Source organism: Artibeus jamaicensis, unplaced genomic scaffold, assembly GCF_021234435.1.
Source record: "Artibeus jamaicensis isolate MK-2021 breed Jamaican fruit bat unplaced genomic scaffold, CSHL_Jam_final contig_354, whole genome shotgun sequence".
Lineage (NCBI taxonomy): Eukaryota > Metazoa > Chordata > Mammalia > Chiroptera > Phyllostomidae > Artibeus > Artibeus jamaicensis.
Window position 1 is genome coordinate 47,040,699 of NW_026521803.1, and position 141,809 is coordinate 47,182,507.

Here is a 141,809-nt window from a genome sequence, read left to right on the forward strand (position 1 = left end):
GAAACTGTCTCCTAAAAAGTTCTGGAGGTAGATTTACTAGACAGAGACTTTAAAACTGTATTAAAGTGCTCAAAGAGCTAAAAATTAGAGAAAGTGTAGCAAATGACATATAAACAAAATGAAGCTAGCAATGAAGGAAAAACAGAAACCATGCAGAAATTTTTGAATGAAATGTTCAATAATGAAATAAAATACTCGCTACAGTGATTTCAGCAGGTACAAGAAAGAAACTGAAACAAGATAATCAAAATTATAGTCTAGGGAATGGGAAAAAAAAGGATTGGAGAGACATTCACAGAGCCTTAGGGACTTGTGGGACACCGTGAAACAGACCACATACTGTGGGGGTCCCAGGAAGAGAAGAGGGAAGGGGTAGAGAGACTATTTGAAGAAATAATGGCTGAAACTTTCCCACAACTGATGAACGCTCAGTGTGCTCCAAGGAAGATGAACTAAGAGACACATAGTTAGACTTTCAAAAGCCAAACACAAAGAATCAAAAGCATCAACAGAAGTGAATCATCACTTGCGATTAACATTTAGATTAGATTAGATTAACATTTATATTACATTAACATTTCAATTAGATTAATATTTCTTATCAGAAACTTTGAAGGTCGGGAGGCAGTGGGCTGATATATTCAAAGTGGTAAAAGGGAGAAAAAAAAAACCCCAAGAATCCCATATTTAGCAAAATTGTCCTCAAGGGAAGGAGAAATTAAGATATTCCCAGATAGAAGCTAGCAGTTTGTGATGGCTGGACCTGCCCTGCAAGAAAGGAGTCTTAAAAAAAAAGAGTCTTGCAGGTGAATTGACAGGGTCCTCGAGAGTGACTTGAAGCCTTATGGAGAAATACAGATCTCAAAGGTAAATACATGAACAATTGTAAAAGCTAGTTCTACTGAAGAGCAGTTTGTAACTGCTTTTGTTTTTTGTATGATTTAAAAGAGACCAATACACTTTAATAAATTAATAGTATAGCCTTGGCTGGTGTGGCTCAGTGGATTGAACACCAGCCTGCAAGCCAAAGTATTGCCTGTGCAATTCCCAGTCAGGACACAGGCCTGGGTTGTGAGCCAGGTCCCCAGTAGGAGGTGTTCTAGGACACCTGACCTACACATAATGTATCTTTGTGACAAAAGCTAAAGGGTCAGGGATGTAGCTGTTAGAGATTCTGTGTGTCCCTGAAATTAAGTTGGTGTAAATTCATAATGTTACAGTTTTAGGATGCTAAATGTAACCACAATAGTAACAACAAGGAAAATAGCTTTAGATTATATACAAGGAGATATATAAAATAAAATGAGAAAGGAATTTAAGTGTTTACAAAAAACCCACAGAGTAATGCAGGAAATGAGGGACAGAAAAATCCATACAGCATACAGAAAAGAAGCAAGACAACAGAAGTCCTTCCTTATCAATAATTATTTTAAATATAAATGGATTCCACTCTCCAGTGAAAAACACGTAGTTTGAATTAAAAATAGAAAGACACTGTCCAACCATATGCTTTATAGAAGAGATTAACTTTAGATTCAGGCATAAATTGACCGAAAGTGAAAGGGTGTAAAAAACTATCCCGTGCAAATAGTAACTGAAAGATACTGCAGTTGGCTGCCCTAACACCAGGCAAAAGCGACTTTAAATACAAAAGGTTACTTGAGACAAGGGAGGATCTATACTAATAAAAGTTTCAATAAAAGAAGACACACAGTACGCATTTAGGCACTTCATGATCAACCATCAAATATTAAGAAAAACGGACATAAGTGACAGAAGAAACATTTCTAATGTAACAATTGGAGACGTCAGTACCCCTCTCAGTGATGGACACAAGAATGAGACAGAAGATGAGTAAGGAAGTGGAGGACTTACAACAAGTGCACTACATGCAACAAACAGCGCACGTGTTCTCACGTGTGCATGAGGTATTCCATAGGATATACCATCAGGTCTCAAATTAAGTCCCAGTAGATTTAAGAACTACCGTGCAATATCTTCTATGGACATAACAGGATGACATTAGAAACCAACAAAAATACAGTGAAAATTCAAATCTAGGAATTGAACAACATGCTCTTTTTTTTTTTAATCCTCACTATGGGGATGGGTGGTGAGGACTTTTTTTCATTGCTTTTAGAAAAAAAGGGAGAGAGGAAGAAACATCAATGAGAGATCGAAGCATTGATTAGTTGCCTCCCATACGCACCCAAAGTGGGGGTTGAACCCACAACCTAGGTGTGTGCCCTGACCTGGAATCAAACCTGCCAGCTTTGGGTTATGGGATGATGGTCCAACTATGTTTGCCGCAGCAGCGAGGACTAACAACACACTCTTAATCAGTGGATAAAATGAAACACAGGGAAATGAGAAAACAAGTGAAGGAAAGTGAAACAACAACATAGTGAAGCTTACCAGACATGGTGAAAGAAATGCTTCATGGGAAATTTACAGCTATAAATGCTTACATAAATACAAAATGTCAAACCAACAATGTAACTTTATAATATAAGGGAATACAAAAGGAACAACTGAAGTCCAAAGGTAGCAGAAGGAAGTAAGAAAAGATTAGAACAGAGATAAATGAAATAAGAGAATAGAAAAACTGCAGAATATCAATGAAACAATGTTTCTTCAAAAAGGGCAACAAAATTGACAAATCTTTAGATGAAGTAAGAAAAAATATTCAAATTACTAAAATCAAATGAAAGTGGAGCCAATACTACCTATTTTACAGAAATGAAAAGCAGCATAATTATGAGTATACAAAATTGTATACCAACAAATTGGAAAATTTCAACAAAATGGACAATTTCCTGAAACAAAATCTACCAGGACTACACCATGAAAAATCAGAAAGTCTGTAGAGACCTGTAACAAGTAAGAAGATTGACTCAGTAATCAAAAATCTCCCAAAGACAACAAAAATTACCTGGACCTGATGGCTTTACCTTGTACCAAATGTTTAAAGAAAATGAATACCAGGTTACTTATGGCCAAGATGGAGGCATAGGTGGAAACACTGTGCCTCCTTACACAACCAAGTTTAAAGACAACAAAGTTTTAGTAACAAAAACGCAACTACAACACAAAATTGAACTGTACGGAAGTCCAAAAACAACAACAAACCATTCAGCTTGACCTGGTCACAACCCAGCCACTGGGTTGCCCCGCCCTGGTGAATAGCTAAGGCTCCGCACCTCATACATAACAGGCGCAAACAGACCAAAACATTATGACTCAAGAAGAACAGCTCAAAGCCCCAGAGCCAATACTTTTAAGTGACCAAGAGATAGCTGCTCTATCAGATGCAAAGTTCAAAACACTGGTGATCAGGATGCTCACAGAACTGATTGATTTTAGTCACAAATTAGAGGAACAAAGGAAGGCTAAACTAATTGAAATGAGGGAAATGCACAGGAAACCACTAGTGAAGGAAAGGAAACTGCGACTCAAGGGAGTGGACCAGAAGGAAGAAAAAAATGACCAAACAAAAAGAATGAAGAAACAAGAATTCAAAACAATGAGGAGAGGCTTAGGAACCTCCAGGACATCTTTAAATGTTCCAACATCCGAATTATAGGGGTACCAGAAGGAAAAGAGGAACAGCAACAAGTGGAAAACTTATCTGAACAAATAATACAGAACTTCCCCAATCTGGCAAAGGAAATAGACTTCCAGGAAATCCAGGAAGCAGAGTCCCAAAGAAATTGGACCCGAGAAGGAACACACCAAGGCACATCATCATTACATTAGCCAAGATTAAAATGAAGGAGAGAATCCTAGAAGCACAAGAGATAAGGGGACCGTCACCTACAAAGAAGTTCTCATCAGACTGTCAGCTGATTTCTCAAAAGAGACCTTATAGGCAAGGAGGGGCTGGAAAGTATTCCAAGTCATGAAATCCAAAGACCTACATCCGACATTGCTCTATCCAGCAAAGCTTTCATTTAGAATAGGAGGGCAGATAAAGTGCCTCTCAGATAAGGTCAAGTTGAAGGAGTTCATCATCACCAAGCCCTTATTATATGAAATGTTAAAGGGACTTACCTAAGAAAAAGAAGATAAAAAAGATGAACAGTGAAAGGACAGCAAAGTCACAGTTATTAACAACCACACCTAAAACAAAAGCAAACTAAGAGAACAGCTAGATCAGGAGCGGAGCCACAGAAATGGAGATCACATGGAGGGTTAGCAACAGAGGAGTGGGAGGAGGAGAAGGGGGGAGAAGGTACAGAGAATAAGTAGCATAGACAGTAGGTAGAAAATAGGGGGGAGGGCAAGGATAGTATGGGAAATATAGAATCTAAAGAACTTGTGACACATGGACATAAATGGGGGGGGAATGGTTGGGGAGAGGGTATGCTGGGTGGAGGGGAATGAAGGGGGGAAATGGGACAACTGTAATGGCATAATCAATAGAATATATTAAACAGAAAAAAAAAAAGAAAATGGATACCAATCCTCAAACTTTGACAAAAACTTGAAGAAGCACTTTTTAACTCCTTCTAAGAAGCCAGCATAGCCCTGATTCCAAAGCCCAAAACAGTACAAGGTAAGAAAACTACAGACCAGTATTTTTACGAACATTGATGTAAAAGTTCTAGCAAACAATTCAACTGTATTAAGTGCATTACACCCCATGACCAGGTAGGATTTATCCCTGGAATGCAAGATTCAACACATGAAAAATGAATGTAATATGCCGCATTGACAAAATTAATGGACAGAAAACATGATAATCTCAATTGATGCATAAAACACTTGTCAAAATTCAATACTTTCATGAAAAATAACAAAATAGGAATAGAAGGAAACTATCTTAATATAACATGATGCATGGCCCAATATAAGCCATGTATGAAAAGCCTACAGCAGACATAATAATGGTGAAAATGGTGAAAGCTTTCCTTCAGGAATAAGACAAGTATGTCCACTTTCACCACTTCTGTTCAACATACTGGAAGTTCTGGCCAGACCGGTTAGTCAAGAAAAATATAAAATTACAGCAGATTGGAGAGGAAGAGGTAAAATGATCTTTGCAGATTATATGATCTAATGTGTCAAAAATCCTGAAGACTCCACAAAGAAGCTGTTAGCTCTAATACATGAATTCAGCAGATAGCAAGATATAGAACAATATAAAATTAGACATTTCTATACAGAATGAACTATCTGAAAAAGAAATTATAAAACAATTCCATTTGCAATCGATTCAAAATATAAAACACTTAGGAATTAACTTAGCCAAGGAGGGGAAAGACTGGTACAAAGAAAACTATGAGAGTTCTGAAAAGGTAAAAAGACATTAATAAATGGAAACACATCCCATGCTCATGGACTGGAAGACTTCATTACCTTGTTTTCATTATTTGTCATAAATACCTAAGAAAGTAATTTTGAAGTGATTTGTATTTTGACTATTATTGTATTCAGGTAGTAAAATCACAAGGTTGTAGTGGCTTCAGAAAGCAGCCTCTGTCTGCTACACTCCTTTGTGCTGGGCTCAAGATTTTCTCTCATCCACGTTTATGGCTTCAATTATCATCCATATTACAGTGCCTTTAACTTCGTATTTCTACCCCGGGCTCTCTTATATCCAGACCTGGATTTCCAATTACCTATTTGACAATAACACCTACAGGTCTCAACAGCCACAGTCAGTGAGGCTGAAGCAAATCTTGTGACCCCTCATCCTCTCCAGCATTTCCACTCCATCCTCAGTGCTGCCATTCTTGACTCTCCACTCACAGCTAAGTCCAGACTGTTGTCAAGTCTTCACTTCACCCCAGGCATCTCAACCCTGCCTGCTCTTCTTCACCTTCAGTGCCACACACGCATTCAGTTCCAGACTGCTGTCCTCTCCCGCCTGGACCTATCCCGTCGTCCCCTTGCTCTCTCTCCCGCATCTGCCTTTCCTCCAGTGCCGTGCACATGGCAGCCAGCTGTACTTCTTCTTTTCTCCAGATTTTTGAAACTCTAATTAAAGTCATTTAAAAGATCATGACTTGGAATGGAAAACATACATGCTTAGCACACAAATGTTGTAATATGAATAAACTCCAACTCCATTTTAAAATGTGTGAATCAAATTACAGTTTTAGAAGTTAGTAATTCACATTTAGGCAAGTTAGTGCCTTGCTGAATTCAGCCTTTATTTTAAAAAAAGACTTACTGCATACTGCAATGGCACAATGTGCCTCTTCTGTACCATTTTGCTGATTCCCTTCACCTTATTATCAAGTTCTTGAAAGTTGGTAGATAATGGCTCACTTCCTATGATGTGATGTTTCCAGTTGTAACAGTTACATTTTGTAGCAGAATACTTTTCTACTGATTTCTTTTCCTATCTTAAAAAAAGCAGTCATTTGTAAGGACTGCATCAACATCAATTTAGTAAAGGAAGCTGAAGCTTTATTGAAACTGCTTGCATACAGAATATATTGCACTATAACCAAACAGATGTCAAGTTAAATATCAATGTCTCGTCACCAATATGTATGAAGAATATTGCCCAAGAGTTGTTACATTATAAACGCATTCTACCTTGGTTAATTATCTACCATATTTTTTAATATTTTTATTTTTAGAGAGAGGGGAAGGAAAGGAGAAAGAGTGGGAGAGAAATGTCAATGTGTGGTTGCTTCTCATGTGTCCCCCACTGGGGACCTGGCCTGCAGTCCAGGCATGTGCCCTGACTGGGAATCGAACCAGCGGCCCTTTGCTTCACAGGCTCATGCTCAATCCACTGAGCTACACCAGCCAGGGCTTATCTACCATATTTTAAACCAAACAGTTTACTGATGATGTATGCAAGGTACCAATTTCTGTTTTCAGATACTGTGCATTCCCTGGGTAAGTGACTAGAAATCAACAGTAATTTGGGGGGATGCTTTTAAAAGACTTTAAAATACTCTTGAAGTCATTTGCAGTTTGTTGCTATTTTTATATGGTTATTTGCAAGCAAGGAAAAGTAAGTGTAAGACAAAAGTTCTAAGAACTTCTACACATAAACACTGAATGCATCAGAAGCAGAACTTTGGTATGTATGGCTCTGTCCAGGTTCAGTGGTACCCCAGCTTGAAGTTGTTGTTGTTTTAAAGAAAAATGCCAGCTGTACTTTTCAAATGCAAATCTGCTTCTATCAACCCACCTACTAAAAACACTTCATTGGCTTCTCCTTGGTCTTACAAAGACCAAACAGCTTCATGATCTGGTCCTTAGTCTCTCCTCATAACCCTTTCCTTTCTGTGACCTGCACAGCAGTCCTTGTTTCTTTGGTCCACCTGACTTCCACCCTCCCTCCCGGCACAGGGCTTTCACAGGGGCTATTCCTGGTGCTCGGAGTCATATCTCTTGCCCACCTCACTGCTTCAATCTGCTAATGTCTACTTGTCATCACACCTCCAAGATGGCTGGTCTAGATCTGTCTTCTTGGCCACAGATGCTCGGAGAGCCTACATTCTGATGCTTCACTGTGCAGTCATTCAGTCAGTGGCACTACTCTCCACTTGGGCCTAAGCTGTAGGAAAGCAGAGAGTGAGTCCGCTTTTCCTCTCCTAGTGACTGCTTGGCACCTGGTAGACACACATAAAGCACACGTAGAACAGAGGCGAGAAGGGCAGGAGTACTTGTACACACGCTGTATAGAAACCATCCGAGGTAGGGAGTGGCAGCTGGAATCCAGCCTTCAGCACTGCCCAAGTCTGCACCCTGAGGGGTGCTGGCACTTGATAACAGCACTTTTGTACTGGAGTTGGAGCTCTCCAGGCACCTCACACCCACAGGGCTTGCTCCCTTTTCCAGTTTTCACAAAGGTGAGCTGATGTACAGACTCTCGGCCTGTGTGAGATTTGTCTGTGTTCTGGGGCCTCCCAGTGGCTGTCTTTATGCTGGATGGTACCTTGACAAGTGCTGGTGCCAACTCCAAGGGGAACCAGAGGAGGGGGTTGGAGAGGTGCAGTGTAGCGTCCTCACTTTCACACCAAACTGGACAACTGAAAGCAAAGCACCAGAACGTACACTGATACCAAGTAGGCTGAAAGGCAGAGCAAACTTGCACCGGCTGTGACATGCCCTCAGGCACAGATAGGTCCTCAGGTCTGACTTCTGGTTTAGGATGACAATGTCATCGCTGTCACGTGCCTTCCTGAATCTTGAAAATAATCTTGAGTCCCACTGAGCCACATTGTTCATTCCTGCTGTCCTGGGAGGGAGTGTCCTTTTGGGAGCAAAGCTGTTGCCTGCAATTTTACATGCCATTTCTCATTTACCCATGCTGAAGTACTTGAGATAGTAGTGGATTGATGTCTGCAAATTTCTTTACTTGAGTCCAAAAATAAAGAAAGAAGAAAGAAAGAAAGAAAGAAAGAAAGAAAGAAAGAAAGAAAGAAAGAAAGAAAGATGGATTAAGAGATGAAGAGTTAGGTGGCTGGGTGATGGCGTGAATGCAGCAAAATGCTAGTTGTAAGATCTTGGAGATGGTGCTGACTGCACAATTATTTCACTTTTCAGTATGTTCCAAAATTTTCATGAGATGTTGAAGGAAACTTCATTCAACATTTATTAACATTGTATTATATTTATTAAAACATTCACCTCTTTGTTTTAAAGTAGCCTAGGCATCAGGGAGACAGTGATGGAGAGGAAGGCGTGGTCCCTGTGGGTGTGGCCCTCCTCAGGGAAACGCATCAGTGCGGGAAAGTAGAACAACACAGTGAGTGCAGTGAAAGGCACTCACAGTGTTCTGGGAATCTCAAGTCCCCACCACATTGTGTCATGTGTCACATTGAGTATGGTGGTGGTGGTGGTGGTCAGGGAGATCTTTCTGGAAGAGAGGTCCACAGAACTCAGCCTTGAATGGTAGTGAGATAGAAATTAGTTCAGGTAGTGGGGAGGGAAGACATTCCACAAACAAACCCGGTGGTGTTTGCGGGAACAGGGAATGGGCCGGCCTGGGTCAGTCTCAGGGGGCTGGTGTGTGCATGCTGACCCTCTGGGCTAGGTCCTGCGGGGGACTTGGGGTGGCTGAAGGAATGAAGGGGAGTGACAGGGTCAGACGAGCTCATAGCTATCTAGATCACCAGGGTGGCTGGTGTAAGAAGGCCCCTGAGGCACCAAAGCTGAAGGCCGGTAGGTGCTGGTGTTGGTGTCCCCTCCAGGGGACAACCTGAGGCTGCATGATGTTGGGGCTGCAGCTGAGGGAACCAGTTTGAGGAACATCTAGGATGTGAAACTGGGGAATTGGAAATGGGGGAAGTAAAGAGTAGGGCAGTACACTGCTCACTGTAAGAGAAGCTGTTGAGGAGGGGGTAATGGGTATAATGTTAGACATTTTAAATTTGAAGTACCTCTAAAGCACTCAAGTGGGTGCTGCCCAACTGGCAGCCAGAAAAAAAAAAGTGAAACTTAAGAAAGAAGTGGAAATACCAATTTTGAACTGAAACAGCGAAGTTTGAATCTGCTGTTGTGATGGAAAAGGAAGAGTAGGCAGAGTAACACATCAAAGGTGTGGGTTTTCCATGCTGAGTGCAGTGCCTGGCACTCTGGACGCGGCTGACGAATGTGGGGGAAGAGCAAACAGAAGTGGGCAGGACCATGGAGACCCACTTTGAAGGACCGGTGAGGAAGGGAAGCTGGAGCCATTAGAAAGGTGGAGACGATAAGGACCTGTTTAGGAGCGGCCAGGGAGGCAGAGGGGTTACAAACAGATGAGGATGAAAACCTGTTCTTGGGTTCAACAAGGAGGAGGTGACTGGTGACCACAGCGCTGCTCAGAGTGGGGTGGGCGGGGCAGAGAGCCTGAGGACTGGCCAGGGGCACCAGAGGTCCTTTGGGGAAGTGTGCCCAAGCACTCTCTGCAGACTGCGGTGGCCTGGAAGGCTTTGACTTGACTCTGCATCACACTCAGTGTCTTGAAGGAAGGCATAGGGAGAGCTAGCACACCCACTTACCGCTGTAACTCATTATCAAGTCATAATTCAGAAGCATAAAGCCGTCCTTCAGTTATGGTCAACCAGGCATTTATTTGGTGCCTGTTACGTTTTTAGTCACTGGGCTAAAACTGAGCGGAAGGTACCAGTAGAGAGGGAGGGGGGATGACTAGACTATGAGGAGCCTGCAGGGCAGGCACACCAGGCCCAGTCATGGCCGCGCTGGTCTTGAACGCGGGCAGACACTTGCTCGGAAACTGGCTCTACAGTCAGGCTGGTTGTTGAGGAAATAGGTGCGCATACAGGGCTGGGAGGCCCTGGGCGACCAAGTCTGACGGCCTTGGTGTTCTGGAAGGAGGAGGAGAGTGACCTTTCCCCGAAAAGGATGTTGAGGAGAAGCAAGTGTTGCTCAGGGAGCCTCAGTGAAGTGGGGAAGGTCCGGAGCAGTCATTAGGGGGCGGGAGTAGGACAGGGACCGATAAATGAAAGTAGGTGGCAGCATACACGGCAGGCTTCAGTAACTGCAAGCTCCCTGCGGGCGCTGCAGTCCCTCTGGTCCCTGTGGGCGCTTGACTCAATGGATGAAGACCCAAAGCCATTTTGAAAGCTACTCCATGTTTTCACTCATTTGGAAAAATATATTCTTGCTTCACAATATTTAATAAATCTGGGCAAAAGTGAACTTTAAAGCCCTTTAGGAGTTTTTACAAATGTATGTGATTAACCTACAAAATACAATTGTGGCTCTGACTTAAAAATCAGAATTCTCAAGCAAAGGTGTGACATAAGGGTTCATAGACCAAAGTCAGGAGGAGACCCTTTCCACTCAGTTCACCAGGATATATCACTCAAGGACACACTTGCAAAAATCCTGATAGCCCAAGTTCTACTCTCCAATGGCATGGCAGGATTCTCCTCCTAGCTAGTTTCCTATTGGTCCTAAGATGTGGGCGGGGCCAGCCATTTCTGCTGCGGCCACTAGCTCCACCCCCAATCCATGCAAATGAGGTCAAAACTCTGGTGAGCCCGTGATTGGCCACGTGGTTGATGACACAATTGCCCCACCCCTTCAATGACGTCATTACCTACTCAAACTCTCACGAGAGTTTGCACACATGATGGTGAGGGGTAGCAGGACAGTCCACTGGGGCAGGAGGGTGGTCAAGGTAGGGGGTCTTGCAGGACAACTCCACTCCCACCCCAGAACCTCCAGTTCAGGTTTAAGCAGGGGACCCAAGGGGTCTGTGGGACCCGGCCCAGGGGGTCCCATGCACCCTCTCTTTCCATTGGCTAGCTGCACTGGCATGCAAATAAGGGTGCGCGTCACTTCCGGAGGCAAATCGAGCGCCATTTTCTCTTTCTGGCAGAGCTAGGAGGAGGGGACGGGGTCGCGCGAGGGTGGGAGCGCGCCGAGGCGGGGGTCCCGCCGCGTGGGGCGGAGGCGGGAGTGGGCCCCGGCGGGGCGAGGCGAGAGGCTGCGGGAGACGCGGTGGCGCTTCAGGCGCCCGGTGGTAGGTATGACCCCGGCCCAGCCCCACGACGACGCCCCCGACCCGGCTCGGCCCGCGAAGTCTGGCGGCGGCTCCGCCCCGCCCCGCCCACACCGGCGGCCGCCTCGCGAATCCTGAGGCGTTCTCCAGTCGCGGGTTCGCGGCCCGAACGGTGCCGGTCGTTCCTCCTCGTCACGTGCAGTCGGGGGGTCGCCGTGGGGCGGGGCCGCGGAGGGGGAGGTGCCGGGACTGGGGCGCAGTGGCGGGGGAGTGGGGGTGGCGGAGAAGGGACCGAGCGGGGAAGAGGGGGCGCGGGTCGGGGGAGGGCGGCTCGGTTCTTCCCCATCCCGTCCGGGTAGCCGCCTTGGGTGGCGGCGAATGGGACCCGGGGAGATGCGGTCGCACCTTCGTCGGCTCCACGGTGTTTCCCCCCATAAGGAGCCTACGCTCCATGTCACGCTGACGGCAGGTCCTATTCCTCTGGCCTTGAGCGTTTCTTGTGCATATTGATAATTTAATAGGCAGGTGTTAACATTAAAATTTTAACTTTTCACGTGCTGATTGCGTCGACGTAGATTGTTTGCCAAATTTCTGCTAACATTTGGCTTTGGAATGTCAGAAATTCTAACTGCCAGTTGAGACTGGGCGCAGTTGCAGAATGGCCAATGATGAAATATTTCAAGTATTTTCTTTGCATCTGAAGGAGAGACTTGCCTGGACGCTGTTAAAATTATGATGAGAGGGTCTGCCGGTTTCATCAGTGAGTCGGGCTCGGGGTCTGGAAGGCGCTGGTGGGGGATGACCCCACGTAAAAGCAGGAGGGTAGTGAAAGTTGCGCGTTCGTCTCCCGTTGGAGTCGAGCAACGTAGAGGGAGTCTGCGCTGCTGCTGGAAGGTGGGGACTAGGGGTCACCTGTGCGAGTCAGGGGCCGGAGTTGGGGCTGCCGAGTGATGATGGCAGTGGGGGGCGTGCCCAATCTGTAGTCGAAGAGATCTTGGGGTACCTCTTGAACTTGGACCCAGATTTGCATAGGCTGTTGGTGGATTTATGGTGGTGGTCACTTTGCAGGACCAGGTCCCCAGCATTTTGTGTTCCCTCCACTCTGTTAACACACCTGTTAAGGCAGCATGTTTTGTAGGAGGAAGCACGAAGGCCGATAGGTTGCGGAAGGCCAGCCAAGACCTTCTGAATCGTGCTTTTATGTATGGCACAAATAACAGATGTTTTTTGAAGGTTTTTTTTTTTTAACTTTTAGGTCCCGTGTTTCAATGCTTGGGACATTTCATTTAGATTTTTGGATTTAAACCCATAAGCAGATTCAGTGTGGATGTTCTAAATGCTTTCCTTGTATGAATGAATTCATTTTCACAACCCTTTCCTGGAGTAGCTTGTCTGTCCCAGTGTCACGAGCAGCTAAAGCCTGGGGTTAAGTGGATTGCCACAGATTGCAGAAATAAGGACCTGGAGAGCGGACCTGCACCCAGGCACTGTGGCACCGGAACCTTGCTGGTGCCCTCATGGTGCTGTGGTGCCTCTCAGGTGAAATTCTTTTAGAAGTGAGATTTCAGAGAAACTGTAAAGAGGTTCAGTGGTGTAAAAGGTGTTATTATCTGATTGACTTTATGTTTTAAAGCAGGGGTGTCAAACTCATTTTCACCCAGGGCCACATCAGCTTCGAGGTTGCCTTCAAAGGGCCTTATGTCATTTTAGTGCTGTATAAATGTAACTGCTCCTTAACTAGGGACAAGGAGCTTGGCACTGCTGCTGGGTAGAATCAAGGTGGAGGGCCAGATAAAACATGGTGGAGGGCTGGATTCGGCCCACAGGCCTTGTGTTTGCCACCTGTATTTTAGAGGGTATTTTTTCCATGATGGAATATTCTTAAATGGTCCTGATACTAGAAAACAACAAAGGAAAAACCCTTTAAGTGCCCCTTTGGGAAATAACATTTGCTTGTACCCATCAGGGGACTTTTTGGTAACTCCAGGTCTGTCCAGCACTAAGAAATTAAAGGTAGTTTGCTGTGAACTGAGGTTGAAAGATCAGTGCAGCTGCTGTGGCCTGCTGTTTCCTGATGTGCACTGTTTACAGACACACAGATCTAACTGAGTGCTAAGGATGGAGGGAGAGCAGTGTCATTGGAAGATCTATAAATGTGAAAACATTGAACAGTTTCTTTCCTGGTTAAACCACTGGGCATTAGAAACCTGCGTCTTAGACTAGATAAATTACAGTATTTCAGAATGGAAAAATCCTGGTAAAACTCAGCTGCTTTTCCCCAAAATGACACCATTAGACCAGGGCACTTGAAAGGTTATGAAGCTTTTATAATTTCCCTGTTTTGTTTTTTGTTATCCTTAGACAGTTAGCAAACTGCTAAAAAAGGGATCAGTGTGCTTGGTTTTGGGGGGAAGCACAGTAACAATGATGAGGGAATGGGGGCACATACAATTTGAGAACAAAAATTTCCTATTCTCAAAATTTAAGAGAGAAGACTGACAGTTCCTTGACCCTGCTCCTTGAACATCAGGTGACTGGAGCCTGTTTGAAACTTGCCCAATCACAGCCTCTTTTCAGTCTCCTCCTCCTGAGACAGCCATTGTGCTGCAGCCTCCAGGCACCAGCCTATGAAATCAGCCCGGCCCCAAACTGCTGCTGGGCAGTCCACCAATCCCTGTTTGTGATAGGTTCAGGTGCTAGGTAGGGCCAGACTTATTTGCAAGCAATAAACTTGGCCTCCTTGGGTTAGAGAGAATAGTTGAACTTCAAGGCAGAAATGAAAACAAGTTCGACTGAGCGGGGAGCATCTAACAGGTGATTTTGTAGAGGCCTCACTCTGCAAAGAAGGCAGTTCAGGCTGGAAAGTGGCCTTGTACCTAGCTATTTAAGAAAGCCGTCATGAGGTTCTTGAGAGTTCCTCTGTCAGATGATGCTGAAGACTAGAACCCAATTCAACGTATTTTACTTTTGATAATTTTATTACTTTTACCGAGTTCTACAATACTAAATGATCTTTTCCAGGCCTCTCCAACGTTTTGGCTCCTGTGCACCACACCGGAAGAAGAGTTGTCTTGGGCCACATTAAATACACAAACACTAGTGCAAACTGATGAGCAAAAAAAAAAAAAGGTTTTAAGTAAATTTACGATTTTGGGTTGGGCCGCATTCATAGCCATTGTTGGCTGCAGGTTGGACACCTCTGCCTCCTCCTGAGCCCAAGATACTTTCCACATAGATAACTTGTCTGAAAAATGTACCCATTCCAAATCAGCTTTTCAAAAACTTCATGTTTTTTTATTATTGACCACAGTCCCTCCTTCTTACATGTTAACCCTCCCTGCTCCCTCCCCCATTATGTTCCAGTCTACCTTTTTGGCTTAATTTGCCTTTTGCCAAACACATTCAGACTTTTCTTCCTTTACCTCAATCATTTTAGCCCTTTCTCCATGTCTCATGATTCTTACTGTTTTATTTTTATACCTTTCACTCTTATTATAAACATTTGCTATGTGTTATGCTCTGTGATATGCCCAGCCATGCAAATAAAACATGATTCCTCCCCCGAAGCTTAGTCCAATAGAGGCATAGATATAAATAGATAATTACAACACAGTGAGGTGAGTGTGAGGAGGGAATTATAAACTGGTCCCCTGGGAATTCCTGGGGTGAGGGGGCACAGGAGAGGCCCAAAGTGGAACTGCTTACCCACAAAAACCGTCACTCAAAATCCTGGGGGGCACCACCCAGATGCCCTCTAATTGTGAATAAATTACAATTTTTCTACTTTCACTACTAGTGAATATTGTCAATCTTTAAAAGTTATTGTTTTGATAATAAAAACTTGGCATTCGTTATTTTACCTGGCATTTCTTTAACTCAAATTTCTACTGATTTTGTTTTTAGCTTTTGTAGTTTATACATTTAAAAACTTTTGAGGCCCTGGCTGGTGTAGCTCAGTGGTTGAGCATGGGCCTGCGAACCAGACAATCACGGTTCGATTCCCAGTCAGGGCACATGCCTGCGTTGCAGGCCGGTTCCCTGCAGGCCAGTTCCCAGCAGGGGACGCACGAAGGCAACCATGTATTGATGTTTCTCTCCCTTTCTCCTTCCCTTCCCCTCTAAAGATAAATAAAATCTTAAACTTCTTTTGAACTAATTGCAGATTTATGGAAAGTTGCAAGTACAAAGAACTTTTGCCCCTGATTTACTTGAAAGTGGGTTACCAAATACGATGCCACATTACTTCAAATATTGTCTGTTTCTTGTAAATGGGAACACTCTAACCCTTCCAGAGCACAACCATCAAAGCAGGAAATTAATATATTATTGCCATTAAAGTTTTCCCAGTTCCAATGACATTTACAGTAAAAGAATCAAGATAGAATTGCATGCTATATTTAGTTACCTAGTTTCTTTCAATCTGGAGCAGTTCCTAAGTTTTCCCTTCCATGATCTTTTCTAAGACTTTATTTTTAGACAGAGGGGAAGGGAGGGAGAATCAAGGAGAGAAACATCAATATGTGGTTGCCTCCCACACGCCGCCCTACTGGGAACCTGGCCCACAACCCAGGCATGTGCCCCGACTGAGAATCGAACTGGTGGCCTTTCTGTTCTCAAGCCAGCACTCAGTCCACTGAGCCACTCTGGCCAGGGCCATGATTTCTTAGGTGTATAATTCATTGATTTTTACATTCACAGAGTTGTACAACCATCACCACAGTCCAGTGCTAGAACGTTCCCAGCACTCCTCCGGCCTCGTCCCAAACCTGTCCATTTGCAGTCAGTACCTGTTCCTACCCTGGCCAACCACTAATCTGTCTTCTGTGTGTGGATTTGTCTTCTCTGGATAGCCCCTATCCGTGGGATCAGACAGTCTGAGGACTTAGGCATTCGCCACCTTTGACCTAGCATTGTGTCCCTGAGACCCGCTCGTGCTGCGGCAGGTGTCAGTCCCTAGTCTCTTCCCAGTGCCACATTGTGTCCGGTTGTGTGGCTGCGCCTCGTTCAGCCCTTTACCATTTGATGGACTTGTGGACTGTTTACACATTTTGGCTACTGTGAGAAGTGTTACGTTGTATGATCTGGACACTTGACCATTTTAAGCTAGTTGGGGGTTTTTTTTACACTCTCTTCATTTGGGGTTCTCTGCCAGACTTCCGTGAGCTATCCTTTTTTCCTTGGTTATTAAGTATTTTGTTGGGAGATGCTTGGATATCATGTAAATATCCCATGTCTTATCAAGCTTTTATTTATTTAATTAGAGCACCATGGACTTAAGTTTGTATTCTCGTGGATTATGTTTTAGTTATCAGTGCATGTCATACCACACAAAACCAAAATTGGGTGAGATAAAACATTGTATTTAAAAAGCTCAATAGCTCTTTGGTCAGGAGTTCAGGCAGGACTCCCTGCTCTAGATGGCCCAACCCTGTCCCCAGCGTCTGGGCCCTGGTCTGGAAACTTGGGCTGTGGCACCCCGGCTGGGTTCCTGAGGCATCTGCACTCGCACCCTGGTGCCTGGTGTGAACCATCCGCCCGTGGGCTCCAGGGCTCGTTGAGCTTCCTCACAGTATGGGGTCTGGATTCCAAGTGTGATGGGCCCCAGAGAACAGGCAGAAGTGTGGCATTTTGATGGTCTAGCCTTGGGGGTCCCATGGCATTGATGCCGCCATACCTTGTCAGGGGTGGGGGGCGGGGTGGGGGGTGGGCAGCCATAAGGTGCTGTTCAGGTTCCAGGGGCTTGGACGCCCTCACTTTCTAGAAGGCGTGTTGACATCCTGTTTGAAGAAGAGCATGTGGGGTGGGAGATAGTATTGCATTATCTTTGGAAAACTGACTGCCACTGACTGCATAAGCTGTTACTCTGAGTGTTTAATGCCCCAGTTGTCTCATACTTGGCTTGTGGGAACTTCTTCAAACTGGTTTCCGTCCAGTCCTGACACATCTCACCATTCTTTGACCAGCTTCCTTAGCTTCTGGCACAAGGTGTTTCAGGAGCAGCTTGTCTTTTCGGTGTTCCAGCCTTCAGATCGACTGTTTTTCTAAGGAGCCTGTTTCCTTTTCATGGACAGTGGTATTTAGAAATTGAGGTTTGTGCCCATGAGTGTTCACCGCTACTGGGCTGTGTGACTGCTCCGAGGGCAGAGCTGTGGAATATACACACCCAGTTATTTTCTGTGGGTGGGGGTTACAAGCAGGACAGCAACACCTGTGCCTTCTTGTCCAGTCAAGTATCACAGGGCTTATTTTAATTTCATGCCTTTTCAGATATTTTAAAAGCAGATTTATTGAGCTATAATTTATGTACCATATAGTTCACCTGTTTAAAGCATACAGTTCACTTTTAGTACATTTGCAGGGTTGTGCTGCCATCCCCACGGTCAGCTTTAGGACGTTGTCTTTAATCCAAAAAGAAGCTTCCCCTGCCCTGACCCATGTGGCTCTCAGTGGGTTGGGCGTTGTCCTCAGAGGGAAGCGTCACTGGTTTGATTCCTGGTTGGGGCAGGTGCCTGGGTTGCAGGTTCAGTCCCCAGTTAGGGGTGAGCAGGAGGCAACCAATTGATGTTCCTGGTGTTGCTGTTTCTCTCCCTCTCTTTCTCCCTCCTTCCCTTTCCTCTAAAAAAATAAGAATAAATAAAATCTAAGAAGAAAAGGAAGCCTGGGTTCCTTGGCTTACCACCTCCTGGGTCTCCTCAGCCTCTGCTCAGCCATCCCCTCCTCAGCCCTGGGCAACCCACGTTGACCGTCTGTGTCTGTGTGTACCTTGTCTGTTCTGGGCACGACGTGGCAGTGGATTCAGACAACACGTGGCCTTTGTGTCTGGCTTCGGCCACTGAGCACCATGTTCCCCAAGGCTCCTCCACACTGTGACACGTGTTGGCACTTTATCTCTTTTCAGGGCCAAATGATACTCATCGTGTGAGTGCATGACTTTACTCAGCCGTTCATGGTGGGTGTTCGGGTGGTTTCTACATTTTGGCTGTTAGGGGCACTGCCACTGTGCCCGCCCCTGTGCAGGCATTTGTGTGGGGGTGTGCTGCGACTCTCTGGTGGAGCTGCTGGCTCAGGGCATCCCGGTTTGTTCTGCTGAGGAATGACCAGGCCGTCCTCCCACTGGCTGCACCGTTGACAGTGCTGCCGGTGGGGTTGCGAGGGCACCGTCCCGGTGTCTTTGCTGACCCTCGTTATCTTCTCTTTTCAGAATTACAGCTGTCCCAGTAGGTGCGAAGCAGTGTCACCACACTGGTTTCCGTGTGCATCTCCACGTGGCTAATGTTGAGCATCTGCTATGTACTGAACAGCCATTGGTGTATTGTCTTTGGAGAAGTAGGGATTCGGGTCCTTTGCCCATTTGTAAGTTGAGTTATTTGTCTTTTAGTGATTTGAGTTATCAGGGTTCTCTTTATATCCCAGGTATAAGTTCCTTATCAGAATAAAATTTGCAAACATTTCTCTCATTTTGTGGATTCTCTTTTGGCTTTTTACATGGTTTCCTTTGAAGCATGAAAGTTTAAAATTTTCAAGAAGTCCAACTTACCTGGTTTTTCTTTTGTTCTTGATGCTTTTTGGTGTCATCTTAAGAATCCATTGCCAAATCCAGGGTCATGAAGATTTATGCTGATGTTTTTTCTGTGAGTTTTAAAGCTTTAGCTCTTACGTGGGAGGTGTACTTCTGTTTTGAGTGGATTTTTGTGTATGGTGTAGAAGAAGAGTGTGACTTCACTCTTTTGCATGTGGTTAACGAGTTGTCCCAGAATGACTTGTTGACAATTTCTTCTTAGTGTTTTACCAACTCTGTTACGTACTACCACTTTGTTTTCTTCCCTTCCAAGGAAAATTTCAAAAATGTTTCAAATTCCCGTGGAAAATCTCGACAACATCAGGAAGGTACGAAAAAAGGTGAAAAGCATTCTTGTGGACATTGGGCTCGAGAGCTGCAAGGAGCTGCTGCAGGTAAGAAGACCTCAGGGTCAGGTGGAGAGCAGCCAGGGACCCTCAAGCTGCCAGGGTCCCACGGCTGGTCTTTTGGAGCTGAGAGTTGACCTGGGAGTTTTGGAAGAATGGCTAGGATTCTTCAAGGTGGAGATTGTCATTACTTCTTATTTATGTCTCTGTGATGTATACTGGGGTTATTTTAAGTTGTTTAAATTTTTAAAGTGACGTTTATGAGAGTTTTTTAATAGTCATTATTTTTAAAACACCATTGACCTGTGAGCGACGGGTTGAAGCTGCACGGGCCCACCTGTACATGGCTCTTTCAGGAGATGTGCTGTCGGCCCTCTGCGTCCCTGGGTTTCATATCTGTGGGTTCAACCAACAGCAGACCAAAAATAGTAGTTCCGACCTGTGGTTGGAAATCGCAGGTCCAGGGGGCTGACCGTGTGCACTGTTCTAGGCCATTCCATAGAGGGGACTTAAAGGTCCACAGATCCTGGTATTCATGGGGGTCCCTGTAGCTGCCCAGGGACAACTACACTTCTGGGGTGTTGAAAATTATGTGTGGGTTTTCAGCTGTGGGCAGAGGGCTGGGGTGAGGGGTCCCAACCCCTAACCCCATGTTGTTCAAGTGTTAACTGTCTGTTTGTTTTTGCTCTTTGAGGGGAATGTGTTCAATTATTTGTTATTTTAGCAGAAGACCCTAACTTAATCCCCCAGTATTGAGTAACAAATAAATGGGATGCATACATGATATAATAGGGTGTTGTTTTTTCTGACTTGTGAATTTAATATATTCATTCTTACAAAAGTTTAAAAATTAAGGTCACAGCTACACTACTGATAAGTTGTGTTCACTTACAATTTTACATCCTTTCTTAGAACTTCAGAGTACATGGTTGGCATGTCTAGTAAAGAAGTAAAAATTGTTAAATAAGGCACGTTGTGTGATCTTATAGCCATTGATAATTCTATATGTATTTTATTCATAACTATTAAAGTAGTTATGAAATGTCTGCTTTGTTTTTTTTTTTTAAACTTGTGAAGAATTTGATTCAAAGTATTTTGGCCTGGGAAGAGTTTAGTTCTTCAATTTTCAAATCTCAGACTTTCAACCACATTGATTTTACTTATAAAAAGGCAGTCTGATACTGCCATTCTCATGAATGGTCAGCAGGTAGAGAGATGTTCATTTCTAAGGACCCCAGAGAGATCGTCCCGCTCCGATGGGGCCTCTCCACTGTGCTCTGCTCCGCTGCCTGCTCTGCTCGCTTCGTGGCTCCCAGGGCCCTGAAGTGCCAGGTTCCTTCTCCATCTCCCACCCTGAGTGTAGGGAGACTGGAACCTCCCTGTGTTTTTGTCAACTCTCCTACCTGTGGCCAGAATTATGTCTGGCATATAGATGCTTAGCAAATGTATGTATATTTTTTAACCAAAATTTTTAAAAGAGTCAGTGAAAGTAACTACTTTTAATAACAGATTGACTGAAAGTTCATTTGGAAATAAAGGGAGATATTGAAGTGGAAGCTTTTAGGCAGACACGACTTCCCAGGGGCAGTGTTCACATCACACAGCTCCCAGAGGTTTTTGCAGCCCTGTCTGTAAGCCATATTTATGACTCCATGAGGAAGGAAGCAGGGTAATTATTTGTATATGAGATTGAGAAGGTGGATAGTAGGCCATACTCCATTAATAATAAAAAAAAAGTATGAATTTAGTATTTGCATAGAGTGTAAAAACAAGCCAAGAACACAAGCATATGTGTATAGACTGAGGAAATTTCAACCAATAATCAATGGGAAACTCCTAGAATGTGCCTTGTGTGTGGTAGGTACTAAAGAAGTGAACCTGGAAGGTATAATAGTTCCCTTTGGTGAACAGACTGAGAATATTGCTGAACTAATTGGGGTTAAAGAGATACATTTTATTTCATTCCTAGCTGTTGGGAAATGGTGTAACCTTTGGCAGTGCAGTCCCTCTTTGGGCCTCAGTGTCTTCACTGGGACAGTGACTGAGGAGAGAGACTGAGTCAGACCCTGAGCCCCAGGAGGGAGGTGACCGTCCAGTAGGGGCTGAGAGACCAGCTCAAACAGCGCTAGAGAGAAACCCTCAGCAAGGTCACGTCTGGCTGGAGGCACTGGAGCCTTGATGGCAGGGTGAGGCTGGAACTGTTGGAAAGAATGGGTAGGGTTTTCCGTTGGAGAGAGGGAGAGAAGTTCCTACCCAGGAACTTAGGGTAGAGGGCCAGGCCCAGCTGACTGACCTCCATCAAACCAGAACAAGTTGATCAAGGTTTCTTTTTTTAATTGTTCCATTTGGAAATAATTTAAACTTACAGAAATCTTACAGTAATAAAAATGTACAAGGAATACTCACTACCCTTTACCTGGATTTAACGCTCGTTAACATTTAATCCCACATGTTCTGACAGCTCATTCCTTTGCTTGTGCTGGATGTGTGTGTTTGTGTGCTGTTGGCCCTGAGGCACTTGAGAGTCAGTTGCACATCTCATGACCCCTCCACCTAAATGCTTTGAGTGTATTTCCTAAGAATAATTGTAGACTCTTGCCTTGGCTGGTGTGGCTCAGGAGATTGAGTGCCAGCCTGCGAACCAAAGGATGGCTAGTTCAATTCCCAGGGAGGGCACATGCCTGGCTTGCAGGGGGTGCACAAGGGGCAACCACACATTGATGTTTCTCTCTCTCTCTTTCTCCCTCCCTCCACCTCTCTCTAAAAGTAAATAAATAAAATCTTTTTAGAAAAGTAGAAGAATAGTCTCATCACAGGATGATTACCAAGCTAAGTGAATTTGACTTTGGTAAGATACCTGTGTCTGGTCTAATCGCTTAGAGCACCTTGTTCTCCACAGTGATGGGCCCAGGCCAGGGTCAGGTGATGCTTCTGGTTGTCATGTGTCTTTGGGCCCTTCGGTGTGAACTTGGTTTTATTTTTATTTTATTTATTTTTTAAAGAAATATATATTTTTAAAGATTTTATTTTTTTATTTTTAGAGAGAGAGGAAGAGAGATATCGATGTGAGAGAGAAACAGGACCAAACCCACAACCCAGGCCTGTGCCCTGACTGGGAATTGAACTGGTGACCCTTTGCTTTTGCAGGACCATACTCAACCAACTGAGCCACACTGGTCAGGGCTGACCTCGGTTTTTAAATGAAATTCTGTTACAAAATTGGTTTTGTTTTATTTTCAAATAAAACATCAGTAACCATTTCAATGGAAATTTTCATCCTGGAGTCCTTTTTTAAACATTGGTATAGAACTGAATAGTCTTCACTCACTTTTGCTTCCTTAGTCAGCCTGGTGGGTTTGCTCATGTAATTTGCTCAAGACTTGACTTTTTCTTCCGAGAGTAGATGGACGCACACCTCAAACGGCGGGCGGGTTAAGAGATCTGAACAGCTTACAAATATCATTAGTTAGACTGACTGCTGGGTTAAATGTTGCTAATTTTTTTGCGGGAAATTTTTTGTTTTAATTAATTTGTAGTTGGTTCTATATTTACTAAATTTTAAAAACCTCGAGCACTGTAAAAGTTTGTTACAGAGCAGTTAGAAGATGCTGTGTACACAGAAATGTAGCGAGGAAGGGAAGACTGAGTCGTGCGCGGTTGCCCCACTGTCCCCATTGCTGCTGCTGTTATGTGTTTCCCACATCTTCTCAAACGGGACCTGTCCAAATGGGACTGTGCGGGTCTCACCTTTCCACGGACTTTCACAGCGAGAGCGTTCCCCACATCGCACGCATCGCCCTTAATCCGCCATAGCGTTCAGAGCTTCTTGTTTTCAAGCAACAGAAACTCCTGCTGACCAGCTCAGAAGGGGATTTGTTGGAAGTCCTCTGCTGGGGAGAAGGTGAGCCCTGCAGATACGGTGCTGGGCACCTGCCCGTGGTCTTCTCTGCGCCTTTCTTTTATTTCGGTTGTAAATGTCTTCGGTTAATCAGGTAGCATTTTCAGTGTCCTCGACTTTCACCTCCTTGGTTAAATTTATGCTTAGGCAGATTATTTTCGATGGTATTGAAAATGGAATTGTTTTCTTTATCTCCTTTTCAGATCATTTATTGCAGGTTTGTAGAAACACAACTGACTTGTGTGTGTTGGTTTTTAACCTGCAGGTCTACTGAACTTATTACTTCTGGTAGGTGTGTGTGTATGGAATTTTTGACATTTTCTGTAGATAGAATTATGTGATTTGTGAATAGAAATAGTTTTCCTTCTTTTCTTTCAACTTGGATGTCTTTTATTTCTTTTTCTGACCTAATTGCTCTGGCTAGAACTTGAGTGCAGCACTATTGACGAACAGTGGTGAAAGCCAGCACCCTTGTCTTCGTCCCGATCTTAGGGGAAGCCTTCAGTCTGTCACCATGGAGCAGGATGGCTTTGGTAAAATGCCGTGTGTCTTGCTGAGGGAGTCCCTGAATACACTTTGTCCTGGGAGGAAGCTGGACCCTGTCAGAGGCCTGCTCTGTGTCGGCGAAGACGATTGTGTGGTTTTCTCCCTCCTCTCCTGGTGGCGTGTGGTGTCGCACTGGTAGATTTTCTCATGCTGAGCACTCCGCCCTGGTGTTTTTGGTATAAGTCCCACTTGGATATAGTACACAGTCTTTTTTCATATACTGCAGGGTTGTGTTTGCTAGGATTTTGGTGAGGGTTTTTCATCTTTATTTATGAAGACTTTGTAATTTTCTTTTCTGGCAGTGTCTGTATTTGGCTCTGATATCAGGGCCCTAGACATTTCCTTGTTTGACTTTTTTGATTACTGTTTTAATCTCTACTTGTTAGTTGTCTTTTGAAATTTTTTGTTTCTTCTTGAATCAGTTTAGGTAATTCTGTGTGTTTCTGGGACTCTTTCCAGTTCATTTACTTTATCTGTGTGCATACAGTCGTTGATAGTATTTATTCTCATCTAACCTTTTTACTTCTCTGAGCTCAGTTGTAATGCCCCCACTTACATTTCTGATTTTAATAATTTTTATCTTCTCTCTTTTCTCTCTCAGTGTAGTTAAACATTTGTAAATTTTGTTAATTTTTTCAAATAAGCAACTTTTGGTTTGTTTGATTTTACTTTTTTTCTTTGCTCAGTTCCCAGGTAATTTTGATCTTAATGCGCAGCTGGAGGTTGAGAGCCCTTCTCTCCACGCGTTCTGCTCAGCTCAGCTCTGAGCACCAGGAAGCCGAGGCATGGAGCACATGGGCTTCTGCTGAATTCTGTTTTAATGCTACATGGCAGTCGTGTGAAATTTGCTCTTAACATGTTTTCACTTACATTTGTTATTTTGCTGAGAGTCCCCATGTGAAACATGACAAGGAGTTTCTTCGTAGCACTGCTGCTAGGAGTGTATGTGGCATATGTGAGTGCACCAGACCTACGGCGCCATCAGTCCTGCCCCTTTCTGCTGTGAGGTCACCCCGGCTGGCTGCGCCCGCTCCGCAGATGGCGACTCTGTTCCACAGTCGTCCGGAGGCAGAGGAGTGCAGCCCTGGGTTGGAATAAGAAACACAAATGGGGTCAGTGGAGAAGTAGGGAAGATACTGGGGGTTCTTTCTGGGTGTGGGGTGTCTCTATATTTATGGTGAGAATTTTTTTAAAAGATTTTATTTATTTATCTTTTTTAGAGGGGAAGGGAAGGAGAGAGGGAGAGAAATATCAATGTATGGTTGCCTCTCATGCGTCTCCTGCTGGGAACTGGCCTGCAACTCAGGCGTGTGCCCTGACTGGGAATCAAACTGCGACCCTTTGGTTCGCAGGCCTGCACTCAGTCCACTGAGCTACACCAGCCAGGGCTTATGGTGAGAATTTTGTTGACACTGTGTAACTGGGTCCTGTTATACCCAGTCTGATAGTCTGTGCCTCTTAATTTCAGAACTTCAACCTGGTTTAGGCAAACTGTGGCCCAGAGCAGGGGCCACATCTGGCGCTCTGTCCGCACACCTTCCAGAGCACAGCTGGGGCCCGTATGTTGTCCCTGCTGCCCTGTGTGCGATGGCGGGGTCAGGTCATGGGGTCAAGTCACGGGCTCAGAGCCCACACTGCTGCGGGGACCTGCCGAGGGCCTTGCTGGGCCTTCACGGAGACTCACCAGCCCCTGTTTCTGAAGGTGATTATTGACAGTCTAGTCCAGTCTCCCAACTCACTGTTTGGTTTTACTTGTCTCATCTGTTCTTTGTTCCTCTTTTCCCCTGCTTTCTTCTGGATTGCATATTTTTATGATTCCGTTTTCACCTCCATTACTGGCTTATGAGCCCCATGCTATCATTGGCCATTCTGATGGCGTGCTGCTTGCTGATGTGCGAGCCTCGCAGCACGTGCTCTGCCTCTTCCCACCTTGGCGCTGCCTCCCCCTCTCGCCTCCCTGCGGTGTGGGACAGCTGCACAGCATGTGTTCCCAGTCTGCATCCTTGTCACCGTGTGTGCTGTGCTCTGGTTCTGAACTGCCTCAGTGAGCAGTGGGTTAGCACAGGTGTATGCAGAGACAGCAATCACATTAACCGTCTTTTTCTGTTTAACTAGTATTTTTAATAAATTAAAAAGACCTTATTATAAAAACAGAAATGCAAACTGTGAAAGAGAAATAACTGCAAGTAATTATTTCTTCAGAAAGTGGAATTTTAAACACTACACTTCCAACTCGCAGAGGTCACCAGTACTGACACCTGAGTGTTGACCCTTGTCTCTGTGCGTGGTCTCTTCACCTTGATCTTGCATTGATTGCGCTTCGCTTTCTGTGTTATTAACTCTGTCTTACTTATTACCCAGTTTATATCCAGATTTCTCCAGTTTCCCCCAAATGTCTTTTACACTTGGTTTGTTGAGCCAGGACTCAGTCTGGGCCAGGCCGCATCTGGTTTCTGGGTTCTCAGTGATGCCATCCCCTTCCGTCTCGGCACCTGCGCTGTCACAAGCACCATACCCTGGCCCATGGGGCCTCCCTGTGGCTGACGCCTGGTGTCCTGGTTTGTGTGCACATGCAGCTCCCCCTGCACACCCCAGCGTCCGGCATTCCTCACTGCTGATGGGGGCAGCGCAGGCTAGGGCCTTCTCTCTCCGAGAAACTACTGGTGAGGAGTGCCATCTGCTTATTTCCTGTGAAACTGTAATTTTAACTTGGGTTCTTTCAACCTTTTCCTCAGTCTCACACTTAACAGGCGCTGTGTCACAGTTTGCTGGTGGGCTGCACTTTCGTTTAACTTTCCCTGCGTAGAGTCCTCAGGGAGCAAGGAGTCCCTTCGGGTTCTAACGACTGTTTCTTTATCTGCTGAAATTCCATAATGATTTCTCTCCTTTTTCCCTTTTTCAAAAAGGACCTTAAAGGCTTTGACCCAGGAGAGAAGTACTTTTATAACACATCATGGGGAGACATTTCTCTCTGGGAACCTTCTGGAAAGAAAATGGTATGTATCTTTGCATTCAGTTTTCGTGTTTCCGCCAAAGCTGGGCGTGAGGGTGACTCCGTTCTGAGGGTGGAGGGGGTGCGTGGCGGCAACTGCTGTCCCCCAGCCTGTGGCTCTCACAGAACGAAGCCGTCTGACCTTGATGAAGTTGTTTATTGTTTTTTCCTTTTATTTAATAAAAGGATTGTATTTAAGACATCTTCTGCCAGTTGAGTGATCTGTTCCATACTAAAAGATGATGATATGCAGTTGTCAGTGAGTTCTGTTGGCTTTTTCATTGAGTGTAGTTTTTGCTGAGTGTCTTGTTTTTCAATATAGTGTTTCATTGATATAAGACACTATTTTCTGGTGAACCTGTGATAAAACTAAAGTCATACTTCACTTAAACTGTGAGCCACTGAGCCATCAGTTGTAAAGTGTTCCCAGATTTTGGAGACACTGAAGTATGAAAAAGGAGTCTCAGAATGTTTGAGAAATGGAGATTTTAGTGTGTGGTTGGCTGTGGCCCTGGGTTTATGGTCAGTTCTCCCAGAAATGCCAGAACTCGGGGCTGCTGACCGCGGAGGAGGCGGGATGTGTCACTGAGGGTGTCTGGGTGGTCTCTGTGGTTCAGGTCCCAGGACGATGAAGAGCAGGAGTGAGACAGGGTGACAGCCACAGACGGGGGCGCTGTGTGTGGTGAGGAAGGGACTCGGCAAGGGGGACGGCTCAGGTCTGCGGGGGGTTGCTGACCTGGGGACACTGTGTAGCAGGGAGCCGGCTCCCCATCCCCATGGGGGATGACATCCACACAGCCCACAGTGCGGCCTCGGAATAAGCATCAGTCTGTCCAGGTCGCACCAGGTCCAGGGCTTTCGTGGTCCACGGCTCTGGGGTCTGGAGGCTGCAGAGGCCTGAGGGCCCCTCCTGGAACAGCTGCAAGGATGAGCGAGTGCCTGTGTGGCCTCCCGTCCTGGCCAGGGGGCTCAGAGCCTGTTCTCATGCCTGAGCTCGTCGAATTCCCCCGCATGGGCCTCAAAGGGAGATTCCATCTTTGTCAGCACTGTCTTTTGTGGCCTGAGCCCTCGCGAGACCTGGCTGAGGACACGTGCACAGTGTGCCGCACGGTTTCCTGGGTCCTCACGCCTGCCGAGCTTGATCCTCCAGGCTCCCAGCCTCCCCAGGACTAGAAACGGGTGGGGGGGCAGTTGTGGTGGGGTCACAGTTTGCAACTCAGGCTACCTGGGTAAATTCTGGAAGTTTTAGAGTATGGAGTAAAAATAAGAAAAATAGGATGGGAAGAAGAGAAAGTAACTATATCTTTTCAGAGAACTGAGTTGATTTTCATTGATGCAGTTAGTTTGAAATATAGGACAAAGGAAAGAGATTTGTGGTTTTAGTGGGTGGTTTGGAAATGGATCATGTTGTGTGTTTTTGTAAGGATTAGAAGCTAAGAAGAGTTACTAAGTTTTTAAATGTTTGAGAAGGAAAAAATGGGAAAGAATACTGTTCTGTACAGGGAAATCATAAAAATGTGAATGAGCAGTTTTATTGACACAAAGCCATGCTTACAGGTGTTCATGTGATTTGTTCGTTCATTTGTCTTACCAGCCAGTGCTGAGTGGTTGCTGCTGAAGCTGCTGTATGGCCCCAAAAGCCTAAAATAATTACTCTCTGGCCCTTTAAGAAAAAGCTTGCCCTGGCTTAAAACTCACATTGTTCCCTGAGAGGTGACAGTGTTAGTTATCTAGCACAGCACAAGAGAAGAAGTCATGTGCTTGTGAACTGTCTGCAGTGCATCTAGCACCGCGTAGCTTTATTAAAGGATGCTCGACTTTTTCTTTTAACAGAGATACCGAACAAAGCCATACTGTTGTGGCCTCTGTAAATACTCTACAAAAGTGCTTACTTCATTCAAAAATCATTTACATCGCTACCATGAAGATGAAATTGACCAAGAGCTGGTGATCCCTTGCCCAAACTGTGTATTTTCCTCCCAGCCCAAGGTGGTGGGAAGGCATTTCAGAATGTTCCATGCGCCTGTTCGGAAAGTCCAGAGCTACACGGTGAACATCTTAGGTGAGACTAAGTCGTCTAGGAGTGATGTCATCAGCTTTACGTGTTTGAAGTGTAACTTCTCCAACACTTTGTACTACAGCATGAAGAAACATGTGCTGGTAGCCCACTTTCACTATCTGATTAATTCCTACTTCGGCCTGCGAACAGAGGAAGTGAGTGAGCAACCCAGGACTGATGACTCCCCTTCTACGGAGAAGATGCCACCCTCTGACAAGTATTACTGTAAAAAATGCAATGCCAACGCCAGCAGCCAGGATGCATTAATGTATCATATTTTGACATCAGATACACACAGGGATTTAGAGAATAAGCTTAGGTCCGTGATTTCAGAGCACATCAAGAAGACTGGACTGTTGAAGCAAATGCACATTGCTCCCAAACCAGTGGCGCACTTGGCCATTCCCCCGAGCAGCAGCGCTCTGGGTGTCCCCGCCACGTCCCCTTGTTTCCATCTCACCTTGCCACCAAGCAGTCAGAGCCAGACCGCTGTCCAGCCAGTTCAGGGCACGGTCCAGCCAGAGACAGTGACCTCGGGTGTTTCTGGAAGCCTCACCCGTTCTCCGCCCTCCGCTGTCCAGTCCCACGTGACTCTGGTCTCCAGTCCCCTGCCCGGGGGCCAGAACAGCCTTACTCTGCCGCCTGCGCCGCCGCAGCCTGTCTTCCTATCTCCTGGAGTCCCGCTTCACCAGCCAGCAAACCCTCCTGTGCTGCCCCTGAGTCGGCCAGTGGGGCCTGTCAAGTCCATTGGAACTGGCGTCCTGCCCATGAACCAGACCATCCGCCCAGGCGTGTTACCCCTCAGCCGGCCTGTCGGGTCCGTAAACAGACCAGTTGGGTCTGGAGTTCTTTCGGTAAACAGGCCCGTTGGGTCAGCTGTCCTTCCTGTCAGCCCGTCTGTCACTCCCGGCGTTCTTCAGGCGGTCTCACCAGGAGTGATTTCTGTGAGTCGGACTGTCCCATCGGGTGTACTTCCTGCAGGCCAGATGACCCCTGCTGGAGTTATCCCTTCAGGGCAGACAGCAACTTCTGGGGTGCTCCCTGCTGGCCAGATGGTCCAATCTGGGGTTCTCCCCATCGGCCAGACGGCTCCGTCGGGTGTTCTTCCCCCTGGGCTGACGGTGCCACCACGGCCGCTCCCTCCTAGCCAGACGGTCCCGCTGCGGGTTCTCCCCGCAGGCCAGGTGGTCCCACCTGGGCTCCTCTCTCCCAACCAGACAGTCTCGTCGAGCCTTCTCCCGGGCAGTCAGGGTGTGAATTCCGGTGTGCTGCATCTCAGCCAGCCAGTTGTGTCAGGGGTTCTTCCAGTGAGCCAGCCAGGGAGGCCTGGGGTCCTGCAGCTCAGTCAGTCTGTGAACACCAACATCCTGCCCGCGAGCCAGCCAGTGAGACCTGGCGTTTCACAGAACACAGCCTTCCTGACGTCAGGCTCCATTCTCAGGCAGCTGATACCTACGGGGAAGCAGGTGAATGGGATTCCCACATACACACTTGCCCCAGTATCTGTCACTCTGCCTGTGCCCCCTGGAGGCGTCGCAGGTGTCACCCCACCCCAGGTGCCCATCCAGCTCCTGCAGTCGGGTGCAGCCACGCAGATGGCCAGTCCCGTGGCCGGCATGCCCTCCCCACCAGTGGTGGTGAGTGCGGCTCCGAATGTGTTCCTGCAGCCCTCGTCCTCTGTGGCAGAGGCGAGCCCGGGGCTCAAACCGGCGAAGCAGTGGAAGACCTGCCCAGTCTGCAACGAGCTCTTCCCATCGAATGTCTACCAGGTGCACATGGAGGTGGCTCATAAGCACAGTGAGTCCAGAGCTGTTGAGAAACTGGAGCCAGAAAAGCTGGCTGCATGCGCACCATTTTTAAAGTGGATGAGGGAGAAGACGGTCCGGTGCCTGTCCTGTAAATGCATGGTCTCAGAGGAGGAGCTCATGCACCACCTGCTGATGCACGGCCTGGGCTGCCTCTTCTGTCCACGCACATTCCACGACATCAAGGGCCTCGCAGAGCACAGCAGGACCACGCACCTGGGGAAGAAGAAGTTACCTGTGGATTACAGTAACAAAGGTTTCCAGCTGGACATCGATGCCAATGGCAACCTGCTCTTTCCCCACCTCGATTTCATTACCGTGTTGCCAAAGGAAGAGCTGGGGGAGCGGGAGGTCTACTTGGCAGTCCTGGCTGGGATACACTCCAAGTCGCTCGTTCCTGTGTACATTAAGGTGAGGCCGCAGACGGAGGGTGTGCCCGGGGGCCCCAGCAAACAGGTGTTGACCTGCCCTTTTTGCTTTGGCACCTTTCTGACAACCGAGACGTATGAGCTGCACTTGAAGGACAGGCACCACATCACCCCCACAGTCCACACGATTCTGAAGTCTCCAGCTTTCAAATGCATCCACTGCTGTGGGGTTTACACTGGGAACATGACGCTGGCGGCCATTGCCATCCACCTGCTGCGCTGCAGGAGTGCCCCGAAGGACAGCAGCTCAGACCTGCAGGTCCAGCCGGACCTCATCCAGAACAGTGAGCTGCTGCTGGTCAATGGCGAGGTGGTGCACGACTCCAGCTTCCCTGTGAAGAGGAAGCTGCCCGAGGGCCATTCTGGGGCTGAAGACGGGCGGGAAGGAGAACAGCGGTCTCTGGTCATAAACACTGAAGCGGCCCCGGCTCTAGAGAAGGTAACGAGTGTCGTGCCTTTTAAACGACAAAGGAATGAGAGCAGGACGGAGGGACCACTTGTTGTTAATGAGGACGCTCTTCAGATTTTAGCATTAAATCCCAAAAAGTATGAAGACCGTTCATATGAAGAGAAAAAGCAATTTCTTAAAGATTATTTCCACAAGAGACCATACCCTAGTAAAAAGGAAATAGAGCTGCTGTCCTCACTCTTGTGGGTGTGGAAAATTGATGTAGCTTCATTTTTTGGTAAAAGAAGATATATTTGCATGAAAGCAATAAAAAGTCACAAGCCTTCTGTCCTTTTAGGCTTTGATATGTCTGAACTTAAAAATGTTAAACACAGATTGAACTTTGAGTATGAACCACAAAATGTGTAAAAAAAGTAGGAAAGTAGTTTTTTCAATTGAGATTTTTAAAAATGTTATTTTCTTCACTGTATATTGAACTAATCAATTTCAGTGGTCTTTATGCTGCTCTTTAGATGTATTTCAGGTGCTCAGCAAGACTTCTGTATGAAGAAGTGATAGTTCTTTCAAAGTTACTATTCCCTGCAGTTGGGTTTTGTCACAGTTACTTTTAGTTTTTTTTCTCTGTCGAGTCAATTAAATCTCTCGATATTCCATGCACGCCTTGCTTTCCTGGTAGTGTCAGGACCGCACGTTAAAAACTGAAATCTACACATGTTGGTGTTTTCATTTAAGGAAATTACAGCTTGTTTCAGAATACTTAATTACCTGCAGATTAAAGCTTTGATCTCCCTTGGCCTCACGTGTAGCTGCAAGTGATGCAGTAAATGTTCAGTGATGTGAGCTTAGACCCCATGACGTGTGCGGCTCCTGAGGGTGCATGGCCTTCACTCCGCCGATTGCTTCTTTGTAAGATACTTACTTATTAGGTTATGGTTTTCATTCACATTTTTTCAGGTTCATCTTAGCCATTTTTGATCATAATTCATAGAGAACCAAATATTTTCATTGGTTAGAAAATAAATACCTGAAGTCTGGTATTTTAGCTCATATGCCAAGAGTTATTTTACAAATAAAGTAATTCTGTAGATGCAGGAATACTTTTCAGTGTACACTAACCCTCTTTTTGATATGGTGATGAGTCATTTTTTCATTCAAGGTGAGACAATAAATCTTTAGTGCCTTTAGATTAAACACTGAAAATACACAAATTCTTCTACTAACCTAGCTACTCTTAAACCATGGAAGGGGAGGACAAAGACCATGTTACTCAGGAATAAAGTTTTTACCCCTGAGTGTGGATACTGACATGTAAACATAGGTTTTCAGGGATAAGGGGAAACCAGTAGACCCAGAGCTAAGTTCTGTGGTTGGGCCATTATTTTTTGACAGTTTCCTAGAAGTCAGCATGTCCGTCCTGGGGAAATGGGTGCTCTACAGAGCACCCTGGCTGCTGGCTGATGGGCTGGGCATAGCTAAGGAACTCCATTGTGTCACTGTTCTCTGGACAATTAGACCTCGGGGTTTTTGTTTTTGTTTTTGTTTTTGTTTTTTTTTCACATAATCACACAACGTAAAAGAACTTAAAGCACCAGAACCAGTAATGGAGACCAGCCAGGTGAGACCTTAAGTCATATTTACTGCTGGTGACACACAGTAGAGGCACCTGTCCGGTATGTTCAGAGGATATGAGTCTCTGGGAGATAAGGTAATGATACTGTATGGATTTAAAATATAATACTTGCATGTAATTGCTATAGTGTGCATTTTTTGAGGCAGTTGTGCAACTGGTCTGTGATTATTGGTGTGCTCTTGTAAATTCAAAAAGAGGTTGTTGAAGTTTATTTTTTTTTTTTACCTATTGTTTTCAGAGTGTCTATTTTGAATTAAAATTTGTTACACCACAACAAATAGAATGGTTTAACTCTTGTAATCATTAAGATGTCACTGTGACTTGTGGGAGTGACGTCAGCATGGAAATAGGCACCACATGTATTTTCTTAAAAAACACACACGCGCCTTGTCGTTGTGAAAACGAGCCAGTATAACCCAAGAGGCTAGTCAGTTACTGGGTTCACCAGAGAGATGCAGCTGGACCTTCCTGACGTTTCCATGTCCTTACTAGGAGGGGTCGCCTGCATGGGGGCTGGGCTGGTGGGGGTGGGCCAGGTTGGGAGGAGTCGATGGCCAGCTGCGGTCTCCTGGTTTGTCCGGCCTTGCTGTAGTTGTGTGTACCAGGCTTTCTGTTGGCATTTTGGGTCAGACCACTCATTGGGGTGACTGTCCTGTGCATTGCAGGACAGCAGCAGTGTCCCTGCCTCTGCCTCGTCCTGACAATCAAAATTGTCATTTCCAAGTGCCCCCGGGGGCAGAATCAGTCCTGACAGGAATTGCTGTGACAGAGAAATGCTGACTCGGAATTGTATGTCAGCTGTGGTTCACTTAGGGTGCTGAGTCTCTTGTTAGGCTAGCCGTTGGGTATTGAGCCATTTTTCAGGTTCCCACAGTTAGGCAAAATGTGGTAGAAGCTGACCTTCTGAAAGCGCCGTAGGAGTTCCTGCAGACGTGAGAAGACGAGTGTGCAGGGCAGACGCAGGCCCCAGTGTGGCTGGACAGGGCGGCCAGGCAGGGGGAGGCGGTCCCAACAGCTTTGCCAACTCAAGAATGTCTCAACGGTGACCCTACTTTTGCCCACCCCGTACTTACCATTTAAAAGTAGAAAACTGCACTACAGAGTAATAGGTGGGGGGGGGGGGGGCTATTAAGACTCTTAGAAGGTGATCAGAAATTGAGAAGAGAAGGAGACTTTTTTTGATGGTTATAAAAAATTGTGTAAAATATGTTCGTAGCATAAGTTTTTAAAATATATACTTGAAGTCTTCAGTTAAAATATAGCATATACTATTTTAGCTTCTCTGAATTAAGTGGCATTTAACAATGTTTTTATTAAATAAAAGCCACATCAGTTCCCTCATTATCAGTGAATAAGTGAGCTGGCCTAGACAAAAACAGCGTGACTCCCGCATAGCTGTAGGGTGCGCGCCCTCAGCTTCTCTGTTGCGTGGGCCACGGTGCAAACCTGGGCAGCAGATGACGGCACGGGGACCAGCAGGTGCTGGGCGCACTTGCTCACAGCCTGGGCACTGGAGCCAGCCAGGATGTGGTGCCCCGGGCCTGGAGCTGATAGTGCCAGTGCTGACGGACTGGGCCAGGGTCCTGGGCCGGGGAAACTCCGCCAGACCACTCTTCCTTATCCTCCACCTCCATCCCCGAGCGGGGCCAAAGCAGTCGGTGAAGAAGCCTCCAGAAGACAAGCGTCCATCTGCCAGCCAATGACACGGCAACGCAGGCTCTGCCCAGCTGCTGTGGCACCATGCTGGGCTCCAACCACAGCCCGATGTCAGTATTTTGGGCTCAGAGGTGCTTCAGGGCGCCCCCTCTGGGAATTGCTGGGCCTCGAAGTTACCAGGAAAGGGCTGCTGCTCAGCTAAGACCTGCTATCTGCCTGGGGCACTGGACACTGGACTTGGGGTCCATGTGCTTCTTGCTTTTTATGAAGCTCCCACTGAGGGTCTTGACAAGTCGTACTGTGCTGTAGTGGACACTCGAGACCCCCTTTCAGAGACAGCAACCGGCCCGGGTCCCCCCCGGGTGGGTGGGTGTCCTCTGAGGTCAGTGTGGCCTTGCTCCTACAAGCAGGCCCCGCCGTGACCTGGGAGGGGTGCCCACTGTACTCTTTTCCAGTGGCCCCTATCATCCCACGATGCACCTGCGCTCCACTGAGCAAAGCAACTTGACCCTGCCCCCAAAAAAGAAACAAATCAGCCCCAAAACTTTAACCATTTTACCACAGGGTTTAGGCCTTCCTAGTAAAGAATCAACATTTACCAACCATTGCTAGGAAATAAACCAAATACTTCACTGGTAGTAATGTCACACTCAGGGCTTGCTGTGTTCTCTGCACTGTGGCAAGGGTGGCATGCGTTTCACCACAAAGTGGGTGGTTGTGTTCCACTCCACACACGCAGACCCAGAGGCCCAGTTTGGCCCTGGTCTGGGGGTGGAGAGAAGTGGGCCAGCAACGGGAGGTCTGGCTTCATTGAGAAGATGGCACCTCGGCACGTGTGTTACCCACTCAACCTCAGCGGTTCTGTGACGCAGGTGTTATTTTGTCTGCACTGTACAGATGAAATGGATTCAGAGGTCAAGTGGCTGACTGCGCCAGTTTGCTCGGGACTTGGATTTTTCGGGACTTTCAGCACCCAGACTGGAAACATCCAGGCGAGCAGGGGCAAGTTGGTACCCTACTCAAAGGTCAGTTTCCTCCCCAAGGTGACATGTCACTTGACAATGCAGTGCTGTGTCTGAGACCCTGCTGCCTAGACTCCTACGTGGCTCTTCAGTGCCATGGTACAAATTCAGAATTAGTAGCCAGGAATGACCCAAGACGCCCTTTCCAATATCAACGTGGACAAGAACCGCCCACAGTGCCAGGTGCCAGGTGTCATGTGAGCGCATTGCGGGTGCAGTGAAGAGTGACAGGGACCCTTTGGTTGGGCTCGGGTTCGCACAGCAGCAGAACACGTGCGGTTTTGCTTCTCAGGTGCTTGAGGGGTGCTTCCCCCGCGTTGCTGCCTTTTCTCTTTAAATCCTCACCGAGGATAAGTTTTCACTGATTTTAGAGGATGGGAGGGGGTGGGGGAGAGCGCCTGAAGACATCCATTGGTTGCCTCCCGCATGCAACTGGGGTGGAACTTGAAACCTTTCTGGTGAGCAAGGTGACACTCCCACCAACTGAGCCATTTGGCCAGGGCTGCTGAGCTTTTTTTTTTTTTTTTTTTTAAAGATTTTATTTATTTATCTTTAGAGGGGAAGGGAAGGAGAGAGGGAGAGAAACATCAATGTACGGTTGCCTCTTGTGTGACCCCTGCTGGGAACTGGCCTGCAACCCAGGCATGTGCCCTAACTGGGAATCGAACCTCGAGCCTTTGGTTCACAGGCCCACGCGTTCAGTCCACTGAACTATGCCAGCCAGGGCCCTGCTGCCTTTTATCGACTAAGGAATAAAAAGTCCATGTAGGAGTTACTTCCAGAAAACTTAGTTTTAAAAACTTCACTTGAAGTTTATTCTGTTATTGTCATTTTAGTGTTTTCAAACCAGTTCTCGTCTCGTGGGTGGTCAGAGTACCCACCTAATGGACACTTCTTACTTCTGAAGCTTCACTTCGTAGCACAGCTGCCAACCGATGCCTCCAGAATTTAGGTTTTCTGTTCTGCAGCGATTAAATTTCAGCTTGAGACGTTTTCTAATTTTCAGTAATTTGAATTATTTAGTCCTTAAAAGTGACTACAAGTTTAAAAATCATTTTCACAGTGAAGAAGTTACACAGGGAAACTCCTTCCTTCTGGTGACTGTGCCACCGGAACCTCGCGGCAGCAGCCAGCAGTGCTCTCGGATTCTAACCCCGGGCATCCATGAGGCAGGAGCCGTCGAGTGAAGGTGTGCACACCAACAGGAGTTTGAGTCTAGGTCCCATCATCGGGTTTGCCACAACGCACAGCTGAGTTCACCTGCACCGCTGACCTCCAAGGCCTGTGACAATGGCACGTGGAGACAGCCAAACCGTATGACAGTCTCAGGTCTTCTCTCTAGGAGGGCTGCCTGATGAGAGATTAAAATAAAAATCTGCTGTATCTGATAGAGGTCCATATTGTCCACCATATCGTCCACCAGAAATCCACCATATTGCCACTTTGAAAACAAATATACTAATGCTAGTCATTCAAGCAAATCACACAAATGATCTATTTACACACTTTGAGAAAAAAATATATAATACTGCCAAACAGTAGTTAAGGTTCGTTTTTTACAGCCTTTAAAAGAAGATGCTTCCCACAGTGGTTAGTGTGGCTCAGCGGGCTGAGCACCAGCCTGCAAACTGGAAGTTCTCTGCTTGGATTCCTGGTCAGGGCAGGTGTGTGGGCTGCAGGTCAGGTCCCCAGTTGGGGTGTGAGAGAGGCAATCATCACTGTTTCTCCTGCACATCGATGCTTCTCTTCCTCTCTCTCTCCCTCCCTCTCTCCCTCCCTCTCTCTGGAAAAATAAAAATAAAATAAAATCTTAATAAAAAAAGAAAGAAAGAAGGTGCTTCCCAAACCACTTTATCCTACTCATGAAATCATGAGCAATATGATTGTTTATTTTTAAACAAAGTACATAAAGTCCTTTTCAGAAGGGAAGCTTTTCCAATAAAAGTTTAAAATTTTGTTAATATTTAAATTATAATCCGCCAAACCGCTGCCGCTGTCATGGATCCAAGTACTGTGTAACTGATCGAGCTAGCCAGAGTCACCACGGTGCTGGGCAGGACTGGCTTCGGGGGCAGTGCACGCAGGTGCCTGTGGCACTCCGGGACAGCACGGACCCTCCGCCGTCCACGTGGTGACAGGCCCTGTGCGCAGGGGCAGCAGGCTCGCCCTGGAGTCAGAGCAAGGGGCCGAGGCTGCGCTGAGCTGGCACCTGGATCCTGGGTGTCTAGATGGACAACGTGGCCCCTGGGCAGGACGTTCCACAGGAAATAAAGCGTTCGTATCGTATGTAAAAAAATTTTAAATTATAAACCAAAATTCAGCAACCATATGGACATGTTTACTATGCATAAACTAAGGTTGAGTGCTTATACTTTTCAATACAAATTCAGAATTAGTAGCCAGGAATGAATATCTTTTTTCAGAAATTAGTTTCTTGCAGTTTAAACCCACAATATGGGAATTTTAATACAATGTTAAATAATTTACATAAAAGTAAAGGAGAAAATTGAATAAGTACTAACAGTGAATAATAATAAGGCTTTAATGGGTTCAATAGTTGTTCTCAAGATGGTTTTTCCTGACAGTGAAGGAGCTTTCCAACAGACTCAGTGATAAGGTTTTCTCCTCACAAGGAAAGGGTCTTTGGTCCTAAACAGCAGAGGAGCTCAGTCCACGATGTGCTGTCGTCCTGTGGAGAATGGCTTCTGAAAACCACGGGGAATGTATGAGAATTAATTTCAGAGAAATTATGCATTTTGCAGGGGAGGTAATTTTTGGTTATTTTAAAAACTAACTTTGTCTAGATTTTATAAGTGCTTAAAAAATGTTTATTTATTTTTAGAGAGAGAGGAAGAGAAACATCAGTGTGTGGTTGCCTCTGACGCACCCCCTACTGGAGACCTGGCCTGTAACCCAGGCATGTGCCCTGACTGGGAATCAAACTTGGTGACCCTTTGGTTCACAGGCTGGCACTCAGTCCACTGAGCCACACCAGCCAGGGCCATAAGTACTTTCAAATAACTAGAGTGAATGAGTAGACCAATAAGACAACTTCCAGGAAAGAAGGGGGCACAGTAGCCAATGCTGTGGGCAAAGCACAAGTTCAGCCCCTGCCTGTGACTGCGCTCCCCTCTAGTCACATGACGAGGGTGCTAACAAAGGCCTATTGCCTGCTGGGTTCTAAGTGGGTGCTCTTCGGTAACTGACCAGGAAATCAGGAGACTCTGACTAGAACTGCAGGTTGATACTACAGGTGCTCTTGGTGCTGTTTTCTGGTCACTATTTCGCTGTTTGATTCTCAGGTGGTGGTAGTGAACATCTCTGTCCAATATGTCACTGGTTTGGAAGGTAGCCCAATAAACATATACCAACAATTTTCCAGCACCATACTATTTGCTAGGCATATTCCAGCTATTTCTTGCCAATTTTTTGTCTTCTATATAACATTCTGTGTTAATGGGTTTGACAACTAAAGGTAAAAGTTGAGATACTAAAAATAGATGTATTGCTACAGAAATGTTAAACATAGTATCAACTCAGTATTTTAAAAATGAAAATGATAAATTTTCATGGTAATCTCAATATGAGATGTATTCAATAGTAAAGTTAGATTATCTGGGGACAATACTATATTTAAAGTTTTTATCATTTTGAGTCCCACTTGGAAATAAGTCCTTAAATATATGTTTAGAGTAGCACAATATTGTCCAATTGAAACATACTTGTTTCCAGGATCAAACTATTTACCCATAATATCTGAGGGACTTAGTAATATTTAAACAAAATACCCAACCCAATTTCTCAACACTTAAGACGTTCTGAATATGAACCATTTAACCCTATTCTATCATACTGAGACCCTGCACCAGGTTCTTGCTGCACCTTTTGCCTGTTTGGCCACCAAAGACATAGCAGGAAGGAGGTGGATTGAGTAATTTTGTAAGAAGTGGCCTCAATATAATGACACGTTTTGCGGTCCATGCACCAGAAACAGAGCAGGTCTTTGCCACTCTCTGAGCGGTTCGGAGACGCTGACCTGCTGGGACCCGCACAGGACAGATTGGTGGGCATCCGTGTCGCGTTCTCCCGCTGGTTTCTAAAGCGACTGCAAAAAAAGAAAGAAAAGTTTACCATCTTCCTAGACAGGAAGATGCAGTGTATTCTTGAGGACAACCCCAGGTCCCTGTGCTCTGTCATATGACGTCCACCTCGACCTCAGTCGTTCGGCTGCACACCCTGCACTATGGAGAAGAGCACACGACCCTCAAGATGGAGACTGTCCCTCCTGCCTGGTCTGTGTGCCTAGGCCACCAGGTCCCTCTGCCTATGAGGACAGCGAGGTGCAGGAGGGGTCCCTAGGAAGCCCCGATTGGTTAGTGTTTAATTTAAAACTTGATGTTCATTTATTTAAGAAATTGAGCTGCTAGCTACATTGGGTAATGTTATGCTCTGCCAACAGTGTTTCCAACTGTTGGCGCACTGTTTGCTGCATCCCGTCAGGCAGCGCACGGTTGTGACTTGGCCTGTGACTGGCGCTCATGTCCATCGCTTAGTTAAACGGTGTCTGGCAGGGTTTGCACTGTGAAATTCCTCCATTTTGCTTTGTGATGAATACCTGTGTGGACAGGTACTTTGAAATTATGCGAATGTCCTATTCCTCATAAAAAATAAAGCATTATTTTTATGCATACTCCAAGATTATCAGTGAAATTAATTTATAAAAAGTTTACTATACATGGGACAACTCTAGTAGAACAACAATAAAAAAGAAAAAGAAAAAAAACCCAATGCCCTAAGTGGGGGGGAACAAAAAAGTTCTCTGTACAGACAATACCTTTCTTGCTAAGTTCGTGAAGGATCTTTGGAGCAGATTTTCCTGGGAATGTGCTGTGTACATTTGTCTGCCTGTCGAAGCCTATGTCAGACTAGATGACGTGTCCGGTGTAGGAGAGATGCTAATAAGAATACCAAGGGCAGCTTGAGACCCAGTAACACCAGGTGAAGTGCTTCCGCTGTTGAAGACATTCCCTGTCTCGCGGTGCTTTGCAGATACTGCGTCTTCATCAACATCCAGGCAGACCCTCCACCAACAAACAACTCACATGACTCGCTTCACTGCAATACTTGATTTACTGTGAGACTCGCCTTATTGTGGTGGTCTGGAGCCAAACCTGCAATACTTCCGAGGTATGTTTGTACATCATTTTGGGTAAATGTGGCCTTCATCACTATATTATATATAGTACAGGTTTCTAGAGTTGGTCAAAACCCGTCATTAATGTTGGGAACCAAACGTGTTCAGGTGGCTCCGCCATCATCCCCAGAGGCTCCTGGGGCTCCTGCAAAGCCTGTGCGACTCAGGCCTGTGTCCAGGCTGCTCCGGACCCTCCCCTCATTCTCACGTTCTCACGTTCCCCTGTGAGCCGCTGTCACGTAGCTGTAGACCAAAAGCATGAGCAGCCCTAAATGTTTGTTATATGTTTAATATTTATTGGTTTTGCAGAGAGAGGAAGGTGTTGGGGAGACATTGATGCATCATTGGTTGCTTCTCGTGTGATCCCTGACCAGGGATGGGACCTCCAACCTTGGTGTGTCCGGACGACGCTCCAACCGAGCTACCTGGCCAGATGCCTTGTTTCAGAACTCTGCCCGAGTGTCTGGCCCCCTGGCCAGCCTGGTGTTTCTCTCTTGGACAGGGACTGTAATTCTGGGCCTCTGTGATTGAATTCTGCACAGAACACATTTAGTGAAATCTGTTCATTTAGTGAAAATTAAATGAAGATCAAATATTAGGTAACACAATTTGGCAATCTGTATTAAAGGGTTTAGAGATGTTCTCTGTGGCCTATTCAGTGTTTAGGAGTTGATTTTAATAAAATAATTAGAAATAAGTGAATTCAAGAAACAGCACTGTATAAAAGCTAATCATTGGAAACATATTAAATATTCAATAATGGAATTGTATCCAAAATTATGGCTGTATTCATATATGCAGCTTTTGAAAACCATATTTTCTAAGAACACTTAATGAAAATGTTCTTTATGTAACATCAGGCAACATCAACAGGCCGCCAAACTGCATCCTCACAATGCTGTAAAATACGTTAGGTGTGTATGCAGAAGGTAAACAGACATCGGAATATACCAAAAAGTTAATAAAATTGAATGCTGAATAGTGGACTATTGGTGATTTTCACCTTTTCCCTTTCATTTCTTTACATTCTCTACATTTCTTTTACAATAAGTTTATATACAATAAACGCATAATTATATAACTTATAAATTATAATTATTTACAGTATATTTTGTGAGGATTTTGTCTGGGTCGTAACAATCGATGCCCTTTCTGTCAGCGCATGCTTTTCCACGAGCCTTGGCAGAAGTCTTTCCCTCCAGTCTGGCTGCGCCGGGTGTGCAGCAGGAGTTTGCCGCCTGCAGAACCTTCCCCCTGACCACCCACCACCTGGCAGCTAGGACAGACAGGTGTGGTTCCCTGTCCGGCAAGCGAGGCAAAAATCATCCCAAAGCGGCCCCCTTCCCGGACAAGTCGGTGGAAGTGGAGGCGAGCTCCAGGGAGAAAGCGCGGGCACAGAGGTGGGAGTGAGGCGCCCAGCCGTGGGGCTTTGCTTCTAGCCTCGGGCTCGGGATGGCGCGGGCAGAAACACGCACCTTCCGCCAACCGCAGCCTCCCGGGACAGCCGTCGGAAGACAAGACCCTCGTGTTCTGGGGGCCGGCCCTCGAGGCCCGGACCGGGGGTTGGAGGAGGAGGGTGTTGTGGGCACTGGGAGAGGGTTTAATAGGTCCGGGAGGTCGGGGGCGGGTGCTCATGGGGCGGGCCCTGAGAGTGCGGGGCGCGGATTGGGGGGAGCATCCTGGGGCTGGTTCTTGGTTGCAAGGCTGGTGATGGAGGGAGGGTCCTTGCGGCGCGGGGCGGGGTTAGGGGCGGATCGTGGGGCGGGTCCTTGGGGTGCGGGGGCGGGGATTTACGACCTGTGCTCGGGGTGGCGCGCGCCGGCGTCCCCCGCCCCTCCCGCGCGCGGCCGCTAAAGTCCCCGAGGCGCGCGGCCAGCCCAGCTCCGGCCGCCGCAGTGCTAGCAGCGCCGCGGCCGGGGAGCGCGGGCTGGGGCCGGGGCCGAGGCCGCGGCGGGGGGCGCCGCCCCCACCGTTTGTCTGCAGCCCCTAGAGCGGGGCGAGGGCGAAGACAGGGCTGAGCGGGGCCGGAACCATGAACCGGAGTTTCCACAAGTCTCAGACCCTGCGCTTCTACAGCTGCAGCGCGGTGGAAGTCAAGAGCAAGGTGAGCTCCGGCGGCGGTCTGCTACCCCGGCGAATGAATGGGTTCTCGGAGGGCACAGGGAGGTGCGGGGGCCTGCGCAAGCGATTGCTTTGGCGCGCGGACGCTGTCTGCGCTGTGCAGGGTCCCGCCGCCCTTCCCGCCCCTGCGCACACACAAAGCCCGCAGCCCGATGCATCCAGCGGGAGCCCCGGCTCTCGGAGGGCTGAGCCGTGGCTCGGGCCGCGCGGGCTCGGGACCCTCCGCGGGAGCGGCTCTTTTGTTCCACGAGCGGGTGGCTCCCCGGCACGCCGGAGGGTTTGGGAGCTTCGGGGGCCCGGCCGGGGGAAGGCCCTGACTGTGCCGCCTCCTTAGCTGCTGAGGAACCTCGGAACCCGCGAGGGGGAAAGGGCAGCGGGCCCGGACCCCCGGACCTGACCCCAGTCTCCCGGCGCGCCCCCGGCCCAGCCTCCCAGGGCGCGCCCTCAGCGGCTGCTCCTCCTGCCTGCACCCGGCCCGAGCGTGCCTGAACTTGTGGGCAGCAGTGTGCGCTTGGGTTCCTAGCTGATAGGATCTGGCGCTTCGGTACTTTGCAGGGGCGGCTCCTTCGTCCTAGACGCTTTTGTCTGTGAGGGTCTAGGTGGGGAACCCCGCGGGCAAAGGCAGAGCTGCAGCTGTTCGGGGTGCTGGAGAAGGGGCCCCTTGGGCCTTTCGCTGAATCCCGCCTGCTAGCCGGCCCTCTCGCCTTTCTCTTTGCGCGCCCTCCCTGAGGTCCGGGCGGAGCGGAGCGGCCTGGGGGTGGGCTCCGACCCTCACCTGAGCGCACTGTTGAGGCCGGTGCACCCTGGCCCGCTGTCTAGGGAGACGAGTCCGCGGCTCCATACCCGGGCTGCCCCTACTGGAGAAGGGGGTCCTCTGGTGTGGGATTTCCAGGGCATCCGCGGACGAAGGGGGTTGTGGGAGTTTCGAAGCGGCAGTGAGTTGCAGGATTTCATTCTCATCCTCACTCTTACAGACTCTTTATGAACCCCTGATTTTCAGTAAGATCAATCCGGTCCCCCCAATGCTGATTCTGTGGCCCTCGCTCCCACCCATCTGCTCTTTAGCCGGGCGGTGCCCCGCCCCCCACCCCCCAATCAAATGTGTCCCCTGAGTCGTGTGGGGGAAAAACCCACAGGCATGAGTGCGAGTTCCGAATAACTGTTGATTTGTTTAGCTCAGAGGGAATGTGGGCTTTTTAGCTTGATGTCCACTACAATAGCTGAGCAGTGTGGTGTTTCGTGTTTTAAACTTTTATTTTGAGATCATCCTAGATTCCCAGGCAGCTGCAGGGTCAAATACAGAGACTCCTCACAGGTGACACATTGTAGACAGTGTCCCACCCCTCCAGGACCTCAGCAGACGCATTGGCATGTGCGGCCGTAGCCACTTCCGTCGAGTGTACATTCCTGCCACCAGCAGTACTGTCTCAAGGCCCCTCCACAGTGGTCGCTGACACTAACATTAATGCTGTTCTGGGTCGCACCTGCCATGTTCCCTGTGCTCAGTCCCAGGGGAGCTGGCAGCTGCCTGCTTCACAACTCCTGGGGGTCCCCGGGGAGCAAACGCCCTTCCAAACGCCCTCCTGCCAGTCTGGACTGCGGGCTGCGGGCACTGGAGAGTGAGGGCCTGCCTTGGACTACGGCGGGGCTGTGGGTGTGGGGTGGCCCAGCAGGGTACCTCATGCCTCCCAGATCCTGGGTTCAAGTTCAAACGCAGTGAGTGCTCCCCTGGGGCTGAGTGGCAGAGCTGGAGTTTTGGCTGAATTTGGGAGCACTCCTGGACGGCCCAGACAGCCAGGTGGTAGGTACTACAGTCCTGCTGGTGCTGTTTGTACCAAGGCTCCGCACGCTCTTCCCCCTGTCAGCCTCCCCCCGACCCTCTTGGTAGTTGGTGTTTGCTCCCAGTGAGTCCATCTCTGCAGGGATCCTTTATTTCTGCTGTAACAGTGCAGGAGGAGGCCTGGCTGGAGTGGCTCAGTGGGTTGGAGTGTCCCCCAGAGCCAAAGGGTTGCAGTTTCAATTCTAGTCGGGGGTCACGCCGGGGTCGCTAGTTCGAGCTTCCCTTCCTGCTCCCCAGGGCTGGGTGCACGGGAGGCGACTGATGCTTCCCTCACATGGGTGTTTCTTTCTGTCTTCTCCCTCTAAAATCAATGAGAAAAAATGTCCTTGGGTAAAGATTAAAAAAAAATACAGAAGGCAGCCCTGGCTGGTATGGCTCAGTGGATTGAGTGCCGGCCTGAAAACCAAAGGGTCGCTGGTTTGATTCCCAGTCAGGGCACCTGCCTGGGTTGCGGGCCAGGTCCCCAGTAGGGAGCTTGTGAGAGGCAACCACATGTTGATCTTTCTCTCCCTCTCTTTCTCCCTCCTTTCCCCTGTCTAAAAGTATATAAATGAAATATTTTTAAAAAATACAGGAGGCAGAACTCTGTGACAGGGAAGTCTGCATTTGACCGTAACTCCTGGGTTTGTGTGGAGGAAAATGGTGCCAGGGGAGCCGAGTGCGGCCGGTTCTGACGCCTCCCAGCCCTGCGAGTTTTCAGGCAAGTTGTTCGACTTCTCCTGGCCTCAGTGACTCCCCCGTGAAACGGGCAGGGGCTCTGTCCCCTCCTCAGTCCAAACAGGCCAGGAAGTGCCCAGAACCTGCTTGGGACCCACGGTCGTCAGAGTTCAGGATGTAGGTCTGCAGTCATTTCTGATCCTCTCAGAATGGTTGGGGTCAGCCACCTGTTACAGCTGGTCCGTTCCCAAAGCTTTGGGGACATTATTTCTTGCCCTGGTGGCTCTCCTATCATGTAGCCTCTTACGCTTCCCCAGACATTTTTTTCTTAGTACCTGTGAGTCCCCAGTCTTGGCTGCAGGACCCCCATCTTTCCACCTACTTGGGCTCCTGCCTCACCTCCCATGAGAGCTGCCAGGGGGACCGGGCCCGTGCAGGCATCGGGGGAAGCCCTGGCCCTCGGCAGGGCAGCAGGAAAGCCAGTGCTGGGAGCATCTGCAGGCTTACAGTGACCGGAGACCACGTGCCATCTGGGGAGAAGGCAGAAAGTGACACAGTGCCATCCTCGGTGTCTTTGAGCACCTCAGCACTCCTCAGTCCCACCAGCTCCGGCAGGGGCCTGAGAAAGCAGAGGGACCCCAGTCCGCATCTCAGGTGCCTGCCCTCCCCCCACTGGCCCCTCGCTGGTCTTGTCCACATTCCCTGGCCCCTCTGGAAGTGCTGTCTCTGAGCCTTCCCAGTCCTGACGATACTCCCGAGAGCCTGTCCCCTGCCTGCACCGGGTGGGCGCCCCCTGTCCTCTGTCCCCTTTTCTGTGGTCCCTCATCCCAGGGCCCTTTCTCACATGCTGGTTCTAAGCAGGGATGGAGGGTGTTTGGGGCAGAATAATAGTGGGAAGCTTTTAACACAGCTCTTTGCTACTTTGTTTCAACAATGCTGGAGGCCTTTCAGATTCTAAACAAATAGGCGGAGGAGGGGGTAATTCTCGCATCCAAAGGGGAGCCGCTGCTGCCCGGGCTGCACAGGAGCTGCCGGCCCTTCCGGGCGGAGTTCGCGTTGTGGCTTCTCTTCGCAGGAGCAGGATTGGACCGGGCATCGCGGGTGTGGTGCCCGGTCCACTGCACTTCCCGTGCATCGCGAGTGTTTTCTCCTGTCATAAGTATATTCCGAAAACATGTAATAAAAACGACTACACAATATTCCATCTTATTGGTAAACTCTAATTAATATGACCAGTATTCTGTCTCACGTCGGCCACGCCACAGTTCTGGCGTGACAGTGCTGGTCCCCACACCTTGTCTCTGCCCGCCCGCCTGCAGGGACTCGCCCTTCCGTCTGCTGTGCTGGCTCCCGTCCAGGCTCCCCACGGGCGCTGGGCCCTTGCCTCCCGAGGCCCGTTGGGAACTGCCTGACACTGTTTGACTCACCTGTGTGTCGGCTACACCCTTTTAAGGCTCTGGTTTTGTATCTGTGCATGCCCCGTTCCAACAGGTTGGGTGACTTGGTCTGTGACGCGGTACCTAGAGGAGACTCTCCTGGGGGACCAGGTGGGGCTGTCCGTCTGTGGGCACGGTGGGTGTCGATGACAAGTCTGCGTGTCAGGAAGCCTTGTGAACCTGCCTGGGCGCCCCCAGGTTCAGGCCCCTGCCTAGCACCCCTGGCATCTCAGATAGCTGCTCCCTGACCTCAGGAAAGGAGCAGTGTCAAGGGTCGGAAGATGCAGCATGTTCAAGGTGTCAGAATTTCTCGTTCGTGAGTCAGCAGCCAGGGGAGGCCCGCTGGCGTTTCCCACGATGAGGGGCCGTCCTGGCCTTCTAGGGGCCAGCAAGGAAGGAGGTTGGAGCGATGGCAGCAGGAGCCCCACCACTTGGATGCCTAAGGGGTCCTGGGGCTCATTTGTCCCGCTGGCTGTTGTCATGGTTACAGGCTCCCCACCTCCTGGCTGGGTTTCTGCTCTACTGTGAACCTGGAGCCATGGCCGCCCCTGATGGTCCAGGCTGGACATTGCCCTCGGTACAGGCTGCGTGCACAAGTATTTCTTCAAGTTTATTAACCACCCACCCCAAATAGATGCGTGTGTATGTGCCAGATGCTGTTCAGAATGCACTGTGATTGCAAATAGCTCACTAGTCCCCATTGCTGCCTGGTGGGATGGGTCTGTGTGTACCCCCATCTCAACCCCACGGAGTTTGGGGAGAGTCATGGAGCTGCCCCAGGTCAGAGTCCACTCCCTCACCCCCGCCGTCCTGTCTCGACCCCTCCCTCAGGCAGCCCCGAGTCCCAGTGCCTATACTCGAGAGCGTTCCCGGCTTGCGCTGTGTGCCAGGAGATGGCCCCCAGCTGTGTGGATCTGGAGCCCTGGAGGGTGCTTTTGGGGGAACGACTTCTGCTTTTCCTGCTTCTCTGCAGCTGTTTCCTGCTATGTGGCCTGGGGGGAAGCCCTCTGCTCTGTTGCTGTCCCCAAAGTCTGGTCCTACCATCCATTCATTTGTTCACTCCCAGCCAATGTGTGCCCGGTGTGGGGCTCGAGCTGGGCACAAGAGTCACCCAGCCAGTCGGTGTTAGAACTGTATGATTAGCTTCCAAGTGTTAACACTGCAGCCATGTCTCGCACCCACTGTCCATCCCTCTGTCACCCCAAGGCTGTGCTCCACCAAGCGGGTGGCCCTGTCCTCATCCCCAACCCAGCATCTGGTCTATACTTGGGGTGCCTGTGCAGCTTTTACTTGGAGGGGGAAGGAGAAGGGCCTTTGCCACTTAGAGAGTTGGAAACCACCCGGCTCCTCCTGCATGGCCCGGCCATTAAATTCTTCCTTTGTCTCCACCCAGTCCATGGCCGATCGTCCAGCAGCCCAGTCCTTTCCTACTGTGCCCACAGAAGCTCAGGCTCCGGAAGCTGCTGCGGGCCGCCTTCCCGCTGGGGTGGTGAGGGCAGAGCTCGGTGGGGTGTCCAGTGGGCATGACAGCAAAGCTCACTGATCTCAGGCGAGCAGCGTGATCAGGCTTCACGCGCGCACACCTGGTGACCGCTGTTCAGGGCTAGGTGTGGAACTTCCCGGCAGTGCACGGGCTCCTTTGTCCCTGCCTTGTCAGCCTGCACCCCCGTGTAACCCCCGGCAGGGGCTCTGTCACCAAGGAGGCTGTGTCCTAACGCACTGCTGTGCCCCTGAGGCCTGCCTCCGCTGCTCAAGGGAGCAGACGGATTTCAGGGGTGCAGGGGTCCTCCATGTATTGGTCTGTGCTACGGTCCCAGCAGCCCCTGCTGTCCTGAGCCGTGCGCTCCTCTGGAGGCTGCGTGTGAGCTCCTCGTGGGCTCCCTGCCGCCTCAGCAGCCACCTGCGCTGCCACGAGCCCTGGCTTCACAGGACGGGCGGTCCCGTGCAGCCTTGCCCACAACTTGGGTGGCTGCTCCCGAATCAGGTGTGCGGATGCGGACCCTGGCCCTGGCTGACCCTGGCCCTGGCTGCTGTAGACTCTGAGGACTGAGAGGTTCCAGAGGCCTCCAACCGAAGCTTACAGAGCGTTGTCCGCACACACAGGAGGCGGAGCTGGCAGACTCCCTCACAGAATTTCAGGGTCCCGACGTGCGGAGGGCTCTCCAAGTCCTTCGTTTAGCCCTGTGTTGACTTGTGGCTCTCATGTCCTTCTGGGTGTACTGTCATCCTCACCCGCTTCTGCCAGCCCTGGTGGGCTGGGCGTTGGGCAGCACAGGTGGGCCCGGGGCAGGTCCTCGCAGGTCACGGGGCAGCTTCAGTGACGGTGGGAAAACCGTTTCCCACACAGGAGGGAGACCCAGCAGCCTCCCGGGGGGTGGGCTGTGGAGACGCTGCGCAGCTCACACCCGTGCACCGGTGGAGGGCGGGGGCTCTGCGACTGGGGCTTCCCGCCCTCCCGAGGCCCCTGCCTAGTGAGCAGGTGCCTTAACTTTCCACGTGAGCTCAGAGCGCCTGTCGGGCACCCAGCGGAGCTCCCTGTGCCTTCGCTTCTGAGATGTGACGTGAGCACTGGTGTGTGGTCCAAAAACCCCCTCTCCAGTGGCCCCCACTCGGGGACGGGAGCTGCTGTGGGTGGACAGGCCCTGGGGCCCCCAGGTTGGGGCTGTGGGACTGAGAGCCCTTTGGACAGCTGTGCTGGGAACAGGACACTGAAGTGATGCAGGTATCCTGTTTTCCACGACCTGGGGGCCTCAGCTGCTGGCTCCCCACCCACAAGTCCTGACCTCACTTCCCTCACTGGTCTGAAATAATAACGGGTGTTGTTATGGCCAAACTCCTCTGCCTGTGGGACATGCAGGGGAGGTGGTGGCAGGGGCCCAAGCACTGGCCTCTGGTCCATCAGCCGCCCTGCAGGGCCAGGCATAGGAAGGTGGGGATCAGACTTTCCCAAAAGGCGCTCCTCGTGCCTCGAAGGGGATGCGGGAGCTCTGTGCTGCACAGACAGACAGACACCTGGGTGTCAGGGGACCCACTTGTGAGAGCGGTGTGCTGAGGAAGCCCCACTCCACCTCTCACCTTGAGCTCTGAGTGACCTGGCCTGTCTGCCCCTGTCCTGGGCTGGGAGCATGTTCTGGAGATGTTGTGACACCTTGCTTGTCAGTGGTGCCTCTTCTTGGCTCGGGGGGGGGCGGGTTGCAGACTCTGGCTGCAGCCCAGCTGAGCACCAGCCCTTGAGAGTGGATGGACCAGGGGGCTGCCCTGCAGTCCCATCTCAGGTGTGTTTCAGGGGTCACCCAGTCCTTCTGGCTGCAGAGGGGAGGCCCCGGGGGCTTGACCTGGTGGTCCACTCACCCAGCCAACCATGGTCCTGGCCGGAAGCAGCAGAACCAGGTCCTAAATGCTCAGCTGCCACACCTGGTCCCATCCAGTTCCCCTACCTCTGGATTCCATGTCCTGGGAAATAGACACCACCCGCCTGCTCTGACATGATCTGAAGTACAGCTTGTGTCCCAGCACCTCCTTCCCCAGGGATCCTGGACCCTGCCTGCCTGTGTGTGTGGGGGGTGCCTGCAGGGGTCCCTGGCTGCCTGTATCACTTCCTCCTGTCCTGTCACATAGCTCTTTGCAGCTGTCACCGGAGTGTCATCAGTGGCTTCCCAGGGCCCTTGCACACCTGGACATGTCACTTAGTTGAGGCCCCTTGAATTTCACAGCGGGGGGGGGGCACCCCTGCTGGGCTGAGTTTCCACTTGTGAGCACAGCCCTGAGAGGTAACAGCCTGCCCGCAAGGGAAGGGACGGGCCGAAGGAAGCCATATCCCTGATCAGCACGGAGGAGGCACCTCACAGGGCAGGGGGCGTGCCCGGGACGGGCTTGCTGGTCTGCTGTTGGAAAGTCACGTGTGCAGGAGAGTGGTGGTGTGCGTGCCCCTGTACCAGTGCTCAGCCCAGAGGAGGGGGCTCGTGGAAGGCCCTGGTAAGCTGCTGCTGAGCTGCTGCCATTTGTGGGGTCTCTCTTGGCACATGCACTTGAATTTTATTCTGATAACGACCCAATAGGAATGTGCTCTTGCCCCTGTTTTTCAAAGGAGGAGATTCACTCAGGTCGAAATGGCCCCCAGTTGCGCAGCCAGCAACGAGCCAGGAGTCTACACTGCTGTTCCCATCCAGGCCTTGCTTGGAGCAGCTCTGCCCCGCAGTTTGAGGCAAGGCAGCCCTGGCCGGCCCGTACCCCTTCTCAGCCTGCTTCCTCTGTCTGAAGCTCATGCTGGGATGTGACTCTGCTCCCTGTGCAGATCCGGGTCCAGACCCCTTGGGCTAGTGGGTTTCTGGTGTGTTAATGTCCCAGGGACATGGGACCCATGAGCAGCCTCATCTGCAGCTCATCTCCCAGCACCCAGGTCTCCCCACACCTGCACCCTGGCTCCCCTGCTTGCCTACAGTCATCTGTCCTTTCCTACCGGGCGCCCCTGCCCATATGGGGCACCCCTGTGCCTCCCTGCCCTTCCTTGGGGAGTTCTCTGCTGTCTTGGGCTCTGCAGGGTTGTCCCCCTCCCCTCCTGTGTCAGCCTGGGTGACTTTGTTCAAGAGCCATGAGAGCAGGCAGGTTTGGAGTCCTGTGGGGCCCCAGGCTGCTGTTGGTGAGCGGAGCAGGGACACCGGGGCACTGTCGGTATGAAAGAGCATGCACACAATGCTTGGTGCCGGCCACACCTCCCCTAAACTGGAACTCCGTGCGGGGCAGAGGCCACAGGCCGGGGCCCTGAACCTCTCTGCCCTCCCCGCAGCCCTGCCACGCTTGCAGTGCAGTGCTGGGTCCTGGGTGCAGGCGAGACGTGGGCCCACAGAGGGGACCGTGGGTGCGGTGGGTCCTCGGTCCCCAGCAGGAGCTGGGCAGCCTCTGCCAGGATGTGGACTTGTCAGGGCAGGTCTGCCGTGCTGACGGCGGCCCCGTCATCGCCCTGGATTGCGGTGGGCTCACACTCGGCCCCACCCTACTGACTCACAGGCCTGTGGCCCAGCTCTAACCTGCCCCAACGGGCCGGGCCAGGAAGCAGTGCCGTGGCAGAGCCCGATGCTCCAACAGACCCTGGCAGGTGCCGGCTGTGCTTTGGGACCATTCCCCAAACAGGGGTTTCAGTTTTCTCCCTGGTCCCTCAGCCCTGTCCCCAAACGGTCCCAAGACGCCCGTGTGGACCCTACCTGCACGCTGCGTAGGTCTCTTCTGCTTGGGTCCAGCCCCTGCTGACGACAGGAGCCCTGACCCTGCTGGAGGTGGGAGGCTGTGAGGCTCACAGGGAGGCCTGCTCCCCTGCAGGGATTGGCTCAGAGAGGGGCACAGGACACCCCCGGAGAGTGTGACAGAGGGTGCTCTTCCTCTGAGTGTCCTGTCGTTCGTGATCCCAGGACCCACCCCAATACACAGGGGCCATCAGAGATGCCAGCTGCAGAACCATCCTTGCAGTACCCGGAGGTGCACACCCTGGGCCTGCGGGTCTGGCCGCCCACGGTGCATCCGCGGTTCCTGGGCTACCGCCGGTGGGCGGCACCGTGGGCGCAGCACCCCTGCCCTTCTAACCCAGCCTGGGCGGAAGTCTCTGTGTTTGCATCGCATCGTGTGTAACTGCACGTTGTTTGCCATCGGGCCATCAAACAAACTGTGAGTCCGGTCAGGGGCCCAGGGCCGGGCCCTGTCTGCATTCAGGCCATTTTGTTGAATGAATCAGCCCGGAAGGGACACTAGTAGGATGCTTACTGGATGTTTCCGACACTGAATTTCAGACCAGTGTGCAGTCTGGATGCAGACTGTGCGCCTCCGCTGGCCCAGGTGCGCTGCTGCTGCTGCACCTTCCGGAGCGGAGCGGGGCTGGCGTCTCAGAGCCTGGGAACCCGGCCCAGAGACCCAGGCTTGCGGCCGGTGTGCGGGGCCAGGTGTGCGGGGCTCCGGCTGCGAGAACGCCCGCCCCGGCCGGCCCTGCTGTCTGTGCTGTGGTTTTCGACCTCACTGGGGCGCGCCGCGGATTCAGCTTCCATACGGTATGGCTTCCAGGGTCAGTGCCCGAAACAGCAGCACGCAGGCGGCTTCTTCACATCTCACCCCTGGGACGTGCTCCGTTGTGAGCTTTTACAGCTTCCATTGTTCACCGTTATAAGTGCTTCGTAGAACGTTTCCCTCATCCTCAGTTTCTGATGACATGCCGCTGCTCACACCTGACAGGCCCACCTGGGAGCAGCTGGCGGGGGCGGGGCACCGGCGGGGCGGAGCCTCGCCGTGGGCGGGGTCTCTATGGGGCGGGGCCTCAGTGGGCGGGACCGGCTGCCAGCTCGCCTGCTAGGGGCTTGGGGCCAACGTGCACCAGCCTCACCCGTGCACCAGCCTCACCGTGTGCTCGGTTCAGGTGTGCGCTGCAGGACAGGTATCAGGGCCGTCTTCGTGTGGAGGGCGTCCTAGCCCCTGCTGCCCACAGGAACCTGTGTCTCAGGTGAACACGACCTCTGACACTGGGGAATGACCGAGGCGTCCCAGGCTTCTTGACCAGGCCCAGGGCAGGCAGTGACGTTGGCAGGGAGTGGGCGGATCGGAACGGGGGGGGGGGGGGCTGGGGGGTCCAGGGCCCTTGGTCCCTACAGATCAGGGCAATGATCGTATCGGAGCGGTCTCAGCCCCAACCTGCTGTGTGTGCGAAGCCCCACAGCCCCGCCCTCACGTTCCTAACGGGAACCCAGGGAGGCCGGAGCAGGCCGTGTGCCAGGACCACTCGGGCGGCCTGAGCCTGCACGTCGCCCCCTTCTGACGGTGAGGTGGGCTGGAGGGTCCCTCCCGTCTCCTGGTCCCTCCTCCCACTGTCCCGCACACTGCACCGCTTAGCTGTGTTCGCCGCTCTTGGACGGTCTCTCTTCCCCACTAGGAGGCGAGTTCCGCCAGGACAGGCATTTGCTCTGCTTTGCTCACTGCGCTCACCGGTGTGTGGGGCAGCCGTGGGCCCCGAGCTGTCTGTCGACGCCTGAGGGTGGTTGAAAACAGGGCCCACACCTCACTCGCGTCCCCCCTTTCAGGAAGACGTTTTGAGTGCCTGTGACTGCCGGCCCAGGCCCGTGGGGGATGAAATCGGGGCACTTTTTTTTACAGCGGTGAAAAGCCCGAGCAGGGCAGTGTCTGTTCAGTAGGTTCCTGTTGGCAGTTTGGAGAAGGGAGTTCAAGTAAAGAGACACATGTCACTTTAAATGATGCTTCTATGAGGGTCCTGGTGGTTTGGGGGTACCCGGGGCCACTCTCTTGGAGGGAGCAGTCCAGGAGCACGATGGCCACCCTGACTTTTCTCAAGAAAGTGCCCAGTGCCTTTGGGTGGCCTCAGGGTGTAGTCAAGAGCAGGCGAGACTTTGTGTCTTTCAAACTGGCATCCAGTGTCGAGCTTTGACTTCTGAAATAAAGTCACAGCCAGCGCCCTATTGGCTCCCTGCAGAGAACATGGGTTTGACACTCTGAGAGGCCCTGTTCGCGTGTCCGCTCGCAGATGTCCCCATGTGCCTTCTCTGGCGCCTGTGGAAACATCTCCTGCTGACACGTGGCCCCTGCTTCAGGGTCACAGGTGAGGCAGGCGCGGGTAGCTCGCACCTGACTCCCTGCCTTGTGACCGTCAGTCATGCTAACTCAGTAGAAACCTGCAGAGTTTTACTGGAAATGGTTAACAGCAGTGTAACCCATGAGCGCGGTGAAGACTTGACTGCCTGCTGCACGCAGAGCGTGCGGGGCTGCCACAGCCAGACCTGCTCTCACGGGCTTGTGCGTGCAGTGGCTAAAGGTCTGTGGCTGCCTGGGGTCTGGGAGGTGTCTCAGAATGACCCACTTACGGAGCTGATTTAACTCGTAAACACTCTTCCTTAGCGCCTGGCTCCTGCAGCCTCACCTGGTGAGTCTGACAACACCCAGCGTGACCCGTGGGCACCTTCCAAACCCAGGGCCTGGTGACTTCACCTTTCTCAAGTTCAGAGTACCTTGAGTCCTAGCTGCCACCTCCACAGGACCAGTCAGTGGGGGGGTCGGAAGGGCACCTGCAAGTGGGAAGCCTGCCAGTGCCGTGGTGAGCATGCAGACAGCGCCAGCCTTGAGGTGCCCAGCAAACATGCCTTTGCCGCTGAGTTACGTTGGCTTCTCCCCACAGTGCAGTTGCTTAAACTTATGGGTGAGTGTGGAGACATTAGGTATGAAGAAGAAGAAAGTTTTGTATTTTTGATGTCCTTCACATGCAAAAAAATAATCATGGTAATGGATTCCCCTTGGGGTCACATGACATTGAGTGATGAAAACAGATTTATGTTGCCAGAGCTTTGTGACTCCCGAAACGTCCTTCACAGGAAGCTCGAGTCTCTGAGTCGGAGAAGAGAGGCTGAGGGCCCTCCACCGTGTGTGGTCAGGGTGGAGAGGGGCGTGTGAGCAAAGGGAGGCTCCGTCCTGCTCCGGTGCCGGGCCTCCATCTCCTCCCCATTTCAACTCTGTCCGACCAGTGGGAACCGGAAAAGCCGGCCCCGCCAGCTGGGACCCAGTGTCACCTCCTGCTTCTCCGCTGCAAGGCCAGACTGTCACAGGGGCCTTCCCCAAGTTCTTAGGTCTTCACCTTCTATACTGATGACAGGACCTGGTGGAACCCGTCTGCTGGGCCCCATCTGTCGGGGAAGAAGCAGAACCTCCACTGACACATACGCAGCGCCGGCCGCCCCTGGTGTTCCTGTGTCTGCGAGTGCGGTTTTTAATCACCTTTCAACTATCTTTTAAAAATGATTCTGTAAGGTGAAATATTTAAACAATCGCTCTCTAAGCTATAATTCACTGGAAATAGAAACCACAGCTTTACAGTGTGAGTTCAGTAGTTTTTCGCACGTTCACAGCGTTGTGTGACCATGGCCACTGACTCACTTCGGAGCACTTCCGCCACCGCCTCCCACTGGCTGTCATCCTCAGTTCCCCCGACGCCCAGGCTCCGGCAACCGCTGGTCTGCGTGTTCCATGCAGATGGAATCGTGCGACCGTGGTCTTCGGGATCTGGCGTCTCATGTGGCGGGTGTTGTCAGGTTCCTCTCTGCCACGTTTTGTGCTGGCACTTCACCCCGTCTCACGGCTACAAGGTAGACCACGTTCTTTCCTCCTTCATCCGTGGGGGCATCTGGCTTGTTCCCACTTGGCTGTGTCGTAAAGGACGCAGCCGTGGACATTCACGTGCAGTTCCTGTGGACGTCTGGGTTCGTCCCTGTGGAGTGGGGTTTCCAGGCCCTGTGGTGGCTCTGTGGTCAGCATTCTTCAGCGCTTCCAGACTGATTTCCAAAGCAGCTTTGACCACTTTGCCTTCCTTCCCGCAGTCGAGGGTTCAGGTCCCTCCACCACCCTCCCCCCGCATCGCCGCCTGTCCCGGTCTCTGTGGTCTGAGTCTCCCCGGGGTGGAGTTGCACCTCGTTGTGGTCCAGTTTGTGTCTTTCTGAAGAGGAACGATGCTGAGGTCTTTTCATGTTTCTGGGCCATTGTGCATCTTGTTGGAAAAAATATATCTATTCAAGTCTTTTGTCCATTTTCATTGGGGTTGCCTTTTTATTGTTGAATTTTAGGTGTTCTTTTTAAATTTTGTAAATATATTTTTTTGAGCCCTGGCTGGTGTAGCTCAGTGGATTGAGCTCAGGCCTGCGAACCAGATGATCTCGGTTCAATTCCCAGTCAGGGCACATGCCTGAGCTGCAGGCCAGTTCCCAGCAGGGGACACATGAGAGGCAACCATACATTGATGTTTCTCTCCCTCTCTCCTTCCCTTCCCCACTAAAGATAAATAAATAAAATCTTTTAAAATATATATATATATTTTATTGATTATGCCATTACAGTTGTCCCATTTCCCCCCTTCATTCCCCTCCACCCTGCACACCCCCTCCCACCCACACCCCCCCTTTAGTTCATGTCCATGTGTCATAAGTTCTTTGGCTTCTGCATTTCCCATACTATTCTTGCCCTCCCCCTGTCGATTTTCTACCTACCATCCATGCTACTTATTCCCTGTACCTTTTCCCCCTCTCTCCCCCTCCTACTCCCCTACTGGTAACCCTGTATGTGATCTCCATTTCTGTGGTTCTGTTCCTATTCTAGTTGTTTATTTAGTTGGCTTTTGTTTTTGTTTTAGATGTGATTGGTTGTTAATGATTGTGAGTTTGCTGTCATTTTATTGTACATGTTTTTTATCTTCTTTTTCTTAGCTAAGTCCCTTTAACATTTCATATAATGAGGGCTTGGTGATGATGAACTCCTTCAACTTGACTTTATCTGAGAAGCACTTTATCTGTCCTTCCATTCTAAATAACAGCTTTGCTGGATAGAGCAATCTTGGTTATAGGTCTTTGGTTTTCATGACTTGGAATACCTCTTTCCAGCCCCTTCTTGCCCATAAGGTCTCTTTTGAGAAACCCGCTGACAGTCTGATGGGGACTCCTTTGTAGGTGACTGTCCCCTTAGCTCTTGCTGCTTCTAGGATTCTCTCCTTCATTTTAATCTTGGCTAATGTAATTATGATGTGCCTTGGTGTGTTTCTTCTTGGGTCCAACTTCTTTGGGACTCTCTGAGCTTCCTGGATTTCCTGGAAGTCTATTTCCTTTGCCAGATTGGGGCAATTCTCCTTTATTATTTGTTCAAATAAGTTTTCCACTGGTGGGTGTTCTTTTCCCCCCTTCTGGTACCCCTATAATTCGGATGTTGGAGCGTTTAAAGATGTCCTGGAGGTTCCTAAGACTCTCCTCATTTTTTTTGAATTCTTGCTTCTTCACTCTTTTCTGTTTGGCCATTATTTGCTTTCTTCTGGTCCACTCCATTGGTTTGAGTCCCAGTTTCCTTTTTATCGCTATTGGTGTCCTGTGCAATTCCATTCGTTTCAATTAGTTTCACCTTCATATGTTTGTCTAATTTGTGGCTATAATCAACCAGTTCTGTGAGGATCCTGATGACCAGTGTTTTAAACTGTGCGTCTGAGAGTTTTGCTATTTCTTCATCGCTTAGATTTATAGGCTATGGGGCTTTGAGATCTTCTTGAGCCGTTTTTGGTCTATTTGAGCCTGTTAAGTATGAGGAGCGGAGCCTTGGACTCCCAGGTCGCTGGGTTGTGACGCTGTATGTGGGGGCGGGGTCAGAGCGGGGAAATGGCGGTGCCCTCTGCTGCTGCTCGCTGCAGGGACCTGCTGGGTCCCGGTCCAACTCCCTCACCACTCCCCCACTCCCTCACCTGTCTATCCCGCAGCCCTGCTCCCTCGCTGTTTCCCTGCGGTCGCTGGGTCTCTCACTAGGTCCAACCCTGCGCCTGGATTCCGCGCACCTGAGTCCGTCTGACCGAGTTTTCCTGTGCTACCCTGCTCTGCCAGCTGCTGGTTTCGCCCCTTACCGGTCAGGCTGAAGAATTTGTTGTTAACAGACTTCCGAAGAGTTCAATTTTCTGTGTTCTGGCTATGTTTTCTGTTGCTAATATTTAGTTGTCTCTAAACTTGGTCGTGTGAGAAAGCACAGCGTCTCCACCTATATGGATGTTGGAACGTTTAAAGATGTCCTGGAGGTTCCTAAGCCTGTCCTCATTGTTTCGAATTCTTGTTTCTTCATTCTTTTCTGTTTAGTTGTTTCTTCCTTCTGGTCCACTCCATTGGTTTGAGTCACAGTTTTCTTTCCAGCACTGTTGGTTCCCTGTACATTTTTCTTTATTTCACTTAGTGTAGCTTTCATTTTTTAATCTAATTTATGACCGAATTCAACTAGTTCTGTGAGCATCCTGATTACAAGTGTTTTGAACTGTGTATCTCACAGGTTGGCTGTCTCTTTGTTGCTTAGTTGTATTTTTTCAGGAACTTTGATCTGTTCTTTCATTTGGGCCATTTTTTTTTTGTCTCGATGTGCCTGTTATGTAGCGAGGGGCAGAGCCTTAGGTGTTCGCCAGGGCGGGGCAGCCCAGTTGCTGGGTTGTGACACTGCATGTGGGGCAGGGGTCTGAGAGGAAACAGTGCCTCTCGTTCCACTCTCTGCTGGATTTCAGTCACTTCTCCCACTTCCCCCAAGCGAATGAGGTTCTTTTGGTGCTGATTCCTGTGTGGGTGGGTTTGTGTACATTCTAGGACCCTGTGGGTCTCTCCAACAAACTCTCCTGTGAGGCTGGGAGTTTCTCCAGGCACCTCAACCCCTACAGGTGTTTTCAGTCGGTGTTTTGAGGCTTTATGTCCTGGAGCTGGTTCCCTGGGTTGTGCGGTTCATCCCATCCCCCAGTTTTGCTTGGTTTATCCATGCATGAATGTGGGACTGCCCGGTCCTCCAGCCGCCTTGTGCACCGTACCCCTCCACAGTCCGCAGCCTTGCTGGGTCCGCTTGCTGTCGCCTTGCACGCCTGGGGTCCACCAGCCACGGCTTTGTCACGACCCCTCTCCGCCTGGCCTGCCGACTCCACCCTCCTACCGGTCTGGATGGATGTTTCTTCTTTAACTCCTTGGTTGTCAGACTTCCATACAGTTCGGTTTTCTGTCAGTTCTGGTTGTTTTTTGTTTCTAAATTTTTGTTGTCCTTATTTTGGTTGTGTGAGGAGGTACAGTGTGTCTCCTTATGCCTCCATCTTGGCTGGAACTCTCGAATTTTAGTTTTTTTTTAATGTATCTTTGATGCGAGTCTCATATTATACCCATGATTTGCGGTAGTTTCTCCCATGCTGTTGGTTCTTTTCGCTTTCTTGATGGTGTCCTTTGAAGTACAATAGTTTTTTCACTTTGATGCCGGCCAGTGTATCTATTTTGTTCTGTTGTTGCTTATTCTTTTAGATCAAAGAATCATTGCCTAACCCAAGTAACAAAATGTAATTCTGTGTCTTCTAAGTTTCACAAATGTATCACATTTGCGTCTATACCCAACATGAGCTAATTTTCGCTTGTGATGTGGGGTAGGAGTCCGGCCTCGTTGGTGTGCGTGCGGCGTCGAGCCAGCACCATCTGTCGCCATGGCCATTCTTTCCACCACGGAGTCTTCCTGGCATTCGTATCAAAAGCCAGTGGGTCACAAGTGTGAGGTTGTTCCTTTTTGGACTCCAAATTCTAGTCTATCGATTGTGTATCTGTTTTTGTGCCAGTGCTACACTGTAAGTTTTGAAGTTGAAAAGTGTGAGTCCTCTAACTCTGTTCTTTTTCAAGAATCTTTGGATTTTCTTGCATTTCTGTATAAATATTAGGAACAGGTTGCTAATTTCTGCAAAAAAGGAAGCTTGGGTTTCAATATGAGTTGAACTGAATCTTCAATCAACTTGGGGAGTATTGCCGTCTAAAAATATTGTCTTAAACCCGTGAACATCAAATGTCGTTTTCCTCCTGGTTTTTAGTCCCCTGAGTAATTTTATCTGTTCTCTGAAGATATTTGCTGATAACCGTGGGCAGAATACCGGGCAGAATAGAGAACTGGCATTCATGTATCAGAAATGAAGATCAAGGCGACTATATTTCAAGAAGTCAAACTTCATGAATGAAAGTCTGCGTCCTGTTGCTTTATCCTGGGTGTATGCCCACCAACCCAGGCATCTAGATACTGTGAAGGCTGCGTTCAGTTTTCCAGCAGGTATTACATGCACTGTAGTTGCCAGTGTACAAGTCTTTTCCCTTCTTTTGTTATACTTACTCCTAAATACTTTCATCCTTTTTGATGACACTTTAAATACTGTGTCACCACTCTGGAATTAAGACGCTTCCCTCTTGAGGGTTTGTGGTTGGTGCTGGTGTTTGTTTGCATAGTGACTCTCCTGGGCTCATTCTGTACCATGTAGTCTTTCTCATGTGTGTGGCCACTGAAATATCTGCTTAGTCAGCTTGGTGGCCACGTGACAGCTGGACAGAGTTCCTTCAGTGACAGGAGGGACGAGCCTTCCAGCTCGTGCTCCGGGGCTCTGTGCGTGTGGTGGGCACACCTTCCGCCCGCCAGCATGTCACACCGTCAGCCTCCCCCCCCCACCAATGGCACAGGGTCCCACGGTCAGCCGGGCGAAAGGGAGGGTGCCCTTCTCAGGACGGTCCCAGCCTGCACACAGCCCGAGCCTGCCTGTGTGCCCCCAGATTTCTAAGTGTCAGGCATTTCCAAGCTGCCCATGAACGTCTCACTCCCCGGCGTGTCTTTTTTCCTCTTTTTTGCATTATAATAAAAATACACATGACAAAATTTACCATCCGAAGCATTTTTGAGTGTCCAGTTCAGTGCTATTTAGTACATTTGTGATGTTATGCAGCCATAACATCACCACCATCTATCTCCTTTTGTCTCGTGAAGGTGAAACTCTGTGCCCTGGAGACAACCGCTTCCCCTCCGGCCCCCCCAGCCCCCGGCAGCCATTCCCCTCGGTCAGAACGTTGTACTGGAGTCACACAGCCGCTGCATCAGCTGGAACCCCCTCGCTTTTAAGGCAGAATAGTTCTCCATCACAGGGACAGTCCTCACTTCCCTGGTCTGTTCTTCTGTCATCGAGTCTGCAGTTTGGTGATTGTGAAAAAGGCCCCCAGGTGACACTGCGCAGACTGAGACCCTGCTCTCAGTTTTTCTGGGAATGGACTCAGACGTGGAATTGCTGGGTCTAAGGATAATTCTGTTTCTAATTAGGGTGCCGATTTCTTCGTATCTGCACCAAAACTTGCTTTTTGGTGTGAGCCTGTGTGTTTGGTGCGGTAGTGGTCCCGGCAGGTGTGGGTCCCCAGCACTTCCCTGTGCCCCCCCCACCCCCGCTCTTGCCTGTCGCAGGCACACCTTGCCTCCGGCATTGTCCCTGAGGCTCCTTTACCCTGAAGGTCTTCCAACATCACAGCCCCCTGAAAGAATTTTGAGAATTTCATCTCTACAGGTGGTAATGTGTGGAAGTTGGCATCTAATTTTCTCGAGGTAAATATATAGTTACAAAGTACATAATTTCTACCATGCTGTGAAAATTTCATTTAAAAATAGAACTTTTCTCGTGTGACCTTTCGTCATTAAACAGTTGCCACTGACTGTCCTTCACAAACGCCTGGAGGAAAGGGTGTCCCCCCAGGAGCTCGGCCTCAGGTCCAGTAAAGACAAGCCCTGTGAGTGGGGCATTTCCAGGGACAGCTCCTGGGTGAGGGGCCCTTGGGGGCCGAGCCCCGTCCTTCCCTCTCAGGCTGTCAGGCGCCCCCCCGGTTTCCAAAGCCGAGGAGAGCAGGGGAGGGTGGGGCCTCTGCAGAGCTCGCTGCTCTGAGGTTCCGGCGGCGCGCCTTGGATGGGTACGAGCCTGCGGTAAACTCCCACAGTCCTTGGAAAGTGGGTTTTGGCCGCCGTTGCCAGCATTCTTGCCACTTGCAGGAGGCGTGGAGCTGTGCGGACTGTCCCCACACTGTCACCGCACTGTCCCCGAGGGGCTCTCCCCCAGACCGTGAAACAGCAACAGTGCGCACTTCCCAGGTGCCGGGCTGTCTTGGGTCTCTGCCACATCGAGTCTCCTGGCTGCTTGGCCAAGGAGGAGTGTCTTGCTCTGGGACACAGAGCTTTGGCAGCTCACTCAGCAGCTGTCGCTGGCCACCAGCTGTGACCAGTGGTGGGACTCGCCCCTGGGAGCACTTGCTGCCGCCTCTGCGCCTTGACTGTGACGAGAAATTAGATTGGGGGGAGGGAGGGAGGGAGAGAGACAGAACCTCCCTTTTCTGGGGGGAGCGAATGACCATATTACTATTATTTGTTTACCATTTTTAAAGGAAATAGGAATGAATTATGTTCAGAAGCTGATTGATTCACTTTTGTTTATTGCCTCCTTATGTTTGAGATATTTTTTTTAATTTTGAGAGGTAACCCCCTTTTTACTATTCTGTTGTAGGACTAATAGCTGGGTTCAGCTATGAAATATGATAATTATTATCAAAATAATAATAGAAGGACAGTTTATTTATCTGCAAGCTCTGGGAAATGAGGTGGTGTACTTCTGTGAGTTTCCTGATAACAAATGATGTTACTTTTGAAAGAGTATTTGATTCTTTACCAGTTTTCAAAACAATGGGTTGGTCTCCTGGCCTCATGCAGAAAGTGAAGGGTAAATTTTTGGTTATTATAAATAAATGTATTTATAGACACACTGTGTGTGTTCCAGCCCCTTCGCAGTTACGGTCCTTGCTGATGGCCAAACGCACAAATAATCCCATTTTTGGCTGTTGAGAGATTAATTTTTTAACCATAAGAAAGACCCAGTCAGAAACGAGGAAGATAGTAACTGACATTAAGAATACATTAGATGGGGACCCTGGCTGGCGTAGCTCAGTGGATTGAGTGCGGGCCTGCAAACCAAAGGATCGTGGTTCGATTCCCAGTCAGGGCACATGCCTGGGTTGCAGGCCAGTTCCCAGCAAGGGATGCACAAGAGGCAACCATAAGTTGATATTTCTTTCTCTCTCTCCTTCTCTTCCCCTCTAAAGATAAATGAATTATATATATATATAATACATTTGATGGGGGAGGGTGGGCTGAAATGGGAGTAAAAGACAGAAAACTACTTGAACAACAATTAAAATAAAAAAATTTAAAAAAAGAATACATTAGATGGAACCAATAGGAGATTTGATGAAGTGGGGGATTGGATTAGTGATTTGGAAGATAAGGTAGCAAAAAAAAAACCTCAATCAAAACAGCAAAAAGAAAAAAGTTAAATGAGGGTAGTGTGAGGGACCCTCCGGACAGCATCAGATGCACCAGTGTTCCCATAGAGGGTCCCGGAAAGAGATGAGAGAGAGCAGGAGATCCAGGACCTGTTTGAAGACACAATGACCGAAAACTGCCCTAAACTGGTGAAGGAAACACACACACATGTGTGGGGACCAGAGAGTCCCAGACAAGATGGACCCGAAGAGGCCATTCCAAGACACATCTTGATTAAAATGCCCAGGATCAGAGACAGAGAGAATCTTAAAAGTGGCAAGAGAAAGACAGTTACCTACCAGGGAGCTCCCATAAGAATGTCGGCTGGTTTCTCAACAGGAACTTTGCAGGCCCGAAGGGATTGGCATGTAGTGTTCAAAGTGATGAAAAGCAGGGACCTACAGTTAAGATTCTTCCACCGGCAAAGCTGTCATTTAGAGTCAAAGACAGATGAAGAGCTTCCCAGACAGGGAAGGGCTGAAGGAGTTCACCACCAGCAAATCAGTGTTACAAGAAACCTTAAAGGGACTTCTTGAAGAGGAAGAAGAAGAAAAGATAAGAAATATGAATTATAAAATAACAATAACTAGATACCTGTGAACAATTTCTATAAGTTTAAATGGATTAAATGCTCCAATCAAGAGACACAGGTGGCTGAAGTGGGCAAGAAAACGCCCCTTACACGTGCTGACTCCAAAAGACCCACCTCAGATCTGAAGACACAGAGAGGCTGAAAGTGAAGGGTGGAGAAGATATTTTCTGCAAATACCTGCCAACAAACAGATGAGAAGGTAGGAGTAGCAGTGCTTAGACAGAACAGACTGTGAAGTGAAGAGTGTAACAAGGCAGAGAAGAACATCGAATGCACAGTAACCGAGATACGGACCCAACCTGAGGTCTGGTGACGGGCAGGGGGATGGATGGAGACGTGTGGTCCCGAGGTGCAATGGAATGTGACTCAGCCGGGAAAAGCAGTGAAACCTCTCCATCCGCGCGACACGGAGGGACCCAGAGGGCATTCTGCTCAGTGAAGTCAGTCGGATAGAGAAAGACAGACCAACTAATTTCCCTTACTTGTGGAATCTAAGAAGCAAAATAAGTAAAACAAACCAGAAACAAACTCACAGAGAGAATAGACCAATGGTTGTCAGGTGGGAGGGCGCTGGGGAACTGAGTGAGAAAGGTGAAGGGTGAGAAGCACAGCCCGGCAGCCCCAGACTAGCCCCGAGGACGGAAAGGGTGGCACGGGGACAGAGTCGGTAATGCCGTCATAGCTGCGAGTGGTGCCAGGTGGGCGCCAGACTCGCCCGGGGCGTCGCTTTGGAAACTGTGTGGTTGTCCCACCACCACGCCGTGCGCCTGAAGCCGGTGTAACACCACATGGGACCTGACGCTGGAAAAAAAAATGTGAGAGTGGTTAAGACGGTAAAACTTATGTTACGTGTATTTTGCCACAATTACAACATGGGAAGAAATGCTTCTATCATGTCACATTTCACACCTCTCCTTCCAAACGCTGCAGCTCATCCAGCAGAGGTCGGACACAGGTCGGACCTGCGTTCGCCGGGAAGAGTCCGTGCTCGCTTTTGCTTCAAATCGTTACGTTGTGCACCTGAACCCCACATAAGTTTGGAGGACAGTTGCATTTCAGCTTAAAAAAGTCACAAGTCGACATGCTAAGACACATTTGAGGAAAGTCATTAAAGGGACTGAGAAACAAATGGAGATGCTTCTTTGCGTGTCACGTGCTGCTGTGACAGACACGGCTGCGTTCCACATGTGGGGCCTCCGTTGCGGTGAGCGCAGGGTGGGGCACAGCCCGGGAGGCCGTGGGCCGCGGGGTGGTCCCTGTGCTCCAGAGGAGGAGGAGGGTGTGGTGCTCCATTCGGGGAGACGAGACGTCCGACCGGGGTTATGTGTGGGCGTCGGAGACACTCGTACGGTTCTATCAGAGGGGATGAAAGTCTTTATTTTACACATTGAGTGAGAGAGAGGTGTGCAGTGATTCCAAACTAATCGCTGGGGAGGCTGGCAAACGTCAGATTCGTGAGAGGGGAAAGATGATGGGTGACACCAATGAGCACGTCCGGTGTGACCGGAGACCAGACCTGGAGAATAGCGCCTCACACTCGAGTCGTGGGCTTGGCGTCTTATGTCCCAAAAAGCTCTGGGGCCTTTGTGGGCCAGCCAGCTGTGCACACTTAGAGTCAACACTGAGAACAGGGGAGGCCTCAGGTTTGCTCCAGGCCGGCCCTGCCCACCCCATGTCCCCCGCCAGGCCCTGGGAGCCCCCACCCTTGCCGCCCTAACTCAGCCGCTGGAGGAGGACTTTGCCAGACCCGTGCTTTGTGCTGTCCCAATGCCGCCGTGTGTCTGGGCGTTTTTCGTTCCTGGGGCAGTGCAGGGTGGGTGAGGAGTTTGTTTCCCTTTGCTTTTTAAAAGGGAAATTCTCAGGAGACTAGTTCTCTGAGTCAGTGGAAGTTGATGTCTGGACAGTAGTAATTCCCTTAAAACCAGGGGTTTTGTGCGTGGGGTCCACAGGCCAACAACCTCGGGCTTCATCTGTGAACTTGTGAGAAGCACAAATTCTCGAGCTGCCAGCTGCAGACGGGGGGCTGTCCCGGTGCCTGCCCAGAAGTGAGAGCCTGGCGGACCTGCGTGGTGTGAGTGGGCTTGCCTGGACATCAAGCCCGGAGGACACAGCGACTAGTTTTGTGTAAACACCAGGCGCCCCACTTCTGTGTGTTTTGGAACCAGTACAATGACTTTGCAGTTGCGTTGAGCAGCGCGGACTCTGTCCTGCCTGCTGCCAAGTGAGGAAAGCAGCCAGACCTCCGTGCAAACAAACAGAGGAGGTGTCTTTGGACCCCTGCACAGGCCACCCGGTGGGAGGTGACCTGGGGTCCTCTCCTGGAGCTCTGCCCAGCCTGTGGCACCTGAGTCCGGGTCCAGAGGCTGGGAAGGAGGGGCGGGGCGATTCCCAACACAGGGAGAGCGAGGAGCATCGTGTTTGAAGAGAGACCTGCTCTGTCCCCCTGTGGGTTGTGAAGCATCCTTTTCCCAGGTTTCTCCTTTCATTTGCTTCCACTTCTGATCCTTTTGAAGTGCCTCTATTTGTTCTTTTTAAAATACAAATTACATTAAGTCACTTCCTCGTTTAAAATCAAAATTGTTCCAGGACGCCCCCATGCCCTTAGGAAAAAAACCCAAATTTCAGCTGTGCTTCCTTGGGCCCGGTGAGGGAGACGAGGGATGAGAGAGGAACTCCTGTCTCCTTCCATCCTCCTGTGATGATTCACGTGGACCCTGCTTTCTTCCCCTGCGACCTAAGCAGCGGCAGCTGTCCCCTTGGGGACTCCCCAAAACTCCCTGAGGACCCCCGATGACTGCTCTGCCCCAGGCCTGTGGAGGCTCAGAGCGCACCTGTTACTGACTTTCGGTGCCTTTCCCTGCTGCTCATTTACGCCCATATCTTGCGTTGTAGTTTGGGGCTGAGTTCCGAAGGTTCTCCTTAGACCGGCAGAAGCCTGGCAAGTTCGAGGACTTCTACCAGCTGGTCGTGCACACCCACCACATCGCTGACACCGAGGTCACCATCGGCTACGCGGACGTGCACGGCGACCTGCTGCCCATCAACAACGACGACAACTTCTGCAAGGCGGTGTCCAGCGCGAGCCCCCTGCTCAGGGTCTTCATCCAGAAACGAGGTAGGGGGGGCGGGGCCGCAGGCCTTGTGTTCTCGCCAGCCGGGAGACACGGGAGGAGTGGCACCTGCTTGGCCAACACGACTTTATTAGAAAGGCTTTAAAAATGTTTAAACTGCATTTCCCGCTTGAAATAGTATTGCTTTCTGATTTTTAAATGCTGAGGAGAAACCGGTATCGATACTTTTAGTGTGTGTATTGGAGCAAGTGAATTCAGTAACCAAAAGGCCTTAGTAACCCAGGCAGGAGACGTGAGTTTGCCGGTGTGGTTAGGGTTGGGAGAGGGTGCTCGCCTGCCTGCCGCTGTCCCCGAGGTTCCGGTGCGCTGGGAGTCAGGTGTTTCCCAAAGCAGCGGGTGGTCGTTGCAGGACGTGTGGTGCCATTCGAGGGTCATCTGTGCTGACGGGGAGAGGTACCTGAGGGGGCACTCGACTTTCCGAAAGTGGCGCCTGGTGGTCGACTTGGTCGTGAGGGCCCCTCCTTCTCCAAGGGCACCTTCTGTGGCAGGTGGGTGCCGAGCGCCCGCCAGGAGGGGAGCCGCCTAGGCCCCTTGAAGCTCACCTCTGTGCTACTGTGACTTAGGGCTCAGCAGGATGGGAAGGGTCCCCATCTCCAGGTGGCGGGGGACTCCCTGGGGGGGAACCTCAGCCCCGGCTGGAAGCAGCAGCCACAGTGTCCTGGGTGGAGGCCCAAGGGGACTTGGGCCGGCTGGTGCCACTCTCCACCCAGGTGGTCAGGAGGTGAGTGGGCAGCGCGTGCGGAGCTCAGAGCACTCTGGCCCGTGCTCCATGGCTGTGAGCCGCTGTGTCTTCTTGTTTGCGGTGGTGGAGGCAGCAGCAGGAGACCTCTGGCCGGCCCTCTGGCACGAGATCAGAAAGCTCCACATTTGTGTTCTTGCTGAGCCTGGTGTCCTGCTGCTGGTCTGAGAAGTCAACACAGCTGTCCCTCCTCTTAGTGCCGCGGCGGGGGTGGCTTGGCACCAGGGCCTTCCTCTGCCTCTGTAGCTGCCCCTGCAGCCCCCACTGTGTGGCACGCAGGCGGTGTTCACGCCACCCTCTTTGGAGGGTGCCCACCCTCTGCTGTTGGGGCTGGCTGGACCCCAGCTCTGCCCACACAGGTCATGCCAACTGCTCATCAGTGTGGGAGGTGAGCAGAGGACTGAGGCACCTCGTGCACAGTGAGGGCCGGGCTTTGCTGCCTGTGGGACGGTGGGGTGGGGCGTGGAGCAGGACTGAGTGTACGACCCCCGCTGCCCTTTATGGGGCCCATCCTCATGACACTTGGCACCTCACTGCTGGGTCCCTGACACTGAGTGACGCAGGAAGCTCAGGTCTGGGTTTGCAGGTGAGAATGTGTGAACTTCCACAGCTCTGCCCCTCCCGTGGGGTCCAGCTCCTGCATCCTGGCTTCCTTATCTACTTCTCCTCCTTCCCGTGGCCTCAGAGGATGAGCCCAGAGTGAAACTAGGGCCCCCATTCCAGCCCCTCCTGTTCTCAGCCCGAGTGTGTCACCCACAGTTCCTGCCTTTCTCTGCCATGTGACAGCGAGGTTCCCTCTGGCACCTGGTCCCTGGCCGAGACCAGCTGGTCCTCCTGGCCTCCTGTGAGCCCCGAGGGCGCTTTTCAGGCCAAATAGCCCGGCACCGCGGGCTCTTTGCAGGAAGACGCGCCAGGGCTCGCAGGAGCGTCAGTGTCCTGTCGGGCACAGTGGGCCTGGGGCCTGGTCACCGCAGGAGTCAGGAACCTGTGCTGTCGCGTGTGGTAGCCAGATGTCTTGCGGATCAGTCTCAGTAAATCACTGTTATAAAACAAGGTACAGATTGTTATTTAACGTGTTAGTAAGAAAACACCTCGCCAGCCCTCCCTGCGTGTGGGCTCGGCGTCCATGGGGTCAACCAAGCACCGCTGTGTGTGTGCAGACACGCGCTGCGCAGTGAAGCGCACAGTGAGGCTGCAGTGGCTGTGTCTGCACGGAGTGTGTGCAGACTCTTCCCGAGTCACCCCCCCCCCAAGGTGGTATGACAACGGTCCCCAGGGCATTTGCACTGATAGCTGTCAGGAGTGCAGAGACGATTTGAAGGACGGGGAGGCCAGTGTAGGTTGCACATAAACAAGCCGTAGTTTTAAAGGGGGGGCTCGAGTACCGTGGATGTTGGTGTCTGGGGCGGGGGGTCCTGGAACCAGTCCCCACAGACACTGAGGGACGGCAGTCTCGTGTGGTCTCGTGCATTTGCTACAGTGTCTTGATAATTGTCTCCACAGCGACTCTCTGCTGTGATCCCCTGCATTTCACTTTAGGGCTGGAGGAACGTTCTGAGACTCACTCCCAAGCGCCATGAGGCTGCCCAGGGCCTCGTGCCTCGGGCTGTGGCCCACAGTCGGCACCCAGGGCTCGGACCACAGGCCACGACTGACCGGGCCGTCCTGCCCCAGGAGCCCGGCCAGGGTTTTTCCTGAAGACATGGGATGGGGTTTCTGGCCGTGGGGCGCAGCGCATCTGCCAGCCATTCCGCCTCTCTCCAGGCTGGCTGCTGTCGAAAGCTGTGGCTTTTCCTCGGTTCAGTGACAGCTGTTCCTGTGCCTTTGCTGTCGTGCTCTGCCCACTCTGGTGAGATAACAGAGTGGTGACAGAGGCAGGATCTGGGGTCCTGTCTGCATCTTTGGGTCACAAGCCCGGCTGGGGTCAGGGAAGCCCTTCTCTCTGTGCCCCGTGGGCCCCTGTCCTCCCCGAGAAGCCGGCCAGAGAGCAAGCGGGATGAGACCCGCAGAGACACTGGGGGTCCCTCTTTCTGACTTTAGCAGGCGGAACAGGAAGTGCCAACACCCATCACATAATCACTTCAACTGCCAGTGGACCCTGGACTCTTGGTATTTGAGAGATTGGCCTTTTCGTGGCCCAGGCCGGCCTGGGAGTGCATGTGGGACCGTCACTGAGCTCCAGCTGCTGTCTGTCCCTGGGACCTGGGCCGCCCAGGGCGCCAGAGGCTGAGGAAGCCTTCCATGTGCCGCAGGATTCCAGAACCATCAGAGCAGGCACATGGTTTACTTTGAAACCAGCCCAAATATAGTGCATTCGCATGTATTTGTTCGCTGTTCCTTGGCGCTTGTTTGGGTCCCTAGGATGATGAAGACACATCTGTAAATTTTGTTTTATCAGAAGTTGCATGTTTGGGAGCTGGGGTGCGGGGTGGTCTTTGGGATTTCACCTAAGCGAGTTGCCAGAAAACGCAGTGAGGGGTGTTCTCCACAGTTACCTGCCTGGAATTGTGGACACCGTGCTGGAGGCATCGGCAGGACTTAGGGCACCGGGCATGTCAGTGCCGGTCCGGGCGGCTGTTCTCGGACTCTTCCAGGAAAGCAGCGGGAGGCATCTTTGGCTTTCGGTTGGGGCCTCGAAGCAGGAAGCCCTCCATGCGCCTGGCATTGCAGCTGCGCCCCGGTTTCTGTCCCCATCCCGTCTTCCCCTTTGCTCAGACACGGCCAGGCTGCTGAGGCCGGCAGAGCCGAGGGCTGGGCAGGGCCGGCCTGGGCTGGGCCCCGTGTCCACAGGCCCGGGGGCTGCACGGCCTCTGCTTTCTCCTGAGACGCATTCGCTCCTTCCCTTGTCACTGATTCCTGGAAGTGTTCGTATTTGGAGAATTTCTTTCTTTCTGTTTTATTTTTAATTGAAAAAGAGGGCAAACCCTCTCCCACCACCTCCTGTGGGAAGATGCAGGAACAAGCATCTGACCCCCGCCCCCCCCCCCCCGCCCCCCCAAGTGAGAGTGATGGGAGAGAATGTGCTGATGCAGCTCCTGGAACAGGAGGCGGAGCTGCCCACTGGCCAGGGAGCCCGGGGCTCGTCCCGGACGGCCGCCCTGAGCAGCCGCGGGCAGCGCCGTCCACCTGTGTCCGGGCGGCATCTCCCCGCTGCCGATTCCACCCTCTGACAGCCCAGCAGCCCCCCCAGTGTGTAAATGCCAGAGTTTGCACAGTAGAATTGGATTCCGTTCTTCTATATTTACTTTCTAATTACATGTACTTTTCCATATTCAAGTCCATAGTATATTCATAATTTGGATTCATGCATTTTAAAAACTTAACATCATAACCATGTCCTATGCCATTAACTTCTTTGTGAAAGTTTTTGTTTTTAAAAGTCTTTTCTGTTTATAGCATATTTGTAAAAGGAAATGAAACCATGGAAACGGCCCCCACTCTGAGGTGACCACCGGCCCCATTTCGGTGGGGTCTAGTGTCCATGTGCAGACTGGGATGTGGCGTGTGCACTGCAGGGGTTATTCTAGCCCAGAGTGACAATTTTTACCTTCTGTACATGTAGTTAGATGTCTATCATGGACATATCGGTGGGCCGTGTGAAGGTAACAAAAGGTAACCAGTTCCTTAATAACTTGTATTTTATCCATTGCAGTTTCTCACGATCACCAACGGTGCTGTGCATGTGGGGCGCTGTCAAGTGCAGGTTGGCTGGCGTGTCCTTGTGGGGACTGAAGGGCACGTGTGTTCACACGTGTTCTAGGCTAGGGTGTTTGTGGCCAGGGCGCCTGTCTTCAGCAGGGCACGAGTGGAAGGACTCTGAATTGGACGCTGTGTTGTGGAAACAGATGGGCCTTGAACTTAGCCTGTGGGACGCTGTGGGGAAGGCCTGCGAGGGGTGGGTGGGGTCTGCCCTTCTGCTAGGCCATGCCCAGCGTGGCCCACCACAGACCCGTGAGTCTCGGACCCCCGCTGGCGACTGCGCTGCCCCCGACACCTGGTGCTCCAGGTCCTGTGGCCAGAGGGCCCCGTGCAGCCTGGCCTCACTGAGTGGCAGAGGACGTCCCTCCCCAAGGGGGCCATGCTGGGGACTGGTGGCTTCCCTGGAGGCCAGAGTGTTGGTGGCTGGACTGGCCACCTCACTGTTTCTTCTCTGTCACATGGGAGAGGCTCACTGTGTCAAGGACATGTTTATTCAGGCTGGTTTGCAATGAGGACGAGCTTGAGGATTCACGTGTTTGATAGGAAACAGGGCCCAGCAGAGTCTGGGGCTCTTTCCATGGTTAAGCCGTAACCCTGACCTGAGTGGCCACTCCTGTTGGCAGGATTTCTCTTTGGAACGAAGAGCAGCCGACTCCTTGGAGGATGAACCACACGGTGTCTGCCTGCAGGAGATCAGGGCTCTGGGCCTGTGTGGATTTTGGGGGGGGTTCCTTGACCCCAGAATGGCCCTGCTTGGGACAGTCCATGGCCCGCCCTCCCGTGTGCCTGACCACTGGGATGGGGCTGGGGTCGCAAAGCCCTGGCCCGCCCCCCCGGCCGTGTAGGCTGCACACTGGCTACTGGCACCGCTCTGCGAGCCCAGGTTTTCCTGGGGTGGTGGGCGCACAGCGGAGCCCGGAGGTGGGCAGGCCCTGCGTGGCATGCAGGCCGTGCTGCGTCCGATGGGGACGAGGGGAAGTCTCGCTGTGCCCCGGCTCCTGTAGCAGGTGCGGTTGGGGGGGGTCCTGCTGTGTCTGGAGAGCGTGGGGTTAAAATCTGGCTTTATTCAGAAGCTGGAAGAACAAGTGCCCCCGGCCCCCACCCGCCTTGGGACAGAAGGGGTTAAATTCATGCTGTGAGGCCCTGGTGGGGGTGGGTGGCCGCAGGTGCTGTCACAGGGTTTGGCCTCTGGCACCTTCCAAAAGCGGGTCCATGCTCTGTTCCCCTTTGACCCGGAGGGTGGTGCCCGGCTCGGCCAGCCCCGACAGCACCCTGCCGTCTGGACCCCCCCCAAAGGCCGCCGCTCGAGAGCCCCCGCCGCCGTCCCCGGTCCCCGCTTGGACACAGCGGACTCCCATGGCGCGTCGGTGTGGAGCGTTCAGCGGACAGAGGGTCTTGCCTGCGCCGGTTTGGAGCCCAGAGATGTAAAAATTCCCACCCTGGCCGCTTCTATTTTCCAGCAGCGTAAGCAAGATCGGGATTTCCTCCTGCGCGGCAGTTTGTCTTCCTGTTTTCTCCCGGTGTCTCTGTGCTGTCCACACCGTCCTGTGGGAAAGTGCCTCAGCACGGGGCTCCACCTGCCCCCAGGTCCCCGAGCATGCGAAGCCCTTTGCAGCCTCTGCCAGATGCAGACAGAGAACTGGGGTGAGGCCAAGGGTCGGGTTTGCTGCGGCTCACTCCTGAGCTGCTCTCTGTGGGGGCATGGGTGCAGGGCACGCCCCACGGTGCCGCCCAGCCTTCTCGGAACCACGGGGTGTGATGGTGGGTTGGGGACCTGTAGGGGGGCAGGGCGCTGCTCCCCTGTGTACTGAGTAACAGCAGAGGCTGGGTTTTATTGGGGCAGAGTACTCGCAGCATCAAGGTACCAGTGCAGCCGTGTGTGATTGCCACTCAGCACCTTCAAGCTCATTCACCGTGTTGTGTGCCCACCACGCCTCTCCCAAACGGGTTCCTGTTCTCGCCTGGACAGTCGAGGTACAACAGTGTCCACTTGGCCGAGTCAGAGTCAGATTCCAAGCAGCAGCTCTGTGCCTGTGAGTGTAACTTGTGCATGGACACATTCACAAGTGAGATCTGTCCACAGTCTTGTGAGAAGTTTCAAATCAAAGCAGATCACAGGAAATCACTGTCACTCGTGAGCAGAGTCCTGGTGTCCCTGCAGAGACGCCAGGCCCTGCCCGCAGGTGCTCACACCTGGGCCTGGGCCACCTCGGGGCTGCACACAGCAGGCGGTGAGTCTCAGTGAAGTTACCAGGAAGGAGCCCTGCCAGCTCCTCTGGGTGTGTGGCCCCGCCATCGACTTGCGGGTGTCGGGGGACCTCTCTGCGCTGAGTGTCTCGAGATGCTGGTGCTGTCTTGGCCGGCGCAGCAGCAAGGATGCTGTGGATCTGTGCCCTCCAAACATTTCCATTTCGCCTCCCGGAGCCAGGTGAGGAGCACCTGGTGACGGCCCGGCCCCCGCAGTCCCTCTCTGCAGCTGTGAAGCCCCAGAGGCTGTCTGCCGACAGGGACAGGAGCAGGGCACTGGGTAGGCGGGGCTGGGGACCCTCCTCACCCAGAGTGACGTGCTGGAGGTGCCTTCCTTTGTACCCCCTCCTGTCCTCGCGTCTTGGTGTCACTGGACCCTGGGCCGTGCACACAGCAGGCCCACCTGCGGCCCTCCGTGGCACAGACCCGCCCTGCCGAGGCCGTGGCTCCCCCAGGGCTGCAGTTGGCTGGGGCCTCTCCTGGGCTCCTAACGGCCCCGCCCACCCCGCTGGGACCTCAGCGCAGAGACAACCGAAAACCAGGGTGTGTCGAGGCCACTAGCCTCTTGGGAGCATGTGCCTGAGCAGGGGCACACTCGGTAGAGCGCTGTGTCCCCCAGGGCCTTCTTTGGGGGTCATGAAGAGTGGGAAGTAGCAGTGGGTGCACCAGGAACTGCTGACTTGTGCAGACTCAGGGGTGAGCTCAGTGGCAGGTGAGCCAGGTGCCTCACCATGTCTCAGTGCACCATCTCAGAACCTGGTCTGGAAGCTGGTACTCTGCTCCTCCTCTGGGAGGCAGGTCTCATGTAACAGAGGTGACATGGGGACATCCACCAGGCCATGTTCCTCTGGGGTCTTCAAGATCTGCTGAGTGGAGACACAGGCCAGAGCTGGACCTCAGGTCACTGTGGGGGCCCTTCCCCCGGCCTCTCTCTCTGGAGCTGCTGGTGTGGAGACGGATGCTGAAGGGGCCAGTGCCAGGGGCGGCTCAGAGGGGGAGAGACAGAGACCCGGTGGCACTTGGGGCTGCCCTGTGGCCCTCGTCAAGGAAGGGCCAGTGGCTGGCGGGTCTAGTGCTGCCCGGAGCCTTGGCCGAGCCGGGATGGGACGGGGACCTGGCTGGCAGCCCCAGGGCCCTTGTGGGCTCCTCAGTTGTCCTGTGAAAGGAAAGGAGATGGTGGGTGTGGCACCTTGGCCACTTGGCCACGGCTGCTGCTTGTGCGTCTGTCGCTGGAGGGTCCACGCCACATGTGGGGCTTTCCTGCCAGCAGTTATTTTCAGCTGTTTGATTATAGTCGTCCCGTCTGGTCACTGCTGCAACGTCCTGTAAACAGGCTGAATCACAGCCCTGGGCTGCAGAGGCAGCTGGGAAGGGGAGGGGACCTGGGCTGGGCTTGGCCCTCAGCGTGGTGTTCAGGGCTGCAGGGTGGGGGCCCCACGAGTGGCTCGTTACCTGGCCGGGCTGGACGGCTGTGACCGACAAAGCTGGTCAGCCCCTAGAATGCCTACTGTGTTGGAAGCCGGGTTTCTAGTCGGGGACCAGCACACTGGCCCCCTGAAATGATGCAGGCCGCAGGAGGGCCTGCGGTCACCCACACCCCACCGCTTGGGGTCACTGAGCCTGAGACCTGAGGAAGTCATGTCTGACCGTATGTGCGTCACGACTCAGGGGTGTAGGAACCCTGTTGAGCGAGAGGGGTGGGCTGAGTCCCGGGGACCAGCGTCTGGCACTGAGTGTTCTGCGGTGTGGGCTCCTCCTTCTTTGTGTCCAAGACCATCCCAGCACCCACGCGCTCCGGGCCCGCACCCAGAGACCACCAGTGTCCTCTCTCTGCGGGGCTGCTGTGGCCCCTGCACAGGACTGCAGTTCAGTGACCTGCCTCCTCTGCTTACCAGCGCGTGTGGCCTTGGCAGGTCCCTTCGTCTCCCCTGTGCCTCGGTTTCCTCACCTGTTAAAACCTGTTCGAGGTGATGAAATATCAGGAAACCCCTCAGAACAGGGTCCACACATCAGGCTTCGCCGTGTGAGTGGGAGCAGCCACCCCCCTCCCGTGGCCCTGGAGGTGTGATGGGCGGCCCTGGCCTCTGGGCAGCAGGAGGGAAGGGCAGGGTCTGCAGGCTCCCTCGGCGCCTGAGCTGCCCCTGCCCGACGCCTGTCCCGAGAGTGCGGAGCGTCGCCCTGGTTGCTGCTGCTGCCAGGACCCCATGGCTGCCGTTTTCACGCTGCCTGTGGGCGCGGGCTCCGGGCACCTGGAGCAGAGTGTGAGGACAGTGAGGCCCGGCCGCACGTGGTGTGCTCACGGGGAAGAGGGAGGGTGTGCAGGGCCTGTGTGCTGCCCCTCCCCCCACGCAGAGTTGGCTGCGAAGAAGCCTCACTGGGTTTCCAGACCATCACAGCAGCTCTTATCGGACTCTTCCTTGATTTGTTAAGATGGTTCTGAACCAGAAAAGATGTGAAGACATTGGGTCGTGAAGCATATTTTAGGGATCAAGGGCAAAATTTTGTGCGTTACTTTTACAGTGATCGTGTGCAAGTTACTGTGTAGATGTAGGTGTTCGATTCAACTTGGCAGTTCCTCAAAATGTTAAGCATGGAGCTAACATGTGACTCAGCAATTCCACTCCTAAACATAGTTTTACTTTTTCCTTTTCTACTGGATGCCTTTGATTTCTTTCTTTTATTTTTTAAAAGATTTTATTTATTTATTTTTAAAGAGAAGGCGAAAGGATGGAGAGATACATCATGTGTTTGCTTCTCATGCACCCCCTATTGGGGACCTGGACTGTAACCCAGGCCTGCGCCCTGACTGGGAATCGAACCTGTGACCCTTTAGTTGACAGGCTGAGCCACATCAGCCAGGGCTGGATGCCTTTGATTTCTTTTTCTTTGTTTTAATTTTTTAAATAAAATTTTATTTATTTTTATAGAGGGGAAGGGAGGGGAAGGTTGATGTGAGAGGGAAGCATCAGTTCTGGTGCCTTGACTGAGGCCTGAGTGTGCAACCCAGGCAGGCACCCTGACTGGGGACTGGTGACCTTTCAGTTCACAGGAAAACCCCCAACCCACTGAGCTTCACCGGTCAGGGCCGACTTCTGTTTCTTGCTGAATACCCTGGCTAGGACCTCCAGTGTAGGTCACATAGAAGAGCAGGTGCCCTGTCCTGTAAGGGATGGTCGCTGGCTCCAATTTGGTATGAAAAGGAATTCCCAGTTTGGGTTGTGGTGAAGGAGGAAGCTTCGTTCAGTGCAAACAGCTCAGTGATGAAGCAGCACAGCCGTGCGGCGGCCAGGTCTGCTCCGGTCGGCTCCACATGCAGGTTGGTGTGCCCGGCCCTGTGCTGGCAGGGTGTCTTCTTTGGCGTTTCAGCTCCAGTTGTGGGGAAATGCAGTCAGCAGTCTGCAGCAGGGAGGGAAAGTGCCCTCCCAGAGCCACAGGGCAGCCGGCTTGTACAGACAGAAAGCCCCTCTGCAGGTCCCTGATGCGTCTGTCCTTGTGCAGATGAGGACTCCAAATCCTCACAGTCTGATTGGTCCAGAAGGCACTGTCACGACTGGTCAGCATGGAGCCACTGGATTGGTCAGTGAGATGCTGATGGGGCTATGCTGCACAGCTCTGATTGGATGGGGAAAGCCTCAGTCCTGTTGGTTGAAGCAGGGTCCCAGGAACCCGCTGTAAGGGCCGCTCTGATGCCAGGAACCGGGGGCAAGCAGGCAGGTCCATGCGGGCTCCTCCCTATCATGCTGTTTGTGTGAGGGCCCCCCGCCACCTGGGCAGGAATGGCTCCTTTTCCGCCACCAGTTAAGGCACCAGGAGCCCCTCTTGGTAGGTCCCTTCTTTCCCAGGGTTCACAGCGCAGCTCCGGGCCTGGGGGTGAAAGCACCCAGTCTTCCCTTAGTGAGCGTGGGGTTCTAGTGTTTGTTACGTCAGGGCAAATGCCTTTGGGGGAGGGAGGTGTTCTTATTTCCATCTCCTTCGGGAACTAAAAAGGATCAAAGAAAGCAAAGCTACCTGACCACTAATGTAGTTATAAAAAGAAAGTCCATAAAAACAAGAGTTAAAGCACTTTCAGCCATGTCCACATTCCCTGCGTGCACGTCGTTGGAACCGCAGCTGCGGTTTTGTCTGTACGTGTGGTGTCCTGGTGTCCCTGGGCTCTCGGCCCACACCAGGGCGTCTGAGCCGACTTCCTGACTCGGGGAATTTAAACTGTATACCACAGCTCTATTTAGAGGATCAGTTGCATTGTATTTTCCATTCCTTTTTGTGTAAAAGTCATACAAAACGCTGTCAAGGCTGGTTTTGGTAGAGAAGGGTCATTATGACTGGTTTTGCTAAATTCTCATCTCTGTGGTCTGGGGAACAGTGGGGCGAGGAAGCCAGAGGAATGTGCAGAAACCAGCGAGGTGTCGCCAGCCTCCTGGGAGCGGTGCTGGTTATTCATAGCATAGAGATGGAGAAGGACAGGCCCTGGACCCTGGTGCTGGGGGCGGGGGGGGGGAGGGCGGTGAGAGGCTGGCTCAGCTCCCAGCGGGGTTGGCTGGTCCCACTCTGTCGTGAAGGGGGGCCAGCGCGTGCCCTCAGGGCCACGGAGAGTTTCCTAAATGTGGAACAAAGGAAGGAGGAGACGCTGGCAGTTTTGCGTCTTTGGGTTTTTCAGTTCTATTGTTCAGAAGCAGTTTTGGGAAGACCAGCATACTTCCCCAGTGTGACCCTCCTGTGCCCCTCCCCCACCGCTCATTCATAGCCTGTTTGACGGAAATCAGCTGTCACTGTCCCTCACTGACTTTCACATGGCCACCTCCCCCTCTTCCTCAGTTTCCCTTCAGAGCCTTCTTCAGACAGGGAGCTCACAAGGGTGGGCTGGGATGCAGTGCGAGAGGGGGGACACCTGGGCCGCGTGAGGCTGGAGGCGGGGCCTCTGGGGGCAGATGAGGCACTCGGTGTTTTACGTCGGCTTCGGTGCTGCGCCCAGCACGCGAAAGTCAGGCTGTGGCAGCGGAAAGGTGTCCGTGGGCGTCTGTCCTGCCCACACAATGACGGCGACTTTCCAAGGAAGCGACCCCGATGTCGGTGAGCTGCGGGAGTGTGCCGGGCTGTGCGGTGACTGGCGCTGCCCAGACTTGGCCCAGATGCTTCAGGAGGGGACGCAGCACCTGTGGCTGCAGGGGGGTCTTCAGTGCCTGGGTGACCCCCTGCTTCCGGCCTCAGTTTCCCTGCCAGTGGGGGAAGGGTGCGGTCAGATGCGGGTATCTCGCTGTGGGGCAGGTGCCGGCATCCTGCGGTCCAGCTCAGGGGCAGCTTCATGGTCCCACCTGTCCAGCGAGGCCCTGCATCACCTCACACAGGGAGGGGCAAGGAACCGCGGCCGGAGGGCCAGAGTGGCAGGTGGCCCCTGCCAAGCAAGATGAGGAGCAAGGCCAGGCCTCCTCTCAGCACTTGCGGGGCCCAAGATCTGACCCGGGTCGGGGGCGCTGGGGGAGAAGGGTTCAGGCATCCTCCAGGCACAGCGCCAAGAGCTGCCCCATGGGCCACGCTGCCCATCCCTGCCTGCTGTCACCCAGCTGTCACTGCCTGAAACCCTGGTCATCAGGGCGCGCAGCTGCCTACAGCCCCTCTCTGCAGAGCACTGGACATTCGCTACGGCCAGAGGCACAGTGGGGCTGCGGGCAGACCTCCGCCTCCTGCGAGGCAGCTGCTCGGGCACAGGGGAGCCTGCAGGGCTGGGCAGGGCTGAAGCCACAGCCGTCGGGATTGCGGTGCTTAGCTGCCAGCTGCACCCCCACCTCCCAGAGCCCCCTGCTCTCCGAGGCCAGTGGTACCAGAGCACGGCCCTGCAAGGAGAGGACTGGTCCCCGTGCTGGGCTCCAGGGCCTGCCAGCCTGGCTGTGGGCGACTGCCCTGTGCCCTGGCCTTGCTGTGTTGGAGGCCGCCTCACTGAGTGACACCTGGGTGCTTTTGGCTCCCACGACGACTGAGTAAAAATGTCCGCCTCTGGTTAAAAAATGTGACTGCAAGCATCTTCCAGGCAGGCAAGGGGGCCACGCCTCATGGGCCTGGCCCTGGGCACAGTGCCGGGAGGTTTGGCGAGAAATGTCCCCACGTGGGCCCGAGGCGGGAAGCCCGAGTTCTGATTGGCGCTTTGTTCTCAGCCTCCCTCTGTGGCTTCTGCAAAAATGTAGGAAATTGGAGGGTTAACTCTTCTGCCCTGGACTCGGCGTGCCACCCCCCACCGGCAGCCCAGGTCGGTCCCGCCCATTGCTTCCAGGACCTGGCGTGAAACCGTGGGTTGTTCGGAGTCAACATGGTCCTGTATGTGGGAGGGAGGGGTGGGCTCAGGAAAGGACATTCAGGGGTCACCTTGGGGGCTCCAGGTGTCCCTCAGCCCATTCGTCTTTGGTCTACGTCCCCTCTGAACAGCAGGGACCCCACACACCCCTCACCAGGGTGGACTCTCCGTTGCCCTCATTCGCTGATGGGGTCTTCTGCTGTGTGTGCCATGGAGGTGAAGACACTCTGTGGTTTCCCAGAGAAACTGTGATAAGGGGTTCGTGCCGAAGTTGAAGCTCCTTCAAACTCAGTGCCCCACCTGCCCAGCCCTTTGCGCATCACTGTCCTGGGCTGGCCCAGCCTGAGAGCAGCGGTGACCCACGACCAGGGAGTGTGCAGCCGGGGCTGCCTGCCGGCCGACAGGGCCCGTCAGAGTTCTCCCAGCAGGTCTTACGGGCTCTCAGCCTCCGGGCTCCCCTCTGCGTCCTGGAGTGCAGAGGGCTCTGGGAGGGCTCCTGCCCTGAGTGCTGCCGGGGACACAGACGGGGCTGGGGGCTTGGGGCTGCACTCAGAAGGCCAGCGAGCTCAGGAAGGTCTTGGCCCCAAAGGCACTGAGTGCAGTGCTTCCGCCAGAGGCAGAGTTTCTGCCCTTGCACCCGGTGGTCGGGCCCTTGGGAGCCACCCCCTGCTGGGGCGGAGTTTTTACTGAGAATGTCTTTTAACTGGTGGCTGTCAGAAGTAATGCACGGGTCCCCGTGACCGCCGTCACCCCCAGTGGTGACCACGTCGGACTCCCCGGCGCTCCCATCCGTGTCTCGGCCGTGTGGGCTCGTGTGGTTTTCGGGAGTAGATCGCAGAACTCCGTCCGACACAGCAGGACACAGAACAGCCGCTGCTCCTGCCTGGGGTGGGACGCGCTGTCTCCTGGGACTGCAGCCTGCCCGGGTGTGTCTCCTCTGTTTCCCGGGAAATGGCCACTTGCCCAGACAAAGGTTTGCTTGGCCCGTCCTCCCGAGAGCACCGCGGCCTGGGGCTGGCCGTGTGGGTGCTGGGGTCCCGCAGCAGCCGCTGGCTTTGTTGTTCGGGGCTGTGGGGGGTGGTTCATGTTGTTTTGGAGGGAGTAGGAAATGCACTTTTTAAGTGGAGTGACGGGTTTGGAAAAGCACATTCTATGTTCAGACTGGTCACAGGAACACGTCTGTCAGTCTCTTCTTAGCGTGTCGTGCTTTTCCAGGCGGAAAGTTAGGAAATGCTGGTTATGAAGCACAGATACGTCCTTTAAGACCGGCCGGGTGTTTGCTCAGCGTTTCATCACCTCTGTCCCTGTAGCCACTAGCGCCTCGTGTTTCGAGTGCTTCTCTGTCACTGATACTTTCCAGTTAAAACTGAATTCCGACAGTTTCAAGAAGTGTCCATGCGCCCCCATCCCTTTGACCTCCTCCCAACTTCCTCCCTCCTCACAGCTTCTCCCTCTTCCAGCCCTGGGCCCCCCCTGCCCCACAGACCCTGGACGCAAACCCATAAGCCTCCCTCTCCTTCCAGAGCGCCCCCTCCAGGAAGCCCCTCGGTCTGACCGTCCTCCTGGCAGAATAGCCTCGCAGCGGCTGGGGAGTGGTGGGCAGCAGGGTCACCACTATTGGAGGAGCCGGCAGGAAACGTCCCACCTGGTCCTGCGTGTCCGTTCGAGGCCCAGTGGCCGCATGGCAGGGAGAGGCCGTCAAAAACAGTGTCAAGCTCTGTCCTGACACAGGAAGAGGCGAATCGGCTGTGACAGCGAGCGCAGTGCTGGGGCTGGAGTTGTGCCCACAGCCCATGCGGTGAAGCCCCAGCGCCAGGGCGAGGGTCCGTAGGGGTGTGGAGGCTGAAACAGGCACGGGCAGGGCCGGGTCCTCGCAAGGAGGGAAGAGTCTGTCGCCGGCTCTCGCAGCAAGGACACAGGCCAGGGCGTGGCACCTCTGACCTGGCCACCAGGGCCTGAGCGCAGCCTCAGCCTCCACAGCCCCACCGGGCGACGGTCTGCGTTCCAGCCGCCCGCGTGTGCCGCCCACCGAGCCTGCAGGCAGCCCAGATGCGGGAGCGGAGCGTCTGCCCCCTCTGGCCCACGCCAGAAGTTCCTGGGGTTCCAGCTCGAGAGCGGCTTGCTGGGCACCTCTCGGCTGGCACACCTGCCTGAGCTGTTCCTGGGGCAAAACTTTCATGTGCATCTGTACCTGTCCCATCTGTTCCGTGTGCCCAGAGAAACCGGATGGACACGTGTGTGTCTTGGATGCACGGGACAGTCAGGGGACCAGCCCTGGTCAGCCCTCCGGATGGGGCTGGGCCACCGGGGCTTTTCCTTCCGTGTTGCTTGTTTGTCCATTTGTTCCACCCTCTTTGCGTTCTGCTCCCAGACGCTGGATTTTAGCACTTTCTCGCCCCATGGTGCAGGCAAGTGACAAGTGAGCAGATAATGTGAGTTTTCTAATGACATTTTCACTGTGACAGAGAAGCACTCACCCTTCGAGGTTCCCTCCTGCGTCCAGCACAGCACCTGGTTGTCCTGTTACCCAGCATTAGTGGCCTCTAGCCTCAGTGTCCCCATCTGCTGAAGGAAGATGTCATTGACCCCAAGGGCCACAAGGACCAGGAGGAAAGGGGTGGGAAGCCCCAGCCTGGGCCCCGCTTCCAGGATGGGTGAGCTCAGCTATCAGGCTCTCGGGTCCTCAGGGGAGTGCTCTGCTCTGCCCGCCTGTGGACTGGGGGGGGGCTGGAAGGTGGGCACTGGGGTGCTGCTCGGCACCCAGAGCCGGTTGGAGGGGTAGGTGGGTGGCAAACTCGGGGCAGGGCTGGTGTTTGCAGGCACCTTTGTGTTTTGTGCTGAGGGAGATCGCCTCCGCTGACAGCAGGCTCCACCCCGAGCCCTGAAGCTGTGAAGCCGAGAGAAGCACATTGTGAGACCCTCACCGCCGACCTTCACAGTCTCATCAGCAGCCCGGACCCGAAATCTCAGAGGACAGACTTGGTTGCTGCCCAGAAGCCCAGCACAGTCTCCGGGCACTGAGAGCATCTCGGCAGAGCCTCCGGGTGCCGTGCAAAGTCACCCAGAGCTTGAGTGTGGCTCCTTTTCAGCAGAGAAACATCTTTCAGAGTTGACTCGATGTTCACTTTGAGGTACTTTCAGGAGAGATCTGTTGTTTGAGGAGACTTGTCACAGGAAAAGCGAAGATCAGTGTGAGCTTTCTCCCCATCTTCCAGGTGTGTCTGCCCAGGTTGCTGCCCTGTTGGCCAGGTGCCGCTGTTGCGCGTGGTCGTGGCTTGTCTTCTCCGTGACAGACTCCTCAGCACTCGCACGAAGTTGGGGAAACTGGCCGTTGAACTTGATGGGACTTAATTTCTTAAATTAGGACCGTCCACCTCGAGTGCTTGGTTTGCTCAATTTGATGTCACGCTGGTCCTAGGCTCCTCCTACTGGCGCCTGGTATTGTGGGCCAGGCGACTTGTGCAGGGCGGACAGAGGACCTCCTGAGACCAGCCCCAAGCACAGGGTGTTCTTTAGGTTTCTGCAGTTTTTAAAACAAGGGCCACAACTACTTTTATTCGCTACTTTACTTGCAAATGCACAGGAACATGTACTTGCATGGTTTCCTAAATACGACACCAAAATCACAAGAGCAAAAAACCAAAATTAGATAAATTGAATTTCATGCAAATGTGAAACCTTTGGGTGTCAAAGAGCACCATGAGGAGGACGAAGAGGCAACAGAAGAAAAGTGTTTCGTGTCGTCTGTCCTGAAAACCTGGCATCCAGACTCTGCAAGGAACACTGAACATGGGCAAAGGATCTGCACACATGCTCCTTCCAAGAGACGTGCAAATGGCCAGCGTGCCCAGGCCGACGGGAAGGATGGACAGACACAGACGCTGGGGATGCGAGGAGCTGGACCCTCAGGCAGCGCAGGTGGTGGTCCCTGAGGCGGGCGGCTGAGAGGCACAGTGCCACCAGCCGTGCTGCTCCTGGGTGTTTGCCCACCTCCACACACGACACTCACCATAGCCAGACAGTGGAAACAACTCGAGTGTCCACCAAGGACGCGTAGACCCACCCAGTGGGGTCCATCCTGCAAGGGGACCATTCCGCACAAGGCAGGAGCAGCCAGCCTGCTGGCCTGCTCCCGGGGCACCACCCAGGTCTCACACCTGCACCCAGGCAGCAGAGGGAGGCGCTGGGGCGAGGCGGGCGCGTGCCTGCCCTGGGAGTCTCTTATGAGTGGTGCGCGTTGGGGGCTGGAGGGGCCTGTAGAGCAAGGAGTTGGTTTACGGCTTCGGGACAGAGTCTGGAGACTGCTAGGAGTCGTGGGTTCCTCTGTGAAATGTGCCACATTTTGTTGTTGGGCTTCCGTGGTGGCCTTTGATGGCGTTGACATTTCCGGAGCCTGTCAGGGTGAAGCCTTGTCCTGACTTGCTCCGATCTGGTGGAGCAGCCCTTCCAGAAGGTTTGCGTGTGCCTGCGTGCTCGCTCAGGCGTGGGGTGCACACCTGCCCAGGACAAGTCAAGGCCGGAGCCGGCTTCGCAGTGGTGGGCGGAGGCCCGACCTCCAGTCACTGGGGGTGTGCCCAGGCCCCCCTGCGTGTGCACCAGAGACGGGTGGATAGCACCCCCCTTTATTTCTACACTGTTCCTGCTGTGAAGGAAGACAACATGCATTTACTGGCTCACTTTCTGTGGTGTTTGGCTGCTCAGGAATCTTGTTTCCCTCTTGCCCTCGGTGGGCAGGTCGGGAGTGGATGGTGCAGGGCCAGCCCTGCTGGTGGAGGGGGCTGTGCGGCCCTCACCCCGCAGCCCCGCCCTGCTCCCTCCCAGGGAGCCCGGCCGCCCTCCGCCCTGCGCCGGGGTTTCTGCTCCAGGATTGAAGCTGTGGGTGGAGCCCCCGGCTCGCCCTGCGCGTCCCGTCCTCTGCAGGGCGCCTGCCGGCTCTCGGTGCTTCTGCGCAGGGCCTGGCCCCGTATCGTCTGTGGTGTGTGTTTTTCCCGGCCCGACGGCCGCGGGGTGGGCAGCACTTTCTCACCGTCCTTCCTATCGGCACCTCACCCTGTCACGCGGCTGCGGTCCTTGCACGGTGACATCATTGCCTGATGACGTTGCTGCGCAGTGACACCGAAAGCCCCGCGACGCCCTCCCTGCCCGCCTCGCTGCGGCGCCTGAGATGGAAAAGTGGCCTCAAAGCCAGTGCAGCCTGAGGCTGGGGAGACATGAGTCCGGGCAGATCGGCCGGGGGTTCGCAGGTCTTTGAAAGGGTCTCAGAGAAGAACCTTTGCGGAGTGAACGTTCCTCGCGAGCAGCGTGATGGTGCTCTCATGAGGGACCCGCATCCACCACTGCCGCGTGAGCTGGCCCTGGGTCACGGCAAGGTCACCGGCTGTCACATGGAGGTGGTTCTGAGCAGCCCGTTTGTGTGTCATGGGAGCCTGAGGGCCAGGCCTGCAGCGCCAGGTCCTGCTCCAGCAGGGTCTCCTGCTGAAACGGGACCTGGAAGTGGGGGCAGAAACGTCACTTACTGTCAGTGGAAGTGGAAAGAGGGTGGGGAGCGGGCGGGTGGGCATCTGCGCTAACGACCCGTAGCTGTCCTGATGGGAAAACACGAGATTTAACAGGTTGCTTGATAAAGAAGCTGTGACGGTTTGGTCTTGTAAAAAGGTATTTTAGGAACCCAAGTTGGAATCTTAGGAATGAGGCACGCTTTAGAAGAAGTTTTTGTTTCAGGACGGTTGGGACTTTTTACCTAACCGTCTATCCACATGTGGAGCTCCCTGTGTGAAGGGGGCGCAGGTGGGGCAGGTGCAGCACCAGGTGTGGCGTCAGGTGCGGGAGGGGCGTCCAGTGTGGGCACAGGTGGCTCAGGGCAGCCGCACCTTCTGCCAGTGCCCCACCCCCCCAGCAGGCCTGCCCGCCTGCGCGCCTCAGCCAGAGCCTGCGTGGCCCGGCCCGGGGAGCAGCTGGAGTCACAGACACTGCCCCCCTCGGAGCCACCGACTCTGACAGACACCTGACCCTGCTCACCTGTGTGTTTCAGCAGCTGGTTTCTAACTTATGGAAGGTCATTAACCTTTGTCACCACCTCAAGTGAAAAACTTGTGGGTGGTGGAGGCACAGCCTGGTGAACCCGCAGCGTCACCATCCATACCTGGGTCACAGGGCAGGGGAGGCATCGCCCACCCCCCACAACTGGGCTGCCCCGGTCCCGAGCCCAACATCCTGCTCAGCGCTTGCGGGGGGCGGGGAGGGGTCCCTCCCCCCACATGCCGGGCATCCCCGCCTGCCACACCGGAGCCCGGAGGTGCAGCCCTCATCCTGCAGGGGGTGCCATGCGCCCTCGTGTGCGAGGCCCTGGCATGCATCCTCTCTGAGGGTCTGAGAGGCTCAGGGTCCTATGCTCAGCTCTGTTGTGGACGTGACATTCAGACAGGACAGTGGGGACCAGTGGTGTGGACCCCACAGACACGCTGAAATGAGAGCTCTAAGCTACTGCCCTCTAACTTAAAATTTTTTTTAATTTTAGAGGAGAAGGGAGAGAAAAATGCAGAGAAACATTGATGTGAGAGAGAAACCTGGGTTGGCTGCCTTCCACAGGTGCCCCCACCGGGACCTGAACCTGTAACCCAGGCAGGTGTGCAGGCTGGGAGTCCAGCAGTGACCTTTCAGTTTGTGGGACGATGCCAACCAGCTGACTCTGCCCACGGGCTGAGGCACTGTGGCCCCTTAGATACGAGGAGAACGTGCTGTGGAGGGAATTCCTTTTAAGAGGAAGGCCCCGGACCCCAGGAGTGGGACCGGGCGCACTGGCAGTGGTTCGGGCCTGGTGTCCTGAGCGTGCGAGGCAGGCGGGGCGCCCGCAGAGCTGGCCGCGGGTTGGGGGGCCGCGGAGCTGGGCCTGCGTCCGGCTGCAGCAGAAGGACCCTGCTGTTGGCTTCATTGATTTTCTCTGCTCTCCTCAGGTGTTCAGTTTTATTGAATCACATTTTACTCTCATAATTTCCATCCTGTGTCTCTCGTGGGCTTCTTTTGCTCTTTTTCCAGGTTTCTGAGGTCGGGGCCTAGAGCACTGACCTGACTTCCCCTCCCTGATGCGGGTGCAGCTGCCCACCCCGCACCGGTCAGCCCTGCGTGCTCGGCCACCGGTCGGGTCCGTACAGGTCAGTGCAGCATCTTCCTCGGGGGCTCAAAGTGTGCCAGTTGTTTGCTGAGTGTTTGGAGACTTTCCTGTGGTCTCCCTGGTGTTGATTTCTAGTTTGATCTCATGATTCACACAGACACAGGGTGTGGTTTCTGTGTTTAAGACTCCGCGGAGGTCGGTCTGCACCGTCCAGGACACGGTCTGTCTCCGCTGCTTTCCCTGGGGGCGCGAATGCGTGTCCCACCGTTGGGGCTGCTCAGACATGTCTGCAGCTCCTGCTGGTTGGCTGCGCTGCGGATTCTCTGTGAACTTGGTCTGTGAGTTGCTGAGAGGGGTCGGCGTCTCCGCTGTAGCTGTGGGTCTCTTTCCTTCTTCTGGTCTTCCAGGGATTTTGCTAGTTTTTTCAGCGTGTTAGTTCTGCTTCCTGTGACTTGCACATAAGTCACATCATTTGTGGGCTACTGCTTTGTCCTTGTGTGTCCCTCCATGTCCCTGTTCCCTGCAGCCCCTTTGCCTGAAGTCTCCTTTATCCGATGTCAGCAGGGTGTCTCCTGCTGTCCTTTAATTAATGTTTGTGTCTGTCTGTGAACTGGCCTGGCCTCCCTCATTCCCAGGCTGGTGGGAGGTGAGTCCCCGACCCGAGGTGGCACCGTCCCCGCCACGCCCGGTGCTTACTCTTCTCACTGCGTTTTCCAAACAGTTTCACTCCAAACTGTGCCTGTGCCTCTCTCTGCCACTGGCTTCGAGGTTTCTTCAGGACAAACTATCTCTAACTCATGGCTGCGCCCTGAGGAGCTCGGGGACCAGGTGGGAGCACACCAGGTGGCCATCCACACTGGAGCTGAGGGGCCAAAGGTGCAGACACCTGTACATGGGCCCAGAGAGCGTGTGGCAGGGTCCATACAGCGGTGGGCACATCTGCGGGGCAGAACAGAATATGTTCATGGGTGGTTACAAGTATAATTTTTTAAAAAGCACCTTATTTCAAATGTCCTTCTGGACCTTGCTATATCAACATGGAATAAAAAATGACGATAATTTGGTGGTGTAATCAGTTCATTGATCAGTGAGCTGAAGGCTGGTCTGGGACCCCGGCTCCGGGCACCGCGCCTTCGGCACCCCAGGTGTGGTGGCATCAGTGTGTGCAGGCCTGTCAGTGTCCTCGGCTTCCCGCTCTGCACGTGGGTGTCCTGTTGTCTTCAAGGTCCTTTCCTGGGCTGGACCAACGGTCTTCTGTCCCCAGAAGCAGTCACAAGTCGCAAGCCTGCTCGCTGATGTTCCAAGGCCAAGCCGTCTCTGACCCGGGCAGGACAGGGGTGGGCCCCGGAGGGTGGGGACCAGGCCCGTCAGTTGAGGGAGATGTGGAGGCCTTTTTGGAGGGAACCGAACTGGAGGGGATGCCCCCCTTCACAGGCGTTTGAGGGCGATCTCCAGGCGGTGCCCACGGTTATTCCCAGTCACTCTCCTCCCAAGGTCCCTTTGCTCCAGCCCAGCCGCCCCACTCGTGCCTTCTGGGGGTTACTGCTTTGTAACCGATCTGTCTTTTGTCTCCCAGACGCTCGAGGAGGGGGCTGGTGTTGTCGACACACAGACTGCCCCGTGGGTGCCCGTCCGAGGCTGGGGGCGAGGAACAGCGGCCCCTTGTCCAGTTCCCATCAGCAGAGCTCAGAGGCGGCTTCCGCCCCAAACAGGCAGGCCCGGGATGCAGCGCAGACTCCACGCGCAAACCGGGATCTGCGCGTGTGGCCACACCCTGGAGCGGGCACAGCTCCCGATGGCTCCTCCTGCCCAGCGCTCCTGCGTGGACGGCCCCGTCTCCTGTCCCCACAAACCACCTCCTTCTGCTTTTCTGAAGGAGCCACATTCCAAAACTAACAAACAACAAGAACAAAATGGCATAGTATGAAAAACAAGAGAAGGAGACCAAGCTGTGTTTCTGACCGAGGAGACCTTTCGCTCAGTTTCCTGCTGTCGCCGCCGGGCAGGCAGCGTCCGCTCACGTTACTCCCACGCGTGGACGGAAAGGCCACGGCTGTTCGTGCATCGACCTGCAGCCTGTGCCTTTGCGGAGCTCAGTTAGTAGCAGGAAAGCTCTTTGTGGAGTCTTTAGGAACTTCTGTGTGTAGGAGCATATCGGAAAATAGACATGATTTTACTTCCTTTGTTCCAATTTGGAGGCCTTTTCTTTCTTTTTCTCTCATCTAACCACTCTAGCTGGAACATCCGGCGCCGTGTTGAATGGAAGCCGTAAGAGGGCGCCACCGCTGTCACCGGGCTCCATACGTTTTGCTAAATGAAGTTTTATTTTTGTGCGTCTCCATGTGTTTTCTGCCTGCCCCGTGGTTTCAGCCCCGTGACACACTGGTTGTGTAACAGTGTGTTGCTTGGTTTCCACACGTCTGTGAATTTTCCAGGTTTCTTTGTGGGACTGATGTCCAGCTTTATTCTGTCGTGGTCAGAGAAGATTCTTTGTATGGTGTGTTTCTTTTTAAATCTGCGGAGACTTAACTGGCGGCCTGGCACACACTCTACCCCGGAACGTGCCGTCTGCGCACGTGAGACAGCTCTGTGAGCTGCTGGGGGGCGGGGGGGGGGGCACGTGCCTGCCTGTGGAGGCCGGCGGGTCATCGTGCCGAGTTTCCCGTGTCCTCACCGACCTCCTCTCTGCTCATTCATGATGCCGATTTCTGCGGGGCGTGTACTGAAGTCCAGTTACTGTCACAGAACTCTCCTTCAGTTTTGTCAGTTTTGGCTTTATATATTTTGATGATATGTCATTAGGTATGTAAATGTTTACAATTGTTACATTTTCTTGCTCTCTTGAACCTTTTATTAATGGATAGCGCCCTTCTTTGCCTTGTGTATTTTTCATCTCAAATCTAATTCTGTCTGGTGTTAGTGTAGCCCCCCGGCTGTTGTCGTCACTGTTTGCACGGAATGTCTTCGTCACCCTTTCGCGCTCAGCCTGTGGTGACGTTGGCTTCCAGGTGCATAGGCACCTGGCAGGGCACAGTTGGGTCACATGTTTTTATCCATTTACTTCACCAACCTCTGTCTTTTTATTAAAAAGTTTAATCCATTTACATTTAAAGCAATTACTGATTAAGAATGAAATTACTTGTCATATTTCTGTTTGTTTTCTGTGTTACCTTATAGGTGTTTTGTCCCTTATTTCCTGCATTTGTCTTCTTTTGTGTTTAGTTGATTTTTTGTAGTAAAATATCTAATTTCCTTTCTTCTTTTCATGTCAGTTCTACAGCAGTTTTCTTTGTGATTTTGCCACGTAGAGTACATTTATCTTCGTAAAGTTAGAACGTTCTGATATCAATTTATAGCTGCTTAACTTCAACAACAGACAAAAACCCTGCTCCTTTACAGTTCTAAGTACACTCTAAGTGCTTTGGGTTGTTGATGTCACAAAAACCACATCTTTATACATGTGTGCCCCCAAACATACACTAACAATGCTTGTAAATGCTTTAGTCTTTCAAGTATTGTAGAAAACAAGATTTGATGTTGCAATTCAAAGTAACAGTAATACTCGTTTTCAGACAAATTATTTTTTCCCTCTAAATTTTCCTTTAAGCGCATTGTCTCTTTAACCCTGGAGAGACAACCAGTGCGGTTACAGGCCTTCGTTGTACTAACAGTAGCGTCTGTAACTGCACATGTGTCTACCTTTTCTGAGATCTGTATTTCTCCACATGGCTTCGAGGTACTCTCTAGGGTCCCTTCACATCACCCACGGGACACCCTGGAGCATTTCTTATGGGGTGGCGGGCTTGGCGCCCACAAACTCCTCAGCTTGTGTTTGTCTGCGAAGATCTAGATTTCTCACAGTTTTGCTGGATACGAGATTCTTGGTTGGCAGTTCTTTCCCTGTTAGTGACGCTTTACATCAGCCCACTGCCTCCTGTCCTCGAAGTTTCTCACGAGAAACCCGCAGCTCACCTTACTGAGCCCCCACACCCTGTACGAAGTGGCCGTCTCCGCTCTTGCTGCTTCCAAGTCTCTCCTGTGTTTGTCTTTTGAAAGTTTTATTGTATCGCGTTTCGGTTTTGGTCTCTTTGACTTCATCTTACTTAGAGTTTGATGAGCTTCTTGGATGTTTCTAGTCAAGCATTTCATCAAATTTGGGGAATTCCAGGCACTATTTATTCAACATTCTCTCCACCCTGTTCTTTCCACCTGCAACTTCCATGATGCGCATGTCGGTGTTAACCTAAAAATAAAGGCCTTTTCAGAAAGAGAAGCACCCAGTGTTTATGTGAGATTCAGGAAGCACTGATTCGGGCAGAAGCCCAGTAGGGTTCCGGTCAGGAAACCAGGGCAAGGGGTGTTTATGAGAGGGGAGGGGGCGATTGTGTCCTGGAAGGGGGACGTTTCTGTTGGTGCCAATGACATGGCAGTGACGCAAGTTCTGAGTCATCCGTTTAGTATCCTAACAACTGTCCCCTTGTTGTCTCTGCAGTTTTCAGGGGCTCCAGTCTGCTGAGGCCCTGCCCGTTAGTTTGTCCGGATTGAGCATCCAAAGATTCGAGACCTGAGACGTGCAAGCCAGTCCCTCTGGGTGGCAGCTCGGCTCCGCGTTGAAGGGGCCCCGTCTGTGTTATGCTTCAGGGCGTGCTTTGTGCGGTTCTGCAGGTCCTGAGGGACTGTTCGTTCACTATTCTTCATTTTTTTAAAAAGATTTTACTTACTTTTAGTGAGAGGGGAAGGGAGGGAGAATGAGAGGGTGAGGAACATTGATTGGTTGCCTCTCGTATGTGCCCTGACTGGGGACCGAATCCACAACCCAGGCCTGTGCCCCAACGAATCAAACTGTTGACCTTTTGCTTTGCAGGACGACACTCAGCCCCCTGAGCCACACTGGTCAGGGTTCGGTTTTCTTCTTTTGACTTCTCAGCAATGACAGTTTACATTGAGCTCCCCGATGTAAATTCACCGATTCCTCCTTTTGTGTGTTCAAAGCAACATCTGGATCCCCCTGGTGAATTTTTCATTTCAACTGTTGGTACCTTTCAGCTCCAGAATTTCTGTTCGGTTTCCTCTTAGATTTTCTTTCACTTAGTGATATTTTCAGTTTATTCACTCATTGATTTCTTGTCTTCTTTTCAGCCTTTTCACAGTTTCTTGTTTTGGTTTTTTCCTTTCAAATGAGCCATACTTTCCTGTTGCTTTGAATTTCTTGGGTGTTTTTGTTGTTGCTGCTGTTGTTTTTAGCTGAACACTGGGCACTCGTATCTAATGACTTAGCTCTGGAAATCAGAATCTTCCCCTTCCCCAGGGTGCGTGTATTTTTTTTGTCATTAAAAGCATTTTTTGTAGGGTTCTCTCTGTGCCTGGAATCAACTTGAGGTGTGAACACAGTGTGTCTTCGGGTCTTTTCCGAGCTGTTCCCTGCGGAAGGGTGGTCACTGCCTGACTTTCCTCTGGGTTCTGCTCTGTCATGTGCGGCTCCTGCACACTCTCCCTTTACATTTCCTGGAAGCCACGCAAAGCACCAGGGCAGGAGCCCGCTGCAGGGCCGGGGCAGGGGGAGGGCAGCCACAACCCTGCCCACCTCTCGGTCCTCACCCCCTGAACCAGCAGCAGCAGCCAGCCCCCAGCATCCACCCCCAGTGCCTGGAGGACAGACTCTGGTGGCCTCCGTTGGCTCCCACCGACTGGGCACGAGCCGTACCGTGAGCAGCGCACAGCGGCCTGCTGGGGCTGGGGAGGAGGTTGCCCCACTTTGGCACTAGTAGGGGGTTGTACTAAAACTGACCACAGTTAGATCCAACTCTTCTTCCTGGCACTGCAAGCCTTCAGTGCAACTCCAGAGTTCCCAAATAGTGGCCTCAGACCACGTCGGCCCTGCAGCTGCCCTGCTGAGGAGAAGGTCTTGGTGCGTCCTTGGCATCATCTTCCAGGGGCCTGGCAGGCCCTCATCACCCTTCCGTCCCCTGTTAATTCTCTTCCTTGTGGGGCCTGGTCCAGGTCTTACCTTCCCTCATTTCATTGGCTGGTATGGGTCGATTTGGAGATGTGTAGAAAGTTAATTGCACTTGAACTTGGCCTCAAATGTTTGCCTGGTGAGTACTGTCGGGCCAGCTCCATGGGCACCAGGACAGCTGTGCAGGTGGCATCCCGGGGGCTGTTTGATCCGTAACAGTACAGGGGAGTGTGACAAGGGCGAGAGCATGAACAGACAGATCCCCTCGGAGGCACTTGCGAGGTATGTGTGCGGTTCCGGGGCTGGTGGTGGGGAAGTGGCTGGATGGTGAGCGGCAGCCACAGACGGAGCCGAGCTATATGGCAGGAAGCCTGGGCTCCGGGTGTCCCCGCTTGGTTTGATTGCGCTTTGTCCTTGCATGTCCCCTGTTCTGACTGTCCCCTCTGCTCTTCCAGAGGAGGCCGAGCACGGCCTGGCCACTGGCTCGCTGTCGCGGCGCAGGAAGGCACTGGCGCTGCGGGAGGAGGGGCCGCGCCGACGCCCGCACCTGCACATCGGGCTCCCCCACGACTTCCGTCCCGTGTCCTCCATCATCGACGTGGACATCCTGCCCGAGACGCATCGGCGCGTGAGGCTGTACCGGCACGGCTGCCAGAAGCCGCTGGGCTTCTACATCCGCGACGGCACGAGCGTGCGGGTGGCACCGCAGGGGCTGGAGAAGGTGCCTGGAATCTTCATCTCGCGCCTGGTGCCCGGCGGCCTGGCCGAGAGCACCGGGCTGCTGGCCGTGGACGACGAGGTTCTGGAGGTAAACGGCATCGAGGTGGCAGGCAAGACACTGGACCAGGTTACGGACATGATGATCGCGAACAGCCACAACCTCATTGTCACGGTCAAGCCGGCCAACCAGCGCAACAACGTGCTGCGCGGGGGCCGCGCGTCCGGCAGCTCTGGCCGCTCCTCGGACAGCGTGGGCAGCCGCCACAGCCTGCCGGCCCCCGCGCCGCCCGGCCTGCACCCCGACGACATGGAGAGCGACGAGGAGCCCGACGTCGTGCTTGAGGGCACCCTGGAGCCCCGGCTGGTCCCACGGCTGCCGGGCAGCCTCACCCGGCTCAACGGCGCAGGCCCGGCCTCTGGACCACCCGGCCTGGGGCGCGAGGGCAGCGTCCTCAGGCTGCTCAGCTCGTTGCGCTCCGACCCCCGCCACAGCCTGGCGCTGCCGCCGGGCGGGGTGGAGGAACACGGCCCGGCCGTGACCCTGTAGCGTCCTGGCCGCGGCGGGGCCGCAGCCCCACTTCTCAGATGTGCACTCTCGTTTTAAAATAAGAAACGAATTTGTATGTGTTACCGTTCCTTCTGTGTTTTTATTTATCCCTCCCTTGTCTTCCATAACCCTACTCTTTGTTTCAACCTAAGGACAGAAAGTAACGATACAGTCTATTTTTATAAATTTCTCCACAAAAAAGGGCATGCGTGTGCGCTCCAGGCCAGTACAGGTCCAGGGCTAATTTTTAAATTTCAAACACTTTATTTTTAAAATGAAGCTTTAAGATTACTTTTTAAAAGGACGAATTCGTGACTTTAACTTCAGCCACGCAGACACACGCTGCTTGTTGGCACCGAGGCTTCCCTGCCCGCGGGTCCTGTGGACCCACCCACACGGGAGGTTCCGGCTGGTTTCCGACAACAGATGCGGCCGCACCTGCAATAGGTGCGACCATAGCAGATGAACCTCCAGCTTTCATTGTTCGAGGTGCTGTTTCAAATAGCCAAGGGGGCGCCGAGCTCCCAGACCTCACGGGGAAAGAGAGGGCCCCTGGGTGGTCCTGCTGCGGGGACCGCGGCCCAGGGCCAGCGGGTGGGCGGCCGGGACGAGGCGAGCTGCCCCGCGGTACCGGGTGGGAGGAAAGCCAGTGTTTACTTGGAGATAAAAGCCAGCCCTTCCCACGCGTCGTGGACTCCGAGTGCAACTCGTAGGACATTTCCCCAGGACTTCGAAAGCTCAGACATGTGGACATCTGGGTTATCTTCGTTTTTAAATAACAAATCATATAAAACGTGGTGATTTTTAACACGGACTAAGTTTATTGTCACTTCACTTTGGTCTTCTAGCAATATTTACATATTTAGTAATTTTGAATGTTTATTCATGTTTATACCAATGAAATTTTATATGAAGTGTATATTGTTTGAATCCGATGTTGAAGAGAAAATGCTACAGTTATATTTTCAGAACTAAACTTTGACCAAATAAAACTTTCGTATAAACACAGGTAAAAGTATTTTTCTAGATGCCCTTTCAATGCGGCTGCGTCTCCTGTGGCCCAGCACCCCCTGCTGGTGGGCGGCATAATTGTCCCGCCTTCCTGGATGTCAGGCTGATAACAGAAGGAAAACTAGCTCACTGTTTTCATTTTTCCTGAATATGTTAAGCGAGAAGCAAATTATTTTTCTTTTGTGCAGAAACTATTTATTGTTCAGAAATAGCTTTGATGGAGGAATTGTTTCCTGTGCCCATGTTTGACTTTTTAATTTGAATGCCAGGCTCTCTGTCCATTTTGTTCCTGGGCACAGGGCAGACCGAAGAGCCTCCCCTGCCGGGTCCAGTGGGGGCGCCCTCACCTCCGGAGGCGCGGCACGCCGCGAACTGCGCGCCAGCGGTTTGGTGCGCCAGCAGCCCGGCGTTTTTCTTTTATTTTTACAATGACAAGCAGTATATAACCAAAAATACAATGCTAATTTACTACCACAAGGGAATTATTCTTTTGCCATCACTGATGGTTCATGAGTATCTTGTCGAATAACTGGGTCTGTTAACAAGAAAGGAAGTTATATTTCTTACCATGTTTTAAGTTGTTAAGCAAATGTGAATACTTTTTCTAAAGAAAAGAAGAGGCTTACTCAAATTTGTGCACCACTCATAATTTTAGGGTCAGAGACTGCGTGGAACAGCCACTTGAGAATATTTTTCTACCCAGTTCTATACTTCTGCCATTTTCTTTAAAAAGAAGTTATGTTGTATCACATGTTAACATATTCTTGGTCTTATATATCAAAGAATAAAAGTGTTTGCTTTGCTTTTAATGGATTTCTTTCCTTGTGTTCGGAGTAGCAGAAAGAACCTCGGTGCTGACAGCAGTCTGGAGTGTCCAGTGCGGGTGGGACCTGGGCTGCTCACCACGTGCCCGGTGCAGGCCCTGTTTGCTCACTGACTCTCTTGCGTGTTCCCCGAGGCAGGCACTGTCCTCATTTTACAGATGAGAAAATGGGCCCAAACTCAGGTAGTAGATCATTTTAAATTACCGAATTATACTCATGTTTGGTGGGAGATTGTTATGTCTTAGGCCCAGAACCTTCTTTTGAGGTCCTTTTGAGAAAACTTTTCTGAATACTTACTTAGTTACAGCTTTTCCGAAATATACTCGGGTTTGCAAAATTTCCATGGACACGCTATCGTTCTGATATCACTAACTGCGGGCCACAGCCGCGCGATCCCCATATGGAGGAAATCACCAGTGTTATGGCGACAGAGGGAGGACCAGTGGCTCTGGAAGAGTCAGGCACACGTGGCTGTGTGAGCCGGAGGCAGCCGGTGCCTGCCGGTGCCCAGTTTCAAGTCAGGGACGCTCCTGCAGCGGGCATTCGCCCTCACAGCCTGATGAGACATCACCACAGAGACCAGAAGTGCTGGCGAGGACGTGGAGGAAAGGGAACCCTGGTGCACTGTGGGGGGGAATGTAAACTGGCGCAGCCGCTGTGGGAAACAGCACTGAGGGTCATCAAAAAATTAAAAATAGAACTACCTTATGATCCAGCAATTCCACTTCTAGGTATTTAAAAAACCCAAAATGCTAACTTAAAAAGACATATGCATCCCTATGTTTGTTGCAGCTTTTTTAAAAATAGGCAGCCCATGGCCACACCCTCAGTGTCTATCACTCATAATTGGATGAAGCTTTGGAGCATCTCTGCAATGGAACGTGACCCAGCCCTGAAAGAGGACGAGACCTTACACGCCAGAGGCACCAGGCCAGATGCGACGGCGTGGCTGGATGGAATGAGTGAAGTCAGTAAGGAGGGGAACCGGCCCCGCGCCTGTGTGTGCGGTGACAGCACATGTGTGCACACATACGTGTGAGAAAGTCGACCCCAGGACACCCACCAGGTTCCACAAGGACGCACACATGGGTCCCACACCCCCGCCAAGCCACGGCACCACCTCTACGCCTCACAGGGCTGCCCCTCTGCCCACCGGGCTGCAGACCCCTCAGTACCCACCCCAGGCTCGGGCTTCTCTGTGCCCGAAATCCTCCTCACTGCACACGACAGTGCACACCACTGGACAGTGGCCATGGTGCCGCTCCAAACCCTCCTTCCTTCCCACCCTGCTGCCCACCCCAGCACCCCACACCCACGGGGCCCCACAGGGTTGCCCCTGAGTCTGACTGAGAGGGACGGGGAGGGGAGAGATGGGCTGTTGCTCCAGGCACACAGACGTCCTGCCATAGAGCGCTACCAAGTGCATTTCCTCACCAAAGCTGTAGCCAGAACTTGCCTTCTTCTCGACTCTGATTCCCACATCTCCTGGTGGTGTCCTCCCTGACCCTGCAGCGCAGACTCAGTGCAGCTCACAGCTGTGGACTGGGGGCTCCGTCGGTTCCTGCTTCATCCCCAGCATTAGGCAGAGACTTGTATGTACCAGAGCCCAGAGGATACGTGGAGAATAAATCACGATGGTGACGTAGTTTCGGGAAAGAGGCAGGAGGAAGTGCCTGCAACCGTGTCTCTGCAGGCAGCTTGCAGGGTGGGACGGGCTCTGCCTTATTCAAACTCGCCAGGTGTGGTGATGAGGGTTTTTTCCAACAAACATGAAATATGTGTCAAGACCAGAAATTTTTTTGCTGCTTTCTGGCTCCTTGCCTGTCTGCTCTGCAGAGAGTCTCCGTCCCTGGGCTTCTGGGCAAGGGGGGTTGGGGGCAGGGTGTGGAGCTGTGGGGCATCCCCAGCCCTGTGAAGACCCCAGAGACAGAGCTGCCGTGAAGGGCGCACCTGCGGCCTCCGTGCTGCAGGAGGAAGCTTCTGCAAGGCCGGTTCAGGCAGGAGAACCGGCCCCTCTAAGGCACTGTTACTGGTTTTCTTGCGCTGTTTTCAAAGGTAATAAAGACATTTTAATTACTCGTGTGTCCTAGAACTTTGCTGTTGGAGGTGATCAACAGTCAAGCCAGTGACCTGCTCGCTGCCTCTTGAATGCCAAGCATTGAAACATGCGCAGTCGGGCAGCGCCTTCACCAAGGACCGTGAGGATTCTGCACAGACTTCCTGGGCCGACCGGATGTAATCACTTTTCCAACCGCAACACACTTAGATGACACACCACTTACATTTTTAGACAAATAAATACACGTTGGCTTTCTGTAGAATACAGAAGACACAAAGAAGAAACTGCTAGCCTCACCATGCATGTGTGGCTGGGGCCTTGCCGCATGTCACTTCTTGTGACACATGCTTCATAGTTGAGCCATACTGGTACCTTGGACACTCAGAGTATTAGTTAAAAGCAAATGAAAGCAATTATTTGCACACCCATGTTCACAGCAGGATTATCCCCAATAGCTGAATATGCAAGGAGCCCAAGTGTCCACGGGAGATGGATGGGTAAGAAAAGCATGGCCCCGCCCCACAGTGGGACGTCTCTCAGCCTCAGAAGGAAGGGGGTCCCGACTCACATACAACGTGGGTGGGGCTGGAGGCCACGACGCTCAGTGAAACGGGCCGGGCGCACGGAGACCAGTGCTGAGAGGTCTCACTCAGGGGAGGTGCATGGAGTCGTCAGAGTCAGAGACGTCTCTCTGTGCCGTCACGGCGGTGCACACCACTGTCCTGGCTGATGTGCTCAGAAGTACCAACAATGCTGGGAAGAGGGGCACTCGCTGGGTCTTGTGAGCCTGTGCTTCAAAGTCACGGTCTGGTTTCCAACTCTGCTGATGAACACAGTTACGTCGGCGAATTTCAAGTTACTGATGACCACAGAGCTGCCAAAATGGTTGTGAACCTCACAGGCAGGTGAGACGGGTGTGGGGCCGTCAGCCCCAGATTTGATGAGTAACTCAAAGATCTAGAAAGATGGCAGCACAAGCTGCTCCCATCCCATCAGTTTGGTTTCATTGTACTGACAACCTCAGCAGGTGTCATGGACTATGAGGAAGCCAGAGAGAAGCACACAGGAGGGAAAATCCTGGGGTCCTTTCTGTGGGGATGTAATGCACACATACACATAATGCCTTGCTGGAAAAAAATCAGAGATGGAAAGTACATGGCGGGTGTGTGGGGCCGGGGAGGACAAGGGGCAGTGAGTGTTTAAAGGGGACAGAGTATCAGTTTGGGAAGATGAGGTAGTTCTGGGGAGGATGCTGGCCGCGGCTGCGCAACTGTGTGGGTGTACGTAATGCCACTGAGACGTGCACTGAAAAATAGTTAAGATGGTAAATTTTCTGTGTATTCCACCACAGTAAAAAAAAAATGGGAAAAAAGCAAATGAGTGCAGCTTCCGGTTGTAAGCACTTTAGGAACACATTTCTGAACCCTTAGCTGATTTGTTCACGGAGGTCCCTGACTTTCTCTTCAGGGCCCTGTGTACAATCATTCATTTGTGCACAACCCCATTTGTCTGTGGCCTGATAATACTTTAGGACCAAAAATAAAGGGAGCGATGTCATTTTTGGGGTCCGTGCTTGAAGGGACCTCAAAAGGCCACACGATAGTGTTTTGATGACACCTGTTTTGTATTACACATCACGGGTATGATTTTTTTACAAATCGAAGGCAAGACCCTCCACCAGCAAAAAAGCAGGAGTCCCTTTATAGTGAGACTCACTTTATCGCCGTGGCTGGTCCTTAACTGCAAGGAACACAGTGGCTGATTTAAGCTTTGGGGGCTTCTGGTGGGAAAAGTGAGGGCAATGAGGTCTGGGCTGGATGGCGGTAACAGGACGGTGGTGTCTTCCAACTTGGTATGAAATTTAGTCCCCACAAGGAAAACCCAAATGGACACCATCTCCTTCCAGCGAAGACAGGACCGGTGTGCCCCTTACATCCTGTGATTCGAAAGACGAAAGTCTTTCTGCCCTTCCTTGGCACAAGCACAGTGGACACAGAGGTGAGGGAACTGTCCCCACCTATTGGGAGAGCAGCCCCGGTAGCGCAGAGTAGCTGCTGCAGCCCCCCACGCGGGGTTGTCTCTCCTCACCACTGGGCTGTGCTGGTTGCCAGGTTTTCTTCTACCCTCGACCCAGATTCCAGAGGCCTCCACAGATGGGGAGGATCCAGGATTGCGTCCAGTTGGTTGGGTGTCATCCCACAAAGTGAAGGGTCGCTGGTTGGATTCCCAGTTGAGGCACATGGCTGGGTTGCAGGTTCAGTCCTGGGTCAGGGCATGTGCCAGAGGTAGCCCATTGATATTGCTCTCTCACATCCATGTTTCTCTCCCTCCTTTGTCCTCTCTCTAAAAATAAATAAACAAATAATAATAAAATACTTGTATTCATCCTGAGGCAGCATATGCTAGGAAATAAGCCAATCACTCCATTTGGCTCTTGCTTCCCCAGGTACCCACTACAGGCCAAGAAGAGTTGCTCCACCCTCTGCCAGTTTGCTCTTCGGCAGGAAGAAAAGCTTCACATGTGTCTCCCACAGGATTGATCTGTTACTCTGATGGGCAAAGACTTCAGGTGCCACACAAATACTAAGCACTGTCAAGAGTCACATTCTGCTGAAACATCAGAAAAGCACACATTTCTCATGGGGAACCTCCGAATTCGCCTTTAAAGAAAGCCTTACTATCATCAAACAACTTACCAGGTACCAGTTCATGAATGCTCTCTTCCCACTCCCAGCAATGTACGGAAGCAGTAAGGTAAGTTCAGGAGGTGGGTTTCCCACCAGTCAGACAGGAAACGTTAGATTCAGGTTCAGATTATACCGTGTTACACTTCTAACTGGGCACTTGTGGGCTCCCTCTGCCTTCGAGTTGTAAGGATGGATGGTTGGGTGGGTAGATGGAAGGATGGATGGATGGACAGATGGACAGATGGCTGCAGGGAAGAGACTCTATGTGTCCTCTGCAGCTGCACAAGTCATTTATCATTTACTGTCACATACCTAGCACAGCACCTGGCATATGGTAAAGATGTTTGAATGTATGTACTTTAAAATTTACACACATCAGAAATGACAGCCCAGGCTCCACGGGTCCTTTTAGAAATGGCATTAATGAAACAAGAAAAAGTTGTTAAAAAAAGCTCCTCTCTGCTGTTATCTAGTGTTCACCTTGAGAATAACACCTAAGTGGCGGTCACCAGAAAGGCTCTTCTCTGCCGCCATCTAGTGTGAAACTAGTAAGTAACTCCTGATTATATGTCAACAGAAAAAGTTATAGTTGCTATAACCCATGCATCTTGGGAATAACGTATTGATGCAGGTCACCGTCAAATGCACTGCTATGCTGCCATCTAGTGTGCAACTAATGAATAATACCTGAGTGCAAGTGATCATAAGAAGTTACTCTCTTCTGCCATCTATGTGCATCTTGTGAATAGCATGTGACTGCCTACCTCCAAAAAAGCTCCTTTATGCTGCCAAGTAGTGTTTAAGATTTTATTGTATGGCCTTGGCTGGTGTAGCTCAGTGGAGTGAGCTCAGGCCTCAGAACCAAAGGGTCACTGGTTCAATTCCCAGTCAGACCACATGCATGAATTGCTGGCCAGGTCCTCAGTAGGGGGCACGTGAGAGGCAACCACACATTGATATTTCTCTTCCTCTTCCTCTCTTTCTCCTTCCCTTCTTTGTAAAAATAAAGAAACAAATCTTTAAAAAATATTGTATGTCATCATAAAAATTATTGGAGATCATCTGATAGGGCTCTTACAATAAAGTTACTGTTGCCATTCAGTGTACATCTGGTGAAGAACACCTGTCAGTTAAAAAAACCTCTTCTCTCTACCATGCAATGTCACTTTGGGGATGAAACCTAAGCTCAGGTCATGAAGAATAGCACTTCTCTGTAGCTGTCTAGTGTGGAAACTGTTAATAACTCCATTTTGAAGGTTACCAAAAATGCATCTCTTTTCTGCCATCTAGTGAACATCTTGGGAATAACACCTGAGCTCACCTGAAAAAGTTCTATGCTGCCATTTTGTGTGTAAATTAGGAATAACATCTGTGTAAATGTCACCAGGAAATGCACTACTTTGCTGCTTTCTAGTGTGTGACTAGTAAATAACACCTGAGTGCATGTCATAAAAACATATTTTCTGCTACCATCTAATCTGTATGTGGTGAATAACTCTGGGCTGGTTCTCTCCTCCCCCCCCCCACACCCCACACAGCTCTTCTTTGCTTTGAAATATGTACTGAAGGCATGGTATGAAGAAAAGCATTTTTCTATTGCCATCTAGTTCATAAATTAGAAATAACTCTATGGTTGAGGTCATGAAAAACACTCTGCTCTTCTGCCATCTAGTGTACAATCAATGAGTTACATCTAAGTGTGTGTCATGAAATGTTTTCTGCTGTTACTTAGTGTGCATCTGGTGAATAATACCTGAGTTGTTGACACACAAAAAAGCTTTCTTTGCTGCCATCTGTTGCTCATTTCGTGTGTAACACCTTAGTGGAGGTCACCAAAAAGGCTCTTTTCTTCTGCCATCAAGTGTGAAGCTTCTGAGTAACTCCTGATTGTGTGTAAACATAAAAAGTTACTCTCTGCTGCCATCTAATGTGCATCTTTGTAATAACACTCAGCCAAAGTGATTAATAAAAGCTCTTCTCTGATGCCATATAGTATACAACCATGACTCAGCATTTTTACACAACCATGACTCAACGTTTGTGTGTAACAATGGCTTAGCATTTTAAGTAACCATGATTTTCCCACTGATCTAAGGAGATCTCTTTATTCAAAATTTCTGTATGGTTTTGCATCTATTACTGGAACTTCTGTTTAATCAATTTGTCTATTCACAGAACCATTACCAAACTGTTGTATTACTGTAGCTTATAATATAACACATTTACATTTTTATATCTGATTAGGATAGCTTCTATTTATTACCTTGCTTTTTCAAAATTTTCTTTAAAATTCTTGTTGTAAAATATTTTTAATATTTTAATATAGGTTATATTAAACATATAAACACCTTTGAAAAATGACATCTATGTATAATTTTTTAATGAAGAATATGATGTAACTTTCCATTTGTTCATTTAAAAATTTTATTCATTCGGATCATGAATATTAAGTTTATACTCAAGCAATTTATCAATTTTGTTGCTATTGGTTCTTTTCTTTGATTATATCTTTAAATTGTTCTTTGTATATCTAAAAATATTTGTTTCTAAATATTTAAAAAAATTTAGGATTTTACTTATTTATTTAGAGAGAGGGGAAAGGAGAGAGAAAGAGAAGGAGAGAAACATCAATGTGTGGTTGCCTCTCACATAGCCCGCACTGGAGACCTGGCCTGCAACCCAGGCATGTGCCCTGACTGGGAATCAAACTGGTGACCCTTTGGTTCACAGCCCTGAGCTCAATCCACTGAGCTATACCAGCCAGGGCTAAATATTTTTATAACATAAAAATATTTAATTATAAAGCATATTTATATTAACCAATGAACTGAATACAAGTTTATTCTACTTTTAAAGATGTTGATGATATTTTATCTATAGCATGTTAAATTTATAAACAACTTTGTAAATTGGCATCCTAATGTTTTTTGAATCCAAGAACATGTTACTTTCCAGTTCTTTAAGTATCGCTCATTGTTCATATAGATAACACACTTTCTTGTTAAGGTTATCTTAGGTATTTTATCTGTTTTGTTGCTATTGGTTCTTTTCTTTGATTATATCTTTAATCGACTGTTTCTACATAAATATAAAGGATATTTATTTGTGCATGTTATTTTCCTTCACTGTGATAAATTCTAGTATTTGTAATAAAGTTGCTTCTCATGATTTACTGAGGTAAATAAGGTATTATACGATAATAAAATTGCATTACTTTAGCTGTGTAAATCCATGTAAAAGTTGGTAAAGTATGGGAGAAAACATGAACAAATCAGCTAATGTGATGAGTTTTAAAAAAGTTTCATTGGTGATAAGTTCATTAATGATTAAATTAAATTGTAACTGGATACTTAACATTTAAAATGAATTCAGGGCTTAGACCCACAGTCCTCTAGAACTAGAACTACTTTGTAAGTGAAAATGTACCCCTCCTAGGTTATCTGAGGAAATCACAATATGGCAAATGTCCATATTTTCAATAAGGTTTTAGATTGCGAATTTTGGAATCTAAAAATATAAGATTATGTTTATTAATATCACAGACCAGTTATTAAGGAGTGATGTGTGCACAGTAAAAGGAGCCATCCTCCTCCTCAGACGCCTGCAGAGCTGCACCGCCAGGACTCACCTCCCCAGGCATCTGGCAGGTGTCCACGCAGCCCGGACGCCGCCATCCTGTCTCCGCCCTATGCCCGGCCCTTCGCTGAGATTTGGGTCTCAGCGTCCACGCCGCTTCTTCAGAGAGAGGTTTTTCTTTTTTCTTCTCTGATCACTCACTTTTCTGTCTGACTCTTCTGTTCCTTCTTCACAGCACTAACCTCCGTGCAAAGCGATGTACTTATTTTCTACCCCTGTGAGCGGGGAGCTCCCCGAAGGCGCACGCACTTCCGTCCCCCTCCTCAGAGCGTGTCCTGCGTTGCACACGAGACGGAAGTCCCCGGGCCTGACACCAGCAGATGCTTCACTTGTGTGCACCGAGTGAACGCGCTCCCTTCCCGGGGCGAGACCGCCTTCCAGTTCGCGTCCTCCGCCGGGCCGGGGCCCCCCTGCGGTTCAGATGGTTCTCCTGGTCCTGCCCGGTCCCGGAGCCCTTCTCGGGTCCAGCCTGTCCAACCCCGTCCCCGCGGCCCTCCCGTCCACTCTCTGCTCCCACAGCCGCGGGCGGGCTGAGGGGGATCCGCGGGTGGTGCGGGGCGAAGATCTGCGGGACGAGAGCAGAGCTGGGTGCGGGCGAGGCCCGTCCCGGGAACTACGAGAACTTCTAGGGGCAGAGTGACCGGCACGCTGCCCCGTGAGAGGCGGAGGTGCCGGCGGGGCAGCGATCCCGGAGGGTCGGGGTCCGGGTTCAGGGCGAAGTCCGGGTAAGACGAAGAACCGGACCCTGGTGCGTGGTGCTGAGAAGAGGCGGGTACCGGGGAGGGCTGGACCGGAGGTTTGAACTGGTCACACTGGGGGCGGGTGGAGGAAGGGCCCGCGCAGAATTAGGGTGGAAGTGAGATTTGGGGGCGGGCGGAGGTCCCGGAGACAATGACAGACTCGGGGACGGTTTAGGGGGAGGGCGATGGGGTGGAGACGGAACGCGCGGCCGCGCGTTCCCACAGGTTTGGGGGTCCCTCTCCCCCGTGGGAAGGAGGAGAGAGCGGAGTGGCGCGCACGGCCTTCGGCTTCTCATGGGCCGGCGGGGCGCAGGGCAGGTCCAGGGGTTCGAGGACCGGAGTGGGTTCACGTGGACATGCTCTCCAAGGTCGCCCGGCTCACCACTCTCTTTCCTGGTTATGAAAGAAGAATAATAGGGGAAAATCGGTGTCCCGGGAGGGAGCGTAGTGAAGAAGCGAAGGACTTCTCCCGTTTTCCGTGGTGTGAGGACCGGGACAGAATCGCGCTGCGCTGGACCCCAAGTGCAGACGCGGAGGCTCCGGACGCCTGAGCCAGGGACTTGCGCACACGGGCGGCCTCCAGGCAGCAGGGTGGTCGGTCACACGCGCGCTTTTCTCTCCAGACCTTTTTTCGGCTGTTCGGTGCCAGTAGGGAGAGTCAGTATTTATGTCGTAAATGCCCCTGGTGAGACAAGCGTCCCTAATCGAGTAGACGCCGCCTCAGGGGACATCTGGGGCTCACTGTGTGCTCGCTCGGCCAGGGGAAGGGCTGAGACAGTTTGGGGACAGTTCCGGTCCGATAAGTGACATGATTGATGGACAGGATCTTCTTTGCTGTAGCCACGGTGACCGGTTTTCCCTACACGTGCATGTTAACGTTGATGTTGTAACAAAATTGGGCCCCACATGGTCTTGAGGAATCAGGTAGAAGGTGTCAGAGGGTAATTGCTTTTTCCTGCTGTTGTTAAATTTGGGACCTTTCTTGCCAGGAGTTACTGCGTCTGGAAGTTCTCGGAGCTGGTGCTATTCTGTGACTTGTTATTATTGAATAACTGGGACCACAGCGTTGGTGGCCTTTGTCCTTATTTTCCAGCAGTGAGTGATGTGGAGACCCGGACGCTTCTTTTTCTGGGGGCTGTAGTTTCTCATCGCAGTGTAACTATTTTAGGAGAAGTCACGGAATATGTGACTCCATTGCTGCTGGAATTTTTCCAAGTTTAATCAGGATGGCTAGAAGGGGACCCCGGGGCCGGCCCTGAACTGCGAGGTGCGGGCTGCACGGCCCCTCCCCTAGGGGGCGCCAGAGCCATCTGCACGTCCCACAAGGCACTTGGGCACACATATGGGGTGATGGCATCTCTGGACCCCCAGCAGCCCCCAGCTGGCGTCTCCTGGGACCAGGAGGAACAGGCGAGGCTGTGTCAGTCTGCAGAGGACAGCAGAGGTTGGCTCTGTTCCATGAGGAAAATTGTGGATTTTTAAGTTTTTTGTGTGGTGTAAGGCAGTGAGAGTTTGGGTGAGGGTGAGGCTGAAGGAACACAGATGTATTTGTGTTTTGTTGCAAATTATAGAGGAAGTAAGGATATTCAAGACTATTAGTAAACTTTTGTTGTGGAATATTTAAAAATTTGTGTTATAAATATGTATCTACAACTGATCAAATTTGTTTGTAAATATCAATCTAAAGAATACTGGTGTAACAGGCAATCCATAATTCCTTACTCTTAGTTTTCAGAGTTCTAATTAAAGTACACACACACAAAAAAAAGCAATGGAGAAAATAACCATATAACAGAAAAACAAGATATGTTGTGACCGAATAAGAAGGTATGAAATATGGGCATGTATTTTTCAAAGAAAGGGAATTAATGTTGTCTTATGGAACTAAGTGAGTCAGGGGAACCAGGATGCAGGGCTGAAGTAACTGGACCCCCAGCTTTATACAGGAAGCCTCTGTTCCCCCACCCACAGAGCACAGATGATAGGATAGGGCCTGTCATACTCACAGGCAGGGATTGTCCCCACAGTCATGGACTCTGAGACTCTGCGCACCTCTGTACTCTCAGAAGGTAGCTGTCTTCAGGCTCCCAGGACCCAGAGCTGAAGTGACAGGACCCCCTGCTCTCTCAAGTCAGACCCCTCCCCACAGTCACCAGGCTCAAAGGTGAAGGGTTAGGACACTTACATTTCACAGGAAGAGACCTTTCTCAACCCTCACAGGACACAGGTGTGCAGTATCAGGACACTCCTATCTCCCTTGTGGTCCTCTCCACACTCAAGTGGCCCAGGCCTGAAGTCACAGGGGCACCCCTCCCCTTGCTCATTAGACCCAGAGCTGACCTGACATGACCTCTTATGCTCTGGGAGGACTCAGAGCTCATGTTATGGGGCTCCATCCTCTCTTAGGTAATAGTACTTCTTCCAGCAGTCAGAGGACCAAGAGCTGATGGCAGCACCCCTGCTCTCTGAGTGGTACCCCTTTTCACACTGCTGCACACCGCCATCTAGTGTGCATCTTTAGAATAGCATCTGAGTGGAAGTCAGCAGGAATTGTTTGTTGCCACCTAGTGGACATCTTGGGAACAGCACCTTTTTCATAGCATCTGCTCCTATCATTTTGCAAGATTACTTTGAAGCCTCAGGGCCCCTCACACCATCACAGCCTCACTACTTTTTATGTGCTCACGTTTCCTTTCTATTTCTGATTCTCTTCTGCACGTGGGGTTTCTGACTCCTGTGAGTGAGGTTCCCATGCCCATGTCTTTCTCAAATTTGGTTGTTTCATTTGCCAATCTGTATCAAACCTGTGGGATTATCAGACTAGCCCAAAGATTCTTGAGGTTAGAAGAAGGATTGTTTCTCCACTACAGTCAGATATTTACTAGGCAGAGAATTTGGGGAGTTCATAATCATTTACGTAAGATTTAATAATTTAACTGAAGTAACTGATTCTCAAAACTGAATATGTCAGTGAAGTATGGAACAATGTACTAATTTAGCTTGTGGGTATAAACCTTCTATTTAAACTTTCAAAGGTGGTAATGAAGAGGGCCAACATTTTGGACTTAGCAGGTTGATTTTAAACTGGCTGTTAGGGAAGGCTGAGAAATTACTTAGGATTGTCATTTAATTTCTTCCTAAGAGGCTTAGTTGCCAAAATTTGGTCTAGGAAGAGAGCTTCAGCTCAATCACCTCAGCTTCAGACAGTAACACTCCTGGCAAGAGCTTATTGACCCTCTTACCTTTCCTCTTGTGTCTTAAAATTTTGGGGGTTGCCCAACAAAAATCAACCTGCCAGGTATGTTGCCTTTTATCTAAATTACTTGCATGTCCCCCTTTTCACATTTGAAATCTAAGACTCTGTTCTTCTACTTTCCAAAATACCCTATATACCCAATATTACCTCATTGTGTTTGGTATTCATTTGAATATGAATTTTCTTTGTGCATGTAGTAGATGTTGAATCCCTCCCATTAATCAGATTTTGTGAATTGTTATTTCAGCTGTTAGAACTTAAAAGGTATGACAAAAATAATTTTTTATTCCCCCACAGGTTTGGTGAGCTGGCCATGTGACATTCATGGCTGAGACACAAACTTCTGGAAAGTGCAGCCTGCGAGAGATCATGGACTTCTCCTGACAAGAGTAAACATTATTATTACTTTTTGCTCTGTCAGCCTTTTTGGTCTATTTCTGCAGTGCTTGGTATGATTTAGTAGTGCTGGGATTTAGTAGTGGTATAATTAAGAGGTGCTTATTTTCTTCTCTTGTACATTTGCACTGGCATGAAAAAAAATATGTGTGAGGCCAGCTGCTTGGACTTAGAGAATCAGGAATGTTCTTTATTGACTCCAGGCTCAGTTTACATTGTGAGGACTCAGTTCTGCCCCTGCATCTGGCAAGTGGGCTCCATTGTGCAGCTCCAGCTCTGGAGTCTGGCTGTGGGGTCCTGGTTCCAGATCTGGGTTCTGTCTCCTAGTTCTGTGTCCTGGGGTTAAATCTGTCTTTGTCTGTGTGTTTGGGATCTAGAATCTCTTCCGGTGTGTCTTCACATCCTGGGTTGGTGTGTGGGGTCCATGTGCAGCTCTGGCTCCAGGGTCTGATGTATGGAACCTGGTGTCCAGGGTTCTCTGTCAGTCTCTGGTGTTGAGCGTCTGGCAGTCAGGGTTGGTGGTCTTGCCTGGGTTGTGGGGGCAGTTTTGGGATTAGGGCCGGGGTATGGTGTTCAGCTTTCAGTCTTAGGTCTGCTCCAGGGTCCAGGTTCTTGAGTATAGGGTCCCAAGTCTATCTTTGGTATCTAGTGTCTGTGAATTGCTCATTGGTTCTAATTCAATGCCGGCAGAAGTTCCAGAGTTTGGGTGTGGGGGAGAAGGAAACCGTATTTAGTGCAAATAGCTCTGTTTTGGTACTAATGGGCGTGAGTGCAGCATGGCTGTTAGGAAGCTCAGTGTTGTTCCAGGTGAATCATGAAGCAGCACCTGTGTGGGTCAGCCCAGTGGTGCTGCTGCTTAAGTTATGAAGCCCCAGGGCTGTGAACCCTCCCCCAAAGTGAGGAAGCTCCAGGGCAAGTTCCTCCTCAGGCTGTGCTGCTCATTCTGGTTTGGTCCTGTCATTTCCCCTCTGCTTGACTGCATTTGCACACTAAGGAGTGCACTTTGGAAAAGGGGCCCCTCTGAGGATATCAAGCTGGGTGAGCAGAGAAAGATTGTAAAAGATAGAGCTGTTGCAGGAAAATGAAGCAACTAGACACCGAGGGTTTCTGGAGTATGAGGTTTATTAATGTGCACAGGTCCAGAGGAGTCAGTCTCCAAATTCTGAGCCCCGAACAAAGGATTCTTGGGGTTTATATAGCCTTCGGAGTAGTAAAGCAAGATACAGAAGCAGGAATGCGGAAGTTAGTCCTAACTACGAGGTGAAAGTAAAGTACAAAAGCTAAATTCGAAGGTCAGTTTTTAACAGCAGGGTGTTAATCTCAGTCCTAGCTAATGCACCATTGTTTACTTATCCCAGACAGCCCCATCATTCTCCCCAGGGCGCCTGGGGCCTAGGCAAATAAAAGTTAAACAAAGGTTCTTCAAAGCTTCCCATATCAGAGCAACTGTACCTAATCTAGAACAGAGAAAGGTTGTACCTAGTCTAGATTAGGTACAATGAGAACAAGAAACATACTTCATGTAATTTCAATCCTTTGAATTTTTTGAAATTCATTACAATATGGTCAATGTAAAAAATGTTCAACGCGTACATTTCTGCCGCCATCTCGTGGTCATTTTGGGAATCACACCTTAGGGCAGGTCAGCAGGAAAAGCTGTGCATAATCAGTTGTCTGAGAATGTTGAATCCGATTTGCTGCTCATGGTGTTTCTTACATCCTCACTAATTTTTTTTAGGTGTTCTCTTGTTTCTGAAAGAGGTATGCTCTATCTCTGATGAGACAGGTTTGTTCAATCTGTTATGATTATAAATTATTTTTTATGTCTCTGTTCTATGTAACTTAACTTTATGATACTAAGTACCTGGTAAATTTGGATCTTTTGGGTAAATTAAACTTTTTGATATGAAGTGCCCTTCATCTCTAGTCATGCTTGTTACCTTGAGGTCCACTGCATGTTAGTATGTAATTTTCCTCTGGTTTATGTTTGCATAAGACAGGGAGGGGCAAAAGTAGGTTTAGAGTTGTGAGTACAAGAAACAAAGTTTATTGTTGTCTTATTATTTAATAATTATGACATTATTGTCCATGTGTACAACTATAAAGCTGCTTCTGCAACAACTTGTGTGTCTTTTCCCATTCTTTCACTTTCAATCTTTTTTCACTCAATGTTTGAGGTAATTAATATTTTCTTCCAGTTTGTGTCTTGTCCTTTTATTCTCTGAACTTTCTCAGAGTATTCTTTAATTTTATAAAGTATACATTATTAATGTATTTTTTTAAAATGTATTTCTTCATTACGCTGCATGTCCACAAGTATACCCGATTCCTGGCTATTTTTGTTTCAATGGACCACTAAAAATCAAAGCTACAGGTGAGGGGCGGGGCCTAAGGTCAGAGGTGGGACTGGGCTGGAGGTAAGAGGGGGCCACAGGTGTGGGTGGGACTGTGTGGAAGGCAAATTTAGGCTGACAGGCGTGAGGGGCAAGCAGTTCTGGAAAAGAGATGAGCAGCTACTCGGACTGGAGGTTAGAGGCTGACGGCCGCCTGTCTCCCTGGCGACGAGGTGATGCTCAGAGCCTAACGTGACGCAAGCCAGTCAGTCCAGGGACAGGAGGTGAGCTGCGTGGGGGCCTGGGTGGCAGATACAGCCACCCTGTGAGGAGCAGAAAAGGGGTCTGTACTGTTTTTGGGGTACGTGTCTCAGGTTCCAATGTAACTGACTACTTCCTGTAGGACCACTTTTCTATATTTATCTAGATTATATTTCCATTATAGATAACTTTGGTAAATGGATATACAAAGATAGCCATTTTTAACCCCCAAACAAGCTGATATTTTTTATTTGTTAAAGTTCCTGTTATTAGGTAGCGATTTCCAATTTCGTTCATACAGATCCTGTACATTGTTGTTAAGTTTATTCCCAGGTTGTTTTTCAACCTGTTTTGTTGCTATTGAGTCTTTTAAAAAATTATGTATTCAATGTCCTATTTCTACATATTTATTTCTGCATGTTATTTCCCCATTATTGTATTAAATTTAAATTCTAATTGTTATACTTTCTTGTTGGTTCTCATGAGTTACGAGGGTAAACATGCTGTCATGCAACAATGATCATTACATGGTTTGTAGCTGTTTGTGACCTGGAAATAGTTAAAGAAATAGTTGAAAGAAAACAGGAAGAAGTAAGGTAATGCAAGGAGATAGAAAATTTTTCTTTGTTAGTCATAAGTATATTAATAACTAAATTAAAAAGTCACATCTTTCTTAGCATTTTAAATGAGTTTAGGGCCTGGAAGCATGGTGTTCCAGAAATGAGAAGTATTTTGTGACAGGCAATGTGCCCCAGGTAGGTCATCTGAGGAACACAGAGGTACCAAATGTCCGCATTTTCAAAGAGGAAAACTTGAGACGGTGAAATCTGGAATCTAACAGAGTAAGACTGTTCTAAGCGACAGCATGAATCAGTTATTAAAGTGATGTGTGAGCAATGGAAAGAAGCAGGGATCCTCAGATGACTACTCTGTGTAATCACAGTGTGATCTGGTTTCCTAAGTGGACAGATCTTCTTTTGCCTCCTGACCTATTGCCCAGGACACTTCTCCCCAACGTTGGCAAGATGGCTGGCATTTTTTGTTCTTTAAGTTTTAGCTTCCATGCTTCTTGTTCCAAGAAAGGCAGCCTTTAAGATCTAGGATGCAAAGGGACGTGCTGTTTGTATTCTAATGGAGTCTTCATGAGACAGAGTAGGGGTTTTTCATTCTCAGCACTATAGACCTTTTGGGCCACATAATTCATTCTCCTGGGGGATTGTCCTCTGCACTGTAGGTGCCTGTTAGCATCCGGTACCTCTATTCACCATCAACACCCTCACTTCCTTTCCCCTCGGGACAATCTAAAATGGCTTGGTACATTCTCTGAAGTCCCCTTGGGGACAAATATCACCTTTGGTTGAGAAACAGTTTGAAGCTTTTATCCTTTTTGAAACAAGAAGGATCTTGGTCTGGTATGCAGTATTTTTATTAGTAGATTATTTTTTATCCTGTGATTTATTTTGGAAAGTTATTTAGAAGTGTATTTTAAAACATCTAAATATAGGGACTTTCTAGTACCTTGTGGCTGGTTTTCAGATTAATGGCAAAGAGAGCAATAAGCATAGTTTGTGAGACGTTTGTTGAAACCTGCTTTATAGCTAAATATAGCCAGTGTTTAAAAAGTTCCAAGTGTGCTTGAAAAGCATTTTTAATTTACTTTGTGCTTACTTAAACAAGGAAAAATTTATTGAAAATTTATTGAAAATTCTACACTAAAAGTTAAAAAGAACTGCTATCATTATTTTGTATATACATTTGCAGATATGTCGACAGGCGTGTTTCTGTGTACTTTCTCTAGATTTAATTATTTACTATTTTAGGTTCTAAACATGGGCACAGAACTTGTATACTTTCAGATTTTATTTTTGAGACTGTGCATTTAAGGGCGAAGATTTTTAAAATAATTTCTGGTATGTAGTATCTTTTTTACCATTCACTTTATTATTTTGTAATTCAAATTGTTTTATTTTTGAGATTGTTTAGAAGTGTATTATATAACTACTAAATATAAGGACTCTCCAACCACCCACTTTTAGAGAATTCTAGCTTAAGTGCATTGAGGGTATTTAGAGAAACAGTGTACATAATTTCAACGCTGCGATGCTTGTTGAAACTGGTTTTATGTTGGCTTGGCCAAAAGAGAAAAACTTTTGGGAAGATGGAATTATAAAGATGCCTGAAAGATTGCAGAAGGCAGTGGAACAAAATGGTTAATATATTGTTCAATGAAATTATTGGTTTAAGTGAAAAATGTCCCTTTTATTGTGCCTACCTAAAAACCAAATGTATCTTTTGACTAAGCAAATAGTAGTGTTCCAAGTGTGCATCTCTGCTGCCATCTCGTGGGCCTTTTGAGAATGACATAGCACTGGCAGGTCAGCAGGAAAAGTGGTTGACTGTAGGAGAATACCAGTGAATGTTGATTGCAATGTTATTTAGATGTCTACTTAGTAACTTTTAAATATCAGGGCTTACTAGTTACCTTTTGCTCATTATTCCTATATTAACAGCCATGACAGTGAGAAACATATTGTATATAATTTCAGTCCTTTGGAATTTGCTGAAACTTGCTCTATAGCTCATTAAGGTCACTTAGCAAAATTTCCTAAGTGTGGCTCTCATGAGCTGCCACCTCATGTGAAACTTTGAATAACACCTTAGTGCAGGCAATCAGGAAAGGTGGTTAGCTGTAGTCAGTTATCTACAAATGTTTAATGGAATGGTACTTAGTCATGTATGTTATTACTTTGATATGAATAGACTTTGTAGTTCATTTTTCCTTCTCTCCCACATGCAACAGCGGTATCTTTACATCGGGTAACTAGGTGCCTTTTGTGGGCCCGACCTTCGTCCATGTTTCAGCTGTGTCCATGTCTTTGTGGTCCAATGTTCTGTGTGCATTTCAAAATGTCTAAACGGAAGGACTGTCGGTTACTTTGTAACTGGTTTGCAGGTTAAGGGTGAAGGGAGCCACAAATATGTCTTATGAGATCTTTGTAGGAACTGGGTCTGTAGAGTACTAGAGTCAGGCTTTGACAAATCACAGGTGTGCTTGAAAATGATTTGTCATTGCTTTGCTGCAGCTTAAACAACTGGAGGTAAAATATATTTAAAATTCTCCACCAAGGGTAAATAAGTAAAGCAAAACACAAGCGCTTTCATTTCATGCACATGCCCTTCTGGACATGTCTACGGGCTCATTGCCGCTGCTTTGCCTGGACTTTGTTTATTATTTTATATTTCCAGCTTCTGTTTCTAATTAACGTGAGCATTCAAGGGTGAAGATTTTTTCCCCAAGTTTGGTACAGAGCATCTTTACTATCATTCACGTCAAGTCATTTTGTAATTCCAGTGGTGGTTCACTTTGGAGGTTATGTAGGAGTCCATTTCACAGGTCCCGAATGACAGAACTTTCTAGTACATATAAGATTTTGATGCTGCATTGATGGTTGAATATTCCTTTAAATTGGGTTGGCCACAAAGTTATTTTGTTCCACCCTCACTCCCACCTGTCAGGTGACTGTAGTCCTGTATATTTTGTCTTTAAAGTTTTTTGAAACCATTTATTTAGACTATTGTGACACCTGTCATACCTGCTTGTTTTTTAAAAAACTCATCAAAACTGGTGAATATTTGTGTGGCCATTTTCACACTGAAGATGCCTGAACACAAGCAACAATTTCAGCACATTAGACTTTGTTATTTCCAGAAAGGTAAAAACCCAACTGTAAGTTTTAAAAAAGATTTTTTGCCTGTATGCAGGAGGTGGTATAAATGATGGAACATGTTAGAAGTGGTTTCAAAGTTTTATGCCAGATATTTCTCATGTTAAGGTGCCCTACTGGTCTGGCAGACCATATGCAGTCGATAGCCATGAAGAGCAAATGTTAACTGAGGACAGACCATGATGTTCCACGCAGGAGACAGGTGACATACTCAAAGGATCAAAATCTAGCGTCAAGAATCATTTGCACCAGCAGGGTTATGTTAATCGCTTTGATGTTTGGGTTGCACAGCAGTTTACTGGGGACAAAGGAGTATCCCTTCCTGACAACAATCCACATGAGATTCTCTACTGAAACAGAAGGAAAACATTCTATTTCCAAGACAAATTGTGGACAGGGAGATGAATCGTTGATATTTGACACTGATGTGGAATGGGAGAGATGGTGGGTACATGAAGGGATCCACCAGCAGCCACTCTGAAGTGTGGTCTGCTTCCACAGGAGGCAATGCTGTGGACATGGTGGGATCACTAGGGAGTCCTGTACTAGGAGCCCCTCACCAGGAACCAGGCTGATACTTCCAAAGTACTGCTCCCCATTGGACCAATGGACCTCACTGCCCCAGGGACACAGTCCTGAATTTGTCAGCAGAAGACATGTAATCATCCATCAGGAAAAGGCTAGAGAGCACGTTTCTCTTTAGCGACAGTGGAAAATGGTTCCAGCCTGGCTGGGCAGTCCTGATTCATCCACAGTACACATATGATGTTGTATTCTTGAACTGCCAGGTATTTCTGCAGCCTTTACGAAATTCTCTTAGTGGAGAAAAATTTCTGGTCTGTGGAAGACTGCAAAAGGCACCTGGAATAGTTCTGTGCTTCAAAAGGTAACAGTGTTCTGGGCAGATGGAATGGTGAAGTTGAGCAAATGATAGCAGAAGACAATGGAAGTAAATGATGAAACCACTGACCAGTCACATGGTTGAGGAAAATGAAAAAATGTGCCTGTCATTGCATCTTACTGGAAAAAGTGAAGGAACCTTGTGGCCAAGCCCATAGTACAGCATATATTCTAAGTGTTGGTCTTTCTGCCATCTAGTGGCCATTCTTGGGAATGACATTAGTTTAGGTCAGCAGGAAAAGTTAAGTGGTTGATTCCAATGAAATATCAATGACTTTTGATGGCAGTGGTATTTACAAGTGCATTGGAAAACATCTAAATGTCAGGACTATACAGTTACCTTGTGACTAGCAGCCAGAGTAATGGCCAAGGGAGGAATAAGCATGTTTTATGTGATGTTTCTTGGAAGTGGCTTTGTAGCATAATAGAGGCAGGTGTTTACAAGTGCCAAGTGTGCTTGAAAGTCGTTTGTAATTTGCTTTTGTCTGTTGCAGCTTCTTTAAACAATGCAAGGTAAAACTTATATTAATGGTTCTACAAGAGATACAAATAAAGTAAAGGGAAATACAAGCACCATCATTGAATGTACCTGCCCTTGGGGATGTGACTACGGGCTCGTTTCTGCAACTTTGCCTGGACTTTGTTTACCATGTTGGGTTCGGCATACAGTTGCAAAACTTGTACATTTCCAGCTTTGTTTCTGACCTGTGCATTCAAGGGTGATGATTTCTTTCTCAAGTTTTGGTACAGAGCATCTTTACCATCATTTAGGTCCAGTTATTTTGTAATTTGTTGTAGACCACTCTGCCTGGTTTTAGGAATTGTATCTTCACGCCTTGTGACTAAGGGTGAGGGACGGCCTCTGGAATGCAAGCCGCAGGAGACAAAGCTTGTCTCTGGTAGCAAATGCTGCCTCAATTTCCCTGCCCCCAAAGCTTGGCCAGAAGTCAATGGCAGGTAACACTCCTCACAGTGGGGGGCAACCTAAGCCAGACACAATCACTTGGGAAGCTTTGATGCATGTACACACCCACACACATATATTTTTAAAGGGGAGAGTATAATTTTACTTGTCACACAGAAATAGCAATATATAATTTAAACTAATTTAAGCGTTACAATTTTACTTATAGTAAAACTTAAAAGAAAAATATCCATTGGTTTCCGGGTCAGTTTACTCTCAGAATGTTTATGTTCCTGAGGTTTAGCAAAAGTGTCCAAAAACACATTAAAACATGGTGGCAATGCAGTGTGATAAGCATGGAACAATAAGCATTTGTCTCAGTAAGTTTGTCATAGTTGTTAGAGTTAGGACTTTTATTTTTTTAACGAGTAAACATATCATAGATGAAGTTTTGGGGGTGGTCGCTGTGTCCCTCTTTGGCATTCTGCTCGGCAGGATCTTCTCCATCGCATCTTAAAGATCATGAGCGCAGGTGCAGTTTTTGTTCCTCACACCTTGGGGACGGGGAGGTGAGGTCTGAGCCTCAGGGAAGGGCCGTTCCCCTCCAGAGAGAGAGCTTGTGGTTCCGGACCACCGGCAGGGGGCTCCCGCTGCAGAAAGCTTCAGCCGCAAGGTGTAGAAAACTCTACGCCTTGCTACAGTATCCTCGGGAGTGCAGTGAGAACCGGCTCGCTGCCAGACAGCAGAAAAGCAACGTGTTGCCAATACATACCCGCGGAGCAAGACTAAGGCAGGCTCTCGGAACACGAAAGGAAGGATGCCAGGAGGAACCTCGGAGCGCCGGGAAGAAGAGCGAGCACGGGGAGACCTGGTGTGAGGGCTGTGATACATGAGCACACACCACAGACTCCCTCCCACCGAGGCTTACAATCCCGTCTGGTGACTGAGCTAGAAAAGATGCCACCACCGCCTGTGGCACAGACGACGGGGTTTGAACGCGGGGGAGACGTGAAGCCCAGGACTCCCACTTGGTGCGAGGCGAGCGGGGCCTGGGACTAGACCAAAGGCTGAACTTGGGATGTGACCGGATGTCTGTCTGGGCTGGCCCAAGGGACGATCAGGAAACCCGGCGTTTGCTGGCAGAACCAGCTCCCGTGTTGAAGCAGAACCAGAACCAGGACCAGAACCAGATGAGAGCAATGGCCCTTCTTTCCAGGGGGTCTCTGCTGGGCCCAGGACTCCTCCGCCTTCGAAGTAGCGGCTTTTCAACTTGAACGATGCCTTCCAGAAGAACGTGCGGTGGCAGCCCCTGAAAGTGCTGTTCCTCATGAACAAATGATCTCAACAGAGACAAGTCGGCAAGACTGGGTTTGGGAGTGTCGGAAGATGAGGGGCCCCACCCTGCGGATCCACACAGTTCTGCCCCCAGTCCAGACGGTCCTGAGTGGGGAAGGCAGAGAAGGACTCTGCCCACAGAGAACAGCTGAAGCGGCGCCCTCAGTTCTGCAGCAGACCAGGCAGGGGTGTGTGGGGGGGCGGGGTGACAAGGCTCCAGCCACAGGAGGGACTCCTTAGCCAGGCCCTCACCGCACACCTGAGGACGCAAGTTCAATCAGAAGCAAACAGGTGAAAACAAAGAAAACCGACATCGAAGCTGTAATCCAGCGGGCACACTGGATTTCAGGGCACCCTGTGGGGTGCGCAGGGTCTCCCCCATTTCCCCTTTGTATGGCTCCGCGTTGCCGAGTCCACGCAGGCAGGCGCTGTGCCAGGGCGCCAAGGCAGCCTCAGGGCAGCAGGGGATCAATAAGTGGGGTGACGTCCATCAAACGCCTCTCAGCCTGCGTCTGACCTGCCTGAAAAGTGTCCCGCTTTGGAGGTGAGCCGCAGGTTTGTGCTGTAGCAAACTGTCCCTTTGCTCTGTGTCTGTGATAAATGCAAGTTCATCTTGGTAATTAAAATTAAACTGTGGGTTCATTCAAGATTCCTTTCTTCCTGTATATCCCCAGCGCCCTTGGAAATACTCTTCACCTAAGGACTGATTTCTATATATTCTATATAGAAAAAATAGAGAGAGAGAGAGAATCCCCAAACTAAAATTTTGTGTGTTTTGAGAGTTTAAATTCTTCATTCCTAACAAAACAAATATGTCTATTAGCAAGAGCTTTTCAGTCGATGAAACCATTTGGATGCTTCCCTTTGTGGCTCTGTGTGTGTGGAGTTCAAAGTCAAACTAGCAACACTGTAAAATCACAGCAAAATGCACCCGAATGAGAGGCTTGCAATGCGGGGTAATAAACGTGAACTCGCTCTCTGAAAATGTCTAATTTAGGTTTCTTTAATTGTGTTATTTCTCAAGGGCAGTTTTCCGTTGTTGTTCTTTGGGTCTCCGACGATATTAGTGCTGGATTTGTATGAGTGACGTGTTTTGTGAATAAGACCCAGCCTGGGGCTACATCATGAAGCCAGCAGGGTGTCTATCTGGGTGCTTTCTGCCCCACCGGGCTCCCCTCCAGGGAGTCAGCAGCAGCACCAGCACCACCGCGGCACGGCCGCCCCACATGACCACACATTCACTGAACGGGGCTATAATGCAAAACGTGGAACATATCACGACCCTGGCAATGGTGTGGAGCAAACTCTCGTTCATTGCTGGTGGGGACACCAAATGCTGTGGCCACGCAGGAAGACAGATTTTCAGCTTTACAAACATAATCACTCTCACTGTGTGTAACCAGGTGCCCCGGCATGCCTGGAACTTCTGTTCTCACACACAGTTTGCACACTCATATCACATCAGCTTCACTCACCCTGGCCACACTAACGGCAGGGAGACGTCCTCCCCTGTGTGAACGGCGAACGATCTGCAGCACTTTTGCACAAGACGGTATTCCCAGAGATCGTAAGAAGGGAGCGTCCAGGCCATTAGGGGATATGGGACCTCCTGTGCTTATTGCCGAGTAAAACAATCCAGACCAAAGGTGTACATTCTGTATGATTCCAACATCATGGCCTTCTGGGAACTGAAAGCTATAGAGATAATGAGATAATCAGTGGTGGCCTGGGGCTTGGAAAGTGGGTCAGAAAACAAATAATTGAAAGATGGGCTTTTAAAGGCTGGGAGCCGTGTATGATTCCACAAAGGTGGATAGGGACATTATGCATTCCTCAAAACCCAGCCCAAAGAGCGAAGGTCAGTGCATGGAACTTAAAATCATCCAGAAGGCTGTCCTGGTGTGTTGCTGCGGGCCAGGTCCCCAGCAGGGGGCGCGTGAGAGGCAACCACACATTGACGTTTCTCTCCCTCTCTTTCTCCCTCCCTTCGCCTCTGAAAATAAGTAAGTAAAATCTTTTTTTTTTAAATTTTTTTTATTGATTATGCTGTTACAGTTGTTCTATTCCCCCCTTCATTCCCCTCCACCCTACCCCCATCCCCACCATTACCCTCCCTTTAGTTTATGACCATGTGTCTCAAGTCCTTTAGATTCTGTATTTCCCATACTATTCTTGCCCCCCCCATCTATTTTCTATCTAATGTCTATGCTACTTATTTTCTGTACCTTCTCCCCCCTTCTCCTCCTCCCACTCCCCTGTTGCTAACCCTCCTTGAGATCTTCATTTCTATGTTTCCACTCCTGATCTAGCTGTCCTTTTAGTTTGCTTTCGTTTTAGGTGTGGTTGTTAATAACTGTGAGTTTGCTGTCCTTTCACTGTTCATGTTTCTTTAACTTCTTTTTCTTAGATAAGTCCCTTTAACATTTCATATAAAAGGGCTTGGTGATGATGAACTCCTTGAATTTGATCTTATCTGAGAAGCACTTTATCTGTCCTTCCATTCTAAATGAAAGTTTTGCTGGATAGAGCAATCTTGGTTGTAGGTCTTTGGTTTTCATGACTTGGAATACCTCTTTCCAGCCCCTTCTTGCCTGTAAGGTCTCTTTTGAGAAATCCGCTGACAGTCTGATGGGGACTCCTTTGTAGGTGACTGTCCCCTCAGCTCTTGCTGCTTCTAGGATTGTCTCCTTCATTTGAATCTTGGCTAATGTAATTATGATGTGCCTTGGTGTGTTCCTTCTTGGGTCCAACTTCTTTGGGACTCTCTGAGCTTCCTGGATTTCCTGGAAGTCAATTTCCTTTGCCAGCTTAGGGAAATTCTCCTTTATTATTTGTTCAAATAAGTTTTCCACTGGTGGCTGTTCCTTTCCCCCTTCTGGTACCCCTATAATTCGGATGTTGGAGCATTTAAAGATGTCCTGGAGGTTCCTAAGCCTCTCCTCATTTCTTTGAATTCTTGCTTCCTGACTCTTTTCTGTTTGGCCATTATTTGCTTTCTTCTGGTCCACTCCATTGATTTGAGTCCCAGTTTCCTTTTCATTGCTGTTGGTGTCCTGTGTAATTCCATTCATTTCAATTAGTTTCGCCTTCATATATTTGTCTAATTTGTCGGTATAATCAACCAGTTCTGTGAGGATCCTGATCACCAGTGTTTTAAACTGTGCGTCTGCGAGTTTTGCTATTTCTTCATCGCTTAGATCTATGGGCTGTGGGGCTTTGAGATCTTGTGACATTTTTGATCTGTTCTGGCCTTTTAAGTGTGAGAAGCGGTGCCTTAGACTCCCAGGTCGCTGGGTTGTGACGCTGTATGTGGGGGCGTGGTCAGAGTGGGGAAATGGCGGTGCCCTCTACTGCCGTTTGCTGCGGGGACCCGCCGGCCCTGGTCCAACCGCCCACTCCCTCGCCTGTCCTCTCGCGCACAAATGGGCGACCACAGTCAACACACAGCACCGCTTCCCTGCTGTCTCCTCCGAGGTCGCTCGCCTAGTGGCTCGCTCGTTCGCTCACTAGGTCCAACCCTGCGCCTGGATTCCGTGCGTCTGGATTCTGCGCCTGAGTCCGTCTGACCGAGTCCTCCTGTGCAACCCCTCACCAGCCGCTGGTTTCGCCCCTTAACGGTCAGGCTGAAGAATTTGTTGTTAACGGACTTCCGAAAAGTTCAATTTTCCGTGTTCTGGCTGTGTTTTCTGTTGCTAAAATTTAGTTGTCTCTAAACTTGGTTGTGTGAGAAGGCACGGCACATCCACCTATGCCTCCATCTTGGCGGAAGTCTCTAAGTAAAATCTTTTTAAAAAGTCATCCAGAAGGCCAAGGAATCCCTGGAAGGAACGCGGGCTTTAACAACGAAGTGGAACGGTTTCAAGTACAAAAGCCAACCTCGCCGCAGAAGGAGGGGGAAGGTGCTGACCCTGGCGAAGGAGGAGCGAGGGAAACCTGGTAGATTCAGGGCGGAAGGAACAGCGGCACGCGAGTTGACAACACCATTAGCAAAGATCGCACAGGTTAACAGTTCGACCGTTGCTCCCCAGACGTCCGGGAACGGAGCAGTGAAGTGAGTGGACAGCAGATGGCTGAAGGTTTGTCACTGTTGGGGAAGGAATTTACAGGCAAGCCAGCCGGACAATCCGGAGTGACCCCCGTGCTCAGGAGCTGGAGCTGGAGGTGTCGTTATGGCCTCGTGTTGGGGTCACTGTGGGTACACGTGGTTATGCAGGTAGATAAGGGCTCGTGGCCGTGTGCCTGTGCACAAGTCAGCACCTATATTTCTTCCTTCTGAGAGAGCTTACAAGGATAGATGCCCTTTCGCAATTAAACACTTGGGGCCCAAGTCTGGGTCTCCACCACCACCTTCCAGTAAGAGGAACCAGACCCTTGGTCTCATGGCTGAGTCGATGACAGGGCCAGGGGATGACGTGGGTCTGGAGCCATGAGTAGCGCCAGAACCCAGGGAAATGGCCCCCAAATGGAAACGAACGAGTGGAAAATACTCGGTGGGAGTCTGTGCCAGCAGCAAGTGAGCGAGCCTCCCCTGGCCCAACCTGGAACGACTTCAGCAGCAGCGTTGGATGAGAGCACAGTGTGAACATCTGTGAGTCTAGGCGCGTGTGCACACGCAAATGGGAGCATCTCCTATAACCTGGGGGGCAGCCGCACTCAGGATCAGGGCGCCGTACAGCCCCCGGGGGCGTGTGCTGTGCACCGAGAGTCCCTTCTGGGGAGAGCAGCGAGGGGAAGGCTGGGGAAATGGTCAGGCGGTGGAGAGACCGAGAAAGACCACCTCGACAGGTGGTCAAGTTCAACCTTCAAGGTCGGCAGTCCGGGTGAGACAGAGCTATCTAAGATACTAACTCAGAACACTGAGGAGAAGTAGGCAGTGGAGGTGGGCGGAGTTTGCCGTAGTGACGGGGCGGTCTGGGACCCGGTTGGCTGAGAAGCTGAGGCCTGCAGAGGCAATGGAAGCAGGGGGAGCGCGGGCTCGCGGGCTCCTCTGTGGGCTCTCTCTGGCCCTCCGGACCTCTCTGGCTCCAGGGCTCTTCTTCTCGAGGATGCCCGGATGCTCGAGCTGCAGCAGCGTTTTCCAGTGGATGGTATTTTGGATGGGAAGGAGCTCCAGGTGTAGCCTGGGGTCGGGCTGGCCTGGCAGAGGGTGGCAGGGTTATTCTTTGGGGGTTCTAGAGGGAGCAGGCTCTGAGGCCGAAGCCTGCCATTCTTCCAAAATTACATAGCTTTTGTAGATTATGTTGTTTTAGTTTGTAAAACTAAAACAGAACAAGATAACCCTACAGGAACAAGATAACCACTCACCTGGAAGAGCTAAGGGAACTCAGGTGTCAGAGTTTAGCCTTAATTGGTTGGAGGAAGCGTCTGAAGCTAGACTCCACGGGCTAAAGGACTGCTTGGGAATAGAGACTCCTTTCCTTTAGCAGCAAAATGTTGCCTTTGCAGTTCTGCCCAGAAGGGGCAGCGGGCAGCAGGACCCCAAGTGCGGTGCGGAAACAATGTGGTGATGTGCAGTCCCTGTATGACCTGGTAAAAATGGCCCTTTTCCTCTGCCACCTTTTTACACCCCAAGCCCACAGTCCCAGGGATGTCGTGAGACAGCCTCAGTTCCCACAGCGTCGACTGAGCAGAGCTCACCAAGGAGGGAAATCCGAGACGCCGTGAGGGCAGTGCAGCAGGACATCCCCTCCAGGGCGGGACCCCGCTGCCCAAAAAGGACTGGCAGGAAACGCAGGAAATCTGAGTATACCGTATGCTTAAGGTAAGTGTTTTATCGGCGTTGGCTCTTTCGTGGTAACAATGGCACCCTAACGTAGGAGTCCAGTGGGGGGGGGTTGGTATTGGGTGTTAGGGTTAGAAAACGGGGGACCATCAGTTCATTTGTTTTGTAAATATAAAATTGTTCTAAAATGCTTGTTTTTTTAAACCTTCATTTTTTGATTTAATAATGTTTTAAAAAGAAATACATAAAAACATCTTGAGGACACAACTTGACATTATATTCAATATAATAATTAACTTTAGGAAAAATATAGGTCAATGTTTGGGAAATTTAATAAACTTATTTTACAGTTTTTTAAATTAACCATAAACTGAGCTCTTAGTTTATTTCCAAAATATGTAATGTATCAATCCTGGGACCACTCAGTTTTTGGCACAGCGATAGACATCATGAGACACTTATGCTATTGGAAAAATAAAGAAATATATTTATTTAAAACTGATTATTTTTTTAAATTTTAATTAATTTTATTTAGTTATTTTTCAAGTACAGTTTTTGTCTATTTCTCCCATCCCAGCCTCCCCCGCGTCTTGCTCCCCACCTCCCTCCCATTTCCACCCCCCTTAGTTCTTGTCCCTGTGTCCTTCCTATTTGTTTCTCCCAATCCCTCCCCCTTTTTCCCCTTAATTCCCTTCCTACTCCCCTCTGGTCACTGTCCCCTTGTTCTCTATTTCAGTGTCTTTGTTTTTGGTTTTTTTTCTGCTTGCTTGTTTGTTTTGTTGTTTAGCTTCCTGTTAAAGGTGAGATCATATGGCATTTGTCTTTCAGCACCTGGCCTATTTCACTCAGCATAATGCTTTCCAGTTCCATCCATGTTGTTGCAAAAGGTAGTAGCTCCTTCTTTCTCTCTGCAGCATAGAATTCCATTGTGTATATGTACAATTTTTTCATCCATTCATTTACTGATGGGCACCTAGGTTGCTTCCAACTCTTGGCTATTGTAAATTGTGCTGCTATGAACATTGTGGTGCATAGGTTCTTTGATATTGATGTTTTAGGATTCTTAGGATATAATCCTAGCAGTGGAATTGCTGGGTCAAAAGGCAGGTCGATTTTTATTTTTCTGAGAAAATTCCATACTGTTTTCCATAATGGTTGTACCAGTCTGCAATCCCACCAACAGTGAACTAAGGACCCCTTTTCCCCACACCCTCTCCAACATTTGTTGTTTGTTGCTTTGTTTATGATAGCCATCCTGACTGGTATAAAGTGGTATCTCATTGTGGTTTTAATTTGCATCTCTCTGATAGCTAACAATATTGAGCATCTCTTCATGTGTCTCTGAATGTTCTGTATGTCCTCCTTGGAGAAGTGTCTGTTCAAGTCCTTTTCCCATTTTTTAATTGGGGTGGGTGTCTTCTTAGAGTGGAGTCATGTAAATTCTTTGTATATTTTGGAGATTAAACCTTTGTCTGAGGTATCATTGGCAAATATGTTTTCCCATACAGTTGGTTGTCTTGCTAATTTAATACTGTTTTCTTTAGCCACACAGAAACTTTTTATTTTGATGAGGTCCCATTTGTTTATTCTTTCCTTTATATTCCTTGTTCTAGGGGACATATCAGTAAAAAAGTTGCTGCGTGAAATATGTGAGATTTTCTTGCCAATGTTCTCCTCTAGGACTTTAATGGTGTCACAGCTCACATTTAAGTCTTTTATCCACCTTGAATTTATTTTGGTGTATGGTGTAAGTCTGTGCTCAAGTTTCATTTTTTTGCACGTAGCTGTCCAGTTCTCCCAACACCATTTGTTGAAGAGGCTATCTTTACTCCATTTTATGTTACTGCCCCCTTTGTCGAATATTAATTGACTGTAGAGAGTTGGGTTGATTTCTGGGCTCTCTGTTCTGTTCCACTGGTCTATGTGCTTGTTTTTATGCCAGTACCAGGCTGTTTTGATTACAGTGGCCTTGTAATACAGTTTGATATCAGGTATTGTGATCCCTCCTACTTTGTTCTTCTTTCTCAAAAGAGCAGCTGCTATTCAGGCTCATTTATGGTTCCATTTAAATTTTCGAAGTGTTTGTTCTATGTCTGTGAAATATGCCATTGGTGCTTTAATAGGTATTGCATTGAATCTGTATATTGCTTTGGGTAGTATGGACATTTTGATGATGTTAATTCTTCCAATCCATGAACAAGGTATATGTTTCCATTTCTTTGTGTCTTCCTTGATTTCTTTCTTCAGGGCTGTGTAGTTTTCTGCATACAGGTCTTTTACCTCCTTAGTTAGGTTTATTCCCAGATATTTTATTTTTCTTTTTGCTATATTGAATGGGATTTTTTCCTTGATTCCTGCTTCTGCTGATTCACTGTTGGTATACAAAAATGCCTTTGATTTCCAGATATTGACTTTGTATCCTGCTGTTTTGCCAAATTCATTAATTAGTTCGAGCAGTTTTGGGGTAGAGTACACTTCCAGGTACACTATCATGTCATCTGCAAATGACAGTTTTGCTTCCTCCTTTCCTATTTGGATGCCTTTTATTTCCTTTACTTGCCTGATCGCTGTGGCTAAAACTTCTAATACTATATTGAATAGAAGTGGTGAAAGTGGACACCCTTGTCTTGTTCCTGATCTTAGTGGAAAGCTTTTAGTTTTTTCCCATTGAGTATGATATTGGCTGTAGGTCTCTCATATATGGCCTTTATTATTTTAAGAAATGCTCCCTGTATTCCCACTTTGCTGAGTGTTTTTATCATAAATGGGTGTTGTAGCTTATCGAAAGCTTTTTCCGCATCTATTGATATGATCATGTGATTTTTGTCTTTGCTTTTGTTTATGTGATGTATTACATTTACTGATTTGTGAATATTGAACCATCCTTGCATCCCTGGGATGAATCCCACTTGGTAATGATGTATGATCTTTTTGATATATTGTCAGATGCGATTTGCCAATATTTTGTTGAGGATTTTAGCATCTATGTGCATCAGCGATATTGGCCTGAAGTTTTCTTTCTTTGTTGTGTCTCTATCTGGTTTTGGAATTAAGATGATGCTGGCTTCATAAAAAGAATTTGGAAGTTTTCCATCCTTCTGGATTTTTTGGAATAGTCTGTGGAGAATAGGGGTTAGCTCTTCCTTAAATGCTTTGTAGAATTCTCCTGTGAAACCATCTGGTCCAGGGCTTTTGTGTGATGGGAGTCTTTTTATTATTGCCTCAATTTCTTTTGCTGTTATTGGTGTATTTAGATTTTCTGCTTCTTCTGCTTCTTTTTCACTGAGTTTTGGAAGATTGTATTTTTCTAGAAATGTGTCCATTTCCCCTAGGTTTTCAAATTTCTTGGCATACAGTTCTTCATAGTAATTTCTTACAATCCCTTCTATTTCTGTGGTATCAGTTGTAATCTCTCCTTTTTCATTTCTGATTGTGTTTATTTGTGTCCTCTCTCTTCTTTTCTTGATGAGCCTACTTAAAGGCTTGTCTATTTTGTTTATCTTCTCAAAGAACCAACTCCTGGATTCATTGATCCTTAAAATTGTGCTTTTAGTTTCTATGTCATTTAATTCTGCTCTAATCTTAGTTATTTCCTTCCTTCTGCTTGCTCTGGGCTGTCTTTGTTGTTGTTCCTCGAGTTCTTGCAGGCGTAGGGTTAGGTTGTTTGTTTGAAATGTTTCTATCTTCTTTAGGTAGGCCTGTATTGCTATAAACTTCCTTCTCAGGACTGCCTTCGCTGTGTCCCATAAGTTTTGGGTTGTTGTGAGATCATTTTCATTTGTTTCCAGAAACATTTTGATTTCTTCCCTAATTTCATTCTTGACCCATTCGTTGTTTAATAGCATACCATTCAGTCTCCATGATTTTGGGTGCTTTGGGTTTTTTTCTTTGGGGTTGGTTTCCAATTTCAGTCCCTTGTGGTCAGAGAAGATGCTTGGTATGATTTCAATTTTCTTGAATTTTTTGAGGCTCGTTTTGTGTCCTATCATGTGGTCTATCTTTGAAAATGTTCCATGTGCATTTGAAAAGAATGCGTATTTAGCTTCTTTGGGATGAAGGGCTCTATATATATCAGTTAAGTCCATTTCATCTAGGGTGATGTTTAATGCCACAATATCTTTGTTGATCATTTGTTTGGAAGATCTGTCCATTTTTGATAGTGGGGTGTTAAAATCCCCTACTATAATTGTGTTGCTGTCAATATCTTTCTTGAGGTCCTCTAAGATTTTCTCGATATATTTGGGTGCCCCTATGTTTGGTGCATATATGTTTACAATGTTAATGTCTTCTTGGAGGATTCTTCCCTTGAGTATAATGAAGTGACCTTCTGGGTCTCTCTTTATGGCTCTTTTTTTGAATTCTATTTTGTCCGCTATGAGAATTGCTACCCCAGCTTTTTTTTTCTTGTCCATTTGCGGTAAATATAAAAAATACTACAAGAATTGAATGTGGTCACCTGTAGGAGCTGCTGTGCCTTGTGAAACACATTGGCTCTTTACATTCTGGGCAACTATAATTGCACTAAAAATAAAAAACCCAATTAAAAATGAAGGAATAAGGAATGCAGTGATATCCTAATGGGCATAAAGAGTTCATCTATTTCCTAAAACTTAAATTTACTTCCCTTTTTGGATATTGATCAAAGAAACAAAACAAAGTCTGCTAAGTTTTCAAATGTTTGGTGAAGTGTAGTTGGAGCATCGGGAAGACAGAGGTTGAAGGCAGCTCAGGTAAACACCTGTTTAAATGCTGGGTTAATGAGCCTGAGTGACCAGCACAGGTCCTAGTCTTCATAAAAATTCATGGGATAATTCCCAGATCCCGATTATCTTTAGGAATAAAGACACACACTGTGTGAGATATGCTTGTTTATTTGGAGTAAATCATACCAAATCGTGTAATAATCACAATTTGTTCCTGCTGATTGATAGAGCCATTTGGACATTCTGAATGCCATCAATTAGAGCTTTATGCATAATTAAATTATGCAGCTAATTAGTACACAATGAAATAAAAAGGGCAACTGCTGAATAATAGAAATTCTCCAGTTGAATAGTAAAATATCATTTTGAAGGCAATGACTTCTACACAATGTCATTTAAACTACCTGGCTAGAGGCAGGAGTCCTTTCTATTACAGGTTTGGAAATTTTTTCATTTATTTTAAATTAGCTAACTGCATTGTTGATTTGCAGAAAAACAGATAGAGAAGTGATTTATTTGTGCACTGAGGCTGCTGTTCCCAGAGGGAATGCTGACCTTTGCTGTCTGCCGAACAGAAGACTGAAAATGGCTCTCTCTGCCTGTCAGTGCAATGCTGGTTATGCGCCTTCCACTAGAAATGTAGAGCTGCTGTCTGTCCGCCACGCCTTCCGGAGGTGGACCCTCCTGGGCGCCTGTGTGGCATGTCCATTTGCCAGTGTCACGCACGCAGGGCGCGCTCCTCTGAGTCAAAGACAGGCTTGTTTCCAGGCTCACAGTAAGTCAAGTTCAGTGCTTCTGCCATGGTCAGCAGCGAGGGCACAAAGGGCCACCTCTGGCTGCCTGTGTCTACACCGTGGTGGCACCGGGATGCGGTCACAGTAGGCGAGGGCTCCCTCATCCTACTCCAGGGAAAACCAGCTTGTCTCTGCAGTCCCGGGGGTCTTGCTTTCCCTCAGTCACTGCCATCTGTGGCTTGAGCTTTGGCTCTGCAGCCTTTCCCGAGTGCAGACAGCAGTGGCTTAGGAGGGGTGTCACCTTCCAACCTTCCCAGGGGAAGGAGAGTCCAAGGTGCTGATCTCTCCTTCCCCTGGGAAGTTTGGAAGCTGCAGCCACTGAAAAGTACACGTGCCCACGAGATGCTGCCGACTCACAAGGCCATCACCGTGCGTTTATTCTGTTGTGAACACCAGTGCCCACTGCAGTCAGGGAGTCTTTGTCATCTCCACCCTTTAACGTGGTAATGCGGACCATCGTCAACTCAAGTTCAAGTTCAATGTCAAGTTCAAGTTCAATGTCAAGTTCAAGTTCAATGTCAAGTTCAAGTTCAATGTCAAGTTCAATGTCAAGTTCAAGTTCAATGTCAAGTTCAATGTCAAGTTCAAGTTCAGGAGGTAGTGGGAGGGGGAGAGAGGGGGGAAAAGGTATAGAGCATAAGTAGCGTAGATGGGTAGGTAGAAAATAGACAAGGGGAGGGTAAGAATAGTATGGGGAAATATAGAAGATAAACAATTTATAAGTATGACACATGGACATGAACTAAAGTGGGGGAATGTGGATGGGAGAGGTATGTAGAGGGGAGGGAATGGGGGAAATGGGACAACTTTAATAGCATAACCAATAAAATATATTTTTAAAAAATATTGCCAGAAACATTTACAGGGGAGTCCTGTATTTCCATTCCCTTGGATCTAAAACCATAGGTAAGTGTATTTTAACGTATTAATAAACTGTCAAACTGTTTTCCAAGCTGGCCACACCCTCTTAAACCCTCCCCAGCAACAGATGAACATTCTAGTCCCTCCCTATTGTCCCAGCAGGGCCCACCTGAATTTCATTTCAAATGCAACACTTGTACATGAAAAGGACACCCACATCACCCATGTGCAGTTTGCAATGGTGTCTGTTGCCTGGGGAACAAGGATCGTGGGTGTGTCTTTGACAGGAAACCAAATTTTCAGCAGTTGCAAGTGTATTTGGAGTTTGGAAGTGATTATCCTTTCACTCCTTTTAAAAGGTTTTTCTACATTCTAAACCCAATAGAACATTAAAGAAGGAAATAAAAGCACCCATAACTGGTTCCCCTCCGATAGTGTGAGCGAGCCTCTGGGTTGCCTGCTGTGTTGAGTGCCACATCCACTGCCGCGTCCACTGTTGGATCCCTTTCTCCGTGACAAGGTCCTGAGATGGGGTGTAAGACTTCAAGGAAGCAGTTTCCAACCTGGTGGACGTGGCATGGAAGGCCCTGCAATACCTATTGTGATTGTGCTTGCTTTGGGAATCATGACCCTTTTTGCTTTAATCATTAGGAATACCCTGGCAGTGATTCAGATAGTGTGCCTAGACCTTTCCCGGCTCAATGAACAGAATAATGATATCATACTAGAAACGTCAGGGAATAGAGGTACAAAGAAACAACCAGAACAATCTGAGAATTCAAGCTTAATCAATAACAGATCATTGGAAAAACACCCAAGATAAGATAGAATACTCTAGGAAATCAGGAGATGATCTCACTGCTTTCTTAGAGGGAATCAAAGTACAAAACATGTCTATAAAAGAACTCCTAGAGAAACTTAAAAGAAGTACCCTTGAAACCCCTCCTTTACCTTGAATAAGAATATATATCAACTAGACAGGCAAAGAAATAACAAAAGCTAGTTAGTTATTACAAACTAAACAGTTACTAGGGAGTCAGAATTTATAGTACACAGAAAAACATTTTGGACAAAAAAAAAAGGGTAGATAGCTAAGTTAGACATCACAAGGGCCTTATAATAAATTTCCTATTTTCTCTGCTCAATCTAGCGTGTCCCTTTGCCCTATGCCAAATTCTGAGAAACTTTAACATACAATAGGATACTTCTAATTGTCTGATTAATGGCTCTCCTAGTTAAAATAATCTATGATCTTTATAACTAAATCTATGGGAACTTTCGTACTTTTACTGATTACCTTTGTATTGATTTTTTCTGCTTAAATGATCATGTTATACTGCAAATGTTAATCACTACCTAAAATGAAAATATAAAAGTCTGCTTGTACTTGCAATAAACGGAACAGAGCTTCACTGTCCTTTGAGGCGTGTTGTTGTCTGTTACCCAGCGCCGACGCCTACCCTCACCTGTGGGACCCCTTGACCTGCTGCGGCTGGACCACGGCAGTTGAGCAGTGAGTCTCCGAGTTTGTTGGGAGCGCAAATCGATGCTAATTTTTGCAGTGCCTCCTAACTCTAACAACTTGCACTGGGTCTTCACAATTATCACTTTCATGGATGCATAGTGTTTATTTCTCCAATTTTATTTTAAATTATGCCTCACAAATATCCATTTGCTGTTCTTCTTTAGGATTACATTCATACGTCTGTGTGTATTCATCTTCTACCTAGTGTACAAGCATGTGTGTTGTTTTTTTCCAGAGTTATACTCTGGGGTTTGTTTTCATCTCTAATGTGAAGAAAGGCCAGACTCTACCTACAGGATTCTGATGATCGATGCCCACACTGACCTGCCTGCCCAGTTTGGGCATGTGGAGGAGGCCCTGGCCCTCGGCAGCCTGGGAGCAGGCTGGCGGCATCCACGGGATCGGTCACGGCAGCGCCTCCGCAGACCACCTGCAGCTGCCTCCCTGCCTCTGTGCAGGGCGAGAACTCCTTCTCTGCTCTTCCACGACCGGCGTGGGAGGCAGCACATTCCACGAGCAGCAGACGAGTGCCTCTCGCCCAGGCACTGGTGACTTTAGAGACAGCTCCAGCTGAATGTTGGAATGCACATAATGCACACGTAAATGCACGCTGAATTAAATTTTTAAACATTCAATACTTTGTTATTTAAAAACATCAAAATAAAGTCAATACAAAGTTCTAAAGCTCAGGTCTTTTTTTCCCCTCCTCTTGCACATTTGCCACAAGAACCTGGGTCAAACAGAAAAATGAGAGACAGAGAATCTGTTTTTCTCCTGGCAAATCACAACGAACACACAGGGAGCCGTGCTCAGGGTCCTGGGGCTGACGCCGTGACAGCGGCAATGGCGTGTTGGCTTTTGCACAAGCTACCCCATTGCCCTCAGGAATAAAAGCCGTGTGCCACCTCACAAGAAGGACCACAGGGACACACACTGTTGTGATGCTTCTACCCTTCTCATCAGAATGTCTGCTCGGGTCTCTGTCACACACACACACAGGCACACACATATCCTCAGAACAACAGGTGCAGACAAAGGTGAGTTCAGCGTGAACCGTTTTCCCCAATACAAGCTTAGGGCACACCCAAGCCCCTACTGCCCAACCCGAAAAGAAAGCTGCATTGGTGAGGGCCTGCATCCACAAACTTACCATTTCCACGCGCCACTGTGTTCTAAGGCCCCAAATGAAACAACTGGGGGCATGCGGGGGTGGGAGTTGTCAGGAGTCCCACCAAGATGCAGAGCCCCTGAGTGCAGGAGCAGGAGCATCCCACCCCACAGTTACAGGTGGAGGGCCAGTCTTTATTTGGAAGGGAAGTGTGGGGTCGTTCATTGATCCTCAAAGAGAAACATGTTTTAAAGCAGTTCATTTCCCTTCTGTTATCATCAAATCCCAAGTTGAAACTGGGGAATTTCTCACTCCTCTCCAGGTGATAAATTATGATGATATTAAAAATGTTCCTTCTCTGTTTTCCTAGGTTCCTTTGCATCTCTGGTGGGGGAAGGAGGGGCTTGGGGCCAGATTCTAGCTGATGAGATAGAAATTGAAGTCAGCCCTGGCTGGTGTAGCTCAGTGGATTGAGTGCGGGCCTGCAAACCAGACAATCGTGGTTCGATTCCCAGTCAGGGCACATGCCTGGGTTGCAGGCCAGTTCCCAGCAGGGGACGCATGAAGGCAACCATACATTGATGTTTCTCTCCCTCTCTCCTTCCCTTCCCCTCTAAAGATAAACAAATAAAATCTTTTAAAAAAATTGAAGTCAATAAGGCTCATGATAGAGCCAGGGAGCTGCTATGAAATTTGGGGCTTTCTTGATATAAAAGTGTGGCCATTGTCAGTCCTCTCCTACTCCACATATTGGCCTGTCGGCCTTTGATGTGGCTGTGATGGCTGGAGCAATGGCAGCCAGTCTGCAGTCATGAGGGAAAAGGCATGCCCAGGGAGAGCATTTCTCTCTATTTAGACGAGCCATTAATAAAAAACAAGTTTCGACTTCCACCAAAATGGAGGCATATGTGGAGACACCGTGCTTCCTCACACAACCAAGTTTAGAGACAACTAAATAATAGCAACAGAAAACACAGCCAGAACACAGAAAACTGAACTTTTCGGAAGTCTGATAACAACAAATTCTTCAGCCTGACCGCGTCATAATCCAGCGACCTAAGTGGCCCTGCCCCGGTGAACAACCTAAGGCTCTGCTCTTCACCCAGCTGTGAGAAACAGCAGTGGGGGCCGCCATTTACCCGCTCTGACCATGCCCCCACATACAGCGTCACAACCCAGTGACCTGGGAGTCCAAGGCTCCGCTCCTCATACTTAACGGGTGCAAACAGACCAAAAATGGCTCAAGAAGAGCTCAAAGCCCCAGAGCCTATAAATCTAAGCGATGAAGAAATAGCAAAACTCTCAGACGCACAGTTTAAAACACTGGTGATCAGGATCCTCACAGAACTGGTTGATTATAGCCACAAATTAGACAAACATATGAAGGCGAAACTAATTGAAATGAATGGAATTGCACAGGAAACCAATAGCGATGAAAAGGAAACTGGGACTCAAATCAATGGAGTGTACCAGAAGAAAGCAAATAATGGCCAAACAGAAAAGAGTGAAGAAGCAAGAATTCAAAAAAAATGAGGAGAGTCTTAGGAATCTCCAGGACATCTTTAAACACTCCAACATCTGAATTATAGGGGTACCAGAAGGGGGAAAAGAACACCCACCAGTGGAAAACTTATTTGAACAAATAATAAAGGAGAATTGCCCCAATCTGGCAAAGGAAATAGACTTCCAGGAAATCCAGGAAACTCAGAGAGTCCCAAAGAAGTTGGACCCAAGAAGGAACACACCAAGGCACATCATAATTACATTAGCCAAGATTCAAATGAAGGAGACAATCCTAGAAGCAGCAAGAGCTGAGGGGACAGTCACCTACAAAGGAGTCCCCATCAGACTGTCAGCAGATTTCTCAAAAGAGACCTTACAGGCAAGAAGGGGCTGGAAAGAGGTATTCCAAGTCATGAAATCCAAAGACCTACAACCAAGATTGCTCTATCCAGCAAAACTTTCATTTAGAATGGAAGGACAGATAAGGTGCTTCTCAGATAAGACCAAATTCAAGGAGTTCATCATCACCAAGCCCTTATTATATGAAATGTTAAAGGGACTTATCTAAGAAAAAGAAGTTAAAAAAAAACATGAACAGTGAAAGGACAACAAACTCACAGTTATGAACAAACACACCTAAAACAAAAGCAAACTAAAAGGACAGCTAGATCAGGAGTGGAAACATAGAAATGAAGATCTCAAGGAGGGTTAGCAACAGGGGAGTGGGAGGAGGAGAAGGGGGGAGAAGGTACAGAAAATAAGTAGCATAGACAGTAGATAGAAAATAGATGGGAGGGCAAGAATAGCATGGGAAATAGAGAATCTAAAGAACTTGAGGCACATGGTCATAAACTAAAGGGGGGTAATGGTGGGGATGGGGGTAGGGTGGAGGGGAATGAAGGGGGGAATAGAACAACTGTAATGGCATAATCAATTTTAAAATAAATTAAAAAATAAAAAATAAATAAAAAACAAGTTTCCAGAGAAGCTGAGAAACATCCCAGAAGACATGAAGTGGACAACCTTGGAAGCATGTGTCATGTGAGCTCTAGGGATGCCCCAAATACCCAGGGTCTATATTTTTCAGGGTTCAGAAGCCAAAAAGTTGCTGGAGGGAGCCACCGAGGGAGTAGAATTTGCCTATAGATGTGAGTGTGACTCATCTACGGAGGAATCAACGGCGTGAGGGCCACGATGAAAGAAGTGCCCCTGCCGTAGCTGGCAGCCCCTGGGACAGTCCCCCCGAAGACCCTGTGCGCGGACACAGAAAGGCATTTCTGTTGTTCTCAGCTGCAGCTGTGTCTTTCTAAACGCACCTGCCTCTCTGCTTGGTCTATGGCTCTGCGAATACCTGGAAGGTGAATGCGTTCAGAACCCCGAGCTGGTGCTGAAGCTGCGCAGGGTTAGTTGGGGCCAGTCAGGGAGTTTTTCTAGGATAAGAAACACCAACACCTGGTGGAGAACAAACCTTAATCCGGATTATTTTTTTTATATCACTGGCTGGTCCAATTTCTGCTTCTAAGAGCTATATTTGAATATCTTTTTGAACCCTATTTTTTGTTCCTGATACTCTCTTTAATCTTTCAGCATATAGCTTATCAAGCAGAAAAAATGATCCAAGTTTAGCGAGGCTTTTCCGATGCACTTGAACTTCCGGGAAAAATGGAGGAGAAAGTCATGCCGATTGGGGGAGAAATAATGTCTTTAAACGGACCCAGGCCCTTCCTCACCTAAGGGTGAGAGACTATTTATGAAGCGTCCCTCCCTGGTATTCTTCTGCTGGTTTCTGAGAACTAAGACAACAGAGAGACCCGGCCCGAAACCAGCGTTCCCAATTTTCCGGTGGGGATGACCCTGTCAGGTTTGAGGTCGGTACCGCGACCGGACAGCAGGCCCCTGCGCGGGCTGTCTATCCAGTCTGGGGGGCGCGGATCCCACTGTGTGAATCGGCAACTCACCCGCATTTCCAGGATGGAGAATCATGTGAGGCATAGCGCAAGCCCCTTCCTCTCGCGTCCCTCCTCGTCCTCTGAGGCCCCCGTGGCAGAACCAGGAGCTGACACCAGCCCTTCCCTTTCCTCCCCTTATGCCCAGTCACCCCCCGCGGGGAGCCTTTCGCTGAGGTCTGGGCGATGCTTCTTCCCCAGACCTAACCCTGAGCTCCGGGTTCACGCTGCACTTCCCAGGTCTTCTCCCAATCCTGCAACTCGGTGCCGCCCACGCACCACGTGTGTTGCATTTCTCCCCACCACCCGCCTTCACCTGCTCCCGGGCTGCGCTCTCCCGGGAGTTGCTCACTGGAGGGAACAATTAGCTCCGTGGAGATACAACTGGCCTGTAACCTTGCGCGGGCTTGAGGAGACAACCGGCTGGTTCGATATACATGGATTGCGAAACATTGCCACCGAGACGACCTAGCTCCTCCGCAGCTTCCCGTCCGTGGGTCCCTGGGGAGAACACTGAGACCTGCTCTCCCAGCTGATCCCGAGAGGGGCCCGCTGAAATTCCCCCGAATGGGCACCAGGGGGCGCCTGTTCTGCGCACACCTTTGCCACTGAGTAACAAAAAAGATAAAATGGATTGTTTCCATTTCTTCGACATTTTCAAAAACGGTTACCCTTTGCAGTCTTGGGAAAACAACCTTTGTTAATGCTTCAGACCCTCGCCTCTCCGTGGGCAGGTGCCCGTGGAGCCGAGAAAGGGAGGCCAGAGTCCCTCCCCAGGCCTGCAGCACACTCACCTGGAGCCCCGGCCCCTGGTGTCTCTGGCGAAGCAGCTGGAGGCCCGGGGCCTCTCAAGAGAAAAATCGTCCGCGCTGCACGGGCACCTGGAGTGTGTGCAGAAACACTAGAATCTGCAGAACCCCTGCAGGGAATAGGGGGCGTCTGCGCTCCCTTCTCAGGGGCCAGGTGTTCGACTCCGTCTCTGCTCTTCCTTGGCCACCCGACGTGGGGAATCGCTCTCACCCTCAGAGACGCAGAGCAGGCAACGCCCTTGCCAGGGGCCGGGGGACGGGGCGGGGAGGGGAGCAAAACTCCAGGGTTTGAGGGGCCGAGGCGGGAGGCAGACTCCTGGACTCAGGCCCCAACCCGTCGTGCAGGTGGACCGACAGTCACATGAGGGGGAAGCTCAGTTGCGAGCAGGTCAGTGTACGGGACAAAGGCCAGGTTCTCTAGCGGCGCTCCCCATCCCAGCTTCACTGCTGACCGCGCAGGCGCAGGCACAACCCAGGCGCAATTCCGGGACTGTCCCATCTGCGGGGTACGGAGTGTTTTTTTCCCCTAGGATTCTTAACTGCACTGCTAACCACATGAAACACAGAAATGTTGACAGAAGAAGAGAAAAATTTTAACTGCAGAAGAAGGAAAACAGAGGACTTCCGCCAAGATGGAGGCATAGGTGGATGTGCCGGGCCTTCTCACACAACCAAGTTTAGAGACAACCAAATATTAGCAACAGAAACACAGCCAGAACATGGAAAATTGAACTTTTCGGAAGTCCGTTAACAACAAATTCTTCAGCCTGACGGTAAGGGGCGAAACCAGCAGCTGGTGAAGCAGGGTTGCACAGGAGGACTCGGTCAGACGGACTCAGGCGCAGAATCCAGACGCGCGGAATCCAGGCAGCAGGGTTGGACCTAGTGAGCGACCAGGCGAGCGACCGTGAGGGAGACAGCGGGGGAGCGGTGCTGCGTGTTGACTGTGGTCGCGCATTTGTGCGCGGGTGGACAGGCGAGGGAATGGGTGGTTGGACCAGGGCCGGCGGGTCCCGTGGCGAGCAGCAGTGGAGGGCCCCGCCATTTCCCTGCTCTGACCCCACCTCCACGTACAGCGTCATAACCCAGCGACTCTGAGTGGGCCTGCCCAGGGGAACCACCTAAGACGCCGCTCCTCACCCAGCTGTGAGAAACAGCAGAGGGGGCCGCCATTTTCCCACTTTGACCACGCCCCCACATATAGCGTCACAACCCAGCAACCTGGGAGTCCAAGGCGCCGCTTCTCACACTTAAAGGGCACGAACAGACCAAAAATGGTTCAGGAAGCTCTCAAAGCCTCAGAGCCTATAGATCTAAACGATGAAGAAATAGCAAAACTCTCAGATGCACAGTTTAAAACACTGGTCATCAGGATCCTCACAGAACTAGGTGATTATAGCCACAAATTAGACAAATATATGAAGGTGAAACTAATTGAAATGAATGGAATTGCACAGGAAACCAATAGCAATGAAAAGGAAACTGGGACTCAAATCAGTGGAGTGGACCAGAAGGAAGAAAAAAATGATCAAACAGAAAGGAATGAAGAAATAAGAATTCAGAAAAATGAGGAGAAGCTTAGGAACCTCCAGGACATCTTTAAACGCTCCAATATCCGAATTATGGGTACCAGAAGGGGGAAAGACACAACCACCAGTGGAAAAACTATTTGAACAAATAATAAAAGAAAATTTCCCCAATCTGGCAAAGGAAATAGACTTCCAAGAAATCCAAGAAGCCCAGAGAGTACCAAAAAAGTTGGACTCAAGAAGAAACACACCAAGGCATATCATAATTACATTAGCCAAAATTAAAATGAAGGAAAGAATCCTGGAAGCAGCAAGAGGTAAGGGGACAATCACCTACAAAGGAGTCCCCATCAGGCTGTCAGCAGATTTCTCAAAAGAGACCTTACAGGCAAGAAGGGGCTGGAAAGAAATATTCCAAGTCATGAAATCTAAAGACCTACAACCAAGATTGCTCTACCCAGCAAAACTTTCATTTAGAACGGAAGGACAGATAAGGTGCTTCTCAGATAAGACCAAATTCAAGGAGTTCATCATCACCAAGCCCTTATTATATGAAATGTTAAAGGGACTTATCTAAGAAAAAGAAGTTAAAGAAACATGAACAGTGAAAAGACAACAAACTCACAGTTATTAACAACCACACCTAAAACGAAAGCAAACTAAAAGGACAGCTAGATCAGGAGTGGAAACATAGAAATGAAGATCTCAAGGAGGGTTAGCAACAGGGGAGTGGGAGGAGGAGATGAGGGGAGAAGGTACAGAAAACAAGTAGCATAGACAGTAGATAGAAAATAGATGGGGGGGGGCAAGAATAGTATGGGAAATATAGAACCTAAAGGACTTGAGACACATGGACATAAACTAAAGGGGGTTAATGGTGGGGTTGGGGGGGCAGGGTGGAGGGGAATGAAGGGGGGAATAGAACAACTGTAACAGCATAATCAATTCAAAAAAATAAATAAATTTATAATAAAAAAATATTCAAAGGATTGAAATCACATGAAGTTGCTAACTCTTGTTGTAGATAATCTAAAAATAATTTGTAAAGGTCGCCAGAAAATTCTCACATTTAGAAGTTATGAAATTCACTTCTAAGTAATCCTCCAAATGAATCACAACTGGAGTTAAAAAAATGATTTCAACTGAATAATATTAAAATACTTAAAAAACCTATCAAAGAATATAGAAATAAATCTGCACATTATGAGGAAACAGTTGAAAATTCACATGTTTTGCACCCATGCTACAAGCCCAGAAAAACAAATTAAATCCTGGAAAGTAGAAGAATAGAAATACGCAAGGAGAGATTTCTGGAAAGGGATATACTGAAAACAATAGATTTTGAATTCATTTTTATTTTTCCATATAATTCAAAAAAGATAGCCATTTTTTAACTCCCAAATAAAATGAAATTTTTCATTTGTTAAAGTTTCTGTTATTGCATAGCAATTTTCAATTTTGTTCATGCACATCCTGTACATTGCTACACTTATTCCCAAGTTTTTTCCCCCTGTTTTGCTGTCATTGATTCTTTAAAAAAATTATATATTTAACTGACCATTTCAACATATTTATTTCTGCATGTTATTTTTCTCATCACTGCACTAAATTTTACTTATGGTACTTTTCCATCGATTCTCATGAGTTATGAAGGTAAACAGGCTCTCATGCAATCATGATCATTAATTACATGGTCGTAGCTGTAGGTGACCTAGAAATAGTTAAAGCTTGAAAGAAAACAAGAAGAAGTGAGGTAATGTGAGGAGCTAGAAAAATTGTCTTTTTTAGTCATAAATACATTAATGAGTAAATAAAAGAGTAACATCCTTCTTAGCATTTCAAATGAGTTTAGGGCCTGGAAGCACGGTGTTCCAGAAATGAGAAGTAATTTGTGACAGGAAATGTGCCCCAGGTAGGTCATCTGAGGAACACAGAAGGTAGCAAATGTGCCCATTTTCAAAGAAGAAAACCTCAGATGGTCAAATGTGGAATCTAACAGAGTAAGATTCTTTGTTCTAAGTGATATCACAAATCAGTTATGAAAGTGATGTGTGAGCAATGAAAAGAAGCAGGATCCTCAGATGACTACTCTGTGTAGTCACAGTGTGATCTGGTCTCCCAAGTGGACAGATCTTCCTTTGCCTCCTGACCTACTGCCCAGGACACTTCTCCCCAATGTTGGCAAAATGGAAGGCATTTTTTGTTTTTTAAATTTTAGCCTTCATGCTTCTTGTTCCAAGAAAGGCAGCCTTTGAAATGGAGGATGCAAAGGGCTATGCAGTTTGTGTTTTAATGGAGTCTTCATGATACAGAGTAGGGGGTTTTATTCTCAGCACCGGGCCAGAGAATTCATTCTCCTGAGGGATAGTCCTCTGCATTGTAGGTGCCTGTTAGCATCCAGTACCTCTGTTCACCCTCACTTCCTTTCCCCTCAGGACAATCTAAAATGGCTCAGTAAGTTGCCTGAAGTCCCCTTGGGGGCAAAAGTCACCTTTGGCTGAGAAACAGTTTGAAGCTTCTTTCATTTTTGAAATC

General features: G+C 49.9%; 2 protein-coding genes across 7 annotated transcripts; both read left to right on the forward strand.

Moving 5' to 3' along the window:
• Positions 1–11,303: 11,303 nt before the first annotated feature.
• On the forward strand, positions 11,304–33,529 carry ADNP2 (ADNP homeobox 2). 6 transcript variants are annotated; one of them, XM_053664213.1, is made up of 7 exons: positions 11,354–11,443; positions 18,624–18,775; positions 19,004–19,053; positions 19,255–19,375; positions 22,369–25,473; positions 26,678–26,767; positions 28,597–33,529. In XM_053664213.1, exons 5-7 carry the CDS (start codon positions 25,333–25,335, stop codon positions 31,870–31,872), a joined length of 3,507 nt encoding a protein of 1,168 aa, XP_053520188.1. In that variant the 5' UTR covers positions 11,354–11,443; positions 18,624–18,775; positions 19,004–19,053; positions 19,255–19,375; positions 22,369–25,332; the 3' UTR covers positions 31,873–33,529. The 6 variants fall into 6 exon arrangements, with proteins under 6 accessions (XP_037003975.1, XP_053520188.1, XP_053520189.1 ...); XM_053664214.1 differs by having other exon boundaries at positions 11,367–11,447; XM_053664215.1 differs by lacking the exon at positions 11,354–11,443 and adding an exon at positions 17,147–18,340.
• A 9,301-nt stretch (positions 33,530–42,830) lies between these two features.
• PARD6G (par-6 family cell polarity regulator gamma) lies at positions 42,831–96,527 on the forward strand. Its single transcript, XM_037148085.2, has 3 exons — positions 42,831–43,070; positions 67,164–67,386; positions 93,896–96,527. Exons 1-3 carry the CDS (start codon positions 42,999–43,001, stop codon positions 94,705–94,707), a joined length of 1,107 nt encoding a protein of 368 aa, XP_037003980.2. The 5' UTR covers positions 42,831–42,998; the 3' UTR covers positions 94,708–96,527.
• Positions 96,528–141,809: the final 45,282 nt, after the last annotated feature.

Bases quoted from the DNA above. Each gene is read 5' to 3' on its own strand.
- ADNP2 (XM_053664213.1), top strand. From the start codon at position 25,333: ATGTTGTCCCTGCTGCCCTGTGTGCGATGGCGGGGTCAGGTCATGGGG. The intron at 25,474-26,677 runs GTGATTATTGAC...TTTTTCAAAAAG, and splicing joins ACCAGCCCCTGTTTCTGAAG to GACCTTAAAGGCTTTGACCC. The intron at 26,768-28,596 runs GTATGTATCTTT...TTCTTTTAACAG, and splicing joins AACCTTCTGGAAAGAAAATG to AGATACCGAACAAAGCCATA.
- PARD6G (XM_037148085.2), top strand. From the start codon at position 42,999: ATGAACCGGAGTTTCCACAAGTCTCAGACCCTGCGCTTCTACAGCTGC. The intron at 43,071-67,163 runs GTGAGCTCCGGC...CTTGCGTTGTAG, and splicing joins CGGTGGAAGTCAAGAGCAAG to TTTGGGGCTGAGTTCCGAAG. The intron at 67,387-93,895 runs GTAGGGGGGGCG...CTGCTCTTCCAG, and splicing joins GGTCTTCATCCAGAAACGAG to AGGAGGCCGAGCACGGCCTG.